The sequence below is a fragment of the Aquarana catesbeiana genome, linkage group LG01 (assembly GCF_042186555.1).
Source record: "Aquarana catesbeiana isolate 2022-GZ linkage group LG01, ASM4218655v1, whole genome shotgun sequence".
NCBI lineage: Eukaryota > Metazoa > Chordata > Amphibia > Anura > Ranidae > Aquarana > Aquarana catesbeiana.
The window spans coordinates 652,757,718-652,901,896 of record NC_133324.1 but is presented as its reverse complement, the minus strand read 5'-3'; the positions used below and the strand labels follow the sequence as shown (position 1 = coordinate 652,901,896).

The 144,179-nt window shown below is 42.8% G+C and overlaps 2 protein-coding genes across 2 annotated transcripts in view; both read left to right on the top strand.

Annotated features, from left to right (window-relative positions):
- The window catches only part of LOC141110150 (alcohol dehydrogenase 1-like), a 74,838-nt gene extending 72,975 nt beyond the window's left edge, over positions 1–1,863 (top strand). The window contains exon 9 of the mRNA XM_073601375.1: positions 1,681–1,863. Within this exon, the coding sequence (XP_073457476.1) occupies positions 1,681–1,705 (25 nt within the window). The 3' untranslated portion in view covers positions 1,706–1,863. The remainder of the gene's footprint in view (positions 1–1,680) is intronic.
- Positions 1,864–54,631: 52,768 nt separating this feature from the next.
- On the top strand, positions 54,632–127,491 carry LOC141110140 (alcohol dehydrogenase 1-like). Its single transcript, XM_073601358.1, has 9 exons — positions 54,632–54,750; positions 62,928–63,029; positions 65,249–65,390; positions 84,569–84,656; positions 91,936–92,155; positions 95,511–95,771; positions 111,013–111,148; positions 125,400–125,538; positions 127,304–127,491. Exons 1-9 carry the CDS (start codon positions 54,733–54,735, stop codon positions 127,326–127,328), a joined length of 1,131 nt encoding a protein of 376 aa, XP_073457459.1. The 5' UTR covers positions 54,632–54,732; the 3' UTR covers positions 127,329–127,491.
- Positions 127,492–144,179: the final 16,688 nt, after the last annotated feature.

Below are 144,179 nucleotides of genomic sequence, written 5' to 3'. Positions count from 1 at the left end.
TCCAAATGTCTGCTAGAGGTGTCAGTACTTCTTGGTCTTATACAGTATCAGATTTCTGTTTCCCAAAGCATTAAGGCTGCCACCTGGTGGGGATTTCAGTGCTGGGGAGCAATGTTTTTTGTGCTGGGGGTGGGAGATTTTTATTGATGGGGGGGTATTAGGTGTATAACGTTTTTGCTGACATGGTGAGCAGGGATTTTCTTGGGGGAGGTGTAATTGTTGCTGACGATGGGGGTTTAGTGCTGGACAGAAATGATTTTTGTGCTGGGGTGGGTTTTGGGGGGGGGGGTTGATTTTTGGCTTGGCAGAGATGTTTGTGCTGGTGAATTTTTGTAATGCTGGGAAGAATGTCATTTTTGCAGTAGGGGTGAGTAGTGTTTTCTTGGGGGTGAGGAACTTAATCTGATGGGGTGAGTTTTCTTTGTGGGTGTGGGGGTGTGAGATTTTTGCTGTCAGGCATGCAGAGATGTTTTCTTGAGGGATGGGAGAATTTATCTAATGACGTGAAAAGGGATTTTCTTCAGGGGTGGAGTATTTTATCTGATGGTATGAGAAGGAATTTTCTTGAGGATGAGGAGATGTTTTATTGGGGGTGGGAGATTTTAATTGATGATACGGGAAGGGGGCTATTAGGGTGTGTGAAGTTTTTGCTGACATGGGTGAGCAGGGTTTTTCCTTGGGGCTGGGGTGTTAAGGATTGTTGCTGTTCTTGAGAGGGGGTTTGCTTGGAAGAAGGAAGTTTTGGTTTTGTGCTGGAGGTAGGATTTTTGCTTAGAGAGGGGAGAGGGGTGCTTAGTTGCTGATACATGCTCCCGACCCTGTACTCTGTACATTACATACTCCTGATTCCTGCGTGCTGTACAATACATGCCCCTTACCCCTACACTCTGTATGTTAAATTATACATAACATACTCCATATTTTGTATGTACAAGGACCGTGGCATATGTGTGAGTAGGCTTAGGTTCTATTTAATTATGCCTGTTTAAGTGTTCTCACTGTTAGTGTCTTATAGACCCACCCAGCCTACATGGCATCTGTATCATGCTGTTTTGCAGCACCACAGAGCAGGTCATCATCCCCAAGGAAGCATGTGACCAAGCCATCCAATAGAATCCTGACTATGGTGATCACTACAGTAGCTCTTCCGCAGCGTGAACATTTAAGAAAGTTGTAATCTGATTACAACAGGAAACTTTATAGCCATATTCAGGTTGCAAATAGAAAAGTGGAGCACAGACCAGACAAATTATGGATGGCTGGGCCTCTATTGCAAGCATTTCTACTTAGGCCCCTCATATATTTGCAGCTTGCACTGCCAGGTGGCAGCCCATCTGTTCTATGTATGGGTGACTTTTTTTCTTTGCAGAAACTGGCAGAGATGTTATAGAAGGGCAAGAATCTTGTCTCTCATGACACATTTTCAGAGTTAGTTCAAATAAGTCTCTCACCTCACTATTAGGTCTAACAGTGTTTATTTTGATGGCTTCCTAAAGAACACATATGCCGTATACTACCTCTTTAATTTGTATTATGGGCAGTAAAAAGTGACAGTGTATGTAGCTACAAACTATATGACCCACTTGTAAAGGCTCGGGTCACATTGGAATAAGAATAATCTTGATTAGTGATTTATTTTTCATGTACATTATTTTAACATTTTCTATTCTTTTTTTATAGCATCCGCACAGTCTTGTTATTCTAAATTGAAGAGTTTTCTTGGACCAGTATCACCCATAGTGGACTAGATTGAGACAAATAAAAATGGCAATCTTTACTTACATGTAATTTTATTTAATTGATTTCTAAAATGTACTTTGCTTGGCACAAGCCAAAATAAAATGATTTACATTTTGTTGAAAACTGATTCCAAATTGTTAATGTAAACAGCATATTTATAAAATAGTGGGACCATGTGACATTCACCAAACTTTTACGGTTGGTTAATCATTCTCTGTAATTTAAAATGTATGCACAAGGAAAATTTACTAGTGAATATTAGGCGAATGTCACATTCATTGCCGTGTAGAGTGCCTTTAATATGACAGACAAGTTTCAAGCTGATTAGAAACAGAAAAAGGAATATATTTGTCTTGCAACAAAATAAAAATACATAAACTTTGGTTACAGCAACCGAGGTATAAATACACAAACATAAACAAGAATTGCTAAAAATGTTGGGATGTATAGTGGTATATTTCGTTTTGGATTTTATGCTCCAAGTAGTCAACTTCAATACATCTCACAAGATATGGAAACATCCCAAAAGTTCCAACAAACCTACTTTTACATTGTCACAGCATCACACTGACCACATGTAATGCAATGATTCTAATAATGTATGTCGATGTGCTCACACTCAGAGCATTAAGCAGTGTATTGCTAGTATGACAGTTTATGTGCATAAAGATAACAACGTATACACAGATCAGCCATATTATTACAATATGGCCATTCGCCATAACCCATCAGTTTCTGGACTCCACTAGACCTCTTAAGGTATGCTGTGGTACCAAGCCGTCAGTGCTACCTTAAACTGTACTAAGAATGACGCTCAAACCAGGAATTGCATTTCCAAGATTCACGGGTGAAGGGGTGCAGGTTGTCAAAATGTCCATCCTGAGCATGCATATGTAGTGGTGCGCCCGTGGGGTCGCTGCGTGTTCTAGTATCCACACATTTCACCCTGCTGGTCAGACATCCATTTTGGCACACTTTCCCAGACAATGAACAGTCTCTTGCTTGTTTTTGTTGTTTTTTTAAGGGATTAAACTTGGATGGGGAAAAGGGACGTGGGAAGCCCAGATAATGAATCTTTAGCAATGGAAATAAATGTAGCTTGAATCAAAATCTGACAGTCTCTTCCTCTGCAACTCCTCCAGCACAATACTTGAGATCACTTGCTTCACTTCACTGTCCAAATCTAGATTCATGTCAACATTAGCACATGGCTAGGCCTCACGCTGAATAAGTCCTAACATTTTCCTGATGGCCCATTACAGGCAGGGGGTTGCAGTGCTCTTTGTGGTAGCAATCATTTTAGATGAGAAGAATAAATGTGCTAACTGACACTTGGTGGACTACTGATCCCAGCACGTCCAAATGCAAATCCTGCCAGCCCTCCTGGCTGCAACGACCTGACTTCACAACAACCCCACAGTCTCTCCCTCTGGCTCCATATCCAACTCCTGGCATGTCTCTTCCAGAGCTTTCCACTGTGCTTTTCACTCACCGACCCTGGAATGGATCCCTCCTGAATGATTCGCCTGGCAGTGCTCCTAACTGTCCTCTTTCCTGCTCCTGTTCCAGGGGACCTCTCAATGACCGTGTAGAGAGAGGCTCCCGACCTGAGGTACACCCCCCCAGAAAGGGGGTTCCCTCAGACCACTACAGTCTAACACTCCATCATTCAGTTCATCCACCCGACAACTCCCCCCACAACAGGCTGACTTTGGGTATATATAGGAGGCCTGCCCCCTGCCAATCCTAGTTGGGGATTGGTCAGGGCTCCCACATGCACCCTATGTCACTCCAGCTCTCTGGACCTTCTCCCTGGAAACAGATGAAGCGTCCAAGAGCTGAGGCACATGTCAGTCACCTGCTGTTACACTAAAAACTCTCCTCTGCCCTCAGATCAAAACAAACAGGCCTAGCTCACAGCTAGGCCTGCCTACATTTACCTGCGCTGGCAGTATACACAAAAACCCACTACTCTAACACCTACCTAAATGTAGAGGGTGCTACACATGCAACAAATGAAGTGACTCCACTCTCCTGACCAGCCACCATTACATAAGCATCAAGATTGGCTTCGGCCTACTGAGTCTCTGTCAAAAGGCCACGGCTCTTAACGCATTTTGCCATGGCCACTGAGCCTAATCATAGCATATATTTTAAGTCCTGTACTTTTCCTCCTACTTCAACTATTTTTCAAGGGATGCCAGAAATTCACTTTTAACCAGCAGATCTCAAAGGTTCCATCCCAATGTAGTGCTTACCCCAGCAGGAGCTGCATGATATATATGATTTATGTGAATTAATTATGGCAATTAACACTTCTCTGTTTAGTATCACTTTAACTTACGTTGCAATAAATCTAAGCCCCATCACACTAGTTCACACAGTATCAACAAGAATAGCATCAGCCGTGTAGCATGAATGGCATAAAAGTAACCTCACTGAGATTCTTGGTAAAAACTGCTCAAAAAAAGCATCCCTGAATGCACTCTGCGCATACAGCCCCAATAGTGATTATGTGTATTAGGGTTGCACCGATACTAGTAGCGACATTGGTGCAGATACAGAGTATTTGCACAAGTATCGGTACTCGTGCAAATGCACTGATACCTGAAACCGATACTTTCAGGCTCGGTTCCTTGAGCTGTCAGTGGGTCTCCCCAGTGTTAAAGAAGTCCGGTAATTGTAGCTGTCAAAAAAAAAGCAGCCGGCAATGTTTATTAACAACATTGCTCAGCCCTAAAACACTAAAATAAAAAGAAACATTGTTTCTTTTTGTATATTTCTGTTTCTTCATCAGCAGATCAAAGGGACGAACAAATGTTCCTCTGTTTAACCCTTTAATAACCCTTAATTTACTCTAATCAGCCTTAATTAACTCCATATTCTCCTGCATTTAATTATTATTTTCCTGGTTTTTTTTTTTTCTGTTGTTCACATCTATTTTATAAACGATAAACAATTAAAACTTTTTTTTTGTTTGCTTTGTTAGTAAATATTTTTACACATATATATTAACATATATTTACACATTTCACATTGAAAAAGCGCTAAATTAAAAAAAAATCTATTTATTTCATTTGTAAATAACTTTTCAATGCTTTGTACCATTGCTGACAGCTGAAGTTAAAACAAAACAGTTGCGGTAGGTATCGGTAATTGGTATCGGCGAGTACTAAAAAAAAAGTATTGGTACTTGTACTCATTGTAAAAAAAATGGTGTTGGTGCATCCCTAGTGTGTATGCTCTACTGACAAAGAATACTCCTGCAGGTGACTACAAGTACCTGGCACCTAATAGTACATATTGTCTGGCTTTCGCTGGGGCTCTTCTATAGGTGGTGGACATGTAGCTGTCCCTTTAAGACTCTACACAAGGGATAGCTGATGGGCGGCTAAGTAAGGACAGTCTCAGCTTGCATTAACTGTGGGCAGTAAGGAGTTAAACGCAGTCCTTCTGCTCACCACTATAGGTATGCAAGAGATCAGTTCCAGTATGTTTGGTGATCAGTTGTCCCAGAAGTCTCAGCCCTTACAATCGGGCCCTCACAAGACTCAGTCTCTTAGCATTGGTACCAACTCAGCAAACAATATCTCTGCAGCTCAATCCTTAGGCTGTCATGGACACAGCAAAGGCACCAGATCTCTGTACAAGGTGTGTCCCCTTTCAACACAGTACACAGACCCCAGCAACAGGTCTGCACTATCATGTTCCCCCCGCTGGTCTGCCCCAATCTCTGGTAATTTGCCTGGAAAACACTGTATGGTAGTTCAGCACAGCAGGGGAGCTCAGGGTGAGATGCAGAATGACGATGGGGAGAGGGAAGTGAAGGGAGAGAGGTATATGCAGCCGGCAGCACATCCAGCTACACCCTCTTTGCTGGCTATTTCTTTTACAACAAGGTCTACAGCAGGGGCACCCAACCCACGGCCTGTGGGCAGCCTGTGGGCTAAGAAAATTTGCAGCTATGAATGTTCACATCTGGAGAGATACCATGTTTGGCATAGCTCCTGCGGTGTTGGTCAGCAAGGAAAAGCAGGGCCCAGGAGCGTCTGAAAGGATTCTGGAGATGCAGTGTTTGCATTAGCACTGGTCGCACATGCAGGCACTTCTGCCAGCTACGCCAGCCAATTAAGTACCCTGACACCGTGCCTAGCCATCTCCCATCCCTGTACTTTACACACACAGCCTGAATACACAGCACATCCGATCATCATGAAATTCGATAATCTGCCTGACTTTTTTTGCTCATCAGCTATCCTTAGGCCCCATTTACACTTCGTGATTTTTCCTTTCAATGATTTTTATTGAAAAATATATAGAATAACATGTACAAGTTGCACAACACATACAGTTCAAAATTATATAGGAATAAAGAAAAAGGGGGGGGGGGGGGAGAATGGGGGGATTACATATTTCGACCTATATGGTCTACAGGACTCCTATGAACATTCCATATTATGCATTATTTCTTTTTACCACAGGAATAACTATTCGTCTGTACCCACTCAGTCAGATGTTTCCAACTTACATGTGTATCCTGGCTAAATGCCTACCATAATACATTTGGGTATATGTTTTACTTATTATATTTATTCATCAGTTCATGCATTTATCTCCCACTTTATTGCATCATGTGGAGGGGAAGTGCGCCGCCGGGACCCGACCGCCCACCCCAATTGGGGTCTTTACTGTGGGCCGGGGGTCCCCGCCCTACACCCCCCCCCCCGTCATTCATATGTCAGATTTTTCATATCTGTTCCCATGGTAATGTCTTAGGTAGGAGGTCCTGCATAGATTATTAAAGAAGTAGGGCAGTAAAAGAAAAAGGATAGGAGTAATAGAGAGAGAAGTGGAAGAGAGAGAGAAGAGTGAGGGAGAAGTTCAGGTGGAGTGCACCCCAAGGGATCCCTCTCAGGATCCTTTAGTTTTCAAAACCTGTTGATAAATAGGACAACCATGGTTCCCAAATCCTGTCGAAAGCCCTCTGTTTATCTAAAAGAATTGCCGATAGGAGTTCATTAATCATGATCCATGTCAGTTTTGCTTTAACCATTTCAAAAGGAATCAGAGGCCTTCTCCAGGCTCCCGCCACCGCTATTCTAGATGCTGTAAATATAAAAGATATAAGTTTCCTGGTATGACTAGGTATTCCTTCTACTTGATCTCCCAATAAAGCTTGTTGTGGGGATTTGGTAAGGTTAACCTGGGTCAGTGAATATATGAAGTTATAAATCCGTATTCAGAATCGTTTGACCTTGGGACAGGTCCACCACGTGTGGTACATTGTACCTTCTTTGCCGCATCCTCTGAAACACAAAGGAGAGGCGTCAGCAATATATGTCGCGATTCTCGCCGGGACCATGTACCACCTTAATATAACTTTGTAGTTCGCTTCTATCAGGGATGTATTAATATATCCTTTTGAAGCCATCTGTGCCATTTTATACCATTTATCAGTTTCCATCGTTATCTCCAAATCTTGTTCCCACCTTAGCATGTAGGGTAATTTCCCCGTTTTGGAAGTCAGAATGCTATAGATTAGTGATATGTGGCCTTTGTGTTTATCATAAGACTTGCATAGGTATTCCATTGGGGTAGAAGATAGAATGTCAGTCTTACGCTGTAGGGTGTGCAGGAAATGAACTATCTGGAGATAACGATAAGACTCTGTGTTAGGTAATTGATACTTATCTATTAGTGCTTGTTTCGGTAATATACCTTTATGGTCACACATATCGGCTATGCGTATCAGGCCTTTATTGGTCCACCATGATAGGCTTTGGGGATTAAGACCTGGGGTGAAATCTGGGTTCCCCGCCAAGGGGGCCATGGGAGAATGTATAGAGCGGAAAGCAAAAGGTTTTTGTAATCTATCCCACAGACTCATTGAGAAGGATAGTGTGGGGCACATAAAGGTTGGTCTGTCTTTCATGTTAAGCCACATCATGTGGCTGATGGGTTTTGTGGGGAAAAGGGCTGATTCCATTTTCATCCAAGACGGTACTGGTGCTCCCGAGTGAGAGCGAATTAATTGAGCCAATTGGGCTGCTTCAAAGTATTTTATCAAATTAGGTGCTCCCAAGCCTCCTTTAATTTTGGGGGCATTGAGAGTTAGTTTGTTCACCCTAGGTCTTGTGTTCCCCCAAATGAACTTCATTATTTTTTTCTGAAACCCCTCTAGATCAGATCTGTTGATAGCAATCGGGAGAGTCCTAAACAAATACAACAATCTTGGTAAAAGATTCATTTTTATGGAGTACAGTCTGCCGAACCATGATGGAGGGCTGACAGCCCATCTTGATAAGTCTGTTGTTAACTTTCCATACAGAGGCGGGTAGTTGGCTTTATAGACGGTCTGTAAGGTGGGGGTTCGAAATATTCCTAGGTATGGGAGTTTATCTTTCTGCCATTTAAATTGGAATGACGTTTGTAGTTGTTGGACTGTCTGCTGTTCTAACGTGAGATTCAAGGCCTCAGATTTGGAATGATTAATGGTAAGACCCGAAAACACCGAAAAGTGTCGTAGAATTTGAAATAGGTTGGGAAGAGAAGTAATCGGAGAGGAGATGAACATCAAGATATCATCGGCGAACAGAGCACATTTCTGCTCGCCATTTCCGCAATGTATGCCTCTTACATCCTTATTGCATCTTATTTTGATCGCTAGGGGTTCTAATGCTAAAATAAATAGTATAGGTGATAAAGGGCATCCCTACCTTGTTCCTCTGTGTATGTTTATTGTGTGTGATTTATAGCCTTTTATCTGAATTCTAGCTGTAGGTGTATTATATAATGTCTGTAATGTTGTTAGAAAATGGGGTCCGAATCCGTACTTCCTTAATACGTAATATATATATTCCCATGTGACCGAGTCGAATGCTTTACAAAGATCTAATGAAAGTAGCATACCTTTCCGTATTCCAAAATTATCCCAGTTGGAATTAAGTGCAGCTATAATATCTATCGCCCGACGGGTTTGATCTGGGGCCTGTCGGCCGGGGACGAAGCCCACCTGATTTGGGTGAATATAATTAGCTAGGAAGGTGTTCATTCTGGTCACTAACACTTTAGTCATCAATTTGAGATCCGTGTTGATTAGCGATATAGGACGGTAATTGGCCGGGTCTCCATGATCCTTCCCCGGTTTAGGGATTACTTGTATGAGGGCTTCATTTTCGTATGTACCTAGTGTGTCACCTTTCCTTATTGCATTAAAAAATAAACATAGGTGCGGGGTCAATATGGCTGCGTATTTTCTATAATAGTGGCCCGTAAAGCCATCCGGGCCAGGTGCTTTTGAAGGGTTCAGACTCTTAATAGCTGCTAAAATTTCCCCCTCAGTGAAATCTGCTTCCATTAGATCTATATGTTCTCGTGCAACTTGTGGTAATGAGATATCATGGAAAAATTTGTCTGCTCTGGTTTTGGGAAATGGGTTAGGCTTGTTATATAATTTGGTGAAGAACCTTGAGAATTCTTGTGTTATCAATTGGGGGTTTTGGGTATGTTTCCCTTCTCTCGTGCGAATTCTCGGCAAGGCAGAGTTGAATGGACGGGGGGTAAGTTTTCTTGCTAAAAGGGTTGTAGGTTTATCTCCCCTGGTATAGAAGCGATGTCTAGCCCAGCGGAGGTATTTTTCAGCCTTGGTTGTGAGACTATAATTTAGTGCTGACCGTGCTATATCTATTTTATGTCGTAAATCTAGTTGAGGGTTAGCTTTTTGTTCCTGGACTATTTTATGTAATTCTTCTTCTTGTTGCTGTATCTTCTGCATATTGTTTCGCTTATTTCTAGAGGCTATTTGGATCAGCTTACCACGAATAGTGGCTTTATGTGCTGCCCAATTAATGCCGGGGGAAGTGGCGCTAGGATGGTTATCAATGAAGTATTGTCGGAGTTCTTTCTCTAGTTCAGTATATACTATGGGGTCATTTAGTAGTGAAGCATTGAGCCGCCAGATTGAGGGTTGTGGTCTCAACCAGAGGTCGGATAGTGACATTAAAACTGGTGAGTGGTCTGACCATGAGTTGGGAACTATTTCAGTGGAAATAATCGATGGCAGTAATGCGGATTGTATGAATAAATGATCTATGCGGGAATATGTTTTGTGGACTTGGGAGTAATGCGTAAAATCTCTAGTTGTGGGATGAAAGTCTCTCCATACATCTACTAGATCATGGGAATGTAGCATCCGAGCTAGTTTAACGCCTTGTTTGGGAATATGTTTCACAATGGGTTTGTATACATTAGACTTATCTAGAATTTGATCCAGGGAGACATTACTATCTCCTCCCAGTATTACTTTGCCTTGTATATGCGGGAGTAGGATTTTCAGCATATTTTCGAAGAATGTTACTTGACCCGTATTAGGCGCGTAATATGATATAAGTGTGAGAGCACTTTCATTAACTGTACCCACAACCATGATATATCTTCCTTCCTTGTCTTTAATGACCATGTTAGGGGTAAATGGTACTCTCTTGGCGATACAAATTGCCACCCCTCTCTTTTTATCTGGACCATTTGACAAATAAAAAGTGGGATATCTAGAATTTAGGTAACGGGGAGCTGAAGTGCGCGAGAAATGTGTCTCCTGGAGGAGTAGGAAATCTACTTTCAAGTTGTGGTAATTTTGAAAGGCCTTGGCACGTTTTGTAGGGGAATTTAATCCTTGGACATTATGTGTTAAAATGCGAGTATGGGATTTGTGTATTAGTGAGCTTAACATTATGGCTCGACAGTCTGTACTTGCCCGTTGTAGTTGTTTGTCATCTCCGTCCGCCTGAGGGTGTCTCGACATGATTCTTCATCATTATTCGGATCTCGGGGTGCACTCCGGGAGAGAAGAGGGAGAAAAGAAAATGAGAGAAGAGATGAGAAAACAATGTTGGGGTAAGATGAACTGGACCACTGTCCACCCGTCCCCCTAGAAAATAAGTACATAAGCATCTGATATAAAATTAAGGGCATATAATTCAAGGTCCTGGAGATCATAATCTCCGTCTGGTGGAGCGAGGTTATCGCCACCTAGCCGGTGACGGCAAGCTCGCTAGAAAGTGGCATGCGGTTCCGCCCCGGCTCCTTCAGTATAAAATATTGTTCCTGTAAGGAGGGAATCCTATCTAAACTAATAGGCTAATATTCTTTATTGGCTGAAATCTCACTAAGCTCAACCAATCAAAACTGAGAAATCATTTTCAAAAAATTTATAACGCCTGCATTTTAAACTAGCAGATATTGATAGAGAAATTTTAAACTAATCTCTCAATAAGTGGAGGAGACTATGTTCCTCCAAACATAAAGAAGTCTCATTAATGTCATGATGACATATTGAACTGGCTCAAACGTGGCCAACCGTGTGAGTTCCAAGTCTCACTGGGGGGTCCGTGCAGTGATAGTATTTGTCACTGCAGGGGCAGAAAGGGAAAAAAGCTGATCATCAGGATGTTCTGTTCCGTCAACCGTCTGGTCCTGCTACTGGGTGTCGTTTTCTTGAGGAGTATCGTGGGCGATGTTGTTCCCATATAGGTGAGACTGGGCGATCCAATTCTGATCGAGATTTTGGGGATGATGGTTCTCTGGAGATTATGCCTAGGCCCATAAGGATGTCTTCTCCATCCGGAAAGTTGGTAAAGGAATGTGTCTTTCCCTTAAAGGTAAATGACAGACGAAAAGGGAATGACCATCGATACTTGATTTGGCGGTTAGTAAGCTGCGCCAATAATGGCTTCAGGGCTCGTCTTTTTTGGATAGTCATTTGTGAAATGTCCGCGAAAATCTGTATTGGGTAACCCATGAGGTTGATTTCATTCTTACTGCGGGCTGCGGTCATTATTTGCTCCTTTATTCTGTAAAAGTGTGGATTGACTATCACATCCCTCGGGGGGCCATCTTGTCTTGGGGCTGTTAGTGCCCTATGAACTCTGTCGATTTCCATATGCTGTGGCGTGATGTCTGGAATCAAGTCTTGCATTAATGTATGCACTGCTTCTTCCAAATCTGTTACTATTTCTGGTAGTCCGCGTATGCGGAAGTTGTAGCGCCTGGATCTGTTTTCTTGATCTTCGATTTTGGCGTTGGCTTCATCTAACTGCTCCTGCAGTGAGGATATCATGCTTGAGTTCTGGTTAACTTTCCGAACTGTGCCATCCATTTTAGATTCAATATGATCCAGCCTTTCTCCTATATCATTAAAATCATGCTTCATTTCGGCAGTGATTGATTGACAGGCTTTGGTCAGTTCTTGTTGCAATAGTGCTGAAAAGCGAGCAAGGAGGACAGAATCTCCTGAGTATGGTGCTGGAGGTGGGGGAGGCTGTTCACTTGCTGTGCTGTTTTGGCTTAGGGCAAGTTCAGCTATTTCAGCCATATTCCTCTCCATGGAGGACGCTGGGGAGATTGCACCATCTATTCCCTCTCCCTGATAGGTATGGGAGAGGGAAAGAGAGAAGTGTGGGGACTCACCCTTCTGTGGTCTTATCGTGTCTTCTTGTGATTGGGAGGAGAAGGGGTCCCGTGCACCATCCATGTCTGCAGCCGCGGTAGTTTGAAAGGAGGTTCTTGCAGGGGGGGATTGAGTGTTCTGGGCCCCGCTCACCTGCTTTATTGAGTGTGTATCTGTCCTCCTGCCGGTCGCCATCTTGGATGGGGGGGTCCGTGCTGCTGTGTTCCCAGAACGGAACGAATAGCTTGTTTGTGGGGGCTTTTTCTTAGCTGTGTCCCCTCCTCTGCGATTCATCGCTTGATCCGCTAACCGGCAGCGGGTTTTACGGCTTCCCTCCGGCTCGTTTTAGCTATGAGAGGCCGGCGGCGTGCGGAGCAGGTCAGAACATGTCTGCTCCCGTGCCCGCGCGCATGCGCACTTACATTTCGTGATTTTTAAACGTCAGCAGAATAGCTGCGATTGCGCAAAGCTTGTCGCCCAAAAAGGAGCAGGTGCTTCTTTTGGGTGACAGCTTTGCCTGATGCATTTTGCCACGATTGGTGCATGACAATCGTGGCAAAATTGCACCGCATTTGAGGTGCCATTAAGAATAAATGGCAACCAAACACATGTGGTGCGTTTTGCCACAATTGCAGAGCAATTTGGAAGTGTGAATGGAGCCTTATTATTAGTGTTTTTTGTGTGCAGCCCAAGACATATACTACAGTAATTCTCATAATAACAAATCAAAAGAGTCACAATAGGTCTAGAGAGAGGTATACCAATCAGTTTTAAAGAGTTGGAAACTGATGCTGAAGGGAGATTCTTGTTCATTAACCACTTACTGACTGGTTATTGTGTTTATAGCTGATCAGTGGCCTTAAATTAAGTGCAATCCACTCCACCAGTGATGCAGTGTTTAAGTCCCATGAAAATTCTTAAAATCTAACTTCAAAGATGTCTGTTCCACGTCATACAATCCACTTCCCCTCATGTTAAATGCACACCACTCCCCAGTGTTCCTTTAAACTCTCTGAATCACAATGCCTGCCATATTACTGATAGGCCATAGCGCATTTGGGATATAATTACTCCATGCTTGCAAGGTTCCAGGTATCCCGTCCCCTTCCCCTTTAGGCGGTCACCCAAGCAGCACAAAATAAATGTTTTGAAGCTGGCTTTCTGTACTCCAGACCAGAGCCAGCACTATGGTCTATCAATAATATAAAATGCATTTATATATACTGTGATTCTGTACTTACCAAATATGCTGCAGAAATCTCCCTCCACTGATCTGGCTGCATCCATTTTAACTGTGGGCAGCTGAAGCTGCTGCCTGTTCACTTCCTAGATTTACACAGACACACACAGACACACCTCCAGCTCTGCAGCCCTGCAGCTCGCATTGGCCCTCTTATGACTCCCCCCCTCCCCCCTCCCTTCATGGCAAACTCTCACGAGAGTTATACTGGCCATACACATCGGCCAAACCCATTATTGAAAATGAACATTCGGCCGTGAGAGCCATCATATAATGACCAATAAATCGTTCAGTGGACATAAATGAATCCATTTTTTGTTCATTTTTTTACATATACCTCATGCAAACAAACACATTAACCTTTCAATTTATTGTTTGTTTGGCAGAAAATTTCCCAACTTGTTCTTCATTCTTTCGGCTCAAAAACGTCCCAACAATTTTTGATTTTGTGCCCATCAACTGGCCCGAAAAACGAACGTACTGGCCAAATGACCGAATTTCGGATGATTTTTCGTATAGTGTATGGCCAGCATTAGAGAGAGAGCTGTGTATGATGTCACAAGTCTAGGCTTTTTACCAGACAAGAAACAGGAAGTGGTCTGTATAAGGCAGTGGTCACCAACCCTATCCTCAGGGCCCACTAATAGGCCAGGTTTGCAAGATAACTGAAATACATCACAGGTGATATCATTTGCTGCTCAGTGATTGCAGTATTCTAGTCTGCATCTCCCCAAGGTAATACATAAAACCTGGCCTGTTAGTGAGCCCTGAGGACAGGGTTGATGACCACTGGTATAAGGTATTTACTGGCAGAAAAAAAACATTTTACTATGCAAATTTAAAACACGAAGGGCAGAAGATTGAATAGATGGAAAGATAAAAAAATGACTGAAGGTCCACTTTAATACGAGGTGAAGTGGATTGCATCACTTGGAACAGGCACCTTTTGAAGTTTGAATTTTCATGTGACTTAAAGGGGTTGTAAAGCTTTGTGTTTTTTCACCTTAATGCATCGTATGCATTAAGGCGAAAAAACACCTTGCACTCTCCCTTGCCCCCCCGAGCCCCCTTTTTACTTACCTGAGCCCCGAATCTCCGTGGGCACGATCCCACATTGCTTTTACCCAGCTCTTGTGGGCTCTTCATTGGATGATTGATAGCAGCACAGCCATTGGCTCCCGCTGCTGTCAATCAAATCAATGACGCCACGCGGCGGGGGTGATACACGCAAGCTAACCCCCTTGGGAGAGCGCTTCCCAGAGGGGGGTTAGCTCTTGCGGTGAGGAGCCGAGACAGCCGCCAAGCGACCCCAGAAGAGGAGGATCGTGGCCACTCTGTGCAAAACGAACTGCACAGTGGAGGTAAGTATGATAGGTTTGTTATTTAAAAAAAAAAAAAATCAATCCCTTTAAGGCAGCAGTAAACACACAATTATATTTGGCCCACATTTGATTTAGTTTGTTTGCTTTTCCTATTTTATATATTCATTTGTTTTTACATTTTTTCGTGCATCACCTATAGGGAGAAAAGTCTATAGTTTACAACCACAGCCTTTTGAGCGCAGTGTTTTCATATTAGTGCCTGATAATAGCCAGCATACCAGTGCCAGATTACCTTCAGTATACTAGTGCCTGATTGCAACAAGTAACGGTGTCTGCCTACAGTCAGTATACTAGTGCCTGCCTACAGTTACAACCAATAACAGTGTCTGATCATAGTCAGTACCAGTGTCTGATTACAGTCAGTACCAGTGCTTAATTACAGCCAGAACCAGTTTTCCAGTGCTACTGATTGCAGCCAGTGCCAGGGGTTTCTTTTGTGAACATTTCTTGCGTTGCTGCCAAAATATCCAGAAAAATATACAGTAGTGATGTAGCAAAGTCTCTTTAGGCCTAATGATGACCTCCAGAGTTAGGGAGAGCTGTCATCCTTATGTGTAGAGTGGGTTACAAGGCATGGTGGGTGTAATGCAAGATGAACAGGTGGGCGCCAGACACTTTTTGAATGCAAAGAGATTTGTTCTCTCTTAAACAGAACTGTGGGAGAGAGGGTTAGAGCCAGGACACCCTTAGGTGGATGCAAAAATAATTAGCAGACTCTGAGACTTCTATAGGTAGACAGCTATACAGGTGAAGGCCTCCAGCCGGACACTACTTCTGTATAGGTAGGACCACTGTCTCCTATGGTAACAACAGTTCTCAGTTCTCAGCTTACCCCACACTCACTCGCTGTGGGTCTTCACTCAACGAGCTCCCAGTCTATCACTAAACTTCAGATCCACTAGCTACTGGATCCCCTGAGCTCTTCCACTTTAGCACTCAGTATCTTCCTCAAGCATCACCCCTGCTTACCTGCTGGGTCCCTGGCTTGGCACTCACACACGTGACCCTTTAAAAAAGTCACGTGTGTTGTGATGCAACGCGTCAGGGAGGAGCCAGGTGCCGCTGCTTCCGGGTGCGGCCGAACCTGGAAGCTTCTGCTTTTACTGCTGATCATATCTATCTTTTATGTAAGTTGCTACATTTTTTTGAATAAACATTTTAAAATACTACACTATGGAGCTACTTCTTCTCTTTTCATCATCCATCTGAGGACATCGGTTGAGTGTGGGAGAGTGCTATTTTGGGATCGTCAACGTGTGTCCCCCGGGGGCTGTGACTACTACCAGAAGCTGATCCCTTGCACACAGTTTTTTCCACTTGTTGGTTCACGCTCGATTTGGCCCATTGGGGGCTGCTACTACAGGGGAGAGGCTGGGGGAAATGGTTGCTGCACTCCGGAACAGGATTGGATGAACACATCTTATATTAGACACTTGTTGCCACAGTGTTTGTTCACTGCAGTTGCACTTTTTCAATACCCTTAGAAGATAGTATCGTGCTGATATTGGGAGTCGCATTGCATGCGACTTTGCTCATTATTATTCTGTTTGGACATTTATTACATGCCATTACGTGTCACCAGTTCACATCTTTTTGCACTTACATTTTTTTTTTTGCACATATATTTCCCATTTTTGTGCACATTGCACTTTCGTGAATCAGCTTATTTCATTGCCTATTGCACTGTATCACTGTCAGTGGTTTTATACTCATTGATCATTGCTTATGTCATTCATTGACCATCCATTATTGCATCATATTATTATTGCACTATTTATACCTATATAATTTTATTTATTGGCTTATCAGTTGTTGCACTTAGGCTGAGGTAGCGCCACATATTTTAAATATTTTTATCTATCTGAGTTATGTGAGTACACTGTTTTATGCTGGCGGCTCCTCGTTTAGCTTATTAGTTAGTGTGGTCTTTGTGCATTAGTTTTGTTTTCTGTTGATAAAAAATTCCTAGTATGACTGATGAGAGCAGCGGAGAGCCTTGAACACCCAAGTGAAATGCAAACTGCAAGCACCAGCAATGCAGTAAATCCTAGTGAAGTTCATAAAGCAATCAAAAACAGTGGCCACATGAACCATAAAGAATTAAGGAAACAGTTTCAGAAAGCCCATAGTGTCCCAGAGGAACTTTCAAATCCTTTGTGGCTACCTTCCAATTTAATACCACCCGTCACCCATTTACAGGCAAAGCAGGTATTAAAAATAAATTGGTTTTGAAGCATGTCCAGGACACAATATCAAATGATACTGAGATTTTTGCTCTTTAGTCACAGCTCTCTGTGCTCCCATTGCAAATTATAGTTCTACATGAGTCAGGTTCCCCAGCCCTGCTGTTTACATGTTAGTGGCACCGGGGAACCTGCCTGATGTCAACACTAGATTTGGTTCCCTTTGACTTCAATGGGATTCAGGAAATATATTTGGGGTCTGTAGATTTCTTCAACTGTTTGGTGAACATCCAGTAAACTTAACTTTGGCTTGGGTCCCAAGATGCAAACATGGATCAAAGCCCTATACACACATCCCACAGCAATGATCAAGGTAAATGGCACTCTTTCAGACCCATTGCAGCTGTCTTACCTTCTAATTGTACTGTTCCTAAATCCTCTACTTGCAACAATCAGAAATAACTCCTTGAGCACTAGGGTCATCAGTTCGAGTCTGCACCATGATACTACCTGCATAGAGTTTGCATGTTCTTCTTGTGCTTGCAAGAGTTTCCTCCGGGTACTCTGTTTACTCACACACTCCTATCAGATTGCCTCTTATGGGTACAATTCTTTATCAGTAGTGAGTTAACTGTAACCAACCTGAAAAAATTCTGACATTTTTAACCTGATCATATCTCTCAAAAGGATAACAGCCCCTTATTCCTTTATCCCTGTTCATGTTGCAACCCTATTAAAGTGAAATACATTGGAATTTATCTTACCCCATCAATTTCATCCCTCCTCTCTCATAACTATATGTCCTTGCTTGATGGAATAAAACTTGATTTTACCAATCAATCTCACTCACCTTTTTGTGGCCATAAAATGTCAATCTTGCCAAAAGCCCTGTTCATTTTCAGATTATACCACTGGGTCCTCTTGGACCCTCTTTATAACTCTAGAAAAAATTATAAAAATGTTTGTGTGGGAATAGGATCAGCCAAGAATCTCCCACTTGTTGCTGGGTAGTGGGGTTGGTGTTACGGGATGATGAAAGCTACTATATAGCCTCCAACTTATATTTTTTGATATATGAGTTATTAACTGGACCTTCAACAGGTCTCAAAAGAGATGGGTCAAGTTGGAGGAAAAACTTAGAAACTGTCTGCACTCAGACATGCAAAATCTGGTGCAGCTGTGCATGGTAGCCAATCAACTTCTAGCTTCAGCTTGTACAAATGAGCTTTTTAAAAAATAAAAACAAAGAAAAGAAAAATAGAAACTGATTGGTTTCTATGAAGAACTGCACCAGATTTTGCACTCTCCAGTTTTAGTAAATCAACCCATGGTGTGGATTCACAGACAAAACAAGAATTTACAGGCAACCTCATCTCCTTTAACTTACTATTCTTTAAGGGTATGGGACACTATGCACAAAAGATGTAAACAAAACCACCCCACTTGCAACTATACCACACATGCTTCACAGATACAAAAACAGCAGAATTGGACCTCAAGTTGCTTTCCAGGTGGTACTGTAATGAATCTACATGCAATAAACAGTACAAAGTCTAAAAAATGTTGGAGTGGTTGTAACCGACCTCAGTCTTTCTCTCACATATGGTGGACCTACCTAAGGGTTATGCCATACTGGAAATATATTATCAAACTCTGAGAAAATAAGTGGGACTTTTGTGCCTGACAAGTGATAAGGCAAATGGAAAAAAAATTCTCTTAGATACAAAAGCTCAAACACTAAGTACTATGAGACTTGGTCTTGCTGGATTATTTAAAAAACAGTAAGGACAGCAAGTTAAAACATGGATGTTATTTCTCCACAGGGTCTATGTAAGCCTTCATCAATCAAGATCCAGCGACCACTTCGATTCTTGTTTGTCCTCATCAACTAGACAATATTACTTATCACCATGTATAAATTATTACACGGTGAAAACTGTTGGCTCACAGATCCCAATATCTTTCCCTTCCTAATACCCCATCTGTCCAATTCTCTCTTCCTCTTTTCATGTCTAGTCTTGTATTTATCAGGTCTATCTTGTTTTTTCCTCGAGCATGATTGTGTATAACAACACTTTTGACCTGTCAGAGTTAAAATATCATTACCTTCTGGATATCTGTAAAATGTATCCCTTAAATGATTATAACAGTTAATAAATACAAATCTAATAACTAAAAAGAAAAGTTTTGGCTATAGATACACTTTTGGGTCATGTCCTAGACAAGCAGAGTCGTTAGTTTCAAAAGAGATAAAAAATTAACTTAAGAACATGACTGTGAGTAAATGTGCACAGATTATTCTGAAAAATATAGCATATTCAGCACAGAGCAAAGGCACTGGATTCATTATCTATGGGTGTGTCTAAATAAAACTGTTACTGTAGTTAAGTGCAATTTTCATGAGATAATGAGATAAATATGGAGATGCCCTTGCCAACTTCCTTTTTAAAGGTTGTAGCTCCTGGCTGTGTATATATGCATATGTGTATACTTACTTCAGGTCAGTGATTTACAAAAAAATGAAGCCAGATCAACAGCATGACAGCCAGGCAGCTAGCATTCTCAGAAGGAGCGGTCTGCAATGGCAACCTGGATAAGCTTACTTTAAACTGGAACTGCAGGAAAGAAATGACTATTGCTGTGTACAGATAAATGACCTCTATTTATGGTTATCCTGGGTCCAGATGGCTGCTGTGTAAAGAAAAAAGAATTCACGCCTGATATTACTGTTGGCGCCAAACTTCCTGTACCTCAGCTAAGAGCTGCAGTGAAAGGATCCTGTTGTTTCTGCGCCCAGTCTCTTTCTCTTTCAGTTGATAGTGGCAATTACAGGGAACATGAGAGTGCAGTCACACAATGCAATCTCACACAGATTAGTAGTGGTTTAAACCAAGTTTGTGGCTACTGACAATATACCGTAACACAATTACACACACAACAGTCTTATAGAGCTACCCTCAGAGGAGGCACTGGGTTGTTTGGTTTCCTCCTGCCCCGTACTAGTGATGCTGGTCGCCTCTGTCACTGCTTTTATAGTCAACAGAGGGTGCACCAGCCTAGTGCATTATCACACAGCATTTATTATAAAAGTCAATGGGACTTAGCGACTTACAAAGCCGAGGAGGACTTTGGGATCTTGAATGGCTGACACATTTTGATGGATAAACCTTCTTCTTCAGAGCCAAACAGGAAGGAAGAAGATTTATCTTTTGAAACACATCAGCCATTCGAGATCCCGAGGTCTCCCTGTGCTCTGGAGGTCCTATGAAAAACTGTGATCTGCCTTAAAGTGATACTAAAATCAATTTTTTTTTTTAGAAAATAACAAACATGTCATACTTACCTGCTCTGTGTAGTGGTTTTGCACACAGCAGCCCTGATCCTCCTCTTCTTGGGTCCCTCTTAAGCACTCCTTGCCCCTCCCTCCTGCTGAGTGCCCCCCCGCAGCAAGCAGCTTGATATGGGGGCACCCGAGATGAGCCACAGCTCCGTGTGTCCATTCAGGCACAGAGTCGTGACTCAACCTCGCCCCCTCTTTCACTTCATTGGCTCACTGACTTTGATAGACAGCAGCAGAAGCCAATGGCGCCTGCTGCTGTGTCTCAGCCAATCAGAAGGGAGAGTCCCGGACAGCTGAGTCTCTCTTACAACATCACTGGATCGGAGTGGGCTCAGATAAGTATTAGGGGGGCTGAGGGGGCTGCTGCACACATAAGATTTTTTATCTTAATGCATAGAATGCATTAAGATAAAAAACCTTCTGCATTTACAAGCACTATAAGGTCCAGACATTTGTGAGTTTTTGTAGTTTATGGATCTGAGTTAGGGCAGATGAGTACATTTTTACTATTGTTTTACCATAAAGCTAGCATGTTTGATGTCCAACAACTTCCCTCAGTCAGATGTTTGCAAAAGGTTTTTCACCATTGTGTACTGCATGGAATGGGAGTTATGTGTTATTACATTCTTACATTTTTGAAAATCGAAATACACACATTTATCTCAGAAGTTAAGTGTGTCCAACCAAGACATCTAGAGTGTCCAGTGAGAACACACACTACAGGGCAGGCACACATTCGGCCATTTTTCGACATTGTATTGCTAAAATGCTGAGCATATTCTGAAATAACTCTGGACGCTTTATTGTTAAAATTGTTATGTGAATTATTAGACAGGGTCAGTTTGATTGTTTTGCAGGCTATCTGGTTAGCGTGGCGGCAAATCTTTGTTTGTGAAGTGTCTTGCCCTTCCATGTGCACCTTGTTTCAAAAGCTAGTTATAGGTTGAGGTGGTTACCAATTTTTTGTACAGTTGGTTGAACTGGATGTGGGGACGCACTGGATGTCTTCAGCTGCCATTGTACTTTTGTTGGGCGTCCCCTGTGTCCCTGTGCCTTTGAGGGTGGGGTGGGCATCCTCCATACACACCTGCCCTCAAACTATCCTCTGCTGTACTGTATGTGCTCCAACTTGGGAGGCTCTGAAAATTATATAGTTAGGACTGCAGTATACAGAGGAGCCATGATGGGGACTGCAGCTTACACATACTGAATATTTGCAAATGTGTGCAAACAAAACCCTCTGTTTTTAATGTGAGTTGTTAGACAGGGTCAATTTGGTTGTTTTGTAGGCTAGCTGGTAAGTGTGCTGGACAATCTATGTTTGTGATATTCAGAAAATAACCCTGGAAGCTTTATTGTTAAAATCATGGCAGATTTGTACTGTGATTTTCAAAATGTCTGTGAAAAAAAGGGAAAATGTAACCCAGCCCAACTCACTGCTGGCTGGTGCGTAACAACTCTATTCATATTCCTGATATGTGCTTGCTGTACCATGTACTTGTATGAGAAAGTATCCTGTTTTTTTTTTTTTTTGCTTCCTTTAGATGAAATCCCTGGTGTTTCTGCCAGTCCCTCTGCTTTCCTATTTAAAATGGACCACACTAAGCAGGAGAGCTTACAGTGGTCAGTTCTCTAGCTATGCTGGGAACTCAGTGTGCTCTCCTCCAATGATCAGAATTTTCCTGACACCCTCTCGCTGCATAGCCGTTCACTGGGAATCAGTGTTAATTTAGTTAACGAAAAGGTTTTCGTCAAAGATTTCGTCAGCGGCATTTTTACAGTGACGAAAATTAAACGAAAAGTACAGCGCATTTTGGTCCACTGACGAAAACTATGATGAAAATCAGATCCGTTTTTGTTAATGAACGAAAACGGGATGAAAATGTGAGGCAGGGATGTTTACCCTCGTGAACTAACTTTCCGGTTTTCATGGAGCTCCGCCTGCCTCCGCAATCCGCTCCCAGCAAGCAAGCGCACCATAATGAGATGACTGCCAGAGACCTGAGATTGAGAGTGAGAGCAGCACTGTGCCTTACAGGCCAGCCAGGCCTCCCGAGTCCCGACTCCTGAAAAGACGACCGTGCTGCCAGGGACCCAGAGCAGAGCAGACTGTGAGTGTACAGTAATAACAGTTATTTTGCATTACAATTACAGCAGGCCCGAGGCCTCCTCTCCATATGTCCAGAGCACAATGTGCAACTGTGCATTACAGGCCTCCTTTGACCCTTGGCAGTGGCATCCAGGGCACTGTGCATTACAGGCCATCCCTTAGAGCCACCATCCAGCACTCTGAAGCATTACAGGCCTCTTTAGACCACCGTCCAGAGCACCGTGCAGCATTACAGGCCTCCTCAGACCACTGTCCAGATCACTCTGCAGCTTTACAGGCCTCCTCAGACCACCGTCCAGACCACTGTGCAGCATTACAGGCCTCCTCAGACCAGCGTCCAGAGCACTGTGCAACATTACAGGAATCCTCAGACCACTGTCCAGATCACTCTGTAGCTTTACAGGGCTCCTCAGACCACCATCCAGACCACTGTGCAGCTTTAAAGGCCTCCTCAGACCACTGTCCAGAGCACTGTGCAGCATTACAGGCCTCCTCAGACCACTGTCCAGATCACTCTGCAGCTTTACAGGCCTCCTCAGACCACCGTCCAGACCTCTCTGCAGCTTTTCAGGCCTCCTCAGACCACCGTCTAGACCACTGTGCAGCATTACAGGCCTCCTCAGACCACCGTCCAGAGCACTGTGCAACATTACAGGGCTCCTCAGACCACCATCCAGACCACTGTGCAGCTTTAAAGGCCTCCTCAGACCACTGTCCAGAGCACTGTGCAGCATTACTGGCCTCCTCAGACCACCGTCCAGAGCACTTACAGCATTACAGGCCTCCTCAGACCATGTCCAGAGCACTGTGCAGCAATACAGGCCTCCTCAGACAGTCCAGAGCGACTAAATATGTGTAGCTGAGTTTGTTCAAACCATAATACCATAAATAATAACATGATATTAGATTTTTTTACTCCGGGAGTATATAACGAGTTTGTAAATTCTAGAGAAATGCTTAAATAATGCATTACAATTTAACTAAACATGATAGATTTTAGTTGACTAAAATGATTTTATTATACTGAAATGTACTGGAGATTTTAGTTGACTAAAATACGATGACTAAAATGGGACTAAAACTAAAATGTCATTTTAGTCAAAGACTATGACTAAAACTACAGTTAGAATTAAAAGTATAGGACGCACAAGACTAGAGTAGTCTAAACAACGTCTCTATATGAGGGGGTAGTCCAAAAGGTGCTGGTAATGATGATGATGTGGTAATATCTTCAGCACAAAGGGCTGCAGCTTTAAGAGACTGAAGCAGGATCTATAGGAACATAAATAAAAAACAAAGGCGCCTCTAAGTGCAGAAGAAAAGCAAATTTTAATGCCCCAACTGGGTTCAAAAACACTTACAGGATGGAAGATATGATCAGGCACATCGTGAATATGGCTGCATTGGAAGGGGTCACGGTGGAGGAGAGCCTTCAGGGAGATGAATGTATTCGTCACTGACAGCAGCGAGGTGAAGCACTGGAAGCCGCTGTGAAGCGCGGCGTCGTCAGCGAGGAGAGACGGCGTACCCGGAAGTGATGTCATCCACTGAGCGGCTCCGTAACCAGCCTGGACCACAAACACACAGCCAGAAGGGGGATGTGACGTCATAAAGAAGGGACGCGTTTCGGAACCGTCAATCATTCCTTTATCAACCTGTGGCCATAATGATGACTGAAACTAATATATATACTGGCGGCGGGCTGGCTGGGGGCGGGGGCAGCAATACAGAATTTAATCAGTGACAATAGAAACATTTAAATACACGTGTAGCAGCATTTTTAAAAGACTAAAAAAGGCAGTATTAGCCTGAGTGATGAAAGTAATCAGTATAAGAAAAATAGAAATAAAAAGAAAAAGAAAAAGAAAAAGAAATAGAAAGATTCGAACGATTAAAAATTATATATAAAACCGGGGCACAAGCAGGGTATCTAACAATCAGAAACCCAAAAACATGCATGCACGAGTACATAGTATAGATAATTGGTTATATCTAAACGTGCAGGCATATGTGTATAACAGTTTAAATGTGGTATTAAAATTGACATAAAAATTAGTGCAGAAGGGGCATATGTATCAGAGATTTCTTTAGTAAGGACTGTATTTAGTACTAAAACAAACATGGGTGAACACTGGCAGTTATATATATATAAAAAAATGGTGGCAGAAATAGAAGCATAGGTAAATGTCTATATAAAGGGTGACGGGGAATATAATATCAGAGTATAGCACTAACTTCAAAATCCTCGTTTAACCCTCCAGGGGCTAAAACATTTAATAAAAAAATCCAGTACTTTTCTCTATGGCATAATCGTCTATAACGTTCAGCTGGGGGAAGGTCTCTTGGCATTGCCTCAATAACCCATACTCTGAGGCCATCAGTGGACTTATCATGGACTTGAAGATAGTGTTTAGGCACACTATGATTATCTAATCCACCTGTAATAAACCGGCGATGTTCGCCGAAACGTTTACGTAATGGCCGAACGGTGCATCCTACGTAAAATAAACCGCAGGGACATGTAAGGCAGTATACAACATGGTCAGACGAACATGTATGGAAACCTTTTATCGGGTATGTTTTACCTTTATCATGAAAATCTTTCTGGCCATGCGCCACAAAGCTACAGGTTTTGCAGAGGGGCTTGCGGCATTGGTACATCCAGGAAATGGCTAGAAAAGTGGGTATGTGATGACCCGGAGGCGAGGGTATTGCCTTAAGTTTACTGGGCGCTACATTACTTTTGATATTAGGTGCCTTTCTGTAGGCAAAATAGGGTCTGTTAGGCAGAGCAGGAAGAAGATGTTCATCTTGCAGTAATAGAGGCCAATGTTTTTTTACAATATTTTCCATTTGCTTGTGTCGGGTATATCTCCAAGACTTGTGAAGGGAGCCGGAGCGTACACAGAACATGGAGCATAGAATCCAAAGCTGACATTGAGAGAGCGAGTGCAAGATACACTGAAGGATACCTTACAGCTGGAGCTGCGTACCCTGAGGACCCATACACATCTGACTGTAGCCTACTACTACATGCCTACTACCCCTGCAGGGGTGCAGGGAGTTGGTGAGTGGGGATCTTTGAGGGGGAGCACCGCAAGTCACTGGATCTGATCAGTTGTGTTCACGAAAGTCACCTATCACAGACGTTTTTTACCTCCTGCTACTGGACTTTGTTACACTTTTTAAATTATATTTTTCTCATTAATTTTTTCCACAAAGCTGTTCATCATCATTTATCATTTTTATTAATTTTTCACTAGTTCTATATTATCTAAAGAACAACCTTGCACTATATGTCTAATGTTGGGACTATGCAAATTCACTTTTATGTTTACAAGCACATTTGGACATTTGGACATTATTTTATTTACTCTATTAGGTTCGGTTTGTCACTATTGACTTTTTATTAATTGTCACTTAATTAATTTGTGTTGATTAACCATATGGTGTACACCTGCATGTGGGTATGAGAATAACCTGTTAGCACACTCTATTCAGGTAATGCTGGACATTTAGATCCACCACCTAAAGAGGGATTAAGGGGTGCATTTATTATTATTATATATATATTTTTTTGATTTTTTTGAGGCTTATTAAATTGTAAATTAAGGTACCCTGATAAGGTAGCGCCACCCACCCCCAATCAATTTCTCTTTATTATTAACTCACCCCTTCGGGGGTAAGTGCAAGGGGAGGCTGCAAGCCTTTAGGTCAGTGAGCGCGGAAACCTTTTCCTTAGGGTATGGAATTGAGTAATGAAACGTAAATTACTCTTCTGAGTATTAGAACATGGGCGAGGATTCTCTATAAAAGGTATACTTTTATATTGTTGGTAGGCTGTTTCTACAAGATTGACAGGAAAACCCTTATCGAGAAATTTCTCTTTCAAAATTTCACCCTGAATATCATAGTCCTTCTTTAAGGTGCAGTTCTTTTTTAGCCGACAGAACTGACTCTTGGGTACATTATTTAGCCATAGGGGGTGGTGGCAGCTGTTGTAGTGAAGAAACGAATTCCCAGCTGTCGGCTTGGTTTAGTTTTTTGCATGTATCTCCTTACCTACCCAGAAGAGTTCAAGATCCAAGAAAGCTAATCTATTTTGGTCAATGACAGAGGTAAATGTAAGGCCCATATTATTGATATTACAATATGTAACAAAATCAGAGAAAATTGATGCACTGCCATCCCATATAATAATCACATCGTCTATGTAACGACCATAAAAAACGATGTGAGAAGAGAACGGGTTGTTATTCCATATGTATTGATGTTCCCAGTGCCCCATGGTGAGGTTAGCATATGAGGGTGCAAAATGCTGCCCCTGCCCCCGGCCAGCCCACCGCCAGTATATATAATAGTTTCAGTCATCATTATGGCCACAGGTTGATAAAGGAACGATTGACGGTTCCGAAACGCGTCCCTTCTTTATGACGTCACATCCCCCTTCTGGCTGTGTGTTTGCGGTCCAGGCTGGTTATGGAGCCGCTCAGTGGATGACATCACTTCCGGGTACGCCGTTTCTCCTCGCTGATGACGCCGGCTTCACAGCGGCTTCCAGTGCTTTACCTCGCTGCTGTCAGTGAGGAATACATTCATCTCCCTGAAGGCTCTCCTCCACTGTGACCCCTTCCGATGCAGCCATATTCATGATGTGCCTGATCATATCTTCCATCCTGTAAGTGTTTTGGAACCCAGTTGGGGCATTAAAATTTGCTTTTCTTCTGCACTTAGAGGCGCCTTTGTTTTTTATTTATGTTCCTATAGATCCTGCTTCAATCTCTTAAAGCTGCAGCCCTTTGTGCTGAAGATATTACCACATCATCATCATTACCAGCACCTTTTGGACTACCCCCTCATATAGAGACGTTGTTTAGACTACTCTAGTCTTGTGCGCCCTATACTTTTAATTTTAACTGTACCTATATGATGAAGCTAATTTTAGGCTGACGCACAGACTTTTGTATTTTTTTTTTGTCTCTTGTTATATTAGTTGATGGTCCTATTTATTCATGCATATATGTATACATATATTTTTTTATATATACATTTTTAAATAATTTTATGTGAGTGTCTCCACCTCTCAGCATTCTTAACTATTGTTTTTATTCTTTTTCACCTGTCACACTTATTCCTCTTTATTCATGGATTTTCTGTCCGAAATAGACTCCCTAAAATATTCTAGAATAAATGAACTTTTGGCCATTTTACCTAAGGAATTTTTCAAACCTATCCCTCAATTTTCTCATGTAGAATATAAATCCCTCTGCTCACTGTTTCGTAAATTGGAGAGGCTAGTCATCTCCGCCAATCAGCAGTGGTGGGATGAATTCTTTCTTCTTAAATATCTGTCTGCTCATATTACTCCTAGGGGCCTTAGAATTTTAAAAACATGTTCCTTTCTAGACTTAGAGTCACAAAGAGAATGGTCTTCCATATCAGAGTTTTGCACTAATAAATGGATTAAAATCATTTCTGCACAGAGACATATTAAATATGAACAATGTATACACCAAATAAAAATAGTGTTTTCCCAAATCGCAGAACTAACCACTTATTTACCATCCCTCTGGCTGTCTATCCTGACTAAAAAAACTCAGAAGAAGGAGGACAGTCTGATTAAACATAAATTGGGGAAATTTAGCAGAGATCTGAAAGATTACAGCAGTAATAATATTTTCTCTTAGAAACGCAAATCTACCCATGATCTCCCATCCCTCATGGATATTAATCCCTTCGCCACCATTGTTCCTCGAAAAATAATCTCTTCCAAAAAAACATCTGCTTCTGGATCTACTGTACCTACCATTACACATAATAGTGAAATTAATACTACTGCTCTATTACCCACACCACCAACTTTATCTTCTATCGATAGCCCAGATCCTGGTCGGTTAACACAGGAGGCGCATACAATCTCCATTTGCACTGCACCTATCGTGCCCCATAACATCTCTGATGCTCCTCCTGTGACCGCTTGCCTAGCAACAACCACTAGCAGCCAACATAATACCTATGCTAATTCAACATGTACCCCATCTAGAGAATCTTCTGTCTCATCAGTCTCTTTTGGCACCAACTTTACTTATGACACCTCTTGCTATCACCCAATCCTCCGAGCCAACTGCGGTCCCTTTTTTAGTATTCGATCCTCCCCGGGCAAAACCACAAAAAAGAAAATATGAAGGAGAGGATGTCGAGGTAGAGGAGGCAAGCCCCAGCTTGGATCTCAGCAAAAACAGAGTACTGTCAAAATCTTCAACCTCTCCACTCATGTTTTAACCAAAGATGAAATCTCCTTACTTAGCCGAGGCTTAAATTTTGCACCATCCGCTGCACCAAATCCCTTTCTCCTCTTTAAGGACCTGAACAAATTTGTTCGTCTTCTTACCCTAAAGAGATTTTTTAACATCCAATCAACTAAATACCGGCCACACATCGACCTCAATGAATCTGATGTGCCATATAACAATACTGATGTCAATGTAGAAAGTGATCCCCTCTCCATTTTAGAAGAACTATATAGTCATCCCTTCACTCAATCCCCTCCTCCAGTAGATTCTGAGATTGATTTCTCATTATATACACAACATTTAATAACTTCTCCACCTATCCAAAATACCACTTTTAAACCCACTTCGGTTTTTTACCCCACCCAGTCCAAAGGTTCCTGTATTGATGCTTTTTATCGCATTGTTCATGCAGAAATACAGGAACTTTGCAATAACAATAAAAAATAAAAAAGTCACTCCCAACCTCACTCATTGTGAAAAAAGAGCCCTCGATACACTTACCAACAATTTGGATCTGGTTATTAAGAGTGCTGACAAAGGAGGAGGTATAGTCATACAGAACAGAGCTGACTATGTCTCCGAAGCCATCCGATTGCTATCTGATACTAACACATATATCAGACTTAACAAAGACCCATTGCCTCTATTTACCCTTGAAGCCACCTCTCTTGTTAAGAGAGCATTGAGTGATAACATCATCACTCAACAAGAAGCCTCCTTTTTGGTCAAAGAGGTACACTTCACACCCTATTTCTATCATCTGCCCAAGGTGCATAAAGACCTAAATACACCACCTGGGTGACCGATTGTGGCGGCAATGGATAGCATCAGTAGTGGACTCTCACAATACATAGACCAGTTCCTTCAGCCATTGGCTCAATCTCTCCAGTCTCACATCAGAGATGGCGTTCACCTGCTGGAGATTTTATCCATGTACTCTTGGGAAAACAACTACCATTGGGCCTCCCTAGACGTACAATCTTTATACACGTCTATACCACATGAAGTGGGCCTCAATGCCCTACAGTTTTTCCTATGTCAAGACCCCATGCTGAATCCGAGACAAGCCTCCTTTATTGTTGAGGCTACCTCCTTTTGCCTCACACACAATTATTTTAAGTTTGAGGATGATTTTTTTCTACAGATAAAAGGGACAGCTATGGGGGCGCATTTTGCACCCTCATATGCTAACCTCACCATGGGGCACTGGGAACATCAATACATATGGAATAACAACCCGTTCTCTTCTCACATCATTTTTTATGGTCGTTACATAGACGATGTGATTATTATATGGGATGGCAGTGCATCAATTTTCTCTGATTTTGTTACATATTGTAATATCAATAATATGGGCCTTACATTTACCTCTGTCATCGACCAAAATAGAGTAGCTTTCTTGGATCTTGAACTCTTCTGGGTAGGTAAGGAGATACATGCAAAAAACTACACCAAGCCGACAGCTGGGAATTCGTTTCTTCACTACAACAGCTGCCACCACCCCCATGGCTAAATAATGTACCCAAGAGTCAGTTCTGTCGGCTAAAAAAGAACTGCACCTTAAAGAAAGACTATGATATTCAGGGTGAAATTTTGAAAGAGAAATTTCTCGATAAGGGTTTTCCTGTCAATCTTGTAGAAACAGCCTACCAACAATATAAAAGTATACCTTTTATAGAGAATCCTCGCCCATGTTCTAATACTCAGAAGAGTAATTTACGTTTCATTACTCAATTCCATACCCGACACAAGCAAATGGAAAATATTGTAAAAAAACATTGGCCTCTATTACTGCAAGATGAACATCTTCTTCCTGCTCTGCCTAACAGACCCTATTTTGCCTACAGAAAGGCACCTAATATCAAAAGTAAGGTAGCGCCCAGTAAACTTAAGGCAATACCCTCGCCTCCGTGTCATCACATACCCACTTTTCTAGCCATTTCTGGGATGTACCAATGCCGCAAGCCTCTCTGCAAAACCTGTAGCTTTGTGGCGCATGGCCAGAAAGATTTTAATGCTAAAGGTAAAACATACCGATAAAAGGTTTCCATACATGTTCGTCTGACCATGTTGTATACTGCCTTACATGTCCCTGCGGTTTATTTTACGTAGGACGCACCATTCGGCCATTACGTAAACGTTTCGGCGAACATCGCCGGTTTATTACAGGTGGATTAGATAATCATAGTGTGCCTAAACACTATCTTCAAGTCCATGATAAGTCCACTGATGGCCTCAGAGTATGGGTTATTGAGGCAATGCCAAGAGACCTTCCCCCAGCTGAACGTTATAGAATATTATGCCATAGAGAAATGTACTGGATTTTTTTATTAAATGTTTTAGCCCCTGGAGGGTTAAACGAGGATTTTGAAGTTAGTGCTATACTCTGATATTATATTCCCCGTCACCCTTTATATAGACATTTACCTATGCTTCTATTTCTGCCACCATTTTTTTATATATATATAACTGCCAGTGTTCACCCATGTTTGTTTTAGTACTAAATACAGTCCTTACTAGGGATGAGCCGAACACCCCCCTGTTCGGTTCGCACCAGAACATGCGAACAGGAAAAAAGTTCGTTCGAACATGCGAACACCGTTAAAGTCTATGGGACACGAACATGAATAATCAAAAGTGCTAATTTTCAAGGCTTATATGCAAGTTATTGTCATAAAAAGTGTTTGGGGACCTGGGTCCTGCCCCAGGGGACATGGATCAATGCAAAAAAAAGTTTTAAAAACGGCCGTTTTTTCAGGAGCAGTGATTTTAATAATGCTTAAAGTCAAACAATAAAAGTGTAATATCCCTTTAAATTTCGTACCTGGGGGGTGTCTATAGTGTGCCTGTAAAGGGGCGCATGTTTCCTGTGTTTAGAACAGTCTGACAGCAAAATGACATTTTGAAGGAAAAAACTCATTTAAAACTACCCGCGGCTATTGCATTGCCGACAATACACATAGAAGTTCATTGATAAAAACGGCATGGGAATTCCCCAAAGGGGAACCCCGAACCAAAATTAAAAAAAAAAAAATGACGTGGGGGTCCCCCTAAATTCCATACCAGGCCCTTCAGGTCTGGTATGGATATTAAGGGGAACCCCGGCCAAAATTTAAAAAAAAAATGACGTGGGGTTCCCCCTAAATTCCATACCAGACCCTTCAGGTCTGGTATGGATTTTAAGGGGAACCCCGCGCCAAAAAAAAAAAAAAAAACGGCGTGGGGTCCCCCCAAAAATCCATACCAGACCCTTATCCGAGCACGCAACCTGGCAGGCCGCAGGAAAAGAGGGGGGGACGAGAGTGCGGCCCCCCCTCCCTCCTGAACCGTACCAGGCCACATGCCCTCAACATTGGGAGGGTGCTTTGGGGTAGCCCCCCAAAACACCTTGTCCCCATGTTGATGAGGACAAGGGCCTCATCCCCACAACCCTGGCCGGTGGTTGTGGGGGTCTGCGGGCGGGGGGCTTATCGGAATCTGGAAGCCCCCTTTAACAAGGTGACCCCCAGATCCCGGCCCCCCCCCTGTGTGAAATGGTAAGGGGGTACATAAGTACCCCTACCATTTCACGAAAAAAGTGTCAAAAATGTTAAAAATGACAAGAGACAGTTTTTGACAATTCCTTTATTTAAATGCTTCTTCTTTCTTCTATCTTGCTTCATCTTCTGGTTCTTCTGGCTCTTCTGGTTCTTCTGGTTCTTCCTCCGGCGTTCTCGTCCAGCATCTCCTCCGCGGCGTCTTCTGTCTTCTTCTCCTCGGGCCGCTCCGCACCCATGGCATGGGGGGGAGGCTCCCGCTCTTCTCTTCTTCTCTTCTTCTTTTCTTCTTTTCTTCTCTTCTTCTCTTCTTCTCTTCTTCTTCATTTTCTTCTCCGGGCCGCTCCGCAATCCATGCTGGCATGGAGGGAGGCTCCCGCTGTGTGACGGCGCTCCTCGTCTGACAGTTCTTAAATAACGGAGGGGGGCGGGGCCACCCGGTGACCCCGCCCCCCTCTGACGCACGGTGACTTGACGGGACTTCCCTGTGACGTCACGGGGAATGCCACAGGGAAGTCCCGTCAAGTCACCGTGCGTCAGAGGGGGGCGGGGTCACCGGGTGGCCCCGCCCCCCTCCGTTATTTAAGAACTGTCAGACGAGGAGCGCCGTCACACAGCGGGAGCCTCCCTCCATGCCAGCATGGATTGCGGAGCGGCCCGGAGAAGAAAATGAAGAAGAAGAGAAGAAGAGAAGAAAAGAAGAAAAGAAGAAAAGAAGAAGAGAAGAGCGGGAGCCTCCCCCCCATGCCATGGGTGCGGAGCGGCCCGAGGAGAAGAAGACAGAAGACGCCGCGGAGGAGATGCTGGACGAGAACGCCGGAGGAAGAACCAGAAGAACCAGAAGAGCCAGAAGAACCAGAAGATGAAGCAAGATAGAAGAAAGAAGAAGCATTTAAATAAAGGAATTGTCAAAAACTGTCTCTTGTCATTTTTAACATTTTTGACACTTTTTTCGTGAAATGGTAGGGGTACTTATGTACCCCCTTACCATTTCACACAGGGGGGGGGCCGGGATCTGGGGGTCACCTTGTTAAAGGGGGCTTCCAGATTCCGATAAGCCCCCCGCCCGCAAACCCTCACAACCACCGGCCAGGGTTGTGAGGATGAGGCCCTTGTCCTCATCAACATGGGGACAAGGTGTTTTGGGGGGCTACCCCAAAGCACCCTCCCAATGTTGAGGGCATGTGGCCTGGTACGGTTCAGGAGGGAGGGGGGGCCGCACTCTTGTCCCCCCCTCTTTTCCTGCGGCCTGCCAGGTTGCGTGCTCGGATAAGGGTCTGGTATGGATTTTTGGGGGGACCCCACGCCGTTTTTTTTTTTTTTTTTTGGCGCGGGGTTCCCCTTAAAATCCATACCAGACCTGAAGGGTCTGGTATGGAATTTAGGGGGAACCCCACGTCATTTTTTTTTTTAAATTTTGGCCGGGGTTCCCCTTAATATCCATCCCAGACCTGAAGGGCCTGGTATGGAATTTAGGGGGACCCCCACGTCATTTTTTTTTTTTAATTTTGGTTCGGGGTTCCCCTTTGGGGAATTCCCATGCCGTTTTTATCAATGAACTTCTATGTGTATTGTCGGCAATGCAATAGCCGCGGGTAGTTTTAAATGAGTTTTTTCCTTCAAAATGTCATTTTGCTGTCAGACTGTTCTAAACACAGGAAACATGCGCCCCTTTACAGGCACACTATAGACACCCCCCAGGTACGAAATTTAAAGGGATATTACACTTTTATTGATTGACTTTAAGTATTATTAAAATCACTGCTCCTGAAAAAACGGCCGTTTTTAAAACTTTTTTTTGCATTGATCCATGTCCCCTGGGGCAGGACCCAGGTCCCCAAACACTTTTTATGACAATAACTTGCATATTAGCCTTTAAAATTAGCACTTTTGATTTCTCCCATAGACTTTTAAAGGGTGTTCCGCGGCATTCGAATTTGCCGCGAACACCCCAAATTGTTCGCTGTTCGGTGAACTTGCGAACAGCCAATGTTCGAGTCGAACATGAGTTCGACTCGAACTCGAAGCTCATCCCTAGTCCTTACTAAAGAAATCTCTGATACATATGCCCCTTCTGCACTAATTTTTATGTCAATTTTAATACCACATTTAAACTGTTATACACATATGCCTGCACGTTTAGATATAACCAATTATCTATACTATGTACTCGTGCATGCATGTTTTTGGGTTTCTGATTGTAAGATACCCTGCTTGTGCCCCGGTTTTATATATAATTTTTAATCGTTCTAATCTTTCTATTTCTTTTTCTTTTTCTTTTTATTTCTATTTTTCTTATACTGATTACTTTCATCACTCAGGCTAATACTGCCTTTTTTAGTCTTTTAAGAATGCTACTACACGTGTATTTAAATGTTTCTATTGTCACTGATTAAATTCTGTATTGCTGCCCCTGCCCCCGGCCAGCCTACCGCCAGTATATATATTAGTTTCAGTCATCATTATGGCCACAGGTTGATAAAGGAACGATTGACGGTTCCGAAACGCGTCCCTTCTTTATGACGTCACATCCCCCTTCTGGCTGTGTGTTTGCGGTCCAGGCTGGTTATGGAGCCGCTCAGTGGATGACATCACTTCCGGGTACGCCGTCTCTCCTCGCTGACGACGCCGGCTTCACAGCGGCTTCCAGTGCTTCACCTCGCTGCTGTCAGTGACGAATACATTCATCTCCCTGAAGGCTCTCCTCCACCGTGACCCCTTCCAATGCAGCCATATTCATGATGTGCCTGATCATATCTTCCATCCTGTAAGTGTTTTTGAACCCAGTTGGGGCATTAAAATTTGCTTTTCTTCTGCACTTAGAGGCGCCTTTGTTTTTTATTTATGACTAAAACTAGAACACTCGCAGAAGATTAAAATGGGACTAAAACTAAAATGCCATTTTAGTCCTAAGACTAATGCCCCGTACACACGGTCGGATTTTCCGAAGGAAAATGTGTGATAGGACCTTGTTGTCGGAAATTCCGACCATGTGTAGGCTCGATCACACATTTTCCATCAGATTTTCAGACACACAAAGTTTGAGAGCAGGCTATAAAATTTTCCGACAACAAAATCCGTTGTCGGAATTTCCGATCGTGTGTACACAAATCCGATGCACAAAGTGCCACGCATGCTCAGAATAAATAAAGAGATGAAAGCTATTGGCTACTGCCCCGTTTATAGTCCTGACGTACGTGTTTTACGTCAACGCATTCAGAATGATCAGATTTTCCGACAACTTTGTGTAACCGTGTGTATGCAAGACAAGTTTGAGCCAACATCCGTCGGAAAAAATCCTAGGATTTTGTTGTCGGAATGTCCGATCAATGTCCGACCGAAATTGGAATTTGCTGCCAAAATTAACACTGCCGGGAATATCAGTGTATACCAAAAAAAAGGGGGAGGGAAAGTGAATTCATAGGTAGGGAACAGGCAGGAGTCAATGTAAATTTAAATACTATTTAATGAAAAAAGACTCACAATATAAACTAATCCAGAAAATATCCTGATAATTCAGGTACCATCACCATTAAAAAGACCTAACAGTCATGTGCGGACACAGACAACCACCGGTCACAAACAACCACTCATGATAGATTATGCGAGTCATTCACTATAAATAAATAAATAAACAACCATGATATCAAGGCATAAAACATATATGCAAAGCATTACTGGAAGTCCAAATAGCATGGAAGAAGGATGACAAATGATTAAGTGGATGTATGGGTTGTAGTGACAACAGAACTTGATCAGCACTGAATAATGGTGTAAAAAACACGATTAGCCGTTAGGAGGGGGGGACAATGATGTCGGGGGGCCTTTGTGGAAAGATCCGGGAAGGAATGGATGGATGAGGCCAAGGCCGCTGCTGGATGTGAGTATATGTGGGCTGACAGGTCGAAGCCTCTCTAGGCCAGGGATGGCTCACAAGGCTGCAGACCAGAAGGTGTGGATTGGACTCACAGGCAGCTGGAGTTGGAGAGTTAGGATTAGTGGTGAGCTGACACTGTGGAACGGAAGCCAATTATCACATGCGGTGAGAAACTAAAGTGACAGTCCCGAATCAGGGATACAGTAAAGGAGGATCTCACCCGGTGTTGTTTTGCAGCTGTCACCATCTCCTGTATGAGGAATTCCTTTTCATAGGTGGTCCAGTCCAATAGGGGGTCATCCAAGGGGTGCCTCAATCGTGAGTAGCGGATAGGCGGTAAGAGTGAGTAAGCTCACGTAAGTAATGCAGATAGAGTCCGAGCAGTTGAGGCAACAATCCACCCCTCCTCCTCTCTTCCGGCTAGCCGCTGTGGCAGGATTCAAGCAATCGCTGGTCTCGCGGGTCGGAGTGATCGGCGTGATCAAGGCTGGTAGGTGGGTCTGTTTGTCAGCAGGTACGCTAAGGGCAGCGTGGTGGCGTCATGCTGACGCGTTTCATCCGTAGACCGGATTTCTTCAGAGCATGCGTGGTAGCAAGCCTCGTCAACTTATGTAGTATTGAGGCGGGATCACGTGGGTTTCAGCATCTCGTTACCAAGGCTACCGCGCTATTCACTGACAGCCATACACACGGGAAAAACATAAAACATGACTAGCAGAACGAGTCCGTAAAGGCACACCAGGGATAGGGAGGGGAGAAAAAAGAAGGAAAGGAAAAGGGAAAGAAGATAAGAGAGGGAAGCGAAGAGGAAGGGAAGGACAAAGGGGGGGGGGGAGAGGGGGGGGGGAGAAAGGGGAGGGGAGGGGGGAGGAAAGGAAGGGAGGAAAGAAGGAGGAAAGGGGGGGGGGGAAAGAAAATGATTGAAGAAACACCATAGAGAACGTGAAGAACTAAGGGAGTGGAGAGAAAAAGGATAAACAAGGTGGAGGGAAACAAAAGAGGGAATAAATGAAATAATGTAAAATAATAAAAAAAAAAAAAAAAAGTGAAATAGAATAGAAATGAATATAAAGAAGGCTCTTGGCAATAGAATTCAAGTGCATTAAGAAAGAAAAATATAATTGATAATAAAGAGATAACTGGGATATAGAGGATTCATTATGAAAAATTGGGAAACAGGGCCATGGGGTTATCAATGGGGGCTATAAGCGAAAAAATCCCAACCAAGAAGAGGAAAGATGTGGACGGACAATTATCAATGAATTTAGGGGGTCAAAAAAACACCAAGGTTGCACTCGTTATTTAACCCATGGGGGTGCATACTATTGGTGTTGTATATCCACATCTTCTCCTTCTGGTATAGGATCCTGTCGAAATCGCCCCTTCTCAGAGGAAGGTTAAGCCTATAAATACCTTTGACGGTAAGTCCCTTGGGGTTACCCCCGTGTGCCTGCAAGAAGTGTAGAGAAATTGGTTGTTCATCGTCTTTGCCCAAAATGGACTGAATATGTTCACTCACTCTCACCTTCAGTGGTCTCTTGGTTTTCCCCACATAGTGTTTCCCACAGGGACAGGTGAGCATGTAGATCACCCTAGTTGTATTGCAATTAATAAAGTTTTTAATTTTGAAAAGTTTTTTGCCTTCAGAATCAGAAAATGTACTTGTGCGTTCAACGTACTTGCATACTGAACAGCGACCACACTTGAACATTCCCTTCAGAGGCGGGAGTTGTGTCAGCCAGTTGGGAGTAGGTGATCTTTTGGTACTCGGAATGAATTAGACTGCTCTTATGCAGCTGAGAACAGAGGGAATGTGATCACTTATGCCGCGTACACACGACCGGTTTTGCCGTCGGAATAAACTCCGAAGGTTTCTCCGACGGAACTCAGACGGAATTCCATTCAAGCGGTCTTGCCTAGACACGGTCAACCCAAAGTTCGACCAAAGTCCGACCGTCAAGAACGCGGTGACGTACAACACTTACGACGGGACTAGAAAAAGGAAGTTCAGTAGCCAGGAGCCAATAGCTTCCATCTCATACTTGCTTCAGAGCATGCGTCGTTTTTAGTCCGTCGGAACAGCATACAGATGATCGGTTTTCCCGATAGGAATTGGTTCCGTCGGAAATATTTAGAACATGTTCTATTTCTAGGTCCGTCAGAATTTTCGAAAAAAAACTCTGATGAGGCCTAAACACGATCGGAATAGACTATGAAAAGCTTCCGTCTGACTTTTTCTGTTGGACATTCCGTTCGTGTGTACGCGGCTTTATAAAAAAGGGAAAAAATATATTTATATTGTTTTTTATATCTATATGTAGCACTACCCTGTAGGAGTCGCTAATGTCCTGGGTCCCCACTACTGCACAGCCAATCACATAGCATTTCCAACTGAGAAAACAGTCATTGGCTTTTTTTTTGTTGTTGTTTTTATTAGGAGATGATAACTTGGATAGGGTTAGGGAATTATGGGTGCCCAACTTGAAAATGTCCAAAACACTTAACCAGGGAAAACGTCCTCCCTATTTACAAAAAGTCCTCTACTACCTTCCACCTGAACAAAGTTGGTTTCCACTGTAAAGCGCCTGCTGCTCACTGCTGTGGGAACTAGCAAGATATTGCTAATTCAGCAGAGGCCCATTACAGGCAGGAACTCTCAGTCCCTTGACAAAGGGAGTACAATGTGAGTGACATTTTTCCTTCTGCTTCCCTGTGGCCACTGATCCCAGCTCGACTTGCTTGCAGAAATGCCAGCCCACCTGTCTGCCACGACTGGCTGATCTTCCTTCCAGTCCTCCTGACTGACTTTCTGCCCAGTCCTGCCTGACTGGCACACACACATGGAGATCTCCCAGGGCAAGGTTAGCTGAAGACTTGGCATTACGCGGTCTTCAAGAAAGCACTGTGACATCTGACAGTCTTTCCCCTTCTCTTGTTCCTGTACCGTGCTGATCTACTCACTGTCTCTCCTTGCTCCTTCCCACAGCGTCTCCTCAGTACTTCTTATCTGTCTTCCACTGGACTCCCCTGCTAGCATGGCCCATTTCTATTTATGGGGTTGTCTCAATTCCCTGCCAGCCCACATCTGGGGATTGGCTTAGGCCCCATAAATATTCATGGCAGCTCCTTCTCACCCCTGCCCTATAGTTCTAAAACATACTCCAATATTCATAATACATACATAATTCATACATAATCCAAATACCAGAGGGAGGCACCAGAGAGCTGCCATGATGAGTCATCCAGCCCTGGCCTCTAGTAACCCTGACCCAATTCAGTGACTCAAGTTATTCCTAGCCAGAATATGTTTTTACCTACTCTTAACTCTAGTAGCACACACTAGAGGGTGCTACCCCCACCTCCCTCTAAAAATCAACCATGTCCCCATTGGCTGGGAAAAAAAAATCTGAAAAACAATGATTTCTGCATCCAGGAGCAAAAAGGGCATCCCATAATAAAAAGGAGGAGGGGGAAAGGGAACAAATTTGGATGGGGATATGTACAAATAAATACATGGTATTAAAAATTGAGTATTTACATTTCTTCAAAACCTTACACAATATATATATATATGTACATCCTGACTACAGGTCCCTGAAGCTAGTAAAGAAAATAATCATACGCCAACATATGTACACAGTTACCAGAGCACCTCCTCCTAACAGGAAGCCCTTCCAGCACCACTGTGAGGATAACAGGAACAGTCCCAAAAGTCCATAACAAGGCAGGAGAACAGCCAGCCAAAATGATCCTTCAAAAACACAAGAAAATACATCTTCACACTAATCTGAACTACCTCTACATTCTGTTATAGGGGGTTATAATCCTGCTGGCAGAAAAACGTTTTACATGGAGTCTCTGAAGGAGGAGCCCCTCCATAACAGCAATGCAACACAACACTAGGCCTAACCCAAGGATCTTCTTGAGGAACACAACACTGGAAGTAGATTAGTGTGCTGAGCCGGCCTAGTCCGTAAGAAATGAATCAAGGTATAGCAGGCCCTCTGCTGCAGCGCACTTGCTGTCCACCCCTGCTACACCAGCCTGAACTGCCCAAATCAGCCCCTTTTACAAGTACATATGTGGGTTTGGCAACCTCTTGATGCTGCTGTCAGCTCCCCTGACAGCAGCGGAGTGGCTTCTGGTTGGCCTTCTGGCCTTGACGATTACCAACCAATCCTTATAGATAGCCCCGCCCAAACACCATTTTTGCTGAATGTCCAGAAACCGGGTTTGGGGACATGCATAAAGTCCCAGATCATGCCATCCTCCCACTTTGGCATGAGAGTCCTCAATGATGTCCATGACGTCTTTGGGAACAAAGGGTAACCTAAACCCCATTCCAGTGCTGTCCATCGCTGCACCTCCTTCTGGAACCAGGAGAATCTTGGAAGTTCATTTTTGATGAACATGTAATGTTTGCCCTGGTCCCTCTCCTAAGATTTTGAACAACCTCACAGAATTGTTGGGTGTTTCTATTTTTCTTTTTTGGGGGCCTGCTTTTTTGAAGGGATGGTGCAGTCTCCATAGGGGGTAGAGAGGGTTGTTCTTGGTCATTCTTCTCCTTCTTTTTTACTCCCAGGGATTCCTCTCTTGCCTCAGTATATTCCTTTGGCCAGACCGCTTCGGGGAGTGCATGAGGGACTTTTCCCTCCCCCATCCTCTGTTCAAACTTTTTTCCGCACAAATCATCTGCACATATATTTTTCGAGCTTATGATTGCTCCATCACCAGTCTAAAAACTTGATGCCATTCCAATTGCAAGCTCCTATGGAAATCAACTGATCATTGTCAAACCACTCCATCAATCAACTATATGTAAGTGATAAATATAATGTCTGAATCTAACGACTGTTAGAACTGTTGAACCTTATGCCTTGGGTCTGCTTTAAACTGATTTTTGTACATTTAAAGTGGAGTTCCACCCACTTTTACAACTCTTCAGCATCCCTTACTAAACTGTGCACTGTAAACAAATTGGATATTTTTAAATTTTTTTTCTCAGCACCTACTTTATATCTGCTGTATTCATTTTTCACTTCCTCCTCCCTGGCCGCGGCCCATCGCATCATTTCCTGTTAGCAATGCCTTCTGGGAAGGGGCGGAAACTTCCTCTGAAACTGCCATTGCTATGGAAACCTGACCTGAAACCTATTACACTGCTTGTGCTGCACTGAGCATGTGCGAGATCTGCAAGGATGAGATCCAGGAAGAAATACAATCTGGCTTCAGATGCCCACACTTAAGATGGCCACGGCCTGCTGTAAGTTTATAAAATAACAAACTACTGCTATAAACTAACAAAACAGACCTTAGTTTACAGACTAACTTTACTAGAATACATTAAGCTTGTGTATTATAGGGGTATTTTTATTTAAAAAGTATAATTGCGGCTGGAACACCACTTTAACTTCATTTTAGATAAAGTTCTCCTAAATCTCCACACCCCTGAAGAAGGACTAGACACATATATCGAAACGCGTTGGGTGTAAGGAGAATTTGTTATATGCTTCTTTATAACACTACACATGTTTTGTATGGATTAATCAATGCCTTGTTGCAATTGTTTTTAAAGTTTTTCAATAAAATTTATGTAACTTTTTATATATACCTTTGTATATTGCCCTACTATCTAGAGAGCCTTAAAAGTCCACTTAGGGGAACTCTTTTGCATTTCTTGATATAATTATCGGATGTGGCACTCCCCCCTTTCTACATGGGCTGCCTGTCTACCCCTTCTTTGTCTCTAATATTTGGTAGAAAATACCGCTCCCCGCTATGACCGGCAACCTATGTAGCATATTTCCAATATTTTGAATTTATAATTGTAGATGTACATGTGCACGCATGCGCCTTGACTATTAACTCATGTAACATATATATATATATATATATATATATATATATATATATATATATTTTTTTTTTTTTTTGATTCTGCATATATCATTTTTCTCCATATATACGCATGTGTATACATGTATATCAAAAATTCTTTCTTTGAATCTTTTAAAATAATTTTTCTCTTTGCATAAAGGAAGTTATGTATTTAAAAATCTGACAAGCCGTTTAGTATCCCCTTTTTTGTTTATTTCAATATCGAGGCCTGTTAACAAAAAAATATGGACATGGAAAAGAATTTTGTAGGTGAGGATTGGAACGCCCTCATGCAGGGACTTACAAAAATTTGGTGAGAATGAACAGACTGAATCCAAAATTTTGTCTCTTTTTTATAAACTAAAACCTTAGAGAAAAAATCTTTAATGTTCTGGCATATAGAGTCCTTCCGAAACTATATTAACCATAACATTAACCCATTTGGGCTCGCTCCGCGTCCAGATTTTCCCCACCTTAGACGATCTGGACAAAGACTTCAAAGAAACTTGGGAAGGGATCCTCCACACATGCTCACTCAAACTCATGGAAACCCTAATAGAGGAATACACAAAAAGATCTAAGAATTTAGATTCAGAAATTATAAACTTATGCGGACAACTACAGAAATTCAAAACACATAAATCTATACCTATTAAAGAGAAAAAATTAAAATTACATCTGGAGACATTTAATAGAGAAATTCTCCTAAAAAAAAAAAAAACAAAAGCTAATGCGAGATAAAAGCGCATTTGAAACTGGCAAAGCCTACAAATGGAACCAACAAAAATACAATCACAGGGAAAATTTAAACACAGGAACACAAGCGAGTTCCAAACAACCCACTATGCACCCCAATCTCACAAATCACTCAAAATCCAAAGCAACATTAGGCACAAAAAGCCAGTTTCATGGCGATCCAACACATGACCAAAAAGCTAAAAAGCAAGCTTCTGATACTACACTCAAATTCACTCACCCAAACTCGGCATCTTTCGAGTCACCTCTCAACTCTTCCACACCTAGAATACCATCACAACCCACCTCATACCCCACCACCTCACAAGCATCCACCATGTTGGAACCAGGACAACAAGATCCATCTTTTTTAGATCAGATTCTAGCAGGTATCAAACCAGTCCCTCCGAATCTCAATACATATACTCAACTCACATTGTAGCTCCCCAACAAGAGATTCCAACACTACCTAATTCAGATCTAAATGTGATTAACCTATCCGCATATACCCTTTCCAAAGAAGAAGAATCCATTCTGAAAAAGGGACTAAACTTTTGCCCCAGTCACAATTTAGATAAGTTTGAATTCTACAAAGACCTCCAACTATATGTTCGCAAAATAATCCTAAAAAAACTCTATCACAAACAACAGGGTACCAGAAATTATACTCCCCAAGAAAATCAGGCACATTATCAATTAATTTCTCTCCTTAAAGAAAGTGACACAACAGTTCTAATTGTTTCTATAGATCTATCCCAAATTCTACAAGCCGTGGAACAACAAGATTTGTATTCCAAAGCGAATCCTTCCAAATCCATACTTAAGAAGAAATCCGACCTATGCCCACCTCCAAGCACTAGCCCTAATGCTGCGGCCTTTTTAAAATTAGTCAACAATGACTTGGAAAAACTAAAATTAAAAACCAAAGGGTCTCCTAACCTTAATAAAAGGGAATACGATGCGCTTAATTCACTAACAAATAACAAACAAATTACCATTAAACCTTCAGACAAGGGCGGCAACGTCGTTATTCTAAACAATGAAGACTACTTAAATATGTGTAGAAAAATTCTCAACAACCCTGACCGGTATCGCAGAATCCCAGCCAGCATTGTTGAGAAATACAGCAAAGATTTTTACACTTTGATTGATTCGGCTTTTCTTAACAATACTATCACCAAACAAACATGGAATTTTGTTAGAAATAACTTCCCCAAGGTCCCCACCTTCTATGCATTACCAAAAATTAATAAAAATCCTCTTAATCCACTGGGCAGACCGATTATCTCGGGAATCAATTCCATTAGTGACAATGCCAGCAAATTGGTAGATGAATACCTCAGACCTCATGTATCTGTCTTGCCATCTCATGTAAGAGATACTGTCCATCTATTACAAATTTTAGAAGAACTAAACATTTCTGACCAAATCTTATTCGTCACAATAGACGTGAAAACACTTTATAGCTCAATCCCACATGACAAAGGCCTGGCAGCCATAAAACATATTCTTCAACGAAACACTGCCAATGATCCAGCATACAATGAATTTATTCTTGCATTGCTTGAATACATTCTCAAACATAACGTCTTCACCTTCAATGGTTCCCACTACCTCCAGGTGCAGGGAGTTGCGATGGGGACATGCTGTGCCCCATCGTATGCTAACCTGTACCTGGGGGAGTGGGAACAGATGTTTCTAACTGATGAAGATTTATCGGTTTACACTAGCCACATTGTGGGATGGCTCCGCTACATTGATGATATGCTAATTTTCTGGGATGGTCCCCCCTACATGCTTGACGAATGTCTCTTACAAATGAACAAAAATAACTTTAATCTCAATTTCACTATGTCCTATGATAGAGAGTCCATTACATTCCTTGACCTAGAAATATACCGAAACAAACAAGGGAAACTCTCCACTAAATTGTACAGGAAAGATACTGCAGAAAATACAATACTACACGCCACTAGTCACCATCCACAATCCTTAATTAACTCCATATTGATTCCATATTCTCAATACTTGAGAATTAAACGTAATTGTACTGATGAGGAACATTTCATAAGAGAAGCTGCAAAATTACGTACTAGATTACTTGCCAGGGGCTATTCACACACCTGTCTCAAAAGATCTTACAAACAAGTGTTAATGAATCCAAGAAACACCTTGTTCCATAACACTGAACGTACAGATACTAACCCACTAAGAATTATTACCACCTTTAACCAATAACAACATCAAGTCAGGACTATCGTTGAAAAATATTGGCACATGTTGACCCTAGATCCAACTATAGGTCATTTTGTCCCCGATAAACCTTTATTTACTTTTAGAAGAGCCTCTTCTATTGGTGACAGAATTGTTAGCAGCGAATTTAAAGGAGAATATAGTAGGACACATTGCAAAGTGAGAGGCACCTACATGTGCGGTGCCTGTCACTATTGCAAGTACATGTTAACTCAAAAAAATCTAATCTTACCTAATGGCAAGGTGTTTTACCCAAAACACTTTGCCAATTGCAAAACTCCCGGAGTTATCTTATGCTCCAGTGTAGTTGCAGCTGCTTCTACATTGGAAAAACCAAATTGGAATTCTGGAGGAGGGCCTACAGGCATATTACCAGCATGCAAACTTGTGATCCAGACCTCCCCCTTGGACGCCATGTCACCATCGTGCACGGTGGAAATTTCCCTAGGATTAAATTTTTAATCCTTGACAGGATACACCCCAATCCGGGGGGGGGGGGACTGGAACAAGACCCTCCTCCAGATGGAAGTCAAATGGATCTATTCTCTAAAAGCTACCTTGCCCCCTGGCTTGAATGACACCATATCCTTCAAGCCATATCTTGAGGGGTTCTCAACTGGGGGAATGGAGAGATAACCCCACCATTCACCCCCATCCATCTTTGATAGATGTTACATTGAACAAATCTTTTTACCAAAAAAAGATGAGTTCTATCTCTATAATTTTTGGTAACAGGACCTCTCCCTGTTTCTTTATTTTTATAGTTATTGTAGTGTAATTTACTTTCATTTGTTTTTGGCTGAAAAATTTATAGAGGAATGTAAAACTGGTTTGTTTGTTCTAGACTGCAATGCTTTTGTGGATACCATCATGCGATGTGATTCCAAGGAATGTGGAATTTATGTCAATTTTGTGTTATTCAATCATGTATTTTTAACATTAAGTTCTGATGGGTTATCTATATCTCTCCCATGTACAGGGCATGCAATTGGATTCAGCTCAAAAGGACTTTTCATAATAATTTTCATATATTTTTTCTACTTTTATAATTGCTTATACTTATTTTACAGCGGTTCGTGCCCATTTTTTGTTTCTTAATCCCGTTCCGTTCTCCTCCCCCCCTTCGCTCTTCCCCTCTTGATCCTCCCCTGGCAGCGGTCGACCAGGGGAATTGCCCGGCACGGAAAGCCGCCCAGCCTTTTTGCTGGGCGGCTTTTCTTGGAAGATGATGGACGTAGTACATCTTCCGCCCACATCCTCCATCTTGCCTCTCTGGCGGACATGCGCAGTCCGCCGAGATGGCTTCCTGTGTCGGTGGACCGGGTGTGCGTGACGCCGCTCCGATGTGCCAACGTTCGCGCATGCGCGGTGGGGGCATCGCCGTGCACACTCAGTCCAGGGGGCAGCTATACAGGTCTCCCTGACAACCATCCCAGACATCAGCTGTGAGCTATCATTGCTCCAGCTGACTGGGATTAAACACGTCTTAAATATCCAGACCATACCGCTCCCAAACCAGGCATTATCTTACTGGATTTGGGCTGTACGGTTGGTCTTTTTGAGCTCTCTATTGATACAGGTACTTTTTTGTCATACACTATTTAATATTACTTAAAGCTTCTAATACATGCCTATACTTATACCAAGAAATGTTTCTTTTGTTTCTTTACTCATCTTTATTTTAACTTTTAATCCCTTCAATATATTTCCTGCTCAGCATATACCTCTTAAATAAGTTTAAATTCCTATCTGCCTCTACTCTAATGACAGACATTGAATTTTCTGTCCATAGATACAGCTGTTTTTCTACCTTATCTATTTTGATACCATTGTGACTCTATATTTATACTATTTTTCTATATGAATTACACCAATATTGCTATGCTGGCCTATAGATGGCAATACACTTTCTTCATATAAAATATGAAATATATTATATATATATATATATATATATATATATATATATATATATTTCTACTTCTATTTCATATAGAAATATAGACAGATTATTTAACCTCCTTACTAAATTAACATAAATATAACCCATATACTACACACTACTCATCAATACTCCTCCTCTCTTTCTTTGCAGACTATATTTGCTGCCCCTCATTTTTCCTTCATTAAACTGATTGTATTATTTAGGTACAAATAAACATATCAATTTGAACTACATCCCTTATCCTTAATTGTACCACTTATTACTCTTATCTCTACATTCTTTTTTACTCCCAGGGATTCCTCTCTTGCCTCAGTATATTCCTTTGGCCAGACCGCTTCAGTGGAGTGCATGAGGGACTTTTCCCTCCCCCATCCTCTGTTCAAACTTTTTTCCGCACAAATCATCTGCACATATATTTTTCGAGCTTATGATTGCTCCATTACCAGTCTAAAACCTTGATGCCATTCCAATTGCAAGCTCCTATGGAAATCAACTGATCATTGTCAAACCACTCCATCAATCAACTATATGTAAGTGATAAATATAATGTCTGAATCTAATGACTGTTTCTGAACCTTATGCCTTGGGTCTGCTTTAAACTGATTTTTGTACATTTAACTTCATTTTAGATAAAGTTCTCCTAAATCTCCACACCCCTGAAGAAGGACTAGACACATATATCGAAACGTGTTGGGTGTAAGGAGAATTTGTTATATGCTTGTTTATAACACTACACATGTTTTGTATGGATTAATCAATGCCTTGTTGCAATTGTTTTTAAAGTTTTTCAATAAAATTTATGTAACTTTTTATATATACTTTTGTATATTGCCTTACTATCTTGAGTGCCTTAAAAGTCCACTTAGGGAAACTCTTTTGCATTTCTTGATATAATTATCAGATGTGGCACTCCCCCCTTTCTACATGGGCTGCCTGTCTACCCCTTCTTTGTCTCTAATATTTGGTAGAAAATACCGCTCCCCGTTATGACCGGCAACCTATGTAGCATATTTCCAATATTTTGAATTTATAAAGTGTCTACCCCTTCTTTGTATTTAATTAACACTGGGTTTTTTGTTTTTTGCGACATAAGTGAAAAAACGAACGAAAAATTTTGAAAATAAAAAACACCTTTTTTTAGTTTCTATGATAACATTTTGCAAATAAGTAATTTTGGTTCATAAATTTGGGCCAACATTTATACTGCTACATATCTTTGGTAAAAATACCCCCAAAAAAGTGTATATTATTTGGTCTGTGTGAAAGTTAGAGTCTACAAGGTATGGTGCCAATCATTGAAAATTTATCACACCTGGTGTACTGAGGCCCTGAAATGTCAGGAAAGTACAAATACCCCTTTTTAAAAAGTAGACAGTCCAAGGTATTTAGTAGGAGGCATGGCGAGTTTTTTGAAGTTGTAATTTTTTCCCACAATTCTTGGGAAAATGAAGAAATTATTATTTGTTAATTTTTTTACACACAATTGTCATAATAACAAGTTATTTCTCACACACAGCATATGCATACTTCCAATTACACCCCAAAATACATTCTGCTACTCCTTCCATGTATGGCGATACCATGTGTGTGTGACTTTTTCACAGCCTGGCCCTGGAGCACCAGAACAATAGAATTACCCACAAAATTACCCCATTTTGGAGAGCAAACACCCCAACCTATATTCTATGAGGCAATATGAGTCTTTTGAACGGTTCATTTTTTTCCACAAGTCTTTGAAAGACGTGGAAAGAAAATTAAAACATATTTTTCTTTACACAAAGTATCGTCAATTTATAAGATATTTCTAACACATAGCATGTACATAGCAAGAATTACACCCCAAAATATATTCTGCTACTCCTCCAGAATATGATGATACCACATGTGTGAGGCTTTTACACAGACTGGCCACATAGAGAGGTCCAACCAACATGCAGGGAGCACCATCAGGCATTCTAGGAGCATAAATTACACATAAAATTTCCTAACAATCTATTACACTTTTGAAGGCCCTGGAGCACCAGGACAATTGAATTACATACAAAATGACCCCAAAGTATATTCTATATTATATGAGGCATAATAAGTTATTTGAACAGTTCATTTTTTTCCCCCACAAGTCTTCGGAAAACGTGGAAAGAAAAAGAAAACTTCAAAGTTGTCAATTTATATGATATTTCTAACACACAGCATGTACATAGCAAAAATTACCCCCAAAAATACATTCTGCTACTCCTCCTGAGTATGGCGATACTGCATGTGTGAGACTTTTACACAGCCTGGCCACAGAGGGGTCCAACATTGAAGTAGTACCTTCAGGCGTTCTAGGAGCATAAATTACACATCTAATTTCATTCCTACCTATCACACTTTTGAAGGTCATGGAGCACCAGGACAGTGGAATTACCCACAAAATGACTCCATTTTGGAAAGCAAACACCCCAACGTATATTCTATGAGGCATGGGCTGCAGATAGGTACTCAGGTACTCTGATGGGCTTGTGACAGGTACTTGGGTACTCTAAAAGGCTGGTGATGGGTACTTGGGTGCTCTGATGGACTGGTGACAGTTACTCGGGTACTCTGATGGGCTGCAGATAGGTACTCGGGTACTTTTGTGGGCTGGTGACAGGTACTCTGGAGCTCTTATGGGCTGGTGACAGGTACTTGGGTACTCTGATGGGCTGGTGACAGGTACTCGAGTAATCTGATGGGCTGCAGATAGGTAATCAGGTACTCTGATAGGCTGGAGACAGGTACTCAGGTACTCTGAGGGCTGGTGACAGGTACTCGGGTACTCTGATGCAGGGCCATCTTACTGAGCGGGCACCCCTGGGCAGTGCAGTCTGGCAGGCAGAGCCGCCATCAGGGGGTACACTGCCCATACACTAGTAAGGGGCCCGAGCATCTAGAAGGGCCCGGCTGTCTGGCGGGGATCAGAGAAGGCAGGGGCAGGTGCAGGAGAGCTCTGTGGCTGCGCTGGCTTTCAGAATGTGTGTGAGTGTCACTGAGCTGACATCGGGCTCTTTGCTGTCATCTCTGGTAAATTCCTGCATGTGCACCCCTCGTGTGTGTTGCACAAGAGCTGGGACCAGGAACACCACCTAACAAGTAAGAGCTGTTCTACAAGTAACGGGGGTGGGGGGGTGCCTGTGTACATGTGTGTGTGCATTTGTATGTGTGTGTGTGCCTGTGTACATGTGTGTGCACGTGTGTGTGCCTGTGTACATGTGTGTGTACGTGTGTGTGTGCCTGTGTACATATGTGTGTACATGTGTGTGTGTGCCTGTGCACTTGTGTGTGTACGTGTGTGTGTGTGCCTGTGTACATGTGTGTGTGCCTGTGTACATGTGTGTGTACATGTGTGTGTGTGCCTGTGCACTTGTGTGTGTACGTGTGTGTGCCTGTGTACATGTGTGTGCGGGCCTGTGTACCTGTGTGTGTCTGTGTACCTGTGTGTGTGCCTGTGTACATATGTATGTGTGTGTGTGTACATATGTGCATGTGTGCGTGCCTATGTACATATATGTGTGTGTGTACATATGTGTGTGTGTGCCTGTGCACATACGTGCGCATGTGTGCCTGTGCACATGTGTATGTTTGAAACCCCACCTTCAATTTGCCAAATGCATATGTATATCCCTCACCTCTCCTATTCTAAGTCTCTGACTGCAAAACACTGCAACTCCTCTGAGAAGCAATACACACAAATATTGCTTTTCAGAGGTGTTTGGCAGGCGGTGAGGTGATATGTTGCCTCCTCACCACCTGTTTTAACCCCCTAAATGCTGCATCACCCCCACCACAATCATGTGCATTGCACACGGTTGTGGGGAAGTTGCAGCACGGCCCCATTTATTTGATTGGGTTGCATTTGGTGAGTGGTAATGCCCGCCAAATGCAACTGGGGATATCATTCTTGCCGCAGTCATGAAGTAAAGCATTGTGGCTGCAGCATGTGTACACCCCCAGCTGCTGCCTGTGTCTATTGACGTTAAGTCGCATCAAAGTCGGACCAAAGTAGTGCAGGGACTACTTTGAAGTCGCACAGATATGAATGGTACTCATTGGAAATCATGGGATATGATCTGTCATGCGACTTAGCAGTTCCAGATCACAGGACAAGTCGCACAAGTGTGAAAGGGGCCTAAGGGCTTATGCATGCAACATGCTGTGCTTTTTTTTTTTTTAACAAAAAAGCTCAATTGGCCACAGTGCTATGAACGCAGTGGTGTGAATGCAGCGGTGTGAGCTGGACATACCAGAGACAAGGTATTCTGGTGTGAATATGCCTTAACCACTTGCCACCCGCCCACAGTAGTTTTATTGAAGGTGGGCAGCACAGACAAACCAGACAACATACCCGTACATTGCCACCTGTCTTCTGAGTTTTTGGGGCATGCATGCATGCCCCCAGCCAACCAGTGCTGTGATTGGACACAGCACAAGTTAATCAACAGGTTTCAACCAATGATTTTGGCAGAAACCTGATGATCAGCTGTGTCCAATCACAGCACAGAGTTCTGTGTTTACAAACACACAAAACTCTGTACATAGTGATTTGGCTTCTCCCTGAAATCAACTCTGAGTTCAGGGATAAAAAGCAGCCAAATCTGTTCATAAAAGCAGCACGTATTACATTTGATAGGCACACAGTTAACCCCTTGATGTCAACCTCTTCCCAGCTAGTGTCATTACTACAGTGTCAGTTTATAGTATTATAGCTGATCACTGTATTAGTGTCATTAGTTATGTCGGTGTCAGTTAGTTAGTGTACCTCCCTGCGAGGGTCTGTTAGCACCAGATTGCATGAAAGCCAATCACAGTGCCACTTTAAGTCGCTGACCACTACCATTAACAGTATAGAATCTATAGCTGCATAAATTGTAGTATATATATATCCCATAGTTTGTAGACGCTATAACTGTCACACAAACCAATCAATATACACTTATTGGGATTTTTAATACCAAAGACATGTAGCAGAATACATTTTGGCCTACATTTATGAAGACATGTTTTACTATTTTTTAATTTGATATGTTTCATAGCAGAAAGTAGAAAATATTGTACTTTAATTCTTAGGAGCAGGTGTGTAAATTGGGCAGGCTTGTAGGGGCTCCATAGCATTACTTTGCCCAGGGGCCCATGATGTTATTAAGATGGCCCTGCTCTGATGGGCTGGTGACGGGCTGGTGACAGGTACTCGGGTACTCTGATGGGTTGTGACAGGTACTCGGGTACTCTGATGCGCCTGTGACGGGTATTCTCATGGGTTGTGACAGGTACTCGGGTACTCTGATGCGCCTGTGATGTTTACTCTCATGGGTTGTGACAGGTACTCGGGTACTCTGATGCACTGGTGACGGGTACTCTGATGGGCTGCAGGAGTAAAATAATCGTCTTCTTAAAAAAAGACTTGAAAACACCTAATAACTAATTTTGCTGTTTTTTGAATTAGTAGGAAGGCCATTTTTCTGCAGCAAAGTATGTTTTTTTTAATGAATTCCACTATAATGTTAGTGCCCCTCAGCTGAGGACCCCCTCCAGGGAGGGGCATTAAGTGATGGGGGAGGGGGGCTGTCACAGATCAGCTTTGCAGCTGAGCTGTTATTTGTGGTTTCACAGATCAGCAGCAATGCTGTTCTACAACTTGTAGCTCCACAAATATGCTTGTCTAAATTTTTACTTGTAGTCGTACAAACATATGGTTCAGCCTTACCTCACAGGACTGCACAGACTGTACAGGACTGGAAGCTATAGGTTTTGCCACATCTCCATCTCACCTGATAATTAGTATAGCTTGCTAAATGCCCACTTCCTGTCCAGGTTTCTAGTATACCTCTTTATTTAAACTGTGCTCAGAAGGCAATCTGGACCTGAGCAACAGTTGTGTTCCTAGCCACAGGCAGTAGTACCAATATTTCCAAGCGACCCTGACTTCTCAGAGAACCTGAATTACAGCTTCTATTTCCTGTGATCCCAGTACCTCCAGCAATTCCTGCACCTCACTGCCTCCAGTGATTCTGTTATTTCTGTATTTCCAGCATCCCAGTGTTGCAAGCGACCTTCAATCTGTGTTATTGTGATCCTGGCATCTCACTGCTCCCTTTGACCTCTGTACACTCATGTGATCCCACTGTCTCTAGTAACCCTTCCACTCTTTGCCTCGAGTGACCTCCATGTCCCCCATTGTCTTTATATTCTTGATTTGCAGTGTCCAAGTTTCCATGTTCCTGTCTCTTGAGTTATCAACCTTAACCCGGTGTCTAACCCTGCATGTTTGCTGCTTGCCCTAAACTTTGTCCTGCCCTCATAAGATTGCTTATTGATTTGGTACAGAGTTCTGATTCTTACTCTGTTCAGCTGCTATCTGCATTGGTAACCACAACCTGGGAGCTGTCCTGCAGCAAAGCCCCTTCAGCCCTTGCGGGTGCACTGATGAATACTAGGTAGCTCCTTAGACACTTGGCCCTTTTTAGAGCTCACACCTCCACCAATTGAGTAGAAGGCCCAGAGGGACCACAATGCCACCAGCTCGTAAAACAGCCAAATTTCAGGACTCTATGTCTGTGAAAAGCACATGATGGAATAATTAGGTGTATGTTCAAAATAAACAATTTTAAGTTTAAAGATTCTAGTACATTTGCCTTGATCCCCCTCCAGCTGACCTTTCTCTACAGGGTGCTGTAAAAAATTGAAGAGGCGAAAGATCAATCCAAAAGTTATAAAAACCTTTTTAAAATTGCTATTGTTCTCTTCATGATAACCCAGAGCCTTAAGGTGTTTTCTCCCCACTTTTTGTGCTACCATGATAAGACAGGAAGGCTGATTTAGTTTGAGCATGAACATGACCAGAAAAACCTTTATTGAAGGTCAGATTATGCCTGCACATGTAATCTTCATCTAAGGTGCTCCAAGAAATGAACACAAAATGATAGGCAGGTTCTAACTTCTCCAAGAGGAGCACATGTTCTGTCCTTTACCCTTATTTTTGGTCCATTTCATTTTCCTGTAAACTACTGGGAATCCATGTTGCAGATGAGCTTGATTGAGTGCCAAAAAACAGGGCTTAGTCATTTAATAGATTTGTGTTAATAAGCTCCAGATGAAAAATAAGAAGTACTGAACTGAGCACCCTCAACACTAGTATTAGATCATTTGTTGATTGACTACAATATTAAAATGGTGGTTCCAAGGTACTCCAAGCAAATGTAATATGCTGTGATTGTGGGCTGTGTTCGGCACAATGATGCTATTGAGTCATTTGCTTTACTTAAGTTTACTTCAAATATTTAATAGCGCAGGAGAATTTTGCTTTCTTTATTTCCCATCATGCAATTTGTTGTTTGAAACAAACTATACTTTAGCTTATTTCACATTAGTAACTCCTATGATGTCTGTTCTAAAATGTAGTATGACAGTGTTATAATTTGGTTTAAATGTTACAGCTACAACTACCCAGATCTGTATTGCTTTTTATTTTTGGGTGACTGGTTACTCAATTATATACTTATCAAGAAAAGCTTTCTAACTTTGAAACAAATATCTGATCAGATAAATTAATATACTCCAGTCTGCATGTTTTGTGTAATGTGTACATATTTATCTGCAAAATCCAAAGTCTTCTTTGCAAATAAGGAAAATTTGCAATACAGTAAGTAGCAAGTTTTTGCATGTATTAACTGGGGATGTCCTTATAAAACAGCTTTTACAATGCACCCATAATAAGTTGGATTAACATTTCTGTAGCTGACAAGAAGAGAGCATTTGAACAATGAGTACTGCAGGAAAGGTAATAGACTTGATTTTTAGCTTTAGTATATGCTTCTAAGATTTGTTGCTTTATTTATAACATTCTGGGGAATCCAGTTATATTCATAATGACAAACTAGTTGACATTGACTACACATGCATTACACTATCCCTGCAAAATAAAGCAAAAACCAGTCATGAGTCGACTAATGTGAGAAAAATAACCCTTTCAAGGGATTAGCTGTTCCAGACAAGGTATCAATTGTCTAGTATTTCGTAGGAATGGTACATCCAACCCGCCCAGATATCTTTAAATTTTGTTCATGTTTATTTTTAACATCAAGTATCCAACATTCTGCCTCCATAATGTCGTTCGCCTCTTTTTTCCATTCTGAGACTGTAGGGCTAGTAGTTAGAAACAAAGGTTTTTAATATTGAATATTGTATGCATTGCATGCAAAAATACAGATTACACAAAATTTACATTTATGGCTTATCACAAAAATTGCTTATTTGCTTACAAGAAGGCTGGTTAATATATCATCAGAACCAAAATCCCATTATCCTTGTGGGAGCAGCGTCTCTCTCCTACCTTCTCTTTTTATTCATTACCAGGGATTTGGAAATACCTATCTGTTCCTGGAAATTGTCCAACAACACACACCTATATATATGATCAGAACCTGTTATGCCTCTTCATTCAATTCCTTACATATCTTTTTAGTTTTAATTACACTGAAAGTTTATTGTGCAGTAATTACGGGATACAAGGATTATATTACTATAGTATGCCAAATGGACACTTTCCTTCATTTCTCGCACTTTAAAATGTAAAATCTAAAATGCAGATTCACCACTTTACATCGGTGTAAAGGTTTTCTGTGAATATGTGGTAAATATGCAGGCAATGCCACATTCACATTCATACTGCTGATCTCCTGTATTATCTTTGCAGCCATGACCTGTCCACACACACTCCAATAGCCATTTGTAGTCTCTATCACAATTACATATGACAGGGTGACAATGCAGGAGCACAACTGGGAGACAGGAACAGAGAGTTGTCAACCTATAACAGGAGGCACTTGAACAAAAACCTTTTTTGGATGAATTCCCGGGTATTATTTTACTGCAAAATCTGCAGATTAAAAAAGATTGAAATTTATTTGTAAAAATTACATGAATGAGTTTCAATTCAAAAACACAGAGCCCTAAATTGGTTATAAAGCTTGAAGGTTTTTTTAACTTAATGCAGGCATGCAGGGCCGGTGCTACCACTAGGCAAACTAGGCAGCCGCCTAGGGCGCCCTGCTGCCTAGGGCTCCCGGGCACTGGTGTTCCTACTCTCTTCTCTCTGTAGCAAGCAGCTAAGTCTCAGCATCAGCAGACAGCCACCGCTCAGTTGACAAATAGTGTCAGAGGCGCAGCGCCTGATGGAGGACTGTTTGTGTCCCGACTCCCGAATGAACGGAAGCAAGCAAACATTCATTGATGGGCACTGGTGAGGCTGCATTTGATGGGTGCTTGTAAGGCTGCATTGATGGGCACTGGTGAGGCTGCATTTGATGGGCGCTCTTGAGGCTGCATTTGATGGGCGCTTGTGAGGCTGCATTTGATGGGCGCTGGTGGGCTGCATTTTATGGGCGCTGGTGAGGCTGCATTTGATGGGCGCTGGTGAGGCTGCATTTGATGGGTGCTGGTGGGCTGCATTAATTGGCGCCGTTGAGGCTGCATTTGATGGGCGCTGGTAGATTGCATTGATGGGCACTGGTGAGGCTGCATTTCATGGGCGCTGGTGAGGCTGCATTTCATGGGCGCTGGTGAGGCTGCATTTGATGGGCGCTTGTGAGGCTGCATTTGATGGGCGCTGGTGGGCTGCATTTTATGGGCGCCGGTGAGGCTGCATTTGATGGGTGCTGGTGAGGCTGCATTCGATGGGCGCTGGTGGGCTGCATTTTATGGGTGCTTAATTAGAAAGGTGAGGTATACATGGGCAGGGCAAAAAGGGTGAAGTCAGGGGAGGGCGGCAAAATGAGGTTTCGCCTAGGGTGTCAAAAATCCTTGTGCCAGCCCTGCAGGCATGTCCAAAGTCTGGTCCGCAGGCCAATTGCGGCCCATGTTCCGTTTTAATACAGCCCCACTGGTAATTTGGATATATATATATATATATCTTTTGTGGCCCCCAACGAATCCCTGGGAAGCTGACAGCACTAATCACAAACACTGAGATATTTCCCAGTCCGCAGCTGCAGAGATTGGGAAATGTCTCAGTGCCTGTGATTGGCGCTTCACGCTGTCAGCTTCCCAGCAGGCTTGGGCACATGGAGTTGTAAACACGCCCGAGCTCATCTTTAGTCCCAAGCGGCACTCAGGGATTCGTTGGGGCCACAAAAGATATATATCCAATTAACACGCCCAAGCTCATCCTTTGCGGCGCTCAGGGATTCATTGGGGGCCACAAAAGATATATATATATATATATATATATATATATATATATATACAGTATATACAAATAACACGCCCAAGCTCATCCTTAGGCACTTCACCACACACAGCAGTGTGCAGGCAAGTTTTTTTTCAATTGAGATGAAAACATTGTAAAATCTCAGTTAATGTCAGTTGATCTAAATCAGGTATTAATATATTTGGACACAACATGTATACTTGGTTGTATGTTCCTGTTCATATTTTTTTAACTTAAAAGTTGACAGACAACCTTTTCTACCAATATTATGTAATGTACTTTACAATGTTCCAGCTTCCTTGATTTTTTTTCATCTGGCCTTCAGATATGAAAGGCAGAGTGATTTAACACCTGTTTAGATTTGTCATCCATGTGTCGAAATGAAAAGTATGCCGTTTACAATAAACTTTGCATAAAATAGTTCATTTGCATTTCATTTTAATGGTTCAAAGAATGGCAGGTAAAATAGTCGGCCCTCACGCATGTTCACTTCATCAAATCTGGCCCTCTTTGAAAAAAGTTTGGACACCCCTGACTTAATGCATTCTCTGCATCCTCTGAGAAGAGGAGGATCGAGGTTGCTCTGTGCAAAATTATTACACAGAAGAGGCAAGTATGACATGTTTGTTATTTAAAAAACAAAAACAAAAAAAATAAACTAATTTTTACAATCACTTTAAGGGGTTAATTTTTACTGTCCTGTATTCTGCTAACTAAACTGGGCAGTTCTCTTCTTGCAGTTAAAATGACATTTGTATCATAACTCTGTCTATTGCAGACTGGGATGGTGTGTATTCTTCTTACCATAGGTGTGCGTAGCTTATGGCATTAGAGCAGGGGTCTCCAAGCTTTCTAAACAAAGGGCCAGTTTACTGTCCTTCAGACTTTAGGGGGCCGGACTATAGCTAGAAATCTAAATAGAACATTTTTCTGGCATCAATGTTAACAGTGCCCCGTCTTTGGTATTAGGGTAAAAAATAGTGCCCTATTGTTGGTAGGTCAAGCTCATGATAATGCGCTCTTCTAACAGACTGGATTGTGGTCTGACAAGATTTTGAGCTCCCCACTCTGCCAGGAAGCACAGAGCATCACTTGTGGCTCCTAAGAATGTTGGAGGTTGGGGGTTGAGGCAAGCAATTCTCTTTTTGAGTCAAGGAATTGTTTATAAATTGTTGACTTTTTTAAAATTTGTCTGCTCAGCAGCCACCGACTGGCCACTGTTCTCCTGTCCCATGAAAGCAGAAGAGAGCCTCCGGTGGGCAGCTGTATTACTCCACCGCCTACTGTAAATGACCTGGAATCAGAACTTTAGCAGCCCGGTATCCCTGGTACTTTTTTATACTGTGGGCGATTTTTAGAGGCAGCGGGAGAGGTGCCCCCCCACCAGCCCCCTCCCGGTCATCTCTGGGCTTTCGGTTATCCCAGAGCTGGTCCGATGCTCTTCGTAGTGGGGCAAGAAGCCCAGTAATGGCGAGATAGCACCCACTCGGCTCTATGGCCTTGGAGCAATGGAGCGAAGTCCGATGTCACTTCAGCATTCCAGTCTTAAAGGGATGATTCTTTTCATCTCTTAAAGGCATAATTACTTTTTTTTATTTTTTTTGCTTTTAAGTGTAAATGTGAGATTTGGGGTCTTTTTGATCCCAGATCTCGCAATAAAGAGGCCCTGTCATGCTTATTTCTATTACAAGGGATGTTTGCATCTCTTGTAATAGGAATAAAAGTGATACATTTTTTTTTAAAGGGACAGTGTAAAAAAATAATAATGAAAAGTTAAATAAATAAGAAAAAAATTTAAAGCGCCCCGTGCAGAAGCAAGTGCTTATGTAAGTCGCGCCCACATATGTAAACGGTGTTCAAACCACACATGTGAGGTATCGCCGCGATTGCAATAATTCTAGCACTAGATATGTAACTTTAAACAGGTAACCTGTATATTTTTTTAAAGTGTTGCCTTTGGAGATTTTTAAGTACCGCAGTTTGTCGCCATTCCACGAGCGTGCACAATTTTAAAGCATGACATGTTAGGTATCTATTTACTTGGCGTAACATCATCTTTCACATTATACAAAAAAATTGGGTTACCTTTACTGATTTCTATTTCTTTAATTCAAAAATTTTATTTTTTCCAAAAAAAGTGTTTATAAGACCGCTGCACAAATATGATGTGACATAAAATATTGCAATGATCGCCATTTTATTCTCTAGGGTATCTGCTAAAAAAATATATATATATAATGCTTGGGGGTTCTAAATTATTTTCTAGCAAAAAATACTGATTTTAACTTGTAAACAACAAATGTCTGAAATAGGCCTGGTATTGAAGTGATCAGTTTTAGGAGAAAAACCAAAAGACCATTATTCAGAAATTAAATATACTGTAGTGGGGTGAAGCTAAAAACAACAATGTTTAGTGCCTAAAAAAATCCCTTAAAATACAAATAAATATGCAAGTCAAAAAGAATAGATGGCCAGTAGATGGAAAGTATGGGATAACAGGAAGATACACTTTGGGGGATTTAATAAAGCTGGGGAGTGTAAAATCTGGTGCAGCTCTGCAGAGGGACCATTTAGCTTCCAGGTTTTATTGTCAAAGTTTAATTGAACAAGCTGAAGTTATATGCTGATGGTTTCTATGCACAGCTACACCAGATTCTGATTCTCTACTTTTATTAAACCCCCCCCCCCTCTTCTTCTCTCTCTCTCCCCACCCCTACTAACCCCTACTAACATCACTATCCCTGTGCTTCCTCCAGCTCAACCCTCTGATCCTCGATCATTCATAATAATATGCCACATCACATTCAAAATGCAATCCATTGGGATGTGAATCTCTAGGTGGGATGACATCCTGTGTACCTCTGTCATTGGAATAAAATTGCTAATTCTTTTCACATAAGTGATGTCATTAGTGTGCGGCTCATCCACTCCTTTGACAGCAGGTCTGTGGAGCAAGAACACGCTCCCGGGTAAGCACCTGACAGCAACCGGATGATCGAGAAGGAGGGGAGAAATTGGAGCAACGTAGCTTTCCATCAATTTTGTAACTGTGACCCATCATTGCTATGGAACCCAGACGCCATCTGAAGCCTGGTTCACACCTATGCATTTCTTAGTACGTTTTCAGTTTTTCAGAAACACACTACAGTCCATTTAACATGGTTTCCTATAGGTCACGTTCAAATCTTTGAATTTTAAGGAAAGGGCCAGGGACCAGCAAGCTGTGTTTTTGGTTCCATAGACCTCAATGGATCAAAAACATGTATTGAAAAATGCAAAATACACCTGAAATATGCATCAACTGCAACCTGCATAGGTGTGTACCAGGCCTTGGAGAAGCTGTGGGGTAAATATATTATTATATTATTAACTAAAAAGTATGACTTTAGTTGGCACAAAATTATTTACATTTAAACAACTAATGTAATGTCTCCATTATTATTTTGACTGTTTATATCTCAATTTCACCCTGAATCTAAGGTCAAGTTAGTTTCCCTGTGACCCTTATGCCACCACCATCTTAACTATTGTAACAGCAAAAGCGCCACCATGTAAACAAACACTTACCATGTGTCCCTGGCTTACCTGTCCCATGGGATTGCGTGGCACCTCCACGGTGGATATTAAGAGGGAGAATAGTGGAAGATCAGAGAGCATCCATTATCTGATCTCCCCTAAGTAATATGAATCCAGACGTGCACAGCTATGGGCACTTCTGGGTTCAGAGTTGACAATCCCCAACTGAAGCTGATTGAGCGCAGTCTGTGCTCAATCAACTTTAACTGAGTGCAGAGGTGGCATTAGGGGTCTAATAAACCCCTGATGTCTCTTTAAAATTAAATGATCATCTGCACTATGATATCACATAGTGGGCTTGTCAGCCCAATGTGATAGCATTAACATTGAGTTAAAAATGTTTTGAAGAATAAAGTTTAATCAAACTTACACCTACACATGAGTACAAATGCCTGCATCTGCTGGGTTTGCATATGAAAATGATTATTGCTCTATACATATTAGGTACTGGTGCGCACACTGCAGTGAAGGTAATAGTTCTAGGGCTATCATTCATGGTTAACGCCAGGGCTTTTTTTCAGCGGAAACGCAGGGGAACACAGTTCCGGCACCTCCTGGACTGACTGTATGTAATAGCAAGGGGTGCTGGGGTGTGCTGCAGGGTATTGATGCTCACTGGGATCTATTTTTGCAGGGGGGTCTATTGTTGCTGAGGAGGTCTATTGTTGCTGGTGGGGGACCTATTGTTGCTAGGGGTGGGTCTTATTTTGCTGGGGGGTCAGTTGTTGCTGAAGGAGATCTACTGTTGGGGGAGCAGTCTATTGTTGATGGCTGCCAGAGAGTCTATTAATGCTGGCTGAGCAGAGATCTGTTCATGCTTCCGGGAGTCTATTGTTGCTGGGGGGGGGGGGGATTTTGTTGTGGGTGGTACATTGTTGTTAGGGGTATCTATTGTTGCTGGCTGAAGGGGATCTATTTTACTGCTTTTCTTGATATCATTACCAAATTCCATACAAATTACTTAGCACCACAAAATGATACTTGGTTCTGTATTGTCTAAAAGGGGCGGTACTGGGAGGTGGGTAGGGGATGGAACCAAGGGACGGTGCTCGGAGGTGGGTAGGGGCGGGGAAAAGGGGTGACTTGGAAAAGGGGAGTTCCTGCACCTAATGTGTGAGAAAAAAAAGCCCTGGTTAACGCTAAACTTTTAAAGTGCCGCCAGTGGGCAATTTAAGATACAGTAGTTTTCTGCTGTTTAACAGGTATCAGGTTGATAAAATTGGTATCTATTTGCTTGACATAACCCCATAAACGAAAACTATTTTGAGTGTGATTTTTACCGAAAATATAGATTTTATGAACAGAAGCTTAAGAATCGCGTGACAAAAAAAATAGCAACAACAATTTTATTCTACAAGGCCGTCACTGTCAGGCTATTCATAATGCTGTAAGTGCCTTTAGTCTATAAAATCATTTTAGTATGTGTTAAAAACAAAAATGGTGGCTACGACAACAAAAGGGTTGTATTTTTCGCTCCATAAAACGCACTTTTTCCCCCTAAAAAATGGGGGAGGGGGGAATGTCTGTGCTTCTTATGGAGGGAATATTGACCAGGACCCCCCCCCCCCCGTGCCATGCACACACACACGGGACACACCACCGACTCGGGCTGCCCCCACTTTTCCACAACTGGTTACACACACGGTTTCTCACTCCTCCAGCTAACCAAAAGACAGCCCCTCCGCAATGCCGTGCCGCCTCCAATCATGGCGCCGCTAGTCCAAAGAGGGGTCATGATGTGAGAGTCCGCTTCCACCAATCGCAGCCATCCCCAAGTCGTTTCTGCATTAATGAAAGTCATATGCTGTATGAGTATGTAAAGTTCATGGTAATTGTTTTTTGTAATTTAAAAATAGTTTTAACCATGATTTAACCAAAGTTTCTAATAGCTCAAACACCCTGATAATATTTTAACTTAACCTGGAAGTATTAACTTAGTGCTGGTTGTCTTCAATATGGAGTTTATTTCAGGTCTTCTGTATGGGTCAGAATATTTTTTTTCTTGCTTTCCTCCTCTAAAACCTAGGTGCGTCTTATGGTCAGGTGCGTCTTATGTAGCGAAAAATACAGTAGCTCTTTCCATCATTGTAGCAAATAAACTCACCAATTTCTTGTAGTACCATAAAACAGCACCTGTACTGCTCTCATTAGTTGAATGTATGTTTTGTTTATAGGTTATAAAATGCAAAGCGGCTGTGGCTTGGGCCCCAAATCAGCCACTGTCAATTGAGGAGATTGAAGTGCAACCACCAAAAGCAGAAGAAGTTCGGATTAAGGTAAAGTTTTATCTTTTTTAAAAATTTTTTAATCTGTTATCCATATTTATCTAGTGATTTGTTTTTAGTGCTGAAAACATGTAGTAAGATTTGTAGCTGGACCTTCTATTACCATCCCTGGACTTCCTGTGCAGTGCGCTCCCTATTTTGAACCAGTATCCAACCACAACTGCTAAAATACAACGTTGTACTCTGATTTGCCAGTGGAAGGTGGGGTGTGGGACATGGCTACTTTTATCTTCCCCCAGAACGCTCCTGATTCTTTTCCATATAAGAGGTCACCATCCCACTCAGTATCTTTCCTTTTGTCCAAGTTCATGATTTCTTTATCACCCACTCCTCTGTCTTTCTCAGTTGAAAGACCATGATCTACTTTCGAGATAAATAATGTGGAATGTTTGGTTTTTGTTTTTTTTTAACAGTATTGAGACCATCTCATCGCCTTTTAAATGAGCCCCAAAGCGATCCAATTTTTGCTCATAAATTATTTTCATCCACAGAAATTATTCTGTAGTAATTCTGATGTTAGCTAAGATTTTTAGAAATGTACAGTGGGGCAAAAAAGTATTTAGTCAGCCACCAATTGTGCAAGTTCTCCCACTTAAAAAGATGAGAGAGGCCTGTAATTGTCATCATAGTTATACCTCAACTATGAGAGACAAAATGTGGAAACAAATCCAGATAATCACATTGTCTGATTTTTGAAAGAATTTATTTGCAAATTATGGTGGAAAATAAGTATTTGGTTAATATCAAAAGATCATCTCAATACTTTGTTATATATCCTTTGTTGGCAATTACAAAGGTCAAATGTTTTCTGTAAGTCTTCACATGGTTGTCACACACTGTTGCTGGTATGTTGGCCCATTCCTCCATGCAGATCTCCTCTAGAGCAGTGATTGTTTGGGGCTGTCACTAGGCAACATGGACTTTCAACTCCCTCCAAAGGTTTTCTATGGGGTTGAGATCTGGAAACTGGCTAGGCCACTCCAGGACCTTGAAATGCTTCTTACGAAGCCACTCCTTCATTGCCCGGGCAGTGTGTTTGGGATCATTGTCATGCTGAAAGACCCAGTCACGTTTCATCTTCAATGCCCTTGCTGATGGGAGGAGGTTTGCACTCAAAATTTCACGATACATGGCCCCATTCATTCTTTCATGTACACGGATCAGTCGTCCTGTTCCCTTTGCAGAGAAACAGCCCCAAAGCATGATGTTGCCACCCCCATACTTCACAATAGGTATGGTGTTCTTTGGTTGCAACTCAGCATTCTCTCTCCTCCAAACACGACGAATTGTGTTTCTACCAAAACAGTTCTACTTTGGTTTCATCTGATCATATGACATTCTCCCAATCCTCTTCTGGATCATCCAAATGCTCTCTAGCAAACCTCAGATGGGCCTGGACATGTACTGGCTTAAGCAGGGGGGCACGTCTGGCACTGCAGGAACTGAGTCACTGGCGGCGTAGTGTGGTACTGATGGTAACATTTGTTACGTTGGTTCCAGCTCTCTGCAGGTCATTCACTAGGTCCCCCCCGTGTGGTTCTGGGATTTTTGCTCACCGTTCTTGTGATCATTTTGACCCCACGGGGTGAGATCTTGCGTGGAGCCCCAGTTCGAGGGAGATTATCAGCGGTCTTGTATGTCTTCCATTTTCTAATTATTGCTCCCACAGTTGATTTCTTCACACCAAGCTGCTTGCCTATTGCAGATTCAGTCTTCCCAGCCTGGTGCAGGTCTAAAATTTTCTTCACCATAGTGGAGCTTGGAGTGTGACTGTTTGAGGTTGTGGACAGGTGTCTTTTATACTGATAACAAGTTCAAACAGGTGACATTAATACAGGCAATGAGTGGAGGACAGAGGAGCCTCTTAAAGAAGAAGATACAGGTCTGTGAGAGGCAGAAATCTTGCTTGTTTGTAGGTGACGAATACTTATATTCCACCATAATTTGCAAATAAATTCTTTCAAAAATCAGACAATGTGATTGTCTGGATTTGTTTCCACATTCTGTCTCTCATAGTTGAGGTATACCTATGATGACAATTACAGGCCTTTCTCATTTTTTTAAGTGGGAGAACTTGCACAATTGGTGACTGACTAAATACTTTTTTTGCCCCACTGTATATGCATACATTCATTTGGTAATCAAAGTTTTTTTGTAATTTCTTTCTAAATCCTATATTTTTGTTTATTTTTGGTTTCTATTATGCTTAGATGGTAAGCACTGGAATATGTCGGACAGATGACCATGCAATCCATGGTGAATTTCCCGGGTTGAATTATCCTGTTATTTTAGGCCATGAGGGAGCTGGAATAATTGAAAGTGTTGGAAAAGGAGTAACTGGATTAAAACCAGGTATTTTTTTTTTACTTTTTAGCAGCTTAAACATAGCTTAAATGTAAACAAATTTGTAAGCTCGTTTTGAGGAACTGTTGCCCTTCTGGAACAAAATTCCTTTGTCCCTTGTCCCTCCTTAAATGGTTAGTTCACCTTTACCAAAAAAACTGCCTGTGCAGATAAGGGGCAGCTGTAGATATAAACAAACTTTTCAGCTTTTACTAAAGTTGGATAATGCCCTTGCTATAGGTGTAGGCCATTTATGTACCTCCTGAAGTCTGGCCAAAAAACTCGCCTCTTACTGTGCACAACAAGCGGTAATGGCTTTGCCAGAAGAGGACCAGGCCACACTGGAGCAAATCGTGACACACCTAGAGGGCCTGTTTGGAGAAAATGTGATGGTCCTGGAGTTAAGGCGCAGATTATTTGTCTCAAGACAGCAGGAGGACGAGAGCCTCATGCACTCGGTTGTGCAGAAATCACGGGCCCAAGTCACATATTGGGAGGTCAGTTTGTGGCAGGACTGAAAGCAGGTCCAGTCAGGAGGGCTTTGCAGGAGCAGATTAGATTACAACCCACCATCTTATTCCACAATATTGTGGTGGATGCAGTTGTGTGGGAACAGGAAGAATATTATTATTATTATACAGGATTTATATAGCGCCAACAGTTTACGAAGCGCTTTACAATATAAAAGGGAGACAATACAGTTATAATACAATAAAATACCAGAGGATTAAGAGGGCCCTGCTCAGAAGAGCTTACAATCTAATAGGGTGGGGCAGGTAGTACAAAAGGATGTAACTGTGGGGAATGAGCTAGTGGAAGTGGTAGGAGATTAGTTGGAGACGTGATAGGCTTTCCTGAAGAGATGAGTTTTCAGGGATCGCCTGAAGGTAGCAAGAGTAGGGGATAGCCGGATAGATGGAGGTAGCGAGTTCCAGAGGATGGGAGAGGCTCTGGAGAAATCCTGGAGACGAGCATGGGAGGAGGAGATGAGAGAGCTTGAAAGCAGAAGGTCTTGAGAAGAGCAGAGAGGTCGATTTGGGTGATATCTGGAGACAAGATTAGTGATGTAGCTCGGGGCAGAGTTGTGAATGGCTTTGTATGTTGTGGTTAGTATTTTGAATTTAATTCGCTGGGTGATTGGGAGCCAGTGTAGGGATTGGAGTAGAGGGTTGGCAGACACTGAGCGGTTGGTAAGGTGGATAAGTCTGGCAGCAGCTTTCATGATAGACTGAAGAGGGGATAGCCTATGGAGAGGTAGGCCAATGAGAAGGGAGTTGCAATAGTCAAGGCGAGAGATAACAAGGGAGTGAATGAGGAGCTTGGTGGTTTCATTGTTAAAAAGGGGCGAATTTTAGAGATGTTACTGAGGTGAATTCTACAGACTTTTGACAACGATTGGATTTGAGGCTGAAATGACAAGTTAGAGTCTAGGATTACACCTAGTACCCTGGCGTGAGGGGAGGGACTGATGGTTGCATTGTTGATTTTGATGGAAAAGTCATGGAGGGGGACACGGGCGGGGGGGAATATTAATAGCTCAGTTTTAGAGAGATTTAGTTTAAGGAAGTGGTGCGACATCCATGCTTATATGTCAGTTAGTAAGTTAGTAATGCGAGAGGAGACTGAATTAGTGAGGTGAGGAGTAGACAGATAGATTTGGGTGTCATCAGTGTATAAGTGGTATTAGAAGTCATGGGGGGTTATTAAGTGACCAAGGGAGGAGGTGTAGATAGAGTAGAGAAGGGAACCAAGAACCGAGCCTTGGGGGACCCCCACAGAAAGGGGCAATGAAGAGGAGGAGACAGAATTGTAGGTGACACTGAAGGAGCGCTGTGATAAATAGGCAGAGAACCAGGATAGAGCAGAATCTCGGAGGCCAAGGGAATGTAGTTTATTCAGAAGGAGCGGGTGGTCAACAGTATCAAAGGCCGCAGAGAGGTCAAGTAGTAGGAGTATGGAGTACTGGCTGTTGGTTTTAGCAGTTAGTAAATCGTTAGTGAGTTTTAGTAAGGCAGTTTCCGTGGAGTGCTGCGAGCGAAAGCCAGACTGTAAGGGGTCAAGAAGGTTATTTTCACTGAGGTAGGAGCTAAGACGGTTGTAGACTAAGCGTTCTAGAAGTTTAGAGATGAATGGGAGCAGTGAGATGGGTCTTAAGTTGTTCAGGTTGGTAGGGTCCAATGAGGGCTTTTTTAAGAATGGTAGTGATCTGCACATGTTTTAGAGAGGAGGGGAAGATGCCACTAGAAAGGGAGAGATTGAAGATGTGGGTGAGGGAGCATAGGATATAAGAAGAGGGTGACCATAGTAGTTGTGAGGGAACATGATCCAAGGGACAATTGGTTTGGTGGGCATCCGAGAAAAGTTTTGTATCCTCTTCAGTAGTAGCCAATTCAAAAGAGGAGAGTGTTGAATGTACTGCTAGGCAAGGTATGTTGGGTGGGGAAGACGTACGCACAGTGGAGATGTCCTCATCAATTGCATTGATCTTGTCTTTGAAGTGATTGGCAATCTCTTGGGCAGTGAGTGAGTTAGTGAGTAGAGGGGATGGGGGACGAAGCAGAGAGTTAAAGGTTGAGAAGAGCCGACGGGGACTGGATGACAAGGGATTAATAAGTGAGACAAAGTAGGCTTGTTTGGCAGCATGGAGGCATGAATTGTATTTTAGAAGGGCAGATTTATATAGGGTGAAGTCTTGCAGGCATTTGGTTTTACGCCACAGTCATTCAAGAGCACAGCAATGTCTCTTGAGATTTCTAGTGTTGTCAGTTTGCCAGGGTGGTAAAGGTCGTAGCCTGATTCTGCGTGTGGTTAGAGGAGCAAGTGCATCTAGTGATGATGAGAGTGAACTGTTGTAGACAGAGGTGGCCAGGTCAGGACAGGATAGGGGGGAGATTATTTCATATAGGTGGTCAGTAGCAGAATAGAGAAGAGAAGGGTTAAAGTGGTGAAGGTTTCTACAAGTAATTGTTTGCTGCTTGGAGGGATGGGTGGTTGGAGGCAAGGATACAGTGAAAGTAATGAGGTTGTGATCAGAGAGAGGAAAGGGGGTGTTGGTGAGGTTGCCAGGGTTGCAGAGATGGGAGAATACAAGGTCAAGGGTATTACGATTGGAGTGAGTGGAAGTATGTGTCCATTGGGTTAGATCAAAAGATGAGGTTAAGTTGAGAAGTTTAGCTGTAGTTGGGCTGTTAACCACTTCAGCCCCGGAAGGATTTACCGCCTTAATGACCAGAGCACTTTTTACAATTTGGCACTGCGTCGCTTTAACTGCTAATTGCGCGGTCTTGCAATGCTGTACCCAAACAAAATTTGTGTCCTTTTCTTCTCACAAATAGAGCTTTCTTTTGATGGTATTTGATCACCTCTGCCATTTTTATTTTTTGCGCTATAAACAGAAAAAGACCGAAAATTTTGAAAAAAAAATTATATTTTCTACTTTTTGTTATAAAAAAAATTCAATAAACTCAATTTTAGTCATACATTTAGGCCAAAATGTATTCGGCCACATGTCTTTGGTAAAAAAAATGTCAATAAGTATATATTTATTGGTTTGCGCAAAAGTTATAGCGCCTACAAACTAGGGTACATTTTCTGGAATTTACACAGCCTTTAATTTATGACTGCCTATGTCATTTCTTGAGGTGCTAAAATGGCAGGGTAGTATAAAACCCCCACAAATGACCCCATTTTGGAAAGTAGCCACCCCAAGGAAATTGCTGAGAGGCATGTTGAGCCCATCGAATATTAATTTTTTTTGTCCCAAGTGATTGAATAATGACTAAAAAAAAAAAAAATTTACAAAAAGTTGTCACTAAATGATATATTGCTCACACAGGCCATAAGCATATGTGGAATTGCACCCCAAAATATATTCAGCTGCTTCTCCTGAGTATGGGGATACCACATGTGTGGGACTTTTTGGGAGCCTAGCCGCGTACGGGGCCCCGAAAACCAATCACTGCCTTCAGGATTTCTAAGGGCCTAAATTTTTGATTTTACTCCTCACTACCTATCACAGTTTTGAAGGCCATAAAATGCCCAGATGGCATAAAACCCCCCCAAATTACCCCATTTTGGAAAGTAGACACCCCAAACTATTTGCTTTGAGGCATGTTGAGTCCATGGAATATTTTATATTTTGACACAAAATGCGGGAAAATGACCAATTTTTTTTTTTTTTGCACAAAGTTGTCACTAAATGATATATTGCTCACACAGGCCATGGGCATATGTGGAATTGCACCCCAAAATACATTTAGCTGCTTCTGAGTATGGGGATACCACATGTGTGGGACTTTTTAGGAGCCTAGCCGCGTACGGGGCCCCGAAAACCAATCACTGCCTTCAGGATTTCTAAGGGTGTAAATTTTTGGATTTCACTCTTCACTGCCTATCACAGTTTCGGAGGCCATGGAATGCCCAGGTGGCACAAACCCCCCCCAAATGACCCCATTTTGGAAAGTAGACACCCCAAGCTATTTGCTGAGAGGCATGGTGAGTATTTTGCAGCTCTCATTTGTTTTTGAAAATGAAGAAAGACAAGGAAAAAACATTTTTTTTTCTTTTTTCAATTTTCAAAACTTTGTGACAAAAAGTGAGGTCTGCAAAATACTCACTATACCTCTCAGCAAATAGCTTGGAGTGTCTACTTTCCAAAATGGGGTCATTTGGGGGGGGTTTGAGCCACCTGGGCATTCCATGGCCTCCGAAACTGTGATAGGCAGTGAAGAGTGAAATCAAAAATGTACGCCCTTAGAAAGCCTGAAGGCGGTGCTTGGTTTTCGGGGTCCCGTACGAGGCTAGGCTCCAAAAAAGTCTCACACATGTGGTATCCCCATACTCAGGAGAAGCAACAAAATGTATTTTGGGGTGTAATTTCACATATTCCCATGGCATGTTTGAGCAATATATCATTTAGTGACAACTTTGTGCAAAAAAAAAAAAAAAATTTGTCTCTTTCCGGCAACTTGTGTCACAATATAAAATATTCCACGGACTCGACATGCCTCTCAGCAAATAGCTTGGGGTGTCTACTTTCCAAAATGGGGTCATTTGGGGGGGTTTGAACTGTCCTGGCATTTTATGCACAACATTTAGAAGCTTATGTCACACATTACCCACTCTTCTAACCACTTGAAGACAAAGCCCTTTCTGACACTTTTTGTTTACATGAAAAAATTATTTTTTTTGCAAGAAAATTACTTTGAACCCCCAAACATTATATATTTTTTTAAAACAAATGCCCTACAGATTAAAATGGTGGGTGTTTCGTTTGTTTTTCACACAGTATTTGCGCAGCGATTTTTCAAACGCATTTTTTGGGGAATAAACACAAATTTGAATGCACTAAAACACACTATATTGCCCAAATGTTTGATGAAATAAAAAAGATGATCTTAGGCCGAGTACATGGATACCAAACATGACATGCTTTAAAATTGCGCACAAACGTGCAGTGGCAACAAAATAAATACATTTTTAAAAGCCTTTAAAAGCCTTTACAGGTTACTAATTTAGATTTACAGTGGAGGTCTACTGCAAAAATTACTGCCCTCGATCTGACCTTCGCGGTGATACCTCACATGCATGGTGAAATTGCTGTTTACATTTGACGCCAGACCGACGCTTGGCGCGAGAGCAGGGGGGGACAGGGGTGCTTTTTTTTTTTTTTTCTTTATTATTTTTTTTCTTTTTTATCTTATTTTTAAACTGTTCCTTTCATTTTTTTTTTTTTTTTTTTTTTAAATCATTTTTATTGTTATCTCAGGGAATGTAAATATCCCCTATGATAGCAATAGGTAGTGACAGGTACTCTTTTTTGAAAAAATTGGGGTCTATTAGACCCTAGATTTCTCCTCTGCCCTCAAAGCATCTGACCACACCAAGATCGGTGTGATAAAATGCTTCCCCAATTTCCCAATGGCGCTTATTACATCTGGTGAAATCTAAGTCATAAAATGCTCGTAGCTTCCGGTTTCTTAGGCCATAGAGATGTTTGGAGCCACTCTGGTCTCTGATCAGCTCTATGGTCAGCTGGCTGAATCACCGGCTGCATTCTCAGGTTCCCTGTTGAGACAGGAGAGCCAGAGAAAAACACGGAAAATGGTGGGGGAGGGGGGCATTCCCTCCCACTGCTTGTAAAAGCAGTCTAGAGGCTAATTAGCCGCTAGGATTGCTTTTACATGAAAGCCGACCGCTGGCTGAAAAGAATGATACCAAGATGATACCTAAACCTGCAGGCATCATTCTTGTATAACCACTCAAAGTTGTGAATGGCGTACCTGAAGACAAAAAAATGGTTAACAATAAAGCACAGTAAACGGTAAAGTATAAAAAATTGCATACCTGAAAAGCAAACATGATAAAACATAATAACAATAAAACATTGCAGAATAGAATACAGTAAAAAAGAGCAGAACAATAGAGAGAGAATAGAGAGAGAGAGAACAATAAAACGACAACTATTTTTTTTTATTTTATATATTTTTTTGTGTTTTTTTTTTTTTTACACTTTTTTTTGTAACTGTAACTTTTATAACTGTAACCGGTTCCAGGTTTGGGTCTCTCAAAATGCGATGGCATCTTGGGAGACCCTGTGAAAGTGTGTCCTAGTCTGTGCAATGCTGTACCCTACGCTAATACTCAACTAGTGAATGGTAGCGTTCAAAACATTCACCAATGCAAAGACCAGGATTGTCAGGACAGGAGGGACAATAATAGCGGTGTCACGCCTATATCCGCGCTTGCTGCAGACACGACATCTTTTTTGGGGGGGTTCGTTGGGTAGGGGTACTCGGGAGGACATAAAAATGCCCCTCATGCAACCGACTGCATTTGGTTGGGGATGTGAATGGGAGAAGTACGGGTGCTGCAGAAGTGGTGGGTTCCCAATTAGGATTGGCAAATGCAGCAGGAAGGGCACGACGGGCCTGTTTGTCTTCTTGGTGGCAGCGGGACACTACTTGTGCTTGCCACCTCACCAGCTTGAACTGCACTTATGGGACTCGCCACATCACCAAGTGTTACTACAGTGCTGGTTTGACTACGACCGGGGTGTACTAGGCCGCTGGTGCTTGCCAGTTCACCAAAATCGCAGGGATCAGGCCTGACTCTGCGAACACTGCAGTTATGCGTTTAGTGTTTTATAAGTGACAGTGATCGATCGATACTGCACTTGGCTGGGCTGGGTCGGGCGGAGGGGCAAAACGCAGGTGCTAGCAGGTATCTGGGCTGATCCCGCTAACACTGCGTTTTTGGGAACCCTAAACTGCTGGGGGCGCTAGTATAGATCTGATCGGATCAGATATTAATCCATTCAGATACTATACCACTAAGGGAGGTGTACGGTGCATGCATGGGTGTTAGCGGTACTGGCACTAACCTGACGCTGCCTGGGGCTGGTGCTTGCCAGTTCACCAAAATGCTACCAAGAAAACTGTTAGCGATCGCAGGGATCAGGCCTGACTCTGCGAACGCTGCAGTTATGCGGTTAGTGTTTTGTAAGTGACAGTGATCGATCGATACTGTACTTGAGTGGGCTGGGGTGGGCCGGGCGGAGGGGCAAAACGCAGGTGCTAGCAGGTATCTGGGCTGATCCCGCTAACACTGCGTTTTTGGGAACCCTAAACTGCTGGGGACGCTAGTATAGATCTGATCGGATCAGATATTGATCCATTCAGATACTATACCACTAAGGGAGGTGTACGGTGCATGCATGGGTGTTAGCGGTACTGGCACTAACCTGACGCTGCCTGGGGCTGGTGCTTGCCAGTTCACCAAAATGCTACCAAGAAAACTGTTAGCGATCGCAGGGATCAGGCCTGACTCTGCGAACGCTGCAGTTATGCGGTTAGTGTTTTGTAAGTGACAGTGATCGATCGATACTGTACTTGAGTGGGCTGGGGTGGGCCGGGCGGAGGGGCAAAACGCAGGTGCTAGCAGGTATCTGGGCTGATCCCGCTAACACTGCGTTTTTGGGAACCCTAAACTGCTGGGGACGCTAGTATAGATCTGATCGGATCAGATATTGATCCGTTCAGATACTATACCACTAAGAGAGGCGTATGCTGCGTGCGTGGGTGTTAGCGGTACTGGCGCTAATCTGACGCTGCCTGGGGCGATGCATATCACCGCCGGGCGATCAGGGGGCTAAACCTTTAATCGGTAATAAACGGCGGGTTCCCTGACACTATAAAAAATAAACGAACTAACCAACGTCACCCGTAACAGTTATACGGTGAACACTGGTGAAAGGGTTAACTAGGGGGCAATCAAGGGGTTAAAACATTTAATCGGTAGTATATGGGGGTCCCTGTCACTATAAAACGCTGACGGCGAACCTAAATATTTACCTCCCTAATTAGCGTCACCAGCGACACTAATACAGCGATCAGAAAAATGATCGCTTAGTGACACTGGCGACGGGGGGTGATCAAGGGGTTAAAACTTTATTAGGGGGGGTTAGGGGGGTACCCTAGACCTAAAGGGGGCTAATACTAACTGCCCTACCACACTAACTGTCACAAACTGACACCATGCAGTAATCAGGAAAAAAAAAAAAACTGCTTGGTGTCAGTGTGACAGGGGGGGGGAGGGGTGATCGTAGGGTGATCGGGGGGATCGGGGGTAAAGGGGGGTGTTTTGTGTGCCTGGCATGTTCTACTGGGATGTGTTGTGTTTTACACTCACATTTCAGTCTTCTCTCCTCGGCGCCGGAACGGAAAATGCCGAGCCGAGGAGAGATGACGTCACATCCCCTGCCTCTGTGTACTATACAGAGGCAGGGGAAGATTCTGATTGGCTGGGAGCGATCGCGAGGGGGGGCCACGAATGGATGGCCTCCCCCTCATCACTGAACGCTCCCAGACCAAAACCAACCACCTCTGGCACCAGGGGGGGGGTCCGTTCGGACCCCCAGCCCGCGGGAAGGCAATCACGTACCAGGTACGTGATTTTGCCTGCCCGTGCCATTCTGCCGACGTATATCGTCGTTAGGCGGTCGGGAAGTGGTTAACATTGACAGGAATGTTGAAGTCACCAAGAATAATGGTGGGTAGTTCAGAGGAGAGAAAGTAGGGTAGCCAGGCAGCAAAGTTATCAAGAAAGCGTGATACTGGTCCTGGAGGCCGATAAATTGCTGCAATCCTCAGAGAAATGGGAGAAAACAGACGAATACAGTGCCTCTCGAAAGAAGAGAGGGATAGAGGGGGAGGGACAGGAAGGACTTGGAAGGTGCTTTGTTGGGATAGAAGGAAGCCAACTCCACCTCCTTTCTGTCTGTTGGGTCTGGGGGAGTGAGTCCAATGGAGACCACCATGGGAGAGGGCAGCAGGAGTAGCTGAGTCAAAATTTTGAAGCCAGGTTTCTGTTATGGCGAGTATGTTAAAGCCATGAGAGATGAAGAGGTCATGTACAGATGTTAGCTTGTTACAGATGGAGCAGGCATTCCAAAGGGCGCATGAGATTGGTGGGCTGCTTTGAGGAAGCGGGGGGATAGAAATTAAACTGAGTGGATTGCGGTGGTTGCCAGAGGGGGAGGGGTATTGGATATGTGGCTTGCATTTGGAAAATGTCGGACCAGGATTACGAGAAATGTCACCTGAGACTAGGAGAAGGAGGAGGGCGAGGAAGGCAAAGTGGGAGTGGGATGTGCATGAGCGCACGTGTCTAGTGGCCCTGGTGTTTATGTCAGCATGTGGGTGCAGCAAATGCAGGAGATGATGGGTGCTATAGTAGGGAGAGGGTAGGAGTGAGGGTGATATGTGCATGCTGCAGGGAAGAGAGGAGGGGTAGAGTAAAGATAATTTGAGGATAGAAGACACCAATGTGAGAAGGAAGAGAATAAGGAGCATGTTAGTGGATAGAGAGTGGGAAACTAACTTAATATAAAATAAATGTCAAAAGCTGGTTTGCTTGTCGTCTTGCAGAGTGGAGCAGAGTTCTTGTTGTTGTTCATCCAGCTTTAGTTAACCGGCTTTCGTTAAACTGCGTCGGTGAAACTGAGCATCACTCGTGACAGAGCCACTCAGGACAGAGCCATGATGTCTGCCATGAAGATGCGGGGGCAACAGTAGCAGTGACCAAAAAACATGACCTGCTGCATATGAAAGAAGAGGCTTTGGCCCCCTTCTCCACATCCTATCCCCCTCCTCCAACCCACCCGGCATAAGTCCCCCCAAATCTTCCCTCACAGCACAAATCCTACCCCCCAAATCCCCATTCTAGTACAAATCCTCCCCTGAATCCCTCCAAGCACAAATTCTCTTCTCCTTTAACACAAACTTCCCCCCTAATTTTCTTCCTACTCAAATCTCTGTGACCCTTCCCAAATCCCCCCTCCCGGCACAAATCCTTCCCTCACAAATTCTCCCCAGCACAAATTCTCTTCCCTTTTTGGCACACATCCTCCCCAACCCCCCATTCCCCCCAATCATTCCTACCTGCACAAATCCTTTCCCCCACTCTTCTAGCAGAAATGCACTCCATCACAATTCCTCCTCCCTTTTTAGTATGAATTCCCACAGCACAAATCCTACCCCAAACAGAAATACTCTCCATCAGTCCCCCCTCCACCCCCCATCGCACCCTAGCACAGCTAAAATCTCTGTGACTCTCTCCCAAATTCCTCCTCCCAGCACAAATTCTATGCTCAAGTCCCTCCTTCAAACACAAATCATCCTCACTTTCCTGCACAATAACTCTCTGCCCATCCCCCCCCAGTCATTCCTCTCAAATGCCCCCACTAACCCCCATTCTAGTAAAAATCCCCCCTAGCATAAATCCTCACACCCTTCTAGCACAAATAAATCCCCCAAAGACAAATCTTCCCTCTAGCACAAATCCCCCCCCCCCCCCGCTCTAGCATAAATTCCCCCTAGTACAAATCCCCCCAGCATAAATCCTCCCCCCTTCTAGCACAAATGCTCTCCACCTTCCAGCTCAAATTTCCCCACAGCACATATCCTCCTTTCCCTTCTAGCACAAATCCCCCCCCCAACTCCCCTTCCCCCACCTTCTAACACAAATCCTCTCTACTGTCAAATCACCTCCCAGAACAAATTAACCCCCCCATACCCAATCACTCGTCCCAGTACTAATCTCCAGTCCAAATTTTTGTTACCTACCCCCCTACTTCCCCCAGGTAGTTGTGTCCTCCCTGCCTACTCCTCCTGTTGCATTATGTTGAATCTGTTTTATTACGTTTTAAACAGGATTAAACAAGTGAACACATGGGAGTATCAACCCGACTCCAGAGGATGAACAAGTATACATTGAGATCGTAATAATAACAATAGGACAAGTATCGCATAAGTATGATAAAATATAGGTCTTTAACCAGTTCCCGAACCAGCCGCCACAGTTATACTGCGGCAGGTTGGCTCCCCTGGGTGAGCTGCCGTAGCTGTACGTCGGCTCTTTAAGAGGCCTCCGGTGGCGCGCGCCCGCAGCGTGTCCCCAGAGCCAATGCGAGTGCCTGCCTGGCGCGATGACCGCCGGGCACCCGCGATCGCTCGTGACAGAGTGACAACCGGGATCTGTGTGTGTAATCACACAAATCCCAGTTCTGTCAGGGGAGAGGAGACAGAGCATCTGTTCATACTAAGTATGAACACCAATCGGTCTCCTCCCCTAGTCAGTCTCATCCCCCCCCACAGTTAGAACACACCTAGAGATCACAGTTAACCCCTTGATCGCCCCCTAGTGTTACCCCTTCCCTGCAATTTTATAGCACTGATCGCTGTATAAATGTCACTGGTCCCAAAAATGTGTCAAAAGTGTCCAATTTGTCTGCTGCAATATCTCAGTACCGCTAAAAATTGCAGATCGCCACCATTATTAGTAAAAAAAAAATAGCAATAAAAAAATCCAAAAATCTATCCTCTATTTTGTAGACGCTATAACTTTTGGGCAAACCAATCAATAAACGCTTATTGTGATTATTTTTACCAAAAATATGTAGAAGAATACATATCGGCCTAAACTGAGGAAAAAAATTGTTTTTGTTTTTTTTTAATTTGGGATATTTATTATAGCAAAAAGTAAAATATATTGTGTTTTTTTTTTCAAAATTGTTGCTATTCTTTTGTTTATAGCTCAAAAAATAAAAACCGCAGAGGTGATCAAATACCACCAAAAGAAAGCTCTATTTGTGGGAAAAAAAGGACGTAAATTTTGTTTGAGTAGAGCGGCGCATGACTGCGCAATTGTCAGTTAAAGTGAAGCAGTGCTGTATCGCAAAAAAAGGCCTGGTCAGGAAGGGGGTAAATTCTTCCAGGGCCGAAGTGGTTAAAACATGGTACAATGAGCATAATAACTTATTATTAATTAACCCGTAGTCCACTAGTAACAAAGTTGTAGAAAGCCAAGCTCGACATATACTGTATGGCATGAAAATATGGTGGCGCTACAGTTAAGAGAACCATAACCTTATGTATGGAGAAATGAAAGAAGGGTAGGGAAACAAAAAAAAGTGAGGGAAGAGGGAAAGTAAAGAAAGGATAAGGGTAAATATAAGGATGATAAGGGGAAGGGGTAGCCATTTACACATGAGAGAGTCCAGGAGAAGCATAATTGACTGTCTCTGCTAAAAAAGCATCAAAATTGGAGGAAAACTAGAAATGCAACCATATGGTTTACATAATGGTGTGGGATTCATTCCTTTCAGCATCCAACGCAACCATACGTTCTAGGAGTTCGATCCTGTCCATTTGACAAGCCCAATCAGCTAAAGAAGGGATCATCGTTTGGTGCCAAGATCTAGCGATAACTGAGCGAGCAGCCATCAAAAAATGACGAATCAAGCTCTTCTTGATTTGTTTACAGGAGCTTGGCAACATAGACAGTATAGTTATGTGAGGTTCATTTGGGAATTTGTCCCCCACAAGTTTGTCATAGAGATGGAGAATTTTATCCCAAAAGGGGGTAATTCAGGGCAAGTGCCCCAGATGTGTGTCATGGTGCCTGGGGGCCTGTAAGCATCTCCAGCACGTATCTGGTACGTTAGGATCGATTTTATGTAGAATAGTAGGGCAGCAATACCACCTAGACACAAATCGGTAATTTCGTTCTTGAACATGAGATGAAAGAGACAATTTAAAGGAGGGGGCGTGGCCAAGCGGCAAGCTGAGATGGCTGCTTGATCGAGCCGCTCCGCTTCACACAGGGACATAGCGGCACACAGCAACCGCGGAGACAGGAGATTTTCACTCCGCCCAGAAGCGCTAACATGTCTGACCCAGTGGAAGACAGCATGAGGGAGAAATACTCCACTCTGCGGCATCTCACGGAGTTCTTTCCCCTCACCTCGTCCACACAGGTCTGCCAAGATGGCGTTGACAGGGCTACAGAGCTGCAGGCACGAGGCTCTCTCTCCCCACACACCACAGCTAAGGGAATGGAGGAATCTGGACCTGACACTCTCCTAGGAGATCCTTTCCCCTCACAGTCCTATGAGTCCTATGATAGAGATAAGCGACCTCCCCCTACACCAAACCAGTCCCCTGATAAAGCCCCTCTCCACAAGAAACAATTATGCTCCCCACCTCCACAGCCCCACTTGGAAGAGGACTCTCAGGAATCCCTGGCAGCTCTCCCTACAAGTGATCAGCCTGCCTCAGAGCATACACTTAAGCTCATGCTGATCTCACTACAAAAAGAAATCAAAGAGAATTACGCTCCTCTATTTCTCATCTTACTATGCGAGTTGACCACATTGCGGAGCGCACTGATATAGTGGAGAGGCAGGTTTTAGACAACATCAAAGCATATAATAATATGGTCTCCGCATTTGAGCGGCAATCCCAGGAGCTCCGGTACATGCAAGTAAAGATGGCGGAGCTCGAGGATAGGTCACGCCGCAATAACATTAAATTCCGTGGCGTACCAGAGAGCTTTAAACCCGCTGACCTAACTACATACGTGCAGCATATTATCCATGAACTGCTCCCACATCTCATTGTACCTGACCTTACCATAGATCAAGCCCACAGGCTCCCTAAACCTGCCTACTTACCTAAGGATGTACCCGTGATGTTTTGGCACGTGTCCATTTCTATCACATCAAGGATCAGATCCTCAGAGCAGCCAAAACCTCAACCTTTCTTCCCACTCCATACACAGGAGTCACCCTTTACACTGACAAATCTGCAGCTACCTCTCAACGCAGGGAAGAATTTTCCCTGGTCACCTCTGTTCTCCGAGACTGCAACATTCCTTACAAATGGGGCTTTCTGGCTAAGCTCATCGTAACATATCAGAATCAATCTACCACGTTCGCCTCCCCTAAAGATGGCATTAAAAGCCTCCTCAACTGAGGCCTCATAAATGCTCCTCCAATCTCTGCTCCACTTAGCCGGTATTCCCAACGACTCCCAGAACCACGGTCTACCAAATAGCGTGCAGTAAAACATGCTCTCTTCTGCATTGTTGGTCACCGGTTCTGTATAACCAGGACTTAACCTGATCTCTGTTTGTCAGCCACGAAAATGTCCCAGTGGTGACCCATCGTTATCTTTACTACTCGTCACTCCTGTTTTGTACAGGGTGCTAAGCACATCTATTGGTTCTAACTAGATATCAACACTTGTTTCTGTTATACGTTTGATAAAATTTTCTATACTCTGCTTGTTCACTTTATTGCAGGAAAGCTCTGTATATCATTTTTGTATATATTTGCCTACTATATGTGTATTGGATTCAGAGAGTAATACAAGGTATAATCCTATCCCACGTTTGTAAGCACCTCTCTACACACCCACTATGACCTGCACAATAACCTCAACTCACCTTACAAGCATAATATGTTGTGGAAAGAAGCCCTATCCCTACAAACAGATATCCTTTGTGCACAAGAGACACATTTCTCAGCACAAAATCCCCCTAAATGCTCCCACAAACAATTTACCCACTTTTTCTTTGCTAATGCTCCAAAAAAGAAAGCTGGAGTGATGATCGTTATTAGAGCTTCACTTGCCTTCAAGCTTGAAAATATTGAAATTGATCTAAATGGACACTATTTCATCCTATCTGCCACTATTAATGAATGTCACATAACGATAGCTAACATTTATGCTCCCAACACGCGTCAGAAGCGTTTCTATAATGAGCTCATTCATAAAATACGACCCCTCAGGAGATCCCACTTGTTTATCTGTGGAGACTTCAATGATATTGTAAACAGTTCCTTAGATACCACTTATACCGCTAGAAGACGCTCCTCAGCTGTCTTCCTTTAAGGACAGGGAAAACCTTTTTGGCCCATGGAGATGCCACCACAACGAGGAAAAAGATTATACCTTCTACTCCAATACTCAGAGATCTTATTCAAGGATTCATCTGTTTATAACTGATTCCAACACCTTACAGACAATCTCAGACACCAAAATTGGATTGATAACCTGGTCAGATCATGCCCCGATCAGTATGAAATTTTTTACCACCTCCACCATACCCACTGGGAAAATGTGAAGACTAAACACCGCCCTTATAGCTCGCTCCCCATATAAGGAACAGATCGCTTCAGAAATTGAGAGCTTCTTTAAAGAAAACAAAGGCTTTGCGGGCAACCCCTATATCCTGTGAAATGCTCACAAGGTTTTTTTAAGAGGGACACTGAAAAAAATTGGTACTCATGAGAAAAGATTACGGAATGCCAAGACCACTGACCTTTTTACATCAGATTAAATCTCTGGAGCAAATTAACAAGACTAAATGCTCCCCGCAAACTGCAATCACTTTAAAAACACTTTGTCAAAAATTAGGAGACAATTTGACTTCTACCTCAAGCGACTGAAAATGACCTGGTATGACCAGGCCAACAAACCTGGCTCCCTTTTAGCCAGACAATACAAATACCAACAGACGAAATCTAAGATCCCTTATATCTTCAGTGACACAGGAAAGAAACTTGCAAACCCAAAAGATATTGCAAATCAGTTTGCAATCTTTTACTCCAAACTATATAATCTTAATGCCTCAGACACCCTAATCACCCCAGACCCCTCAGAAATCCAACCATTTCTGCAAGACCTACAGCTACCCTCAATACCACAAGACCATCTTAATCAGTTATCAACTCCCTTCTCTCTGGAGGAAGTACAAACTGCATCCCTTCCACTCCACAAGGCCCCTGGCCTTGATGGATATGGGAATGAGTACTATAAGATGTACTCCTCCCATCTATCCCCTCACTTGGGTGATGCATTCAACTACACGGCCAGCGCAGGGACCATCCCTATAGAATCCTTAGAAGCCTTAATAACAACTATTCCCAAACCCGGCAAATCCCCTGACTCCCCTGTCAACTTCCGACCTATATCTCTCCTCAATACTAAAATATATGCCAAATTAATAGTGACCTGGCTCTCATCAATCATCCCGTTGCTGGTACATAAAGATCAAGTGGGATTTTTGGCCGAAAGACAGGCTTCAGACGGTACCAGACGATTTATAGATCTGGTACAGTGGGCGGAGCATCACAGAACACCTTCTCTGCTCCTCTCATTGGATGCAGAGAAGGTGTTCGACTGAGTTCATTGGTAATACTTGACTGCTGTGTTACAAAAATTTGTCTTTCGGGGAAATATACTTAACTCTATTCTTAGTCTATACTCTAATCCTAGTGCCAGAGTCTGGACCAATGGAATGTTTTCCTGACCCCTTCAACATCTCCAATGGTACCAGACAGGGATGCCCCCTATCCCCCCTTATATTCTCTCTGGTAATGGAGCCGTTAGCATGGGCCATCCGAGTCTCCCCCTAAATCTCTGGCATTCAAGTAGGTAATGTTATGCACAAAATAGGTTTATACGTGGACGATGTGGCTAACTGACCCTCTCAAATCATTACCAGCACTACAAAATCTCTTATGCCCTGTACACACGATAGGATTTTCCGACAACAAAATCCATGATTTTTTTCCGATGGATGTTGGCTCAAGCTTGTCTTGCATACACACGGTCACACAAACCTTGTTGGAAATTCCGATCGTCAAGAACGCAGTGACGTACAACGCGTACAAAAAGCCAAGAAAAATGAAGTTCAATAGCCAGGGCGGCTCTTCTGCTTGATTCTGAGCATGCGTGGAATTTTGTGCGTCGGAATTGTGTACACACGATCTGAATTTCCACCGCGCGCCGTGATTGGCCGCTCAATCACTTGGGACCTGTAATGGGTCCCAGATGATTGACAGGAGGGAGGGAGCAGAGCCGAGCCCTTCCTGTGCCGAGGGGGAAGTGATGTCACCAGCCCAGGCAATGGAAGAGGCAGACTACGAGGGACCACCTAGCAACAGGCATTTAGAGGTAAGTAAAAAAAAAAAATATCCAAATGTTTTTTTGTTCTTTTTTTTTAGAATTTTTCAGGTATTTTTGTTTTTTGGGGTGGAACCCCACTTTAAATACCTTGGTATTCAGCTAATGTCTCCCTCTACACGACTTCTCCATACGAACCTACAAGCCCAAATGTCTAAGCTTTCTCAAATATCTCAAGGTCTTCAGAAAACTGTTGTTTCCTGGGCAGGCCGAATGGCCTTAAAAAAACGTTCATGCTCCTCACATACTATACCTATTTAGATCAATACCTGTGCCTATTCTATCTTTACACATCGCAAAACTCCAAGCTATAATCAACACCTGCATCTGGAAAAACAATCGCCCTCAAATTGATCACAAGCTACTATGCACGCCTACTAAGTTTTCAGGTCTGGGCGTCCCCAATATTGGAGCCTATTATAAAGCAGTTATATTAGACCAGGCTAAAATATGGTGGTATCCTGCCGGGAGTCCGGGCCGCGGGGCTCCCTCCTCCTCCCTCCTCCTCCCTCCTCCTCTCCCTGTCGCTGGGCCAGTAGGAGAGAGGAGCGGTGCCTCGCGCATGCGCTGTAGAGCTTGCGGTGTGAAGCCGTAAGGCTACACTGCCGGGTACCCTTACCCGCAATGGCGGCGGCAGCACCTGACAGCTGTTGGAAACATCAGCTGCGGTGCTGACATTGCGGGACTCCAGGACAGGTAAGTGTCCTATTGTTAAAAGCCAGCAGCTGCAATATGTGTAGCTGCTGGCTTTTAATTTTTTTTTTTGGGGGCGGAACACCGCTTTAATTCACTTCTACACCACTGCACAACCATCTTCCAAAGGAATATCATGCATCTAGAAACTCCTTCTCAGCCCCCTTCTCCACAGCAAATCCTCCTCTATGTGTCGTTGGGGACAATGGACAAATTGGGGTTTTGTCTTATGGCAATGGCAAGATGTTTCATAGTAGGTATGTATAACAGTGGTGAGAGAGGGCATTGTGGATCAGCTTTGCTCATTGTCAGGGCCATCTTTAAGGCAGGGCAAAAGGGGCAGCTGCCCTTGGCCCTGTCATTGTTGTGGGGCTCAAAGCAGCTGCCTCATACTTGCCAACTTTCCCAGTTTAAATGCCCTTCTCCCTTGAAGTTTTAGTCCTGTGCTGTGTCCCAATATCTCAGTGTGAAATGCTGGTACTAATGCTGCCCAGGTCTGCCCTATTGTTGTGTACAGATGACTCACCTGCAGACCCTGTGTTTTCATGTAAATAACCGGCACTCATATGTAAATAGCGGCGGCATTCATAACTAAATAGCTGTGGCTGGCGGAAATGATATGTAAATAAGGTGGCATTCATATGTATATCATGCCCCCCTGCAGTGAGGAGATGATGTGCTGTAACTTCCAGCAACCAATCAGTGAGCAGTATTACTGTACAGTAATCTCTAGCAACCAATTAACAAGCAGTAATAATTTGCTGTAACCTCTAGCAACTAATCAGTGAACTGTAATGTGTGCTGTAACCTCTAGCAACCAGTCAGTAAGCAGTAATGATATGCTGCAACCGCTGGTTACACTCACTACTTTACATTGTAGCAAAGTGTAATTTCTTCAGTGTTGTCACATAAAAAGATATAATAAAATATTGACAAAAATGTGAGGGGTGTACTCATTTTGTGAGATACTGTATATATATATATATATATATATATATATATATATATCACATTTTGATACCAGTGCAGTAAAGCTTGATCAGTATGTTACAATATATTATCAGGTACAATTTAATGAGGGCCAATATTTACTCTAAAAGTGCATAATGAACATATATTTTTTACATAATAAATGCATCATAGAAAATAACACATTTTGAAACTGTAATAATTTTCTTGTTTTAGGAGATAAAGTTATTCCACTTTATCTTCCTCAGTGTGGAAAGTGCAGCTCTTGTCTAAATGAACGAAGTAATTATTGCTTTAAATCACAGTAAGTACTCAAAAAACAGCAAACTTTTATGATCGTTACTGGGAAGTTGAGAAGATTTGCTGTTAATCTACTGTACAGGCGTTCCCACATAGATGTTGAAAATGTGAAAGATCAAAAGAAATTACTCTTTCTAAATTAATTTGTGAGGAAGGGGTAAAGGATAGATCACATGTGTCAAACACAAGGCCCGCAGGCCGAACCTGGCCTGCCAGGCCATTTCATGTGGCCCCTGTACATAGGGCTTTTATTCAGCCGGGAACATGGTGGAACTCTGTTCTGCCACCTCAGTCTCTTGCCCTCTGCTGCCTGCTCACCACTGTCACTTGTAAACGCAGAAGCATTCTGTGTTAACAAGGACAGCTTTCCTCTTGGTAGCTCTTACAGATCGCTGCCTGCCCTGAGCTCACGGTGGGGACAAAATAGATGGAGATGCAGGTGCAATGTGGAACGGAGCATCATGTGGTAAGCTGCATTGTGATCCCCATCTGTGCCCGGGTGCGGAGATGCTGAACAATGATTCTTCTGTAAGTGAGATACAAAAGGGAGATTGGGACTTTAAATGAAGCAATTGGATAGTGGAGGTAAATTTCACCATGTTTAAATTTCTCCATGGAATGTTTAATTGTTAACATAGATATACAGACAGTAAAAAGTATTCATTTCATATACATATAAGAAACGTGCACATGGCATCAACATAACACATATAGCAGCATATGATTCTGATGGTAAAAAAGTAGCATAATTGAGTATATAAAATAATAGTTGTATAAATATGATTCTGTGTAAGATGTAGCTGGGGCATCAAAACAGAGCTCGACGCGTTTTGTGGATGTGTCCACTCATCAGAAGCTGATGCGGCCAAGATTCCTATGGAATGTATATAGAAGTATAATGAACCATAATCTTAATATAAAGAGGGTGTCAAGATGAATGAACATTTAGTGTGTGTAGATGGTTAACCAAACACTCACCAACTTGGACAGTGAGCGCAGTGCGTGGTGGTGGGCGCAAGGTGGGCTAGGAGCATGACCTTTCCCTGTAAGTGAGAGAGAGAGACAGGGCTGCCTACACGGCTGGGTGGATGAGATTCGAGAAAGCTAAACCCTGCACTCTGTATGTAGCCCACTCCTCAACCCTGCACTCTGTACACAGCACACCCAAGAGCTCTGCACTCTGTACATAGCACACCCCTGAACCCTGCACTCTGTACACAGTGTACCCCTGAACTCTGCACTCTGTACGTAGCACACCCTTCAACTCTGCACTCTGTACATCGCATACCCCGAACCCTGCACTCTGTACATAGCGCACCCCTGAACTCTGCACTCTGTACATCACACACCCCTGAACTCTGCACTCTGTACACAGTGCACCCCTGAACTCTGCACTCTGTATGTAGCACATCCCTGAACTCTGCATAACCATATTGCTGATACATAGTTACATAGTTAGTCAGGTTGAAAAAAGACATAAGTCCATCTAGTTCGACCAATTAAAAAAAAAAGAAATCATACAATCCCATATAAACAATCCTTCACCCACAGTTGATTCAGAGGAAGGCGAAAAACCCCAGCAAAGCATTATCCAATTTGCTACATCAGGGGAAAAGATTCCTTCCTGTTCCCCAAGAGGCAACCGGATTTTCCCTGGATCAACTTTACCTCTTAATGTCAGTACCCAGTTATATTATGTACATTAAGGAAATAATCCAGGCCTTTTTTAAAGCAATCTACTAGATGTAAAGGGTGCCCCTTGTCCTCTGTGATGACCTTAAAGTGAATAACTCAAAAACAAGTTCACTATATGGACTACTTATGTATTTAAAAATGTTGATCACATTCCCCCTTAATCCCCCCTTCTCAAGAGAGAATACATTTAGTTCCTCTAATCTTTCCTCATAGCCAAGTTCCTCCATGCCTCTTTTAAGTTCTCTGCACTTTCTCCAGTTCCCCGATATCCTTTTTGAGAACTGGTGCCCAAAACTGAACTACAAATTCCAGATGAGGTCTTACTAATGATTTGTACAGGGGCAAAATGATATCTCCCTCTTTGGAGTCCATACCTCTCTTAATACAAGAAAGGACTTGGCATTGCATGCTATTATTGAGCTTATGATCCACCAAAACCCCCAGATCTTTCTCCAATATGGATTCCCCCAGTTGTACTCCTCCTAGTATGTATGATGCATGCATATTCTTAGCCCCTAAGTGCATAACGTTACATTTATCAGCATTAAACCTCATTTGTCACATAGTTGCGCAATTAAACAATGCAATGAGGTCGGCTGGTAAGTTGGAGACATCCTGCAAGGACGTTATTCCACTGAATAGCTTGGTGTCATCTGCAAAGACTGAAATGCCACCCACAATAATACCCCAGGGGTAGATGGTGCGATGTTTGTAAAAAAGGCATTGAGGCTCTGTTTACACATGTGACACATGTTTTTGAGAAGCATTTGACAGCTGGCGAGGAGGCAATTTATTGCCTCCTCACCACCTGTTTTAATCCTGGAAATGGCATACCACTGTAAGCGGTTGCCGGGTGGTTGCACTGCAGGTGTGTTAGTGGTTCCCACCAAACGCACAAAGGGCTTTAATTCTTACCTGGGTCACAAAAAAAAGCATTGTGGCCACTGCTTGTGTACACCCCCATCTGCTGCCTTTGCAGCTTAAAGTGATATTAAAACAGTATTAAACCCAAAAGCAAATGTAGCATGCTCTACTTAGGTAGGTGCTAGAGTTGAGATTTTTGTCAGTTCATGTGAATTTAGGCAGGCCTAGCTGAAAGCCTGTTTGTTTTGATCTGTGGCTGGGAGTGGCTTAGAGTAGGCTGGTGACTCACAGCTAGTTTCACCTTTTGGTTACCTACCTTCTGCTTCTAGAAGGAAGGGTGGAGCTGTCCGGGGTGTTCTGAGGAACCCTGACCAATCCCCAGTTTGGATTGGCAGGGGGCAGGCCTCCTTAAATACCCAGGGTCAGCCCAGCAGGAGGAGTTGTTCGGGTACAAGAACTGGAGATGGAGTGTTAGGCTGTTGGGGCCTTGGAGGGAGCCCCCCAGTCTGGGGGGTGACCTTGGGCCAGTGGCTCAGAGCTCTGAAGGAACCCCACATAACCCAAGGGGTGGCCTGTACAGGAGCAGGAGAGGACAGTGGGGAATACTGCCGGGCAAGTCTCCGCGAGGGATCCATCAGGTGTCAGTGAGTGATAGGCAGAGCTGGGAGAGACATGCCAGCGAGGACTGGGAGGCAGTCAGAGATGAATGTAGAGCCAGCGGGAGAGACTGTGATGTCGCTGGTAAAGTTGGGCTGCTGCAGCTGGGAGAGCTGTCAGGGTCTGCAAAGGGCTGACTGGGATCAGTAGTCAATCAAAAAGGTCATCTAGCACTAAAGACTTTTCCTTGTTTTGTTGCTACACTAGAGGGACCCGCGGTCCCTGCCTGTAAAAAGGAACTTTGCTAAGGCCTAGCTGAAACCAGAGTTAGGCCAAACCATGTGCTAGCTGAACCTGAAGAATTGTGCTGGAGGGAGAAACAGAGATAGTCTGAGTCGTTTAATAATGCAATGTTCCTGTCCCTTACTAATGGTAACTCACTCTTGGTCATACACGGAACTATTTTAAATATGATTGTATTTTCAATAGATTAACTGTCTGATTGAGAATACGATCAGAAAATTTAAATGAATATTCAAGGTGCCATACACTTTATAATCATATTGATCTAACTATTTTTTAACTACTAAATTGATCAATGACATAGTATGCATCTTTTTGATAATTCATAGAGCCGGTCAAACATTCTGATTCTGTGAAGAATCATTTGATCATGTAGTTACATATATTGCCATAATAAGAGCTGAAAATAAATCACAAACATCCTTATCCTTGTTGTATAAACTGCTAATTCCATCAACTAAAATGTAATGGATGAAAAAAAAGGCAGACATGTTTGAGTTCCAGCCTGGGTGGCAGCTACTGATAAACAAATCTTCTTTGGTTTAATTTGCAGCACATTCTGCGAACATGTCTAAAAAACGCAAACTGTGAACTTTAAAGCAATTCCCTTTGAAGTAAATTCTCTCCAAGTTTAAGTCTTATAGGCAAGGGATTTTTGCACAAAGTGCATGGGGAGCTGGTCTCTGCCAGGGAAAACATGTACCAATACAGAAAAAAAATGTAAGAATACAGTTTGAAACATTAAAAAAAAATCACAAATCTTTTAAAAAACATGTTTGGAGGGTGCCCTAAACCTGCCTGTGAAGTGGTGCATCTGTAGGATGTACTAAAGCAAAACTGACATGTAGAAAAAAAAATACCATTTGCGGCTAAATTACATTTCCCGGCCAGCTTTGTTCCTTTTCTACATAAAGCCATTTTTAGGCTAAACGGCAAGGGATTGTCAAACTAAGGCATGGGAGACTGGGCACTGCCCTGGGGGATGTGTACTAATGCTAAAACATTTTTAGAAAATACCTTTAAATGGAGAGCAGCTCTTTTAATAAGGTTCATAGGACAACATTTAAAATAGACCTTTAATTCCTCTAAAACACAAGTTTTGGGGATGCTTTAAATCTGCGTGTGAAATGACTCATCTGTAGGATGTATTAAGTAAAGAGACATTTACAAAAGAAAACAAATTGCTAATTAATTTGCTGCTTTGTTCTGCTTACCAAAGATATCTAAAATCCCCCTTTAAAATAAGGGGAGACCTGGATATCCAGCTCCCACCAACATGAATAAAGTAAGGAGCTTCTCATTTACACAAAACATGTAAGATGTAAATAAACACACAACACATTTGACAAACTCCTATTAAATATACATAAAACCCCAAAAATGTATTATGTTGTAAATCAGTGGTCTCCAAACTGTAGTCCTAGGGTCAGATGCGGCCCTTTGCTCGCCTTTATTCTTGCCTTGAGGCATTATTCCTGCCACTGACACTAACAATGGGGCATAATTCCTGCCACTGGCACCAACAATGAGGCACTATTTCTTCCATTGACATCAACAATGGGGTAAAATTCCTCCCACTGCCAACAAAAATGAGGCACTATTCTTCCCAGTGACACCAACTATATCTCCTCCTAATACCAAAGATTGGGCATTGTTTACACCCACTGGACACAGTCCAGCCCCCTTAAAGTCTAAAGGACAGTAAACTGGCCCTCTCTTTAGAAAGTCTGGAGACCTCTGGTGTAAATCCAGTCAATCAAATCATCCAGCCATGCAGTGGCGGAACTTTCAGGGCTGCAGCAGTCACATTTGCGACTGGGCCCTGCCGTTCTGCCGCTGTGTGGGAGCCCCAAGACCTGGCATCTCCCCCTGCACCTCTGGCTGTTGGTTTTAGTATGCAGTGGGGGGAGGTGGCGATCGGCAGCTGTATGGTGCCCGCGAGCCGCGGGATCTCCCTGGGGCTTGTAGTTCTCTCTCTGAATGTATACAGTGGAGAGGGGAGGGGCCTCTGACCCGGGCATGTATCGGCTTCACTCTTCAGTGAGTCGCTCTGCTTCTGCACTCTTGCCGATACATGCCTGGGTCAGTGGCCCCTCCCACTCAGATATGTAATGATATTTTATATATATATTATATACATGTGTATGCCCACCCATGCATATGACTTTCTTTACTTCGCTGCTATGGGCTTTAGCCCGAGATCTTTTGTAGACCTAGCAACGCCCCTGGTGGGGGCCCTTTATGGTTTTTTGCACCGGAGCCCTGAAGATTCTAGTTACGCCTCTGCAGACATGTGGACTCATGTCATGCATAATGGACAGGCTTGGAGAGGACACACATGTTAATATGGATTAGCTAGATATCCCTTAAAATTTGTACCAGACCCCTATCAAGGCTAAGGTTCTGGTATGTATTTTCATGAGGAATTCCATATTTTCATTTTGTTTGTTTTTGCTTGTTTTTTTTTTTTTTTTGCATGGTGTCACTGGTTGAATGAATGACTTCCTGGTGCAGTTTCAGCCAGAGTTTTGTACAGGCCAACAGGCAAATCTGCCATTTAGTTTGCCTGATTCATAAATCACAAATATTTAGGCCCCTTTCAAACTGGGGTGGTGGGTGCGTCGGCGGTAAAACACAGCTATTTTTAGCAGTGCTTTACCGTCAATTTCGCGGCGCTATTCGGCCGCTAGCGGGGCGCTTTTACCCCCTGCTAGCGGCCAAGAAAGGGTTAAAACCAGCAGCGAAAGGGTTAAAACAACCCGCAAAGTGCTGCTGCAGCAGTGCTTTGCCGGCGGTATAGCCGCGCTGCCCATTGATTTCAATGGGCAGGAGCGGTGGAGGAGCGGTATACACATCGCTCCTTCACCGCTCCAAAGATGCTGCTAGCAGGACTTTTTGTAGCATCCTACCAGCGCACCGCTCCAGTGTGAAAGCCCTTGGGCTTTCACATTGGACAGACAGGAGCGGCTCTTTCAGGGCGCTTTGCAGGCGCTATTTTTAGCGCTGTAGCGCCTGCAAAGCTCCCCAGTATGAAAGGGGTCTTAGAGTTTGGCACAAACCCTGCATGGCTGTGAACGCAAAGGTGATTCCTAATAGCAGCAAAGGCTTTCTCCATAGATACAGTGGATGAGTAAAAGTAGCCACCCAAGGACAGGAAGTGTGTTGTTCACTGGACTACCAGTTGAAAATAAAGGGAAAAAGGTTGAAAATAAAGAAAACGAATGCAGCCACTACACCAAGGGATTGGAAAGCTATAATATATTACATTTTTGTTTTTGGGTTTAGAAAACAATGCAAAACATACCATATCAATATTCTCCTCGGCCACCATCATACAGAATCAAAGGTTTTTCTTTTTTTTTTTAATCAAGGTGTATCTCCAAAAAAAAACTATTTTAACATGAGGAAGTGTTATTCAGCTTGTACTGCTTGCTCTCTGTGGTCCATATGGTCACATTTTACCTCAGCTGCTGCCCTGGTACTGTCCAGTTAAAAAAAAGGGACATGGATAGCAATAAAAAAACACTCAGTAGAGAAATAGGGTAATACATTTAGAGTTCCTTACAGAATTGTATTGCTATCTCTGCCCCATAGGAGAACGGAACAATGTTGGTGCTGTTACAGGAGGTGACAAGTGGCCTCAAGACGGCAACAAACACCTGAAAGCGGTTTCTTATTCTTACCCACTGCATCCAAAACTAAAACTTTAACTGTTAATAACTTTAAAGTTTATTCTGTGGGTAAAATAAAAAAAAAAAAAACATTGCACTTGTAAATGAGAAATAGTTTATGACTCTTTGTTTCCTATTTTATTTTAAATACAGCTTCAATGAACCACAGACTGTACTGCTTGACAAGACATCAAGGTTTTCGTGCAAGGGAAAAGTTGTGGATCATTTTATATGGACCAGCACCTTTTCGGAATATATTGTGATGCCGGCTGGGGCTGTTGCGAAGATTGATGACAGAGCACCCATGGAGAAGGCTTGTCTTTTCGGATGTGCTTTTCCCACCGGATATGGAGCAGCTGTCAATACTGCCAAAGTAAATTTATTAATGTTTAGACCTGTTTGATTTACTGCAGAGGAGATTTACTAAAAGCCAGATGCAGATGATGCAGATGAATGCCCAAATATTTACCTATTTAGCGGAAGCTGAACGTCATGTATAATTGAGGTCTTACAACCATAATTATATATGACAGTTTCCCACAGAGGTGTTAACAGAGGTGTAACTAGAACCTTCAGGGCCCCAGTGCAATAAACCTAACCCCCCTTCCCTGCGAGCCTGGGCCCTTTACGCCCATCATGGGGCCCTATGGTCCTGTAGTGGTACCCTTTTAAATGTTGTGTAGGGTTTCTTTTCTTAAAGCCAAATCTGAACACTTTAGCAACGCATGGCAATTTTTTTTTATAGTATACACTATACATATGATTTGTGATTAACCACTTCAGCCCCGAAAGGATTTGCCCCCTTAATGATCAGGCTATTTTTTGCGATACGGCACTGCGTTGCTTTAACTGACAATTGCACGGTCGTCCTTTTTTACCTACAAATAGAGCTTTCTTTTGGTGGTATTTGATCATCTCTGCGATTTTTATTTTTTGCGCTATAAACAAAAAAAGACCAACAATTTTTTTAAAAACTTTTTTTTACTTTCTGCTATAATACATATCCAAAAAAAATATATATATAACAAAACAATTTTATTCATCAGTTTAGGCCAATATATATTCTTCTACATATTTTTGGTAAAAAAATCGCAATAGGCTTATATTGATTGGTTTGCACGAAAGATATCGCATCTAAAAACTACGGGATAGATTTAGGGACTTTTATTTTTTTTAATTGTTTTTACTAGTAATGGCGGTGATCTGCGATTTTTAGCGGGACTTTGACATTGCGGCGGACAAATCTGACCCCAAATCACACTTTTTGGGGACCAGTGACATTATTACATTGATCACTGCTATAAAAATGCACCGATCAATGTAAAAATGACACTGGCATGGAAGGGGTTTACACTAGGGGGCGATAAAGTGGTTAGGTGTTTTCCCTGGGTGTGTTCTAACTGTAGGGGGATGGGCTCACTGGAACATGACAGAGATCACTATTTCCGATCACTGGGAACAGTAGATGTCTATCATGTCATCTGGCAGAACAGGGAATTGCCTTGTTTATATAGGCAGTTCCCCGTTCAGCCTCTCCTCACTGCGATCACGGGTCGCCGGCGGGCATCGAGTCTGCGGGACCCGCAGGCATGGACCAATGTACAGGTACGTCAATTCAGGCAGGAGAGCCGACCTACCGCAGTATATCTGCGTGAGCTGGTCGGCTAGTCGTTAAATAACATTTGTAATCATATGGATTTAATTACAAGATTCCCCCTTTACATCAGAGTCCACAGAATTCCCCCTTTACATCTGAATCCACAGGGCCCCCCTTTACATCCAAATCTGCAGAGTTCCCCTTTGCATCTGAATCCTCAGAGTTTCCCCTTACATTTGAATCCACAGAGTTTCCCTTTACATGTGAGTCTGTAGAGTTCCCTTTTACATCTGAATCTGCAGAGTTCCCATTACATCTAAACTTGTAGTGTTCCCTTACACTGTAAGGGGGGACTCTACAGACTCTGATGTAAAGAAAAACTCTGGGGACTCTAATTTAACTGAGAACTCTGATGTATGGAGGGAACTCTGATGTAAGAGGGAACTCTGCAGACTCTGGTATAAAGGGAAACTCTGATATAAGGGGGTTTCTCGTAACCAGAGCCCCCACTTACATGAGAGTTCCCATGTTTCCCCTTTAATCAGGGTTCCCAGAGTACCCCTTACATTAGAGTTCTTCCTTACTGTACATCAGAGTTCGCAGAGCCCTCCTTACATCAGAGTCCGCAGAGTTCTTCCTTACATCAGAGTCCGCAGACCCCCCTTACATCAGAGTCTGCAGAGCCCCTTACATCAGAGTTCACAGAGTTCTTCCTTACATCACAGTCTGCAGAGCCCCCCTTACATCAAAGTCCACAATGGTCTCCCTTACATCAGAGTCCGCAGAGCCCCCCTTTACATCTGAGGCTGAAGAATTTCCACTTACACTGTAAGGGGGGTCTCTGTGGACTCGGAAATGTAAAAGGGAACTCTGATGTAAGGGGTGCTCTGGGAACCCTGATTTAAGGTGAGGGGGATTGCTGTGGACTCAGGTGTAAAGGGGAATTCTAATGTAAGGGCTCCTCTGCTCACCAAATCCCCCCTTACATCAGAGTGCACAGAGCACCCCTTACATCTGAGTCCCCCTTACATTAGTGTACTCAAAGGCAAAAGAGAGATGGGGAGGGGGGGACACTTCACTCACAGACAGGAGATAGAGGATGAGCTTACACCCACAATGGAGTCTCAGGCATCAACTGTTGACACCTTTGATCATCCAGCTACTTTGTTTCAAACTTCCCGCCCACACATCCCCTCTTCTGAGGTACAGAGCTGCTGGGGAAGGGGGTGGGTGGGGAAGACACATTAGGAGAAGGGTGAGAGGAGGAGGAGAAGACCACCTCCTCTCTCATCCATGTGAGGGAAGGGGGGGTGTCAGTGTTGGCTCTGGGCTATGTGAGAGAAACACTCTCAGTTCAGAGCCCTGCAGCCAGCAACCTCACTGGGGAGCCACAGTCCAGCCTCTTGGGGCCCCCTACAGTGGCAGAACGCCAGGGCCTGTTGCAAGTGTGACTTTTGCAACCCTGGTAGTTCTGCCACTGGTTGTTAAAGAGTTTCTAAAAGTAGATTTTTTTACCTTAATGCATTCTGCCTTAGGTAAGGCCCCCCCTTATATTTACCTGAGCCTGATGTAGATCCAGCGCTTTGCACAAGAGCAGCATCGCTGCTCTCTACTCACTGGCTCAGACACAGCAGTGGGAGCCATTGTCTCCTGCTGCTGTCAATCACAGCTAGTGAGTAGGGAGCAGGGCCAGGGTTGAGCAACATTGTGAGTGTCAATGGACACTCGGAAGTGAGCCTGAATGAGTGCCCCCCGGGGGCACTCATTCGGGCTCACTTCCGACCCATGAGTGGGGGGCGGGGCAGAGTACTGCTGTCTGTGTCAATGGATGCAGCAGCAGGACCCGAGAGAGCAAGCACGCACGGGTGCCCCCATAGAAAGCAGCTTTCCGTAGGGGAACCCGCCAAAGAGGAGGGACCTGGAGCGCCAGTGGGGGACCCCAGAAAAAGAGGATCGGGGCTGCTCTGTGCAAAAGCATTGCACAAAGCAGGTAAGTATGACATGTTTGTTATTTTAAGAAAACAAATGAAGGTTTAATACCACTTTAAGTAGTATACTGTATCATATTACATTGATATAATTCATATTTCACAAATCTAAAAGGAATAATAGCAAATTTTTTAATCAATAGGTGGAACCTGGTACTACTTGTGCTGTATTTGGATTGGGCGCCGTTGGGCTGTCAATCATTATTGGATGTAAAGTTTCTGGAGCATCAAGAATTATTGCTATAGATATAAACAGCAGCAAGTTTGAAAAGGCAAAGGTGTTTGGAGCCACTGACTGCATCAATCCTAAAGATTTTAGCAAGCCAATCCAGGAGGTAATCAAGGAAATGACAGAACATGGAGTGCATTATTCCTTTGAATGCATTGGCAGTACAGAAGTTATGGTATGTAGTTTTAAATTTGATTTACCATTACCAATCCTTTGCACTTATTCCGTTGGAAGGCTTTTTGATTCCTTGTAATAAAAAGTATATACTGTATGTGTATATTAGGGATGAGCCGAACACCCCCCTGTTCGGTTCGCACCAGAACATGCGAACAGGAAAAAAGTTCGTTCGAACATGCGAACACCGTTAAAGTCTATGGGATACGAACATGAATAATCAAAAGTGCTAATTTTCAAGGCTTATATGCAAGTTATTGTCATAAAAAGTGTTTGGGGACCTGGGTCCTGCCCCAGGGGACATGGATCAATGCAAAAAAAAGTTTTAAAAACGGCCGTTTTTTCAGGAGCAGTGATTTTAATAATGCTTAAAGTCAAACAATAAAAGTGTAATATCCCTTTAAATTTCGTACCTGGGGGGTGTCTATAGTGTGCCTGTAAAGGGGCGCATGTTTCCTGTGTTTAGAACAGTCTGACAGCAAAATGACATTTTGAAGGAAAAAACTCATTTAAAACTACCCGCGGCTATTGCATTGCCGACAATACACATAGAAGTTCATTGATAAAAATGGCATGGGAATTCCCCAAAGGGGAACCCCGAACCAAAATTAAAAAAAAAAAATGACGTGGGGGTCCCCCTAAATTCCATACCAGGCCCTTCAGGTCTGGTATGGATATTAAGGGGAACCCCGGCCAAAATTAAAAAAAAAAATGACGTGGGGTTCCCCCTAAATTCCATACCAGACCCTTCAGGTCTGGTATGGATTTTAAGGGGAACCCCGCGCCAAAAAAAAAAAAAAAAACGGCGTGGGGTCCCCCCAAAAATCCATACCAGACCCTTATCCGAGCACGCAACCTGGCAGGCCGCAGGAAAAGAGGGGGGGACGAGAGTGCGGCCCCCCCTCCCTCCTGAACCGTACCAGGCCACATGCCCTCAACATTGGGAGGGTGCTTTGGGGTAGCCCCCCAAAACACCTTGTCCCCATGTTGATGAGGACAAGGGCCTCATCCCCACAACCCTGGCCGGTGGTTGTGGGGGTCTGCGGGCGGGGGGCTTATCGGAATCTGGAAGCCCCCTTTAACAAGGTGACCCCCAGATCCCGGCCCCCCCCCTGTGTGAAATGGTAAGGGGGTACATAAGTACCCCTACCATTTCACGAAAAAAGTGTCAAAAATGTTAAAAATGACAAGAGACAGTTTTTGACAATTCCTTTATTTAAATGCTTCTTCTTTCTTCTATCTTGCTTCATCTTCTGGTTCTTCTGGCTCTTCTGGTTCTTCTGGTTCTTCCTCCGGCGTTCTCGTCCAGCATCTCCTCCGCGGCGTCTTCTGTCGTCTTCTTCTCCTCGGGCCGCTCCGCACCCATGGCATGGGGGGGAGGCTCCCGCTCTTCTCTTCTTCTTTTCTTCTTTTCTTCTTTTCTTCTCTTCTTCTCTTCTTCTTCATTTTCTTCTCCGGGCCGCTCCGCAATCCATGCTGGCATGAAGGGAGGCTCCCGCTGTGTGACGGCGCTCCTCGTCTGACAGTTCTTAAATAACGGAGGGGGGCGGGGCCACCCGGTGACCCCGCCCCCCTCTGACGCACGGTGACTTGACGGGACTTCCCTGTGACGTCACGGGGAATGCCACAGGGAAGTCCCGTCAAGTCACCGTGCGTCAGAGGGGGGCGGGGTCACCGGGTGGCCCCGCCCCCCGTTATTTAAGAACTGTCAGACGAGGAGCGCCGTCACACAGCGGGAGCCTCCCTCCATGCCAGCATGGATTGCGGAGCGGCCCGGAGAAGAAAATGAAGAAGAAGAGAAGAAGAGAAGAAAAGAAGAAAAGAAGAAAAGAAGAAGAGAAGAAGAGAAGAGCGGGAGCCTCCCCCCCATGCCATGGGTGCGGAGCGGCCCGAGGAGAAGAAGACAGAAGACGCCACGGAGGAGATGCTGGACGAGAACGCCGGAGGAAGAACCAGAAGAACCAGAAGAGCCAGAAGAACCAGAAGATGAAGCAAGATAGAAGAAAGAAGAAGCATTTAAATAAAGGAATTGTCAAAAACTGTCTCTTGTCATTTTTAACATTTTTGACACTTTTTTCGTGAAATGGTAGGGGTACTTATGTACCCCCTTACCATTTCACACAGGGGGGGGGCCGGGATCTGGGGGTCACCTTGTTAAAGGGGGCTTCCAGATTCCGATAAGCCCCCCGCCCGCAGACCCCCACAACCACCGGCCAGGGTTGTGGGGATGAGGCCCTTGTCCTCATCAACATGGGGACAAGGTGTTTTGGGGGGCTACCCCAAAGCACCCTCCCAATGTTGAGGGCATGTGGCCTGGTACGGTTCAGGAGGGAGGGGGGGCCGCACTCTTGTCCCCCCCTCTTTTCCTGCGGCCTGCCAGGTTGCGTGCTCGGATAAGGGTCTGGTATGGATTTTTGGGGGGACCCCACGCCGTTTTTTTTTTTTTTTTTGGCGCGGGGTTCCCCTTAAAATCCATACCAGACCTGAAGGGTCTGGTATGGAATTTAGGGGGAACCCCACGTCATTTTTTTTTTAAAATTTTGGCCGGGGTTCCCCTTAATATCCATACCAGACCTGAAGGGCCTGGTATGGAATTTAGGGGGACCCCCACGTCATTTTTTTTTTTTAATTTTGGTTCGGGGTTCCCCTTTGGGGAATTCCCATGCCGTTTTTATCAATGAACTTCTATGTGTATTGTCGGCAATGCAATAGCCGCGGGAAGTTTTAAATGAGTTTTTTCCTTCAAAATGTCATTTTGCTGTCAGACTGTTCTAAACACAGGAAACATGCGCCCCTTTACAGGCACACTATAGACACCCCCCAGGTACGAAATTTAAAGGGATATTACACTTTTATTGATTGACTTTAAGTATTATTAAAATCACTGCTCCTGAAAAAACGGCCGTTTTTAAAACTTTTTTTTGCATTGATCCATGTCCCCTGGGGCAGGACCCAGGTCCCCAAACACTTTTTATGACAATAACTTGCATATTAGCCTTTAAAATTAGCACTTTTGATTTCTCCCATAGACTTTTAAAGGGTGTTCCGCGGCATTCGAATTTGCCGCGAACACCCCAAATTGTTCGCTGTTCGGTGAACTTGCGAACAGCCAATGTTCGAGTCGAACATGAGTTCGACTCGAACTCGAAGCTCATCCCTAGTGTATATATATTAACTTGTGCTAGAAGTGAATGATTTAAACGTGTAGTTTTGCAGCTGCTGTACACAAAGTGCTAACACTTGGACAAACGAAAAATAAAAGGAATTACAGCACTCACAAAATAAATAAATTTAACATGTGACAACGTCCATATTAATTGTGCAAATGTGCTCCAAATGACAAAGTGCAATCGTGCTCCGAACTTCTAGGTGCATCACACACCTCTCCTGAGTCCCCACTCACCGAAAAGAATGGACCCCCTGACTTTTCAGTCCAGGAGTCAATAAGGCTTGATATTTGGCCCTAAATGGCATATCCTTGAAGGATCCTCCACAGATCTTCCCCACTCATGATGATCATAAGGTGAATATGGCACCAAAAAGTAAAGGAAAGGCTAATAGTGAAGTGCTGTTAAAAACCGCTTTATTGTGCAAAGTGGATAGGTACTTACAGACTAGCAGAATTAAACTCACATGAGGTATTGCAGTGAAAAACAGATAGGAAACGCCGCATCCAGCGTGCATTCCACTGAAACCGGAAGTGCCGTCGTTTGGACTTGAAAACCAGAAATTACGTTGATGCATTTCGCCCTTTACGACGCCTTGTGGGAGGGCGAAACGCGTCAACGTAATTTCCGGTTTTCAAGACCAAGCAACATCACTTCCGGTTTCGGTGGAATTCATGCTGGATGTTTTGTTTTTATGTCACCCATATCTAACTATTTATTGTGAATACATGTCTTGTGAATAAATATATATTCCCTATTTAGTCTGTATTCATATCGCTTGGTGTATGCTTTTAAAAATAAATTTGATTGATAAAAGAACTCGTTATAATTATCGCTTGGGAAATTATTTTCAAATGTATAACGCATAACAAGGCTCATCATATGTAAGCACTACCTAGGAACGTTCACCTATCCAGACTGACATCAACCCCTCGAGACTTCAATATTTGCATACCTTCTCCCAAGAACCAGTCCACTGCTTGTATCAGGGCTGACGGCTCTTTAGAGGAGTACTGGACAGGCTTCAGTGATGTTTTCTGGAAGCTAACAAGCAAAAATCATTGGTTAACCCACAAGTGTGTTTTTCGCTCCTACATTTCCTTTATGCTTGCTTATCAACATAACAAATGCAATCATTTATTGGTTTAATGAAAGTATAACACTTTGGTAGTTAAAATTACCTTTATTTAGAGAGGTCCATACATCAGAACAAAAAGAGGGACAACTGAGGAGTAAGAAAAGGGACAGGGGAATCAGCTCCCAGCTGTCTTTAATTGTGTATGGTAAAACATTTACAGAAACAAGGTCCCTGTAGATATTACTTACTTATGTACTGCATCTGAGTATATATAGTACTGGAACTGTGAACTGGAGAAGCTTTGACTAAAAGTTGGATTATGTGCTATTGCCTTATTGCCAAATGTGGACTCAGGCAGTAAGTGGTCCACTAGAAAGAACATGATAGAGTCATTTTGGTCTAGTACAGGTCTAAATGGAAGTAGTTATGGGCAATATTGCCAGAGAGTTGTGTAAGAGAAGTAGAAGTGGACGAAGGAATCTGGATGGCCGCGCACTGGACAGATAACAAGTGCCTTTATTAATAAATCTGGATCATGGAATACACAAGACACTATGACAGGAATGTACAGGAATCAACTGACGCATTTCACACTTACGACAAGTGCTTACTCATAGCTCTTGTAAGCACTTGTCGTAAGTGTGAAACGCGTCAGTTGATTCCTGTACGTTCCTGTCATAGTGTCTTGTGTATTCCATGATCCAGATTTATTAATAAAGGCACTTGTTATCTGTCCGGTGTGCGGCCATCCAGATTACTTCGTCCACTTCTACTTGTCTCAGCATTAGCCAGCACCTGGGGCTCTTTCTACTCGGAGAATCTGAATTCTTACATCGGTCTATCAGCCTAGACCTACCTGAGCAGTGGAGTATTTTTTGCTTAGTTGTGTAAAAGACACAGACCCATTTTTCCAAATCAGATATATGTGATTCTTGGAGGCCGGTAACCCAGATGGATTACCCTGGGCTAGAATTTCAAAGGAGAAAGTAGATGGAAGCACCTTTCTGCTGTATGCTTGCTACCATTATTTGCTGCAGCTCCAGTTTACCACAGGTTTGTAAAGCAGGCACATTATATCAGAACTTTTTTGTATTACCAATGATTCTCAGTAAATTTAAAAAGAAAGAGCATGTGTGCAGCTTTTGAGATTTTTTATCTTCATGTGCCCTAACAATGTTATTAGGGTCACTTTACAATAATATTATATAGTATTAATATAGTAATTAAAACAAAACACTATAAATATAATGAAAAGAGCAAATACAAAAACAATGCAAAAGTAAGCATGATATAATAGTAACATAAAAGTTTGAGTTAACAGTGAAAGAAGTTTAATGGTAAGGCTTCATGTACACAGGATGTTTTTACAACCTCTCCTGAATGATTTAACTTGACAGATAGTAACACCCGTTAAAAATGTAAGGGGGTCTGAATACTTTCTGTCCCCACTGTATATATATATATATATATATATATATATTTATTTATTTTTTTTTTTTTTTTCAAAATAGCCAAAAATGACAAACGCCTGTAAACGAAACGTGGCTAAATGCGAGTTACCGCGTTCAGCCGTGTTTAGAAGCACTTGGCGCTTGAAATGCCTCTAAATCCAGCTTCTGAACCTATTTTTTTGCGTTCCAAAAAAAGCCTCTAAACTCAACTGCCTAGAAACGACTGTAAATGACCCTGTGTACATTTACTGATAAGATAACATAGAGGAGAGTTCAGGAGCAGTTAAAAAAAATGCCCAACTACTCCTAAGCGTCCGTTTAGCAGTAGCAGTGTACATGAGGCCTAAGAGTTTCACGAAAAGCCCAATTCCAGTTTTGTTTTGTTTAATTGTGCCCCAGCAATTTTTAAAATAAAAAAGCAGCTTTGGCGGCAATACTCACCTACTCTCTAGAGCTTTTCCTAGCAGTCTTACTTGCTCTGCAATTCAGCACCAGCCCATTTCCAAGCTGAATGATTCCCAGCATTATTCAACCCACTTCATGTGAGTGCAGGGCATCATGAGCGGCCTCCTGGGGGAACATCATCATGGCGCCCTGTTCTCAAGGCAAAATGTTGCAGAGAGCTGGACTGGTATCATCACGTCAGCATTTTTTGCTGCATCATTGAAGACCACCCAGCAATGGAGAAGAGGCAAAGAGCAACCTCAGTGTCAATTTTTAGAAATCAGATAAATGTGTTTCTTGGAGGCCAATACTATCAAGCAGAATACACTGGACTAGAGTTACAAAGAAAAAAGTAAATGGAGGAAAAAGCAAAAACAGATACAAAAATCTTGAGAAGGGATGTGTGCATAGTTACATAGTCTGGTTGAAAAAAGACAAAAGTCAGTTTATTTCAACCAATAATAGTGGAGGAATAAAAATTATACAATCCTATAGCCACAATCCTATACCCACAGTTGATCCAGAGTAGGGATGAGCTTCGTGTTCGAGTCGAACCCATGTTCGACTCGAACATCGGCTGTTCGATCGTTCGTCGAATTGCGAACGATATGGGCCGTTCGCGCCAAATTCGTGTGGCGCGTCACGGCCCATAATTCACTGCGGCATCGCAGTGCATTGCTTGCTGATGATTGGCCAAGAATGCACTATGACCCGCATGCTTGGCCAATCACAGCGCCGCCTTAACAGAGAGCCGTAATTGGCCAAAGCCAAGGAGGCTTTGGCCAATTATGGCTCAGGGGATTTAGTACACGCCCCACACTATATAAGGCCGCCTGCACGGCGGCCCTGTGCAGTGTGTTCCGGTGTGCTGAGAAATAGAGAGAGAGAGAGACAGTGTCATTTCATTTGAGTTAGCTAGATTAGGCAGGACAGTCAGTCAGTTAGCTGCACTTAAAGTGTATTGTCTATATATATGCATCCCAGGTGTTGCATATATATATATATATACACTGTATTCAGTTTAGCTAGATCCGTTCCTGTTATCTTCTAGACTATTTACATTTAGTGCAGTGCGTCCTGCTCACAGTGTTCAGCTAGATCCGTTCCTGTTATCTTCTTACTGACAGGCAGGCTTGTCTTGTTACAGTATTTTGAAGAAAATTACTGGTGTTCTTTTGATCCTATTAGTACCACAGTCAGGCAGCTAGACTATTTACATTTAGTGCAGTGCGTCCTGCTCACAGTGTTCAGCTAGATCCGTTCCTGTTATCTTCTTACTGACAGGCAGGCTTGTCTTGTTACAGTATTTTGAAGAAAATTACTGGTGTTCTTTTGATCCTATTAGTACCACAGTCAGGCAGCTAGACTATTTACATTTAGTGCAATGCGTCCTGCTCACAGTGTTCAGCTAGATCCGTTCCTGTTCTCTTCTTACTGACAGGCAGGCTTGTCTTGTTACAGTATATAAAGCTACCTGAAGAAAATTACTGGTGTTCTTTTGATCCTATTAGTACCACAGTCAGGCAGCTAGACTATTTACATTTAGTGCAGAGCGTCCTGCTCACAGTGTTCTGCTAAACCTACAAGTTAGTGGGGTGCGTCCTGCTCACAGTGTTCAGCTAGATCCGTTTCTGTTATCTTCTTACTGACAGGCAGGCTTGTCTTGTTACAGTAAATACAGCTACCTGAAGAAAATTGCTTGTGTTCTTTTGATCCTATTAGTACCACAGTCAGGCAGCTAGACTATTTACATTTAGTGCAGTGCGTCCTGCTCACAGTGTTCTGCTAAACCTACAAGTTAGTGGGGTGCGTCCTGCTCACAGTGTTCAGCTAAACCTACAAGTTAGTGGGGTGCGTCCACCTCACAGTGTTCAGCTAAACCTACAAGCTAGTGGGGTGCGTCCTGCTCACAGTGTTCAGCTAGATCCATTTCTGTTATCTTCTTACTGACAGGCAGGCTTGTCTTGTTACAGTAAATACAGCTACCTGAAGAAAATTGCTGGTGTTCTTTTGATCCTATTAGTACCACAGTCAGGCAGCTAGACTATTTACAGTTAGTGCAGTGCGTCCTGCTCACAGTGTTCTGCTAAACCTACAAGTTAGTGGGGTGCGTCCTGCTCACAGTGTTCAGCTAAACCTACAAGTTAGTGGGGTGCGTCCACCTCACAGTGTTCAGCTAAACCTACAAGCTAGTGGGGTGCGTCCTGCTCACAGTGTTCAGCTAGATCCATTTCTGTTATCTTCTTACTGACAGGCAGGCTTGTCTTGTTACAGTAAATACAGCTACCTGAAGAAAATTGCTGGTGTTCTTTTGATCCTATTAGTACCACAGTCAGGCAGCTAGACTATTTACAGTTAGTGCAGTGCGTCCTGCTCACAGTGTTCAGCTAAACCTACAAGTTAGTGGGGTGCGTCCACCTCACAGTGTTCAGCTAAAGCTACCTGTAGAAGGTTGGTGGTGTTCTCATACTACAGGCAGGCAGTTGATTTTGCTAGCTGCAGTATCAGTACATATATATATATATATATATCCCAGCTTAGTGCAGCTACAGGCCATTAGTATGTCTGGAAGGCCAAGAAGGAGAGGCAGACAGTCACAAGCCAATAAGAGAGGGCAAGCAGGCTCTGTGTCTAGTGCTGGTCGTGGAGACGGTGCATCCTCATCAGCACGTGGCCATGGGACACGCTTGGCCTTTTTTTCGGCAGCTGGCCATGTTGAGCCGCAACATGCGGAAGACTTGGTCGAGTGGATGACCAAGCCGTCCTCATCCTCCTCATCCTCTCTCACCCATGCCCAGGGTACTTTGTCTGGCAAAGCAGCGGCCTCTTCCCTCGGCTCAATGTCATCAGTGACTCCTTCCCTAGCCCCACCATGTCCTCCTGAGGAGTCCCTCGAACTGTTTGACCACAGTGTTGGGTACATGCTCCAGGAGGATGCCCAGCGTTTGGAAGGCTCTGATGATGATACTGAGCTCGATGAAGGCAGTAACATGAGCACGGACAGAGGGGGTGCCCAAGAAGGACAGCAATCTGGCAGTCATGCTCCCCCTGCTGCAGCATACTGCCAGGTTTGCTCCAGTGATGAGGAGGGAGGGGATGATGAGGTCACTGACTCAACGTGGGTGCCTGATAGGAGAGAGGAGGAGGAGGAGGAGGCGGCACATCACCAACGAGGCAGGATGCCCTCCAGGGGCCAGCCTAAGGGCAGCACATTGACTGCATCACACCCCAAAGCTCCACATGTGCAGGGCGCTGCAGTCTCTGCGCGTTATTCAAAAAGTTCTTTGGTGTGGGCCTTTTTTGAGACGAGTGCATCAGATCGCACCGCTGCTATTTGCAACATATGTCTCAAGCGTATCTCGCGTGGCCAAAACATCTCCCGCTTGGGTACCACATGCTTGACCAGACATATATGTATACAAAAAGTGCAGCGCTGGAAGACTACTACTACAGTAGACAGTGATAATTATATTCAAAAGAAAAAGAAAAACAAAAACCTAAATGCTGACAAACCGTGCACATTAGTATTCCACTAATTATCTGATAAAAATCAGTGGGTATTGTTCATAGAAAAAATGTCAGTAAACTCCAATTAAAATGTCATAAAAGACGTGCTTAATTATAATATAGTGTCCACAAAATACATATGTGAATGTTCCGCTGGGTAAATCCGTGACTTCCACCATTAACAGAAACCTTCACCACAGAAAAGATGGAGGCTTACCAGACAGCCCTTATGAGACAGCATAAGATATCCTCCTTTTATGGATGTTGTCCTTCCTGTAGATGGTTCCTGATTGAGAGCGCTGTAATGGTGGTTTCCAGACTGAGCCTCAGCAGTAGAGGAGGGGGGAGGGAGGGGGGTTATAGTGTTTAGCTGCAGGATATTTAAATATAATCTTATTCACATTTTTTGTCACATAATTTTTTCTGTACACCTAGCGCAAATTTTTCTTTTTAGATTGACCAGACATATGTTGACCTGCCATGCAGTTCGTTGGCAAGCGTATCTAAAAGACCCACACCAAAGAACAAAGAGGACCTCTCCTTGCTCCTCATCAGCTGAGATTTCCAACCCCACTAGACCTTCAGTCCTCTCTGAGACCTGCACTGAGAGGAATGAAGGTGTAGAATTAGGTGTGTCACAGCCAAGTACTTGTGGGCAATCTGATTTTGGTACACCAACATCAGATTGTACCAGGCAAATTTCCCTGCCCCAGCTGCTGCACCGCCGAAAGAAGTTTGCTCCCAGCCATCCACATGCCCAGCGGTTGAATGCTAGCTTGGCAAAATTGCTAGCACTTCAACTGCTGCCTTTGCGGTTGGTAGACTCTGCCCCCTTCCGTGAGTTTGTGGAATGTGCGGTTCCTCAGTGGCAGGTACCCAAACGCCACTTTTTCTCACGGAAGGCGATTCCGGCTCTCTACCAGCATGTGGAAGGCAATGTCCATGCCTCGCTGGACAGGGCGGTCAGCGGTAAGGTGCATATTACCGCTGACTCATGGTCCAGCAGGCATGGACAGGGACGTTACCTAAGTTTCACGGCGCATTGGGTGACTCTGCTGGCAGCTGGGAAGGATGCAGGACAAGGTGCAGTAGTGTTGGAGGTTGTTCCGCCACCACGCCTCCAAAATGCTAATGATTGTGACACACCTCTCTCCTCCACCCCCTCCTCTTCTTCTTCCTTCATGGCCTCTTCCTCGGAACCAGCGGTGCTCCGTAGTCGTTCAAGGGGCTACGCAAGTACGCAGGCCAAAAGATGCCATGCGGTGCTTGATCTGGTGTGCTTGGGGGACGGGAGCCACACTGGGGCAGAGGTTCTGTCAGCTCTGCAGGGGCAGGTTCAGAGGTGGTTGACGCCACGCCAACTTAAGGCAGGAATGGTGGTTTGCGACAATGGCACCAACCTCCTCTCTGCCCTCCGACAGGGACAAATGACCCATGTGCCCTGTTTGGCTCACGTCCTTAACTTGGTGGTGCAGCGGTTCTTGGGCAGGTACCCGGGCTTACAGGATGTCCTGAGGCAGGCCAGGAAAGTCTGTGTGCATTTCCGCCGGTCATATAATGCCAGTGCTCAGCTGACGGACCTCCAAAAGGAGTTTAACCTGCCCAAGAACCGCCTAATCTGTGACATGCCCACCAGGTGGAACTCAACGTTGGCCATGCTGCAGCGGCTGCACACGCAGCAGAGGGCCATCAATGAGTACCTGTGCGACTATGGCACCAGGACAGGGTCAGGGGAGCTTGTTTTTTTTTCCCCACGCCAGTGGGCCATGATCAGGGATGCATGCACTGTCCTGTCACCATTTGAGGAGGCCACGAGGATGGTGAGCAGTGACAGTGCATGCATCAGTGACACTGTCCCCCTTGTCCACCTGTTGGAGCACACGCTGCGTGGAATAATGGACAGGGCACTTGAGGCAGAACAGAGGCAGGAAGAGGAGGACTTCCTTAGCTCTCAAGGCCCCCTTTATCCAGACAGTGTTCCTGCGTGCCCGCCGATCACACAGGAAGAGGACGAGGAGGAGGAGGAGGAGGAGGAGGAGGAAGATTGTGTCAGTATGGAGGTGGAGCCTGGCACTCAGCATCAGCAGCAGTCTTTAAGGGATCAGTCCCAAGAAACACATGGACTTGTACGTGGCTGGGAGGAGGTGGCTGCGGACCATGTCGTCCTTAGTGACCCAGAGGACTCCGGACCGAATGCCTCAGCAAACCTATGCTGCATGGCCTCCCTGATCCTGCAAAGCCTGCGTAAGGATCCTCGTATTCGTGGTATCAAGGAGAAGGACCAATACTGGCTGGCAACCCTCCTTGATCCACGTTACAAGGGTAAGGTTGCGGACCTTATCTTGCCATCGCAGAGGGAGCAGAGGATGAAACATCTTCGGGAGGCCTTGCAGAAAGGTCTGTGCAACGCGTTCCCAGAGACTGGGAGGTTACAAACTCCTGTTTCTGGACAACTTGTTGCTGAGGCTTCGGTCAGTCAAAGAAGGAGCGGTGGAGAAGGTGGCCGTCTGACTGATGCGTTCAGACAATTTTTTGGTCCGCAGCCCCAAGGTATGATCGGTTCCAGCAACCATCGCCAGCGTCTGTTTTACATGGTGCAGGAATACCTAGGGGCAAGATCAGACTTGGACACCTTTCCCACCGAAAATCCTCTGGGTTACTGGGTCTTGAGGATGGATCACTGGCCAGAGCTTGCACAGTATGCAATTGAGCTACTGGCCTGTCCTGCATCCAGCGTTTTTTTGGAACGCACATTCAGTGCTGCTGGAGGCGTGGTAACCGATCACAGGGTGCGTCTGTCAACTGACTCGGTCGATCGACTGACCTTCATAAAAATGAATCAGTCTTGGATCACCACCAGCTACCAAGCACCTGATGCTGATGTAACCGAATAATTTTTTTTGAAATCTCAGATCCCTTCAAAGACTGCCTATGCTGATGCTGAGTGACTATCCCTGAGTAATTATCCTCTTCCTCCTCAATCATCACGCTGATAGCTTGTAAGAACATTTTTGGTTCTGGGCGCCACCACCAGTGCCTAAGGCACAATTTTTCAGCCCCTGTTTAACAGGGGCGTGTAATTACAATTTTTGATGTAATACTTTGCAGCAGGGCTCGTTCCTGCATTCCAACTAGAGTGTCTGTGAGGGGTTGCAGTGTTGTGGCACCAGCACCAGTGCCTAAGGCCCATTTTTTCTGCCCCTGTTTAACAGGGGCGTGTAATTACAATTTTTGATGCAATACTTTGCAGCAGGGCTCGTTCCTGCGTTCCAACTAGAGTGTCTGTGAGGGGTTGCAGTGTTGTGGCACCAGCACCAGTGCCTAAGGCCCATTTTTTCTGCCCCTGTTTAACAGGGGCGTGTAATTACACTTTTTGATGCAATACTTTGCAGCAGGGCTCGTTCCTGCGTTCCAACTAGAGTGTCTGTGAGGGGTTGCAGTGTTGTGGCACCAGCACCAGTGCCTAAGGCCCATTTTTTCTGCCCCTGTTTAACAGGGGCGTGTAATTACAATTTTTGATGCAATACTTTGCAGCAGGGCTCGTTCCTGCGTTCCAACTAGAGTGTCTGTGAGGGGTTGCAGTGTTGTGTCACCAGCACCAGTGCCTAAGGCCCAATTTTTCAGCCCTTGTTTAACAGGGGCGTGTAATTACAATTTTTGATGCAATACTTTGCAGCAGGGCTCGTTCCTGCATTCCAACTAGAGTGTCTGTGAGGGGTTGCAGTGTTGTGGCACCAGCACCAGTGCCTAAGGCCTAATTTTTCAGCTCCTGTTCAACAGGGGCATGTAATTACAATTATTGATCTAATATTTCACAGCAGGGCCCTGTGAGGGCTTACAGTGTTGTGGCCACAGCAACACCTAAGGCCCAAATTTCTGCTGAGTATATAGGGCAGGACCCTACTTTCAAACAACTAACTTACAAACGACTCCTACTTGCAAACGAAAGGAGACAACAGGAAGTGAGATGAAATCTACCCCTAGGAAGGGAAATTCTCTCCTGTAAGAGTTAATATGGGAAAAACATTTCTCCTTTCCACTGATGCTTTCCAATCCATTGGGACAAAAAGTGAGGTGAAATCTTCTGAAGAGGAGGAAAGACAGCAAAACAAATGTCACAGGGGTGATAACCCTTCCCTATGTTTTCCAAAAAGCTTAAAAAAGATTTTTTGGCTTGAGCTAAACACGTTAAAAATGTACCCGTTCAAAATTACAAAGAAATTCTACTTAACAACAAACCTACAGTCCCTGTCTTGTTTGCACCGCCTGTATACTGCTGTTCAGAGTATATAGGGCCTGGTGGCCCCACACCTTTCCTTATTTTAATTTGGGTGTGGGGTTCCCCTTAATATCCATACAAGACCCAAAGGGCCTGGTAATGGACTGGGGGGTACCCATGCCGTTTGTCTCACTGATTTTCATCCATATTGCCAGGACCCGACATTACATTAAACCCGCAAGCAGTTTTAAATGAGATTTTTTCCTTTAAAAATGACATTTGGTGCAGGGACTGTTCTAAACACGGGAAACACGCGTCACTTTACAGGCATACTATAGACACCCCTCAGGTACGATATTTAAAGGAATATTTCACTTTTTTTTTTTTTACTTTAAGCATCATTAAAATCACTGCTCCCGAAAAAACTGCCGTTTTTAAAAGTTTTTTTTGCATTGATACATGTCCCCTGGGGTAGGACCCGGGTCCCCAAACCCTTTTTAGGACAATACCATGCAAAATGAGCACTTTTGATTTCGAACGTTCGAGTCCCATAGACGTCAATGGGGTTCTAACGTTCGTGCGAACTTTCGGTCCGTTCGCAGGTTCTGGTGCGAACCGAACCGGGGGGTGTTCGGCTCATCCCTAATCCAGAGGAACGTAAAAACCCCAGCAAAGAAATACATAGAGTATACTATGAAAAAAGTATACTATAATATGGGTTGTAAATTCAGTAGATCAGTGTGAAAAAGTTTAAATGGACTGAATAAACTTTTTCTGGTTTCTAAAATTAGTAAAAATAACTCTCAGTAATAAAAATATCATATACCTCATTCTGTTGTGAATTGATCTTAGTAAGTCTTGTTTGTTAAAACGGAGCACAGTGCAATGACAATAAGAAAAGTACAGTAAATTCTGGAAGTTGTTGAGATTTTAATTCAAATCAGTTAGTATAGATTACTGCCCAATGAACTGCTTAATTGGAAAAAATGAAAGAACAGAATGAACATGTTGTAAGGTATTGATGCATACATGATATACACCTGTCATCATGAAATTAGCAGAGTATGAGATTTTATAGAGTTTTTTTTTAAAGACAATGCTGATTAGGCCATTTTGAGTATTTTGTGGCAGCACACTTTGCTATCTTTTCACTGCAGAAAAAGTTACATACATGCTTGGAAGATATGAACATGCTTGGGTATGTAAATGTCTGGAACATACAAGTCTTTGAGGGTCTGTCATTTCACCATTTTACAGTTTTTGTATTTTTATAACTCCTATGACACCTATGTTGGTAAAAGTAATTTATAGGTACGTAACTTATTTCAAAGTCATGTACATTCTCAGCCTGTTTTCTTTTTTTCCTTTGGTACTAGAAAGCAGCACTAGAGTGTACTCATCCAGGATATGGAACCAGCGTGATAATAGGAGTAGCTCCCCAGGATGCAAAGATCACATTTGATCCTCTTCTGCTTCTCACAGGACGCACATGGAAAGGCAGTATATATGGAGGTATATTTTACTATAAGACACCTATTTGTCATTGTTTTGCACTGTATTAACCACTTGACCACTGGGCACTTAAACCCCCTTCCTAACCAGACCAATTTTCAGCTTTAGGTGCTCTCACACTTTGAATGACAATTACTCAGTCATGCAACACTGTACCCATTTGAAATGTTTGTCCTTTTTTTCACACAAATAGAGCTTTCTTTTGGTAGTATTTAATCACCGCTGGTTTTTATTTTTTGCGCTATAAATCAAAAAAGACTGAAAATTACGAGATTGGGGACAGAGAATTGCTATCTATAATTTTAGCTCTTAAGGAATGGAGGCATCTCCTCAAGGGTACCACCTCATTTTGAATGACCATAAAAATATCACATTCTTGTCTCACACGCTTATCTCCCAGAAGTGCATGATGGGCTTTTTCTGTCAAGCTTCATTACATATTCTCATTCTTACCCGGTACTAAGAATGTAAGGGCTGATACATCGTCACAACAGTTTTCCTCCTCTTCCAAGATGGAGTCGGTTTCTACTCCTGTGATACCTCCAGATCACATGCTAGCCTCTATTCGCACTAGTCTCACTTCACCTTTGGGTGAAAGAATTATTGCTGCTCAGATCCATTCTCCTCCTGAAAAACCTTGTGACCGCTGCTTCCTTCTCCTCTGCGTATTATCCACAGTCCAATGAGACCGCAGAATGAGCCAATGAAGCCTTATGCAGCATACACACGGTTGGACTTTTCGACCGGACTGGTCTGACGGACTGAGTCAGGCGGACAATCCGATCGTGTGTGGGCTTCATCGGACCTTCAGCTGACTTTTCCAGTCAAAAATCTGACGGACTTTAGATTTGGAACATGCTTCAATTCTTTACGTCGTAACTCCGCCGGACCCAGAAATCCGCTCGTCTGTATGCTAGTCCGACGGACAAAAACCGACGCTAGGGCAGCTATTGGCTACTGGCTATCAACTTCCTTATTTTAGTCCGGTGTACGTCATCACGTACGAATCCGTCGGACTTTGGTGTGATTATGTGTAGGCAAGTCCGTTTGTTAAAAAGTCAGTTGAAAGTCCGTCGGAAAGTCCGTCGGACCAGTCCAGTCGAAAAGTCTGCCTGTGTGTACGCGGCTTTAGAGCAGTTCCTACGTTGCTATATTTCTGACCACCATAACAACTGGTCAGACCTCTTACCTTGGATGGAGTTTTCTCACAATAATGTCGTCAATGCCTCTTCCCGATTGTCTCTGTTTATGGCGAATTATAGTTTCCAACCATCCACGTTCCCTGACACATTTGTTCCTCAAAGAATACTTGCATTAGAGGCATCTCCGGGATTTCCGTTCCACTTGGGTGCAAGTCCAAGAGTCCTTGCGACGTGCCAGTGATAGGTACAGACTCCATGCTGACCGCCGATGTCTACCTGCGCCTTCCTACCAGTTTGGGGAGAGGGTCAAGCTGTCATCTCGTAAACTCCAACTTTGTGTTCCCTCACTGAAACTGGCAGTGATATATTGGGCCTTTCTGTATTCTCCGTAGGATCAACCCAGAGACTTACACCTTCCTTCTAACATGTGTATTTCAAATGTATTTCATGTTTCCTTATTAAAACCTCTGGTGTGCAACTGCTTCACCACCTTGGTACCACGTCCTTGCCCGGTTCATGTTGAGAACCATGAAGAGTATGAGATACAATCGATCAATGACTCCCGTAGGTTCCGTGGGAGCATACAGTACCTTGTTCATTGAAAAGGGTATGGTCCAGAGGAACACTCTTGGGTCTCATCCTAGGACGTACTTGCTCCTGCCCGCATCCATGCTTTCCATAGATGTTTTCCCCTCAAACCTGATGCCCCTATGAGGGGAAGGGTCATTCAGGAGGGAATACTGTCAGGGCTGAGCTTTTAGCAGCTCTCTTCTCTATGCTCAGGCTGCTCAGCTGTTGGATAATTGTCAGTCGGTTATCATTATCTGCTCGTAAGTCTCTCCTACAGCCAGCACCTTCTAGTTATTTAAACTGCCTTGTTCATTCCTTTCCTGCCTTTACCTGGTCAAAATATCTGGAATTTCTCTGCTGTGTTCCTGTGAAAGACTTTGCCCGGCTGATGTCCCTTCTGGTTCCTGATCCTGTTCTTCCGCCTCTGAATATGCTGATCTCTGGTTTCCTGATTAATGGCTTGTCTGACCACCCACTTTGGTTTCCGATTCCTGGCTTATGTTTTGACTACGTTTACCGATCTGTATCATTTTTTTTTACCATTACATTAAAAGGTGTGATTTTTACTGCATTTCTAGTTCATGGTTCCTGACAGTATGTCATTATTGTTTTTTAATAGTTGTTTATTCTTCCCCTTTTTTAAAGCCCATAGTTTCTTTTTAATACTTTTTAAACTTTTTATATTATTTTTACATTTATACGAATTTCTGTCCTGATAAAGGGGGAGTCTTTTTAGCCCTTGAAACACATTGGCTTTCAGTGTGAACTCATTAAAGAACCAATAAAACGTTTTGAACTTTCTCCTCTCTTTGGTGTGGTACACCTGTTATATTGTTATGCATTAAGGAATGCGTTAAAAACATATTTTAAAGTATTAGATTATAGCAGTTCATAAATTGTGGGGTGCATTCATCTTTGGGGCACTGTGGCACTATAAGAAGCAGGGCTGTGTAGTTGGATGCCACATGTAGAGTTTCCACAAGCCCAGTTGAAGCCCTTACTTTACATTGTCCTTCTTCCTGCAGCTAGAGATGCATAACTCCTGCAGGTCTGAACTGCCAGTGACATGGGTACTCCAACTTCCTATGCCTTTTGTGTGAGCACCAATCAGTCTGGTAGATGCTTTAATGGAAGAAACAAGGGAGGGTTCCCTTGCTGATTCAAAGTTGTGCTATGTGATGAGGCCAGGTGTAGCAGGGGTACATATTGAAATTAATGAAGAAGATGGTCTCAAACTAGTAGACCACCTATTTAGATGGTAACCCACCTCTTCTTTGCATTTTTGCAGTTTTAAGTCCCATTAATAAATACTGGATGATTAATCGTTTCCTAATTATTATATATACAGTATCTCACAAAAGTGAGTACACCCTTCACATTTTTGTAAATATTTTATTATCTTTTCATGTGAAAACACTGAAGAGGTTACACTTTGCTACAATGTAAAATAGTGAGTGTACAGCTTGTATAAGAGTGTAAATTTGCTGTCCACTCAAAATAACTCAACACACAGCCATTAATGTCTAACCCACTGGCAACAAATGTGAGTACACCCCTAAGTGAAAATGTCCAAATTGGGCCATTTTCCCTCCCTGTGTCATGTGACTCGTTAGTGTTACAAGGTCTCAGGTGTGAATGGGGAGCAGATGTGTTATATTTGGTGTTATCAATCTCACTCTCTCATACTGGTCACTGGAAGTTCAACATGGCACCTCATGGCAAAGAACTTTCTGAGGATCTGAAAAAAAGAATTTTTGCTTCACATAAAGATGGCCCAGGTTATAAGAAGATTGTCAAGACCCTGAAACTGAGCTGCAGCATGGTGGCCATGGTGGCCAAGACCATGCAGCGGTTTAACAGGACAGGTTCCACTCAGAACAGGCCTCGCCATGGTTGACCAAAGAGGTTGAGTGCATGTGCTCAGCGTCATATCCAGAGGTTGTATTTGGGAAAAAGGAAAATATGAGTGCTACCAGCATTGCTGCAGAGGTTGAAAGGGTGAGGGGGTCAGCCTGTCAGTGCTCGACCATACGCCACACATTGCATCAAATTGGTCTGCATGGCTGTCGTCCCAGAAGGAAACCTCTTCTAAAGATAATGCACAAGAAAGCCCGCAAACAGTTTGCTGAGGACAAACAGACTAAGGGCATGGATTACTTGAACCATGTCCTGTGGTGTGATGAGACCAAGATAAACTTATTTGGTTCAGATGGTATCAAGCGTGTGTGGCGGCAACCAGGTGAGGAGTAAAAAGACAAGTGTGTCTTGCCTACAGTCAAGCATGGTGGTGGGAGTGTCATAGTCAGGGGCTGCATGAGTGCTGCCGGCAGTGGGGAGATACAGTTAATTGAGGGAACCATGAATGCCAACATGTACTGTGACATACTGAAGCAGAGCATGATCCCCTCCCTTCAGAGACTGGGCCGTAGGGCAGAATTCCAACATGATAACAACCCCAAACACACCTCCAAGACAACCACTGCCTTGCTAAAGAAGCTGAGGGTAAAGGTGATAGACTGGCCAAGCATGTCTCCAGACCTAAACCCTATTTAGCATCTGTAGGGAATCCTCAAACGGAAGGTGGAGGAGCGCAAGGTCTCTAACATCCACCAGCTCTGTGATGTCGTCATGGAGGAATGGAAGAGAACTCCAGTGGTAACCTGTGAAGCTCTGGTGAACTTCATGCCCAAGAGGGTTAAGGCAGTGCTGGAAAATAATAGTGACCCAAAATATTGACACTTTGGGCCCAATTTGAACATTTTCACTTAGGGGTGTACTCACTTTTGTTGCCAGCAGTTTATACATTAATGGCTGTGTGTTGAGTTATTTTGAGGGGACAGCAAATTGACATTGTTATACAAGCTGTACACTAACTACATTGTAGCAAAGTGTAATTTCTTCAGTGTCACATTAAAGATATAATAAAATAATTACAAAAATGTGTGTGGGGGGGTACTCACTTTTGTGAGATACTGTATATACTGTATATATATACATATATATATATATATATATATATATATATATATATACATATATATATATATATATATATATATATATATATATATATATATATATATATATATATATATATATACACACATATATATATATATATATATATACACACACATATATATATATATATATATATATATATATATATATATATATATATATATATATATATATATATATATATATATATATACATTTTTTCCCCCTTGCGATCTTGACAAAGTATTTCCCGATTCTTTCTATGCAGAGAATTCTCTCTGCTCTGCTGAAGAAAAAAAAACGAGCAGTCTGCCAAGAATGACAACATTCTATAGCAGTGGAACGTAAGTATAAACATTGTAACGATTTGTCCTTTAGATCAAAGGAATAAACTTTGGTGTGTAAATGAGGGAAGTTTAACCACTCTAAAACACTAAAACCTTTTTCTGACATTTGTTGGTTTCAAGTTAAAATATTTTTTTTTGCTAGAAAATTACTTGGAACCCCCAAACATTATATATATATATATATATATATATATATATATATATATATATATATATATTTTTAGTAGAGACCCTAGAGAATAAAATGGTGGTTGTTGCGATATTTTATGTCACATTGTATTTGCGCAGTAGTCGTTCAAATGCAATTTTTTGGGAAAAAATACACTTTAATGAATAAAAAAAAACTAACCAGGAAAGTTAGCCCAATTTTTTTTTTTGTATAATGTGAAAGATTTTACGCCGCGAGAATCATGAGAGAATGTTCTAAGCAAAAAAATTGTGATTCTCATTTTGGGCAGAATAGTGCAGCTCTAATATATATATATATATATATATATATATATATATATATATATATATTTATATAAATATATATATAGTAATACTACCAGAATTAATTAGAGATGCTCATGTAATATCCACCGGTGACTATGCATCTCATTTAAAGTCCAAACCTTTTTCTTTTTATTCCCAATGAATAGTGATAGAGGCATCCAGCCTCAATGTAGTAGGTGCCTCATTTAAATTCCCCCCCAAAAAACCCTCTTCCTTTGTATACAATTTCACTTTGTCTGTATAGATATGTAATATTGAACATTCCATGCTTCTGTCTGCAAACCACTCTGCATTTCAAAACTTCCCCCACCCATTTCTGTCCAGTTGACAGGGCCATGGGCACTATTGTTTTGAAGCTTCTAGTGAGACACTTTCCTTGTTATGTAGCCTCAACCCATCTAACATCCTAAGCTGCCTTTCTTGGTATCAAATGGTATGATGGTATATTTAAAAGCTACAAGTCAGAGAATGTGGGTAGCATTGGTTTCCCCAGATTCTCCAACTCATAACTTCTAATTTTTTATGGTCTTCATGTAGGCTTTCTGACTTGGATTTCCCTTCTTTACAACAAAGCATGAACACAGCATAAGGAGGCTTGAAGTGGCTTTGCTTGATATATTAAGACAGTCAGGGGTTGACTTACACTTATGCCCCATAAACAAGATCGGATTTTCCAACAACAAAACCGTGGATTTTTTTCCGAAGGATGTTGGCTTAAACTTGTCTTGCATACACACGGTCACACAAATGTTGTCGGAAATTCCGAATGTCAAGAACGTGGTGACGTACAATACATATGACGATCCGAGAAAAAGGAAGTTCAATAACCAGTGCGGCTCCTTCTGCTTGATTTAGAGCATGTGTGAACTTTTGTGCGTCGGAATTGTGTACACACGATCGGACTTTCCGACAACAAGTTTTGTTGTCAGAACATTTGAGAACCTGCTCTCAAACATTTGTGTGCGGAAATTCTGACAGCAAATGTTCGATGGAGCATACACATGGTCGGACTTTCCGACAACGAGCTCACATCCAACATTTCCCGTCGGAAATTCCGACCGTGTGTACGTGGCTTTAGCCTCACCCTAGGCAGAGATTTTCCAGGCAACAATCAAAGTACCTGCAAACTGAAAGTGATCGTCACTGGGGCAGTTTTGCCCTTATAGTTCTTTAATTTTCAGTTAAGGACCAGCCGCCGTCATTATACGTCGCTACTTTGACGTTAAATACCATTGCTATGGCAGCAGCTAGCTGCCATAACCCTGGTATTTTTAAAAACGTCCGGTGGTCCTCTTTCAGACAAAAGTTGTGCCAGCGGCTGATTCACCACGAGATCACTTTTATCGAGGGCGGAAGAAGGACCCGCAACACCCCCCCCCCCCCTCCCGCCACGCTACGTGTTTTTTTTTTATTGCATTTTAGTGTAAATATGAGATCTGAGGTCTTTTTGACCCCAGATCTCATATTTAAGAGGTCCTGTCATTCTTTACATTCCTTGTAATAGAAATAAAAGTGACCCAAACATTTTTTTTTTTTAAAAGATAGTGTGAAAATAAAAATTAAAAATTAAAATAAATAAGAAAAAAATAAAATAATTTAAAGCGCCCGGTCCCGGCGAGCTTGCGCGTAGAAGCGCACGCACACGTAAGTCGTGCCCGCATATGCAAACGTTGTACAAACCACACATGTGAGGTATCACCACGATTGTTAGAGCGAGAGCAATAATTCTAGCACTAGACCTCTAACTCTAAACATGTAACCTGTATAAATTTTTAAATGTCACCTATGGAGATTTTTAAGGGTAAAAGTTTGTCGCTATTCCACAAGCTGGTGCAATTTTGAAGTGTGACATGTTGGGTATCAATTTACTCAGCGTAACATTATCTTTCACAACATAAAAAAAATTGGGCTAACATTTGTTGTCTTGTGTTGTCTTATTTTTTAAGTCAAAAAAGTGTATTCTTTCCAAAAAAAGTGCGCTTGTAAGACCACTGCGCAAATATGGTGTGACATAACGTATTGCAATGGCCGCCATTGTATTAACTAGGGTGTTAGAAAAAAATATATATAATGTTTAACTTGTAAACACTGAAAAATAGGTCTGGTCCTTAAGTGGTTAAATATCATTTTAACGATAAGAAGAGAAAAATGGTGCAGCAAACATTTACAGAAATTATATTACAAAACATACATAAGCAACAGTAAACTAAAAGGGTTTAAAAATGAATGTAATCAGTCTGGTTTTTGGTTTAGTGCAGAGTTTGGATCACTTGCTGAGTAAGGCCAATCTGGTCAGCAAGATGGTAGTTGCAATGGTAAAAACCAGAGCCAGAACTGCCAATTGCAACATCTTTTCTTGTCAATAGAGAGGGTGTTGCAGAACTAACTCTACTCAACAAAACAGACACATCATTAATGCTAATTATACTGAATACATTTATATTTCCATAAAGCAACAATCTGACATAATCCTGTCACAATCTGACAACCAGCATATTTTTCATAGAATGAAAGTACTATTTCTTAGATCCTGGATATAATATATATGAATACAATATAGCTCGTCTTATGTATATTTCTCTTAAGAGGTCTTATTTGTCTTCTGGACCTTGTACATTAGGGTTGTTTGGTGTCTAGCTGATTGGAAACTGCTTATCCATCAAAACCACAAATGTAATATATTGAAATTTCTCAATCATTAGATGTGGTGGTTACATTTGTTTTCTTTTTTAGACTTGTTTCCCTGTTTTCACCTGGTGATCTGACCAGTAACACACTTCCTGTATTAGAGTGCCCCTATTCTGGATGAAGGAGCACAGGGGGCACCTCTGGACAGCAACAATGTCAGTCTGGGGAAAGGGTAGTGCTATATGGACTAGTAGATTGAAATACACTAACAAACTAAAGCCAAACCCAAGCTAATACTTTATAAGCAGTTACAGCAACAGTTTATTCCTTTTGGGATCAAGGTTTCACATAAATAAATAAAACTGATCAGTGTAAGCACTCCTGCCAGTGTTAAATGGTTTGTCTCATCCCTGTAACTGACGTGTCTGCTAAAGAGCTTGTTGGTTGTTTTGAAAAACAACAGACTTACTGGCCAGATCACTGGGTGAAAATATAAGAAAAAAAGCCTAAAAAAGAAAACTAATGTAGCCATCAAATCTAAAATGGTAAGCTGTTTGTTTTTGGGTTTAATATCACTTTTTATGAAGAAATGTCCACTGAAGTAGGGCTTTGGCTATAAATTAGAGCTAAGGGCTCGGGATGTATGAAAATTCAGTAAAGGTAAAAATCAGACTCACAGATGTGCACTGCTCACTAGACTGTTTACAGCAGACCATTTACAACAGGGCCTTATTAGGAGTCTAGGAGTTGGCTAGTGGCAGTTTATGATACGTCTACATTTATTTAACATTCCTTGCTGTTTGTCGTATGTGTCTTAAGCTGGGCTGTGTTTGATCAAATGTGTCACTTTTCACGAATGCCTGGCGCAGACATGAGATTAAAATCTGACCATATTTGTTACCAGCTTGTGTATTCTGGGAAAAAAACTAAAGTGAGACGGTGTTTAATTCTACTGCTCTTATTCTCTCCTCATAGTTTGGGGTACATCAGACCTCACTATCATCACGGGTGGGGTGGGGGAAATCAAAACTTTCCCAAAGTGAGGGGGAGCATAACTAAATCTGGGTTATAATAATAATTTGTATTTTTGTCTTACAACTTTTTTTAAAACAACGATCTTACATAAATTATGATGCAGTGCTGATTTACCATTGTTACATTTATGAAAATAATTTCAAATTGAATTCCATACTACTCCATATATTGCAAGAATATCTGTAATCTAGATTGCCAAGCCCAATCTGTTTCTGTTCCAGAAATATTGCAAGTACCCTTTTCCTTATATTTTTGGTTTACAAACCTGGCTCAAAAGGAAGGTTACATTTTAGGGGTCATTAGCAACAGTACGTACAGAAGTTCAGACCACTTAGTAACATTCACTGCCCTTGTCCCATTAAGACATACTCGAAGTTGAAGTTTTTGTAGATGGGACATGTGTGCACCATGCTACTCTGCACACAGCCCATTGCAGGATTAAGAAAGAAAGGTAGGTTTTTAATAATGAACATGTAAAGCCACTTTAGCTAATAAATATTTTTTTCCTAATGCCAGTTACAGTAGATGGCGGTGGGGGTAGGTGTGTGTTTATGTGTGATGGGGGGGGGGATAAGAGGAGCCAATAGGTCAGTGTTATTATTCCAATTTACCTGACTACAAATAAATTACAGAACTTAGTATTTGTTCTATGCTAAACACATTAAAGCGGTACTTTTTGGCTTAATGTTCACGGGACGTTTTTACAACCTCTCCTGAACGATTTAACTTAGCAGATAGTAAACTACGTTTAAAACGTCCGTTTTGCCACGTTTAGCCGTGTTAACCACGTTTGCATTTAGAAGCGTTTAAAAAAATTTTTAAATTTTTTAAAAAAATAGCCAAAAATGAAAAACGCCTGTAAACGAAATGCGGCTAAACGCGGTAACTCGGAGCTTGTAATGCCTCTAAACTCAGCATCTGAACTAATTTTTTTGCTTTCCAAAAAAGGCCTCTAAACTGAACTGCCTAAAAACGACATTAAACAAACCTGTGTACATGTACAGATAAGATAACATTGAATTAATTCAGGGGCAGCTGAAAAAAGCATTCAACTGCCTCTGAACATCCGTTTATCAGCAGCAGTGTACATGAGGCCTTTACCTTAATGCATCCCCCTGCCCCCACCAAAAAAAAAAAAATATGATTGTTTTAATATAACTTTAAATAAATTAAACATAATAGATACTATTTATTCTCATCAACAGAGCTTTAATTAAACTTTGTTACTTTTACAAGTTTTGGACTTGAAGTCAGAGTTCAGGAGTGATAAAGTGTAGTTTACCTTTTAATACACTGAATTTCAATAATTACCTCTTTTAACCTCTATGGAAACATTATGTTTTTTTTTTTAAATGGCAAAATGGCTTCTAAGTTGACCTTTAAAACTATCAGTACTTGTTGACTTAACTTGTTGACATTGGCAAACTTCCACTATAATGAGGCTTTCCAGATATTAAAAATGTTGCCAAAAGCAAATCCCATTCTAAAAATTAACCAGAAGAAATAACTATTTATCTCAATGATTGTGTAACGCCGCTGTTCTAGGCTACATTTACTTTTCTAAATGCACAATCTAGTTACTTTTATTTTTGCTCTTTGTAATCCTAAATTAGTAGAGTGGCATTTAAGGCTACTTTCACACTGGGGCCGCGCCGCATTAGTGGTAAAGTGCCACTATACCGCCGTTTTAACGGCACTTTTTGGCTGCTAGTGGAGTGCTTTTAACCCCCCTTAGGGGCTGAGGAAAGGGTTAAAACCACCTGTGTTGCATCGCTGCTGAAGTGCTTTTCAGGTGCTTCCGAAGCGCTGCCCATGCTTTCTAATGGGCAGCGGTGGTGTAGGAGCACTGTATACAGCGCTCCTACACCGCCCCAAAGTTGCTGCTTGCAGGACTTTTTGTAACGTCCCGCAAGCGCACTGCCCCAGTGTGAAAGCACTCGGGCTAGGATGGCATGGGATGCGCTTTACAGGTGCTATTTTTAGCGCTAAAACGCTTGAAAAATGCCTTCAGTGTGAAAGTAGCCATACTCGTAGCTGTGTTACAGATGCACACACAAAGCTCCCCTATCCTTCACAGTATATATATATATATATATATATATATATATATATATATATATATATATATATATATATATATATGTAGCGGTGCCCCCATGGGGTCGCTGCGTTTTTCAGCTCCACACATCACCCTGCTTGGTCAGACATCCATTTTAGGCACACTTTCTACAGTCAATGAGCAGTCTCTTGCCTGTTTTTGTTGTTTTTATTAGGGGATTAAACTTAGATGGGGAAAAGGGACACGGGATGGCCAAAAGGATGAATCTTGCTTAATGGAAATAAAGCTGGTTGAAATCTAAATTGACAGTCTCTTCTGCTTCACATCTCCTCTACTTGAGATCACTTGCTTTCTCTACTACACAATCCTAGATTCCGGTCACCATTAGCACATGGTTAGGCCTCACTCTGAATTAGTCCAAAACAGTTGAATAATAGCCATTCACTGGCAGGGGTCTGCAGTCCCCTTTTGGTGTAGCATCCAATAGCGATGAAAAAAAGGACATTTGTGCTAACTGAAACTTGGTGGACTACTTATCCCAGAAAGTCCTGTGCAAATCCTGCCAACCCTCCTGGCCACAGCAACTTGACTTCAACAACACCACAGTCTCTCCCTCTGGCTTCGCATCCAACTCATGGCATGTCTCTCCCAGAACTTCTCACTGTACTTCTCACTCATTGACCCAGGCATTGATCCCTCCTGAATGACTTTCCTGGCAGTGCTCCCAGCTGTCTTCATCCTGCTCCTGTTCCAGGACACCTCTCTCTCCCAGCTCCCGAGCTCCCGGCCCGAGGTCACCCCCCCAGAAAGGGGGTCCCCCAAGGGCCACCACAGCCTAACACTCCATCATTCAGTTCTTCCAGCTGACAACTCCTCCCACAGCAGGGTGATGATTAGTATATATAGGAGGCCTGCCCCTGCCAATCCTAGTTGGGGATTGGTCAGGGCTCCCAGATACACTCCATGTCACTCTTACTCTCTGCCCTGCCTCTCTTCCAGAACATTCTCACTGGAAGCAAAGGAGGCGCCAGAGAGCTGAAGCATGTCAATCACCTGCTGCTACAATAAACCACTCCCCTACCCTAGATCAAAAACAAACAGGCCTAGCCTGCCTAAACTCACCTGCACTGGCAGTACTAACAAAAACACTACTCTACCTAAGGTAGAGGGTGCTATATATATATATATATATATATATATATATATATATATATATTTTTTTTAGCAATGGATGAAGTAGGGATGGGTGAGACAAATATTAAAGTACATAGGGGGCATTTAACAATTCTGCATCACAGCTAGACATTGCTAAACAGAAGTAGTGGGGCAGATTTGAGTCAGATTATAAAACAGATCTGTTATATTTAGGCAGCATCATTTATAAATTCCCCATTAGCTGCTCTTAAAAAAAAAATTAATAAAAGGTCAGCAGCTACAAATACTGTAGCTGCTGACTTTTAATAAACAGACATTTACCAGTCCAGAAGTCCAGCACCGTCATCACCTGGGCTGGTTCATCATTGGTCTTTGGGTCCCCAGTGCCACCATCTTGCTAGTGGAAAGCTGTCTGTAAATTCCTGCTCTTTCACAGCCAGCTCCCCACAGTGCATGTGCATTATGTGTTACGCATTTGGACTGGTCCCACGGCCAGGTGGGGAGGAGGTGGCCAAATTTCCGGTCTTCTCACCTAGACAAGAAGAGCAAAAGTGGAAGCCAATACCTGTCAGAAATAGCCACTCGCTCCCTCCAAAAGTTGTACAGGAGGGGGTAGGAGGAGGAAAATGTTTTAGATGAAGTCACGCTTTAAGTAGAACTGGGGGTGATTTACTAAGACTGGAGTGTGCAAAATCTGGTGCAGCTCTGCGCAGAAACCAATCAGCTTCCAAGTTTTATTGTCAAAGCTTAATTGAACAAGCTGAAGTTAGAAGCTGATTGGTTACCATACACAGCTGTACCAGATTCTGAGTGCACTAGTTTTAGTAAATCTCCACCCACTGTAACAGAATGAAACCTTTCCCTGACTTCTTCTTCATTGTGCATTTGTGTTTGTGTCTCCAGTAGTAAAACCAGACTGGATCAGTCCTAATCTGTGGCAGCCAGCTGCCTAAAATTTCAGATGCAGGGGATACAGGTACACATTAAAAACTATCGCATAGACTTTGTTAACGAGGAACTGCAGTCTGCTCACATAATTTGTAATAAAAACATCTTTGCCATTATGAAGCTTCCCTCCAAGCACTTTGCATATTATTTTATATATACTGTAATTCTGTACTTGCCAAATATGCTGCAGAACTCTCCCTCCACTGAGTCTGGCTGCAACCATTTTAACTGTGATCAACTGAAGCTGCTGCCTGTTCACTTGAATTTACACAGACGCACAGAGGCACACCTCCAGCTCTGCAGATTTCATTGGCCCTCTTATGACTCACCCCCCTTCCTTCCTGGCAAACTCTCACAAGAGTGAGAGAGCTGTGCATGATGTCATAAGCCTAGGCTTTTTACCAGACAAGAAACAGTAAGTGGCTGTAAAAGTTATTTACTGGCAGAAAAAAAAAAATGTTTTACTATCTAAAGTTAAAACAACAAGGGTAGAAGATTTAATAGATGGAAAGATGAAAAAATGACTGAAGGTCCACTTTAACTGACATATTTGCGGCTAAATTTGTGATTTGTTTGAAAAATGTCTCCTTTTAGTGTGGTATGGTACAACAACCAAAGCACACTTGCAGCACACATACAGGCTTGGGGAACTGGAATTTAGAGACCTCAGTTCTTGCTCAGGCATTTTCATGTACAGGAACTGTCATAGCAAATAGTGCATTAAATATGGTATATAGCAATTCTTTATATATATATATATATATATATATATATATATATACAGTATATATATTCCTAATGTGTAGTATTTTTACATGTGTGTATGTTTTGTATCTAACTGAGCCAAACTGAATTAGTCTGACTTTTTTCAGGTTATAAAAGTTTGGACTCAGTGCCTCAGTTGTTTTCTGACTACATGGCAGGCAAATTTGACATGGATGGTTTAGTGACCCATACTTTGCCTTTTACCCAAATAAATGAAGGGTTTGAACTTCTGAGAGCTGGAAAAAGGTTGGTATTAGTAATAATAAATGTAATTCTTTTTTAATGTGTTGTCTGTATAGGGTGTAGCAGCCATAAATATAGAGAAGAATGCATACTGAGAATTGTACTCATCATTCAAAAGAAGAAATGTGGTAGTATGCATTGTCCATACATACTGACCTGAGAAGAATACTCCCAGCATACGAAACAAAAGAATTGTTACTTTACAGTATCCGTAAATACAGAATAGGAACAGATACTGAAAATGACACTCGTTTTACAAAACAAGAGAAACGGTGCTATGTGAGGTTAATGTATTTACAATTAGAACAGAAAATCATTGAAAATGATAATCATACCCAACATACAGAATTGAAAATCATACCCAACATACAGAACAAGAGAAGTGGCGATACACATGCAAACAAACCACTGACTATAAAATGAATCGTCTAAATATGAGATTCACACCCATGTACTAAAACAAACTTCAGAACCATGTAAAGAAATACATTCACAGTAGACAATACATTCCATAATTTACCATTGCCAGCAAACATGTATTTGTGCAAATTTATTTACAACATATTAGGAAAGTACCAAGGTGCACCTCCATCCTGTAGTCTATCAGTCCCTAGATTCCTCCTTCCATGTTTATCAATTCCTTTCAGTTTGCTATACTGCTGCTATATGATAGAAAAATTCTCAGGAGAGGTCTGACGCACAGACCCAGCCTCCATTATGTCTTTATCCAGCTCTTTGGCAGCAGCACTGGTATTTACTATCAGGCACCATGTGGACAAAGTCATCCAATAGGATCCTGGCCATGGTTCCAATGGTTCTCAATTTCCATCCTAACTCTGCTGTATGACCCTGTTTAGCCATGTTCAGGATGGAAGTATGAGGCTTTGGTAAAGAGGTTGGCAAATTTTGGGTGGCTTTGCTCCAATATAAACATATCCACTTGGACCATATACATCTTTACTACCTATATAGTCCTTTCTTATTTAAAGAGGTTCTTCAGTCTGCCAAAAAAACATTTTTAAGTCAGTGTCTCTATCTCGGGAGGCTGCGGATGGGGGGTTGATGGGACTGGGACTTCACGTGGAATTGCCTAGAGATGATTCCAGCAGAAGTGGGAGCCTGACAAAACTAGACACCTGTCTGTTCCCCAAGCCCCCACCCTCCCAGATAAAAAGTTTAAAAAATGATAGAGGACAGGATGAGGAGGACATAAAAAGGGAATTCCCTTTTTGGTGAATTTTTTCTTTAAAGCAACTGGCAACAAAGGTGAAGAGGAAGGGAATGCATGATGGCTTAAGTGGCAATAGTAGAAAACACATGCTAGTAGAAATACGATTCTCATTTCCACATCTGGCCAAACTGTATTTTTTTGCTTAAAACAACAGGGAATAAGACTACCTCACTCACTAGCTCTTTCAAGCTATAATACGATTAGTAAAAAGAATGATGGGGCAGGAGTGAGATTACCATGCATCACACCATCCACATGATGACCTTACAGCGGACGCCTCTTTAAACTAGATTTACTTATAGATGTCAAAAGACATATTCATTCATCTGACCAGAACTCATGATAATATGGCCTGCTTTCCAGTATATAAGGCCAGATTATATAGCATCAGACACCACCTTGAATTATATTTAATAGACACCAAAATAAAAGTTTGGATCATATATAGGAACATACAGTATAAGAACATTGCCATTTTTTATAACTATTATTATACACTTTTATACAATTTTCTAACTTGTTTTTCTTCTTTTTAAGCATCCGCACAGTTTTGTTATTCTAAATTGAAGACTTTTTCCAGAGAACTGTCCTTTCAAATGCTTACACTTATTTCGCACATATGAAAGAGACAATATTTGCTTTAATGCAATCTGATTTTGCTGATTTGTTCAATGTAATTACTTTGACACAACCCAAAATAAAAGGCTTTTAAAAAGGGTTTCAAAATTTTTATTGCCAAAAAGTAACAATTTCCTATTTACAAAACAAAAATGCGCAACACAGTGATTGCTAATACTTGGAGTGCCTTTGGATAAGAAAAAATAAAGTTTCAAGCAGAAACAGAAAAAGGTCTGTTACATACTGTATACTGTAGTTAGTCTGGTTGAAAAAAGACACAAGTCCATCTAGTGTAATTAATAAAGGCATCAAATAGAAAATTTTGCTTCCAAAATTACCTATATTCCGATGAGTCTTTCCTTGGCCAACTTCCTATTATTTAAGTCCATCCCAGGGATATCCCTTTCGCATATGAGACTTAGCCACACTATATGTGTAACTATACTTTGGCTAATAGAAAGTCCTCTTCAGCCCCTACTACACAACTGTTAAAGAGAATAAATACAATAAGCCTCATGGAAAAAATATTTCATACACTACATCATTCTACACAATTCTATAATAAAAAATGGGATTCTTGGTTTAAACATTCTGAAATTCTACTTCAACAGTTAGACAATTAAGCTAACATATACTAAAAACAATGTTCTTCTTTTTTGCCATAATGAAAACTATCTGGCTTTAATTTTCCTTAGCATATTGCTTTAATGATAAAATGAAGGTTGGTCAATTTATATGGATAAACTTGCTGTATTACTTTATAAATGTTATATATGTAAAAAAAAAAAAGAAAAAAAAAAAGAAATGTCTTTTTGTTGTATAATGCAAAATTAGCCCTATTTTGCAGAAGGCCCCGCTCAGAGTAAAACACTTTATTTTGAAAAATATAAAACCTTGATTTGAGAGTAACTTGGTTTGAGAGCATTTTGCAAGACAAGCAAAATTTCTAAAAACATTTTTACTTGATATACAAGCGATGTCTTGATATACAAGTAGCGTCATGTCACAACTGAGTATAAAAGAGAAGAGAGGCACCTCTAAGTGTAGCAATTTGGTTACATTTAATAAAGGTACAACATTTAGCAACTCACGTGGTTGATGATTAAAACAGGCACATCTAAGTATGCAGCATCTGGGGTAAAGCTGTCCACATAGACCATCCTCCACACCACCATCGACATCATCCCTTCCACACTGCACTCCACAAGCGCTTCAAGCCTCGCTTTCAGATCGCTCTACTGCAGGGTAGTCTTCCTGGTCACAATTGCAGACTGACAGCAGTGAGAACCGGCGGTGCAGGAGACGGTCTATGTAGAGAGCTTTACCCCGGATGCTGCATACTTAGATGTGCCTCATTTAATCATCAACCATGTGAGTTACTAAATGTTGTACCTTCATTAAATGTAACCATATTGCTACACTTAGCGCCTTTCTTGTCTTTTATACTCTGTAGCTCCTGCTGGATTTTGCTTTTAATCCCCTTGTGGAGGCTTCCATTTGTGGATGGACATTTTATGGTTACACAACCTATCACATTACTATAATCATTTTATTTGGACTATAAACTCAATGACTTTTAAATTAATGGTTGTTGAACGAATCATTTGAGTTTCCATTATTTCTTATGGGGAAATTTGATATACAAGTGCTTTGGATTACAAGCATGTTTCAGGGGGAACGAATTGTGCACACAATCCAAGGCTTTACTATTTTGAATTATTTTCATCTGTATTTAGTAAGTTACATTACTGTCACATGGCTAATATAAAGATCCTTATCTTTGTGTTCTGAGCCTTATGTCATGTAGAAAGGTTGCACTTGCTTACCACTGTAAAGATTTACCAAACTACTCATATAAACAGCCACTGGTCACTGCTTTGGGGGGGTGGAATGTACCCCATATGATACCTTTTGGGACAACAGGAGAAATTATTGCTAGCCATATACTGTATATTACAATTGGTCGTAAAATGATTGTACAATCATCTTTACCAGGACTTATTTAGGGCCCACCCAAATAATCAATTTATAGTCTATATCAAATTAGTATGCATTTGCAGTTTATCATTGCTGGTAAATGTACTGGAAACTGCACAATGAGATTTTACAGTTCTCCACTCTTCAGTGTCCGCTGTCCTCCAGTTGTTCAGTGACAACCAAGCAATCATCGAAGGAAGACCAGGAGCAAAGGAGCTCTTTGAAAGGGCTGGTACAGTAATATTATATATTATATAATTTTACAGCGGCACAAAGATGAAACTGCATGCATGTAAAGAATGACAACAGACCTTTGTATTGTCTTAATTAAAATACCATTTATAATTACTGTCTTTTTGTCTAGCTGGCTTGATCTAACAGATAGAGGTGGGTTGTTTTATGAAGTTTTATTGCTCTTGCTATTGAAATGTTTTGCTCCTAGCTCGTTGGACTCAATGTATTCTTGACTATACCGTACCTGTACAAGTATGTTTACTGTCATATTACTATCTCACACTCTGTCATTTGTGTGCTGGTACCATGCTAATATATTCAATACACTACCATTATGTTAGTTAAAAAAAAACTTAAGACTTATGACCAGTGGTGGCTGGTGCTCAAAATTTTTGGGGGGCGCAAACTGAAAAATTATACTTTTAGTAATGCAGGGCTGTAAATAGCCATTTATCAGGTGATTATGTATCATTAATGCTAGGTTAAACTGTGGCCGTCAATTGCAGCCTCAGTGTGCCCATTATGAGGGGTTCCCACCATCCCTGTGCCAAATTCCTGGGTCTGTACACCTGCTGTGCCCTTCCCACCATCCCTTTGCTGGGTTACCGGGTCTGTACACCTACTGTGCCCATTATGAGGGGTTCCTATCATCCCTGTGCCGAGTTCCCAGGTCTGTGCACCTGCTGTGCCCATTATGAGGGGTTCTCACCTTCCCTGTGCTAAGTTCCCGGGTCTGTACACCCACTGTGCCCATTATGAGGGGTTCCCACCTTCTCTGTGCCGAGTTCCCGGGTCTGTACACCTGCTGTGCCCATTATGAGGGGTTCAATCATCCCTGTGCTGAGTTCCTGGGTCTGTACACCTACTGTGCCCATTATGAGGGGTTCCCATCATCCCTTTGCTGAGTTCCCGGGTCTGTACACCTACTGTGCCCATTATGAGGGATTCCCACCTTATCTGTGCTGAGTTCCCGGGTCTGTACACCCGCTGTGCCCATTATGAGGGGTTCCCATCATCCCTGTGCTGAGTTCCCAGGTCTGTACACCTGCTATGCCCATTATGAGGGGTTACCGTCATCCCTGTGCTGAGTTCCCGGGTCTGTACACCCGCTGTGCCCATTATGAGGGGTTCCCACCATCCCTGTGCTGAGCTTATGGGTCTGTACACCTGCTGTGCCCTTTATGAGGGGTTAATTTTGTTTATTGAAAAATCTTACATACAACAACTTATATACAATAAAACCATAATAAATAAACATATTTACAAAATAATTGAATATGATTATACAAAACAAAAACATAATAAATGGTACAAACCAAATTGCGCACAACACAATCCACCGTCACCATGCATGTAGCCTTTTATCAAAAATATATTTGATCTTAAAAATTAAGGGGAGTGAATCAAGAATACAAAGAAAAGCCGCACACCCCGACATCAACAGGCAGCAGCTACAGATTCCTGATATTCCTCCATGCCCTTATCCAGGCCTCCTGCTGCCACCTACTTTTCTCAAGACCCTGAATCTTCCCAACCTCACCCAGAATGTCCTGCACCACCACTTCGACAGGGAGGATTTTACTCCGTAAGGATACCTGACACCGTGCACTCCACGCGAAATAACGGACTACTAGACTAACTAAAAAAAGTGTTTCCAAATCATAATCCTGATGAGTCTGGAATGCCCCATACACCCACTCTGCATAACTCATATGGGGGAGGAAGGGTATACTCAGAGCCCTTCCAACCCTCTTGTACACCTCATTGAAGTAGAAAGTGATCCATGGACTCCTCCACCCCTCCACACTCCACTCTCAGGCAGCCCCGATCACTCATGGAAAGAAACTTCAAGTTGCTCTTCACATATAGTTTTCCATGAAAGGCAAGCCAAGCCTGATCCCTAAACTTCATTGGGATTCTCTCCAAATTAATCAATTGCAAACCCACCCCCAAAACCAGGCAATCCCTCAAGGCCAGTGGCTCGCAAAAAGCAGAGCTCATGATCCGCTTCTTAAGAAGTTTCCATGGAAGAGATCTGACTTCTCCTGCTGTTACTTACCACTGCCAAAGTATTTTCAAACACAGGGCAACATAAGCTTGACCCTCAGGCTTTTCACTGGCCCACCATTTTCCCAGTCTCGCAGAAAGGGCCTAAACCAGGACTGGAAAATACCAACCTACCCAGGCGGTCTCTCTGCCAACATGTTAGCAAGATTATACTTCACAAACATCAGAGAAAAAAAGACTTCAGGGTTGACCATCCCTAGACCACCTTCCCGCCTAGGAAGGTAAGTCACATTCCTTTTGTCAAGGTTTATTCTGTTCTCCCATAACAGCTGGAAGAAACAACTATAGATCCTGGTATAGAGAGAAACTGGCAAAATGCAAACAAAACTGACATACAGAAAAATCTGAATCAGGTAAGTCTTGATCAGATCAACCTTTTCCCTCAAGGAAAGCTGACAACCTTTCCAGCTTGCCTTGGCATCGGCATTCTCCAGCCTGTTCACCCAATTTGCATGACACCATTCTAACTTGCTGTTGCAAAAGTCTAGGATTGTTACCTGTGCTTGAAAAAAATCCTCAAAGGATTGTCTTACTCTCTCGTCTTCCAGGAGAGCCGAATTAAATCTCTAGATACCCCTCCCCCTAAGTGGCATGTCTGGGGCATTCAGAGTCACAGATAGAATACAGTGATCATAAAACTCCACTGCCCGACACACAGGTGCCGAAAAAGCGGAGTCTCCCTTTAAAAAAATAACTATCTATACTACTCTTACCACGCTGAAAAGTGAACCCTGTGCTGTCTGGGCAGCGCTTAATGTGCGCATCTACCAGACCTGCTTCCCTAACTATCGCATTAAGAAAAAGGGTGTCATAGCCCAGCTTATCCCTGAAACCTCTCCTGTTTTTAGACCTAGTAATGGTGTTGAAATCACCTCCAAAGATAACCTGCTGGGCCATAAAAAGAAAAGACTTAATCTTTGCAAAGAGGCATTTCCTGTCCCACTTCATCTGGGGACCATAGATGTTAATCAGGCGCAAGTCCTGCCCCTTGACAGAGACGTCTAAGACCATGCATCTCCCCATCTCTAACTCAATTACCCGCCAGCACGTTACCATACCAGAAAAAAGGACTGCAACTCCGCTGTAAGGCTCGGCCGCAAGAGACCAAAATGAGGGACCATGTCTCCACCCCTTCTTTGCCAGACGTATATCGGCCAGACTACTCAGATGGGTTTCTTGCAAAAACAAAATGTCAGCATCAAACTCGCTGAGCAAAAATAAGGCCATATGACGAGCACTTACTGATCTTAATCTGGCAACATTAATGGTTGCCACTTTTAACGGAGTGGGAACTGCCATTAGGGTAGTTGAGGCAGCAGTTTCTTAGCCTGACTACTCCCTCTTCCTGGAGAACCAGCGCGCTTCATTGCACCCTGGCACTCATCCTCCATAGAGGATGCTGAACTGAACGAGTCACACTCATCGTCATCATCAGACAGGACCTTAAACTTATTTTCCAAAGGCAAAACTTTGAACCCCTTTTTTACCTTCTTTCGCCCCTCTCCTTCTCCTATCCTCCAACCACTCCATATCATCCTTAGACAAACCAGACTCAACTGCCTCCCCACACCTTTCTTCCCCTTCACCGCCCCCCACTCCCCCTTCCCTTATCTACCACCAGGCCAGCCTCTCCACCATTTTCCCCACTCCTCCGCACCCCACGATCCTCAATAGAAACCCTGCAGCATCGGGGAGGGGGATTGGCACCACACCTGACACACCTGCCTCAGCACCTCTTGCTGCCTCTGCAATTTTAGAAGATACAGACACAGAAGGATTGGACACATTTTCAGCAACTGATACCTTACCTACAGAAGACACAGGCACACTAGGTAAACGCACAGACTGGGGAGACACAGACACATTAGGTATTGGCATAGACTGGGGCACCACAGACTGGGGAGACACATTAGGTATTGGCACAGACTCAGATGGACTCACAGGCACCCCAGCTGCTGAGCTCTGAGCATCCTCCATGTCCGGAAGAGGCAGAAGAACTCTCTCATGAGCTCAGGATTGTTGTGCATTGCCTCAGGGCACTGACTGTAAGGATGTCCCACCGCATTGCACAGATTGCACCTGATGATATTACAGTCCTTCGCCAAATGTCCTATACCCTGACACAGAGAGCACTTTATCACTGGACAGGATGATGCAAGATGCCCTTTATCACCACACTTATTGCAGAGCTTTGGCTGGCCTGGATAAAAGATGGTCAGCCTGTCCCTCCCCAGGAAAGCTGAGGATGGCAGATGCTGGACGACATTGTCAACGACCTTTAATTTTAGCTGCACAGACCATCCCCCTGTCCATATTCCCCATTCGTCCACAATCTTTTTTAGGGGGCTCAGGGCATCTCCATACCTCCTCAACCAAACAGTTAAATCCCCCTGTGGTATAGATTCATTACGGACAAGAATTGTCACCATTTTAATGAGGGGCTATAAGCTATAAGCTGATATAAGCTTTGGGATGAGCCCTTTCCAGTCTGGCAGACCCCTACACACGTGCTCATACTTCTCCCAAAATTTGTCCAAAGACTCCGGACGGATAAAGGATGAATCATACTCATAGGAACCTGCCGGACTGATCAGGGCGAAGATATCTGTGGGTGTAAACCCCATCTGCAGGATTTTATCTACCACTGCCCTCCTATGTGGGGGGATTCCACCATCTTCCCATTTTAACTGAACAACATTCCTCCTTTTAAACAGGGAGGAAGATAAACCATTTTCATGCTCCTTCCCTGCTTGCTGCCCTTTCCCAGATCCTGTAGCAGCAACACCAGCATAAGTTTTTCTTACACCAGCAGCATTTGCAGTCTTGTCCTTAGACACAATCAAACCTGCTGGCAGAGAGTCTGAATCAGCTGTGATAGCAGTCTTCTGATTAGCAGAGGCAGGACCCTCCCCCTCCCCCGAACACACAGTTTCTTTTCTGGGATCACTCACAGTCATGGCTGCTGCAGACTCCTGGAAAGTTGTAGCACTACTGCACCCAGCATCTCCTCCACCATTCACAGGAACAGCCGTTGTGCCTGGTCCAGGCAAAGTCTCTGTATTGTCCATGGACCTCTCTGCAGACTGAAGCTGACAGTTATTATCAGATGTTATTGCATGCTGTGTATTGTCTATGGGTCTGGGCTGACTGCCTGCAGCACTACAACCCTCAGCAAGCACATTGTCATTAAAGTTCACACTATCCTGCACACACACTGTACCTGCACCTGCTCTCTCCACAGGTCTTTCTTCCACAGGGCTAGGAACGGTGTCCATCTTCTCCTCATCATCCTGGGAAGCCACATTCGGAGGTGATTCAAGCTTATTGATAAAATCCAGCATGCCAGAACCTTCAACCTCCTGCTCAGATGTTCCAAATTGCTGGGGAGAGAGGGGGACAGAGGCCTCCACCATTGAGGGCTCAGCAAATGTCTGAGGTGTTGAAGAGCTGGGCTCATCCTCCGGGCCCACTTTCTCACTCACTGCTGTCTGTACCTGCATCTCCTCACTGGTCTCCTCACCCTCCATGCAGGAAGTGCCTCCTCTTCTCATTTGGCTGAATCTTTCTTCATTCTTATATTTTTCTTTAACCTCTTGACATCCGGAGGCCGTCATATGACGGCCTCGACTTTCGGGGGTTATATCTGAATGATGCCTGAGGCTACAGACATCATTCAAATACCGGCATTTTCAGCCGGCGATTCCGTACACCATAAGAATGATCATAGCGGTATCGTTCTTACGGGCGGCGAGAGGGGACGTCCCCCCTTTCCACCGCCCTCCGGTGCTTCTACCGACTCACCTCAGCGATCGGTGAGTCGGAGAGCGGATCCGCCGGCGCCGGATGTGGATCATAGAGATTTCTGGTGGACCAGATGGTCGCTGGAGTCTCTATGATTGTTTGGAGGCCAGGCGCGATGTTATGACGTCAGGCCCGGCCTCTGCATTCAAAAAAACGGCGCCGCTTCGGCTGGGAAGCGGTGATCGTTTTGTTTTTTTTGTTTTTTTTAGGCTTCCCAGCCTAGAGGTGAGATGTGGGGTCTTATTGACCCCATATCTCACTGTAAAGAAGACCGATCATGTCATATTCCTATTACAAGGGATGTTTACATTCCTTGTAATAGGAATAAAAGTGATCAAAAACAAATTTTTTTTTAAAAAGTGTAAAAATAAAAAATTTTAAGTAAAATTAACAATTAAAAAAAAAAAAAATTTTAAAGCGCCCCTGTCCCTGTGAGCTCGCACGCAGAAGCGAACACATACGTAAGTCCCGCCCACATATGAAAACGGTGTTCAAACCACACATGTGAGGTATCGCCGCGAACGTTACAGCGAGAGCAATAATTTTGGCCCTAGACCTCCTCTATAACTCAAAACATGTAGCCAGTAAAAAATTTTAAAGCATCGCCTATGGGGATTTTTAAGTACCAAAGTTTGGAGCTTAGTGTGTGTGCAATTTTGAAGCGTGACATGTTAGGTATCTATTTACTCAGCGTAACTTCATCTTTCACACAATGCAAAAAAATGTGGCTAACTTTGCTGTTTTGTTTTTTTTTAAAGCATGAAACTGTTTTTTTTTTTAAAAAAAACGCGTTTGAAAAATTGCTGCGCAAATAGCGTGCAAGATAAAAAATTGCAATGACCGCCATTGTATTCTCTAGGGTCTCTGCTAAAAAAACATATATAATGTTTGGGGGTTCTATGTAATTTTATAGCAAAGAAATGATGATTTTTGACATGTAGGAGCGAAGTGTCAGAATTGGCCTGGATGCGAAGTTAAATACTCCACTATTCTCCTTCAGAGAACTCACTAGTTCTTTCTGTTTTTCCGCAGAGCTTGTTCCAGGTCTTTCAACTCAGGCCTCAAAGCCGGTCTTTTCTTGCTGAACACTTTGGCTCAAATCTGTTTTTTCTTTTTAAATTCATTTTTCAAAGCTACCAATTTCTCCTCCTTCTCAATCCGCTTCAACGTTTCAACAACCCTCCGTCTAAAGGCAGACAGGGACTCATCTTTCCTTGGGCCAGGCCCAGTGTCTTCCACAGGCTGAGGCCTATCCAGGGGGCCTCCACCAGGGAAGGAAAGGGTGGCAGTCAGTGATTGGAATGGTCAGATCTGACACTGGAGGCTGCAGGATCAGAGCAGTGAAGATCTATGCAAACAGGAGATAGTAAAGGAAGGGGGAGGGGGAGGATCGTTGTAATAGGGAAGAGAGAGGGGGAGTAAAGTTGGAGATTAAAAGTGCTGCTGTGGAGTCACTCAGGACAGAGTGATAATAGCCCCTTCTGCCCCCCTCCAGTCCTGGCATGTACTGTACCTGAAGATTTCTGTGTGATCCCTCTGTGTGCACTGCTTGGATGCCGAGTCTGTGTCGTCTCTCTCGTATAGAGATATATATAGATATCTATATATATATCTATCTATATATATAGATATATATATAGATAGATATATATATATAGTATCTCACAAAAGTGAGTATACCCCTCACATTTTTGTAAATATTTTATTATATATTCCCATGTGACAACACTTAAGAAATGACACTTTACTACAATGTAAAGTAGTGAGTGTACAGCTTGTGAGTGTATGGCTGACCACCCACCCCTTCAACCTCTGCAGCAATGCTGGCGGCACTCATACATTTATTTCCCAAAGACAACCTCTGGATATGATGCTGAGCACCTGCACTCAACTTCTTTGGTCCACCATGGCGAGGCCTGTTCTGAGTGGAGTCTTGGCAATCTTCTTATAGCCTAAGCCATCTTTATGTAGAGCAACAATTCTTTTTTTCAGATCCTCAGAGAGTTCTTTGCCATGAGGTGCCATGTTGAACTTCCAGTGACCAGTATGAGAGAATGAGAGCGATAACACCAAATTTAACAAGCCTGCTTCCCATTCACACCTGAGACCTTGTAACACTAGTGAGTCACATGACACCAGGGAGGGAAAATAGCTAATTGGGCCCAATTTGGACATTTTCACTTAGGGGTGTACTCACTTTTGTTGCCAGCGGTTTAGACATTAATGGCTGTGTGTTGAGTTATTTTGAGGGGACAGCAAATTTACACTGTTATAGACCTGTACACTCACTACTTTACATTGTAGAAAAGTGTAATTTCTTCAGTGTTGTCACATGTATAATAAAATATTTACAAAAATGTGTGGGGTATACTCACTTTTGTGAGATACTGTATATATAGATATATCTATATATACCTGAGGGGCTGCAGGGGCGACGTCTGATACGCTGGGGCTGGAGCTGTAAGGCTGTGTACCGCGTGGTAGGCCGCCGTTTTCACACACAGCTGCGAGATGGTGCTCACACAATGGGATCCGGGAAGCAAGTGAGCGTGGGCCTGTCCAGCAGTTCACTTTATAGTCTCTCCCATAATTCTTCCCTGGAGCAGATGGCTGGCTGGGAGGTGTAGTCCATGGTCGGTTCTGTAGTTTAGCGATGTCTGGTCAGAAGACTACAGTTCCCACAATGCTTTCCTCTGGGCTCAGAAGTGTGATGTCAGTAATCCGAGCCCAGCACTAGGGGGATACAGAAACAGTCTGGGACAGCAGAAGACAAGTCTGCAAAGTCAGATAGCTGAAGTCCGCCCCCGACTACATCAAGGTAAATTATTAAGGATATTACAAAAGCACGAAAACACCTTATACTGTGTATCTGAGTGAGATATCCCAATCTTATACTGAATAGATACATTTTTTATTTAAACAATCACCACTTTGAATTTATGGCAATGCCCTTTCAATGCCTTGAATAGAGAAAAGGCTTACACCTAAAGCATGGGATTCTATGAAATGTAAATCCATTGCTAACTAAGAAAACCATTGAAGAAACACATAAATAAACATATAAAATCCTCCTTAAATAAATAAATGCCACAAATGGTTTCTTGTGGGCCCATTCAAAGTGAATTGGCTACTTGAACACAAGGCTTGTCAACACCCATGAAACTTAAAACTTTAAGTTACAATATTTTATATCTGAGACATGACACCATAAGTGGTACCATGAACATTTGAAATATAGTTTTGAACCACAACTTAAATTAACAGTTTTTTAATTGGGAAGAGTTAGCACCTCTGTTAGATTTTACATGCTGAATCTAACAATATATAGAGAGCTTCAGGTGTCCCCCACAAATTCCACTAAATAAATCAAAATACAAAAATTATTAAATATATACAAACAACCAAATCCTTAACTCACAGTTTAAAAACAATTAAAATAGATTGCCATTTGCAACATGCCTTCGAAAGAACCAGTTTATAAAATTATAAGCTCAATAATAATTGGTCATACAACTGATTCAATACATAAACCAAACTATAGTTTTTAAAGCACCACACAAAAATCATTATGATAGCATACAAATATTTTACAACATATTTTATTATAATCCATTAGAGTTGCCCCCCCCCCTACCCCCGGCCCGATTCAGTTCACAACAGAACTCCAGAGCAGAAAAATGTTTGGCCCCAAACTGCAAACTCCATCGAAGTCAATGGGACAATGGGAACATGAAAAATCAAAAGTCCCCATTTTAAAGGCTTATATGCACGTTATTGTCCATAAAAAGGGTATAGGGGCCAGGTACAATTGTTTTTAAAGGAGCAGTGATTTTAATGATGCTTAAAGTGAAACAATAAAAATGGAAAATTCCTATTAATATTGAGCCTGACAGGCCAGGAAAGGGGGGGGGCAGGCGGGCGCCCCCCTTTTTTACCATACCTTGCCACATGCCCTCAACATGGCAGGGTGGGTGCAATCATAAAGCATTCGGCGGTCAGCCTTCGTTGCGGGCAGAACTTTTTTTTTCCATTCTGGTGGTGCGGCGGGCGACGTGATTGATGATGGATCTACATTGGGGGATATTGTTTTTAATTTTTTTCTTAACTTTTTTTAATAAGTCAAAAACTTGTCTAGTGTTTTTATTTATTTTTGACAGTTTTTTTAGTGAATGAGTAGTGGTACAATGTACCCCATAATCATTCACATGGGGGCGATGGGATCTGGGGGCCCCCTTGTTACAAGGGACTTCCACATCCTGATAATCCAGAACCTCACAATCACTCGCTAGGGTTGTCAAGAAGAGGCTCTTGTCCCAAAGCACCCACCCCCCATGGCGCTCGCTCATCCCCCCTTTCCTGGCCTGCCAGGCTGTGTGCTTGGATAAGGGTCTGGTATGGATTTTGGGGGGGACCCTACGTCTTTTTTTTTTTACATTTTAAAATATGGCCCCATGTAGTTTTTTTCTTTTTTTTTTACCAGGATTTTTTTTCTTTCAGTTGTCAGAAGGGAAGCCTACTGAAAGCTGATGACTCATCCTTTGTTAAGGACCTGGTGGCCGGCTTCCCGGCCCCGCTCCTTAACAACATATTGACTGTGCGTTCGGCAGGCAATTAGCCCTGCGAACGCACAGAAAATTCGGATGTTCAGAAATCACCTGAACAGACAAAATTCAGGTCAAACTTTTGCTCGGCCCGAACTGTTCGCCCAACACTATAATCAATCATAAAAATTCACTGAACATAAAATCTTGTACCACAATAATGGTATTGAAAACAATCTATTGTTTATTTGGCTGTAGCACTTTTTACCACCAAACATCACTATATGATGTTCTTGGTCAAAAAAACATTCAAATTATATATCTAAATGTACACATAACATCCAGTCTACAAAATAACACTCAGTATAGTGGCCTATGCTGCGTGAAGCGTTATTAACAATTTGTCAAGGGTAAAGTAACTATTCATTGGTTCAACCAGTGTCAACAAATTGTATATAACTTTGCTCAGTAAAGGTCGCTATCTTGAGTGTTAAAGGGGTTGTAAAGTTGTTTTTTTTTTTTTTTTAAAATAACAAACATGTTATACTTACCTTCACTGTGCAGCTCGTTCTGCACAGAGTGGCCCCGAACCTGGTCTTCTGGGGTCCCTCGGCGGCTGTTTCAGCTCCTCCCCGCAAGCATTTACCACCTTCATGCGAGCTCCCTCGCACGGTGGTGAGTGCTTGCGGGCGCGCTCCCGTGATACAGCTGGCGGCTATAGCCGCTCGCTGTATCACTCGGCCCCGCCCCCCGGCGCGCCGCGTCATCGGATGTGATTGACAGCAGCGCGAGCCAATGGCTGCGCTGCTTTCAATCCATCCACTGCAGCCAATCAGCGACCAGGCTGAGCTGCAATGAAGCTGACGAGGACGAGGAGCGAAGATTCGAGGCGTCAGGTAAGTAAAACTGGGGGGCTGGGGGCGGCGGTACTGTCAAAAGTTTTTTCACCTTAATGCATAGAATGCATTAAGGTGAAAAAATTTTTACCTTTACAACCCCTTTAATTTGTAGACTGGATGTTATGTATTGTATATATAATAGGTATTTTTTTAACCAATTGCTGTTGAACTAATTCTGAACATTGGTTATTTCCAGGGGACATGGCAGCTTGGCAGTTTATTTCAACTATATAGGCAAAAATAGCTGCGCTGCAACTTGTGAATGAAAACGAAAATTAAAACAAAGTGATCACCTTGGTACATACAGATTGTACACCCATATAACGTGGATCGACAGTGAAAAAGGATATTTGATTGTCATCATAAATCAAATAAAATAAAATGACCCATAAATCAATGAACATGTACAGTCCAATTCAAAAGTAAATAGAGTAAAAAGTTCATAGAGTAAAAAGTTCACTAGCAGAATAATCTTTCAGAGGAGGAATTAACAGTCATCCAGGCGGTGTGAGACATGCGACTTTATCACCCTGAAGAGCGTGATGACAGAAAAGTTCCTCCACCTTTAAACAAACTGCCCCTTACCAGCTCCTTTGATCTCTTTTTAGGGAGATCGTATAAGCGTGTGGCTATCTACCCCAGCCTCGGGTTTTTGCTGGGAACGGATCCCAAATGCGTCTTCTCACAAAGAATCCTCTAGGTAATGGAAGGACACTCGTTCCCCTTGGAAAAATATACAAAAGAGGCTTCCATAGCGTAACACAATTTGACAGTTTTATTAAAAAATAGAGAAATACACTTACAGTGTCGTAGTAAAAAACTCGTATAAAACCAAATGCTGGCCGGCTTCAGACTGCTGCCCGTTGCTTCCGGGATCAGCGAGGATGGTGGTGATGTCAGCACGCCGCTCCTCCCTACGCCGTTTCGTTACAATTGACGTCTTTCAAGGGCCCGTGCGTCAGTTGTTTATTAAGTGGATGTGTCTCACATTTATAGTTGCAGCTATACATTTTTCACAATATACACTATATATCTATATAGATTTGTTTTTGGGATAGCGCAGTAATTTTACCTGTTTGAAGTTTATTTCAACTGTTTTTAAACTTTGGGTTAGGGATTTAGGATACAGTCATTTGAATAAAGCCATTTTTGATGTATATTGTTGTATTTATTATTTATTTTTGAGTCAACATGTCCTCCCGTTTCCCTCCTTTCCTCTTCCTTGGTGCGTTTCTTGGGGGGGGGGGGGGTTATTGGATTTTCCTCTAGAGCTATTTACCTCCTTGTCCATTTATCTGTGAGGGAAGCTTTTCTATGAGCTATTTGTATATGTCTGTTTCCAAAGATGATTTTCTTTTGTTTTCTGTTTTTTCTGACAATCATCCCCTTGACAAAAGGTACAGAAATGTAATTAATGGGGACAAATGTTCTAAACCCTCAGTAGCCGTACCTCTGAGGCAGCTGGTAGAACCGGCGAAACCGTTCAGGTTGGCGTTCTGGTCTCCACTTTTCTCAATTCGGATGACCCAATGATTCAACTATGGAAGCAAGCATGGCTAAGTTTATAGACTATTCAAAACACGCATGGAAGCCCAGGACTGTTTTAGTTTGGGTGATGCCCAATCTTTGAGTCCCAAGGGGACTGACTATCTCACAGTGAAAGTTTAATAACATGGGGATACCTGCAGTGCACACAAGAGACTCTGTGAGCCACTGATGGATGCGTGGCAATTTACAAAGGTGTGTGAGTGAGGTATAGAAGATATCTATGGTTGGAGTCCTCCTTTGGACCACGCTTCTACATTGACCTACAACAGAATTTGCATGTGTGATCTTTGTGTTTACATTGGGAGCTTTGATATACCATCATCCAGCACATATATACATGAATAAGCTTTTCAGTATAACGTGTGAGAGCAGTCTGAACTCACAACACTCCCATGGATCACACTATTTCTCATTGGCCACTAACTTCTGTATGTGTGACCATGCTACTGCTCATTAGCCATCAACTCATGTATGTGTGAACACACTATTGCTTATTAGCCATGAACCAATGTATGTGTGATCCATATTATTCACACTAAGGACCAACAACTTTCTGGAAATAAGAATGTATTATTTTACCATAGTGTGCAAGGGAGGTGGTTGAACATCTGTATATCCTTTGCCCTAATTTAGGGGGCCCTCCTGTAGACCACACTACAATATTCTAATACATCCATGGTGACTTTCAAAGCTCATGAAACTACAAAATACTATATGGACACTAGTCTCTATATAAACACTGCATGTATTGCATGTATTGCATCAATATAGGATCCTCATATGGACACATTATTTCAATATTTTTTCTGCTCAGGCATCACATTATACTGTATGGGGGTTTACCATTGCAACGTCAATACTTTGTGTTTAACCTATATATAATATGCACTTGGTCATCCATCTGTAATACGGTGGAGGTTTTTTAGAAAGTTTTTTAAAATATATTTGTGTACAATAAAGTGGATTTATACAGTGCTTTGGCTATCAGTATTGTTGTATATATACATACCCTCTCCATGTCTGGTTGAGTCCATAACTAGTATTATTTATATTCTTGGGTAATTTGTGTTATGACTAGGGACTCCCAGATCACTTCTTTTTGAAGACACAGAAAAAGGGAGACCGGTACACAATTTTTTGTTGTGTTTAATTTTTCTAAACCCTCCCCACTCAACTAGGGCCTATGTCCCTTTTGAGGGACCCCCTCACTATCTGTATAGTTTAATACTATTTAAAAAGAGAGGAAGAGAGGAGATTTTTAGTTATTCCCTAATCGGAATATAGAGTCAATAAACAATTAATAAAAATATAAGGACAAGGACTGCCAATATATTTTATGATGGTTCCCACCTTCATCTTGTGCTAACAGCAGTCCCAAATTCGAATTTACACAAAATGTAATCAGGCACTGATGACTGTGAGCAGGCTGTGCTGTTGAAAGCTTAGCATTAAAGAAAATGTAAGCAACATTTTGAAGGGGGTGGGGGTGGTGATGGTATTGTGGATGAGGGAAAGGCTGTTCTATCTGCATAGAATGCATTAAAGCGGAGTTCCCCTCAAAAATGGAACTTACACTTTTTTGGAATCCCCCCACCTCCGGTGTCACATTTGGCACCTTTCAGGGGGAGCATATACCTGTATAATCCAGGTATTTGCTCCCACTTCCGGGCATAGATAGTCACAGTATACGTGGATATCTATACCATATCCGGCTCCTCCTCTGTCCCC

Bases quoted from the DNA above. Each gene is read 5' to 3' on its own strand.
- LOC141110140 (XM_073601358.1), top strand. The intron at 65,391-84,568 runs GTATTTTTTTTT...TTCTTGTTTTAG, and splicing joins AGTAACTGGATTAAAACCAG to GAGATAAAGTTATTCCACTT. The intron at 111,149-125,399 runs GTATATTTTACT...GACTTTTTTCAG, and splicing joins GAAAGGCAGTATATATGGAG to GTTATAAAAGTTTGGACTCA.